The sequence below is a fragment of the Oculina patagonica genome, chromosome 4, assembly GCF_052425735.1.
Source record: "Oculina patagonica isolate OP01 chromosome 4, crgOcupat, whole genome shotgun sequence".
Taxonomy (NCBI): Eukaryota; Metazoa; Cnidaria; class Anthozoa; order Scleractinia; family Oculinidae; genus Oculina; species Oculina patagonica.
Window position 1 is genome coordinate 1,963,508 of NC_135761.1, and position 137,648 is coordinate 2,101,155.

Consider the following 137,648-nt stretch of genomic DNA (forward strand, 5'->3'; position numbering starts at 1 on the left):
TGTCTTGCCCAAGAACACAACACAAGTGACCCCGGCGGGGGCTCGAACTCGGACCGCTCGATCCGGAGTAGGCTCTTACCGAAAGTGCTCGTAAAAAAAGCATTAAATGCTAAAAGAAGTGCTCGTGTTTTGCCAAAAAAGTGCTAAAATAATGCTAATTTTTTTTAAAAAGTGCTCGTGGGAACATAAAAATGCTCACTTTTCCGATTTTTTTAAACATAGAATGTTACATTTTTCAGATTTTCAGTTACATTTGTCAACAATAAAATGTAACGATCAATGTTTGATGTCAGAGTACGCTCTCGAGCTATCTCTGCCTTGGCTGATTGTTCCTCGATGACAACGTGGATGACGTCATCTTGGAACGAGTGTGATGGACTGGGTTTCTAGAAGGCAACCGCTGACGTATCAAACCTATTTCCCAGGCCTCCTTTGACTAAAATGAGGGCATAATGCATCTTTGGACGCCATAAATAAAGTCAGATTGTGCTTTTTAACACAAAATTAGACAAATGGTCAGTCGAAAATCCAAAATAATGCTAGCAGTGCTTTTTGGGATAAAATGTAAAAAAAAAAATGCTCGCGAAGCCAAATAATGCGAAAAAAAAAGTGCTAGCACTTTCGGTAAGAGCCTAGTCCGGCGTTCTAACCATTAGGCCACCGCGCGTCCCAAATTGCAGCAAGGTTGTGACAAACTGGGCATGGCCGATGACCCTGGATGATAAACGTTTCTGTGAAATTCACTTTTTCTGTCTATGGATTGGCATGGATTGAGGCCGTCTGATTCTGAGCTCGTCGAAACTCGGCTCATACAAGTTAAGAGCGGAATTCTCTATCTTTTTAGAATTTCGGACAAAAAGGTTAAAATCGAATTTTTTTTTATTACGCCAAAAAGACCCTTTGGGTGAACTATTTTTGAAAATATTATGTAAAACTTCCAGCGAGTTTTATTTTTTGAGAAAACGAGGAAAGTTTGTAATTCGAGCTCATGCTGTCTGAACGCCGAGGAAAACTAATTAATTGACAGCAATTTCGTGGCATTTTCGATGCGCTCGTTCTCAACTTCAGAAACTTGCCTTGAGTTCATTTTTACATGAGTATTTAACCATCCCTAGGTCTTCCTTTTAAACAGAAAATCTTCCTGAAATATGTAATTGTTGACAAATTTTTACCGCGTTAAAAATTCTATCGATCGCAATTTAATTTACATACCGAATTTGACCTAACTTCAGAGGGCTAGAACACCAAGGGTATACGCTTCTATCGGTAAAACATGGGTTCTTTGGAAAGCCCTATTCTTCCTTCTTATCATATCCAAAGCGTTAGTTTGGCCCGTGAAAAGTGAGTGCGCTAGCACGAAAAATAGACAGGCATTTTTGACATGTTTCCGCCATAATTTCCGTTCTGCAGTCAACCGGGTAATGTCGAACTAAATTGTTAAAACGAATTAAATTTGGTCTTATGCGTCGCCGTTATCAGTTTCAATGAGTTTAATTTTTTGCAACAAAACTACAATATCTCAATTTTTAACAGGAACAGTTTTAATAAAAAATAAATAAAGCAACAAACAAGACATGCTCACCTTGCAATTGTGCCGCCGTTAATTTATGCGAGGGAAGAGAATTGTCGCTGTATGTTGTTTTCATTTCCACTGAAGCGTTTCCTCCCACTTCTCAGTTTTTAAATAGAAGAATACCCTTTTTACGCATAAACATCTCAATTTAGACGACATTCCTGACATTTAGCAAGAATCTTATCCACCAAAACGGCAAATTCGTGCTATGTGCACTGTATGTGTTGTTTGACTTTACTCGTCACGCAAGAGAATTTATTGATATCATATTTCCAACACAAGTTGACGTGACGTAGGGACGGACCATTGAAATGACCGGTGGGGTGTTGACTTTTTCCAAAAAAACTGTTTCAAGAAAAAAGGGAAGTGACATAGTTAAAAAAAAATAAGGTAAAGAAAGAACCAAAACGAGAAGTAGTTTTCATCTTTTAAAGGAGGAGTTTTATTTTTTAATTTTTAATTTTTTTTTTTGAGGGGGGGGGGGGGGGTGGAGGGGTCGTATTAAACATTTGGATTTTGTGGGGGAACAGGGGAAGACGTTCTGCTAAAGAAAGGGACAATATATTTAACAGGCATAATCAAATCCCTCCCCTTTAACCCCATCGGCAAACTAAACGGTCCCAGGAGCCCCCCAAATGTCGCTGCAATGCTTGTGCCCCAGAATAAAATCCTCCAGACAAGTAGGCCAAAAATGTTTGCTCCCACCCTCCTCCAGCAAAGTACGGAACTTGATACAGTGTACGGGTTATTGGGCAATATATTTGCGTTGGCTCTTCGAGCTGGTGTCATTTAGATTTGCTACACCGCATTGAGTCCCAATAAGAACGAGAAAGCTGTCTGCGGTTGCAATCTTCTGTATCGGTTCTAGTCGCGGTGGTGTCTCGCAAAGTCAACCTTTCACGTAATATACGATCAGCCTTGCTTTCAGTTGTCTATATTTAATTGTACGTCCATTAGATAAATCTGTTGTTTTTCCGACTCAGGTTTTCTGCTGAATTTAGAATGAAAATATTCTTATGAACATTCTAATACTCGTTTATATCGTTTAACATTTCTGTTTAGTACGCAATGGGTATCTATTGATCATGTCAGTGCCGTAGCAAGGGTAAAATAAGGAAGGAGGGGCACGTGAGCGCCGGAGGCGCGAGCTGCTAGCGGTTCTGGGGGCATACCCTCCCCCCCCCCCCCCCGGCAGAAAGTTTTGAAATCTAGAGGCTTGGAAATGGTATTTCCAGCGTTTTCCAAGAGCTATTTGTGATTTACGTATATTTCGAATTCTTTACTTCCTACACTGTCTTAGCAAACCAATGCACATTGAAGAAAGTATAACACTATTAACGTCAATTACAAAATAGAAAACCGACTGTCTCTGTATCATGAAACCAGCAAATGTTTCACCTTTAAGAGTCATCATGGTAAGTTTGTAGTTATTTAAAAACTGTCTGAGTTGCCTTAGAACTTTTAATTAGCACGTATGTACGTTAAAAAATGAGAAGAAGTACAAATGTTATTGTTTCAAACCTCTCGGGAGATAAAATTTTATTTTTCAACATTTTATACAGGTCTGTTTTTACTTTTCGGGAAAAAAACTGGGGGGCACGCCCCCCTGGCCGGCCCCTCCCCTTGCTACGGCACTGCATGTACTGTTCATCGAACTATCGTGGGCATCGAACATTTTGGCTAGTGCAAATTTTTATCGTGTTATTGGATAGTAAAAGGTTTTGCCGTTTAGAGACGGTCCGTTCCATTCTATTTACAAATTTTCAACACAAAATTATATTCTTTTCAAAATCTCAGCCTCAGATTTATTCTTAAAATATTCTTAAAAATTCGCAAATTTCAGCCTTGATATTCTTATTAACTAGATTCTTATAAAATAAAAACAGTGTATTTTGATCTATTTATATGTGACACTAATATACGTCAACTATACTTCTTACAGGTCTGAAGAAATTTTGTCCGAATATTATGGAAAGATCCAGTATCCGTACACATTAAAAACATTAATTTAGGGTGGTTACACCTCGTATTTGTATGTCAGATCATGATGTTCCCTATTTTTGTATTACCGTATTTTCTCAATTAAGCACCCCCGGCGATTATTTCGAACTTGGATTGGTGGACCCGGCGTTTATTTGAAGCCGGGGTTTAATCCGGGCCGAGCGTTTATTAACGGAAGGCAAATTTCTGTCAAATTTTTAGATTGATTTGTTTTTGTCGATCTCCGAGACCAAGGGGCAGTTTTACAAAGCAAGGCGATTTTGCTCTTCGTTTTGCCCCGAAAAACTTTCCCTGGGCATCTAAGTTTTACAGTTTCCCAAAGGTACATTATTGCGGATTGAACACGTTTATGTTGCAACCATGATTTATGACAAAAGGAACATAAACGGTATTTTAACTACACAAAAGAGCATGAAGTAAAGGTTATGGATACAAAGTTTTAAGTTCATAAACGCCTCGAACTGAGGGTTTCTCGTGATTTCAACGCCTGTAAGCACTAACACAGTTAGAAAGACGGGAATGCGAAAACTGCTAGGTTATATTTTGTTGTACAACGTCCATCCTAGCTATGTTACGCCAGCGTTCATTGAAAATTCCAAAGTAGCATACCGTACTAGTGCCATCCATAGCAACCAACGAACGCCCCCGGCGTTTATTAAAAAATAAGCAATTTTGACCCGGCTTTTATACGAGGCCGGCGTTTAATCGAGGTCCGGCGTTTAATCGAGAAAATACGGTAATTTAAACCATGCGGCGGCTGAAATTTTATCCGCCAAACGTAAACCGGACGACCATTGCTAATTTCTTTTGCTTGTAGCTGACCAAGAACCCTGGTGAACACTTTGGGAGTAGCACGAAAAATGCGATTAACGAGAATAAAGGCGAGCGGAAAAAGTTGCGAGGGTCTTCTGGAGGCGAAGTAGCGGAAAATTTATTCATTCTCCCTGTCTATCAGAACAACCCAAAACTCTTTCTTTTCTATTTATTTTTACACACAATTAAATTAAATGATTTATTTACTTATTTATTTATTGATATATTCATTTATTTATTTTTTGCGCTGCTCCAAAACTAATACCTGAACTATAAACCGACTGCCTGAAGCTATATCAGGCCCGCGAGATCAGGCTACGGCTTGTTTGGCGGACAAAATTTTACCAGGTCTGTAAGAAGAACAGTGGACGTCTATATCTATCACATATAGCAAATAGATTAATTTAATAATTTTCCGCTAAGTTGCACCTTTCATGACGCCTTAACTATAGTAAAAATAGCCCCAGTGTACATTGTGGTCACGCGGACGCAGAGTTTTACCTGTTTGTGACCTATTAGTGACCATTAGCTGGAAGGGGGGTAGTGGGCCTACTTGTCTGCAGGATTATATTCCAGGGCACAAGCATTGCATGACGTTCAGTTTTTGCCTAAAGATACAGGCCTTTTTCGTAACGCATGTAAGATTTTTTTCGCAAGAATTATTATAAATATCATAACTGAAATTCATTTCTCTGGTCAGTTGTTTTCTGTATTAAGCGACATTTGGGGGCTCCTGGGACCATTCAGTTTGAATGGGGTTGAGTGGGAGGGATTTGATTATGCCTGTTGAATGTATCTCCCCTCTCTTTATCAGAACGTTTTTCCCCTGTTCACCCCACAAATCCAAAATTTCTAATACGAAACCTTCTCTCACCCCCAAACTCCTCCGCTAAAAGATGACAACTACTACTCGTTTTGGTTCTTTCTTTGCATTATTTGTTTTTTCAACAATGCACTATGTCACATCCCTTTTTTCTTGAAACAGTTTTTTTTTTGGAAAAAGTCAACACCCCACCGGATATTTCAATGGTCCGTCCTACGTCACGTCAACTTGTGTTGCGTGACGAGTATAGTCAAACAGCACAGCACGAATTTGCCGTTTTGGTGAATAAGATTTCTTGCTAAATGTCAGGAATGTCGTCTAAATTGAGATGTATATGCGTAAAAAGGGTATTCTTATATTTAAAAACTGAGAAGTGGAAGGAAACGCTTCAGCGACAATTCTCGTCCCTCGCATAAATTAACGGCGGCACAATGAAGGTGAGCATGTCTTGTTTGTTGCTTTATTTATTTTTTTTATTAAAACTGTTCCTTTCTGTTAAAAATTGAGATATTGTAGTTTTGTAGCAAAAAATTAAACTCATTGAAACTGATAACGGCGAAGCATAAGACCAAATTTAATTCGTTTTAACAATTTAGTTCGACATTACCCGGTTGACTGCAGAACGGAAATTATGGCGAAAACATGTCAAAAATGCCTGTCTATTTTTCGTGCTAGCGCACTTACTTTTCACGGGCCAAACTAACGCTTTGGATATGATAAGAAGGAAGAATAGGGCTTTCCAAAGAACCCATGTTTTACCGATAGAAGCGTATACCCTTGGTGTTCTAGCCCTCTAAAGTTAGGTCAAATTCGGTATGTAAATTAAATTGCGATCGATAGAATTTTTAACGGGGTAAAAATTTGTCAACAATTACATATTTCAGGAAGATTTTCTGTTTAAAAGGAAGACCTAGGGATGGTTAAATACTCATGTAAAAATGAACTCAAGGCAAGTTTCTGAAGTTGAGAACGAGCGCATCGAAAATGCCACGAAGTTGCTGTCAATTAATTAGTTTTCCTCGGCGTTCAGACAGCATGAGCTCGAATTACAAACTTTCCTCGTTTTCTCAAAAAATAAAACTCGCTGGAAGTTTTACATAATATTTTCAAAAATAGTTCACCCAAAGGGTCTTTTTGGCGTAATTAAAAAAATTCGATTTTAACCTTTTTGTCCGAAAATTCTAAAAAGATAGAGAATTCCGCTCTTAATTATTTGCTAAATACATGTTTAACTGTTTTGTTCTCATTCTTTCGCTATGTTTAGCTGTAAAAACAGTTTCCGTGGAAGCCAAAGCACAGACAAATGTGGATAGATCCGAAATGGGTGGAGCTGCAGCGGCGAGCCCTACTGATGTGATCAAAGCAACGCTTATTGATGAAAACCCAGAGGCAAATGCCCTTCCCACTAACAGCGTCGAGGTTGACATGGCTAAAAGGAGCGCACATCCTACCATAACCGAGATACAGACGTTTAAACTGGATCCACTTGCAATTCGTTTCATAAGCCAGTTTTTCAACGAACACATACATAACATCACTGAGAAATGTCTGGTCGAATTCTTTACTTCAAATGGTGGCACTCAAATTACACTGCAGCCGAAACAGGATTGTGATCTGACCAGATACAAAGAGGCTTGCAGTGAAATTTTTTCGCTTCTTGACTCTGCCACCCAGGGTATGGTTACTTGGGAGATGGACTTGAAGGGTGCAGATGAGGGTTCAGTGGATGCCTTGATTCAGTACATCGCGACTAAGTATCCAGTTGTAATAGACCGACCCCAAGAGCACGGTCCCTTTGTTGTTTATGGGGATGCAGCATTGGTTCGACAAGTAAAGCGGACTGTGCAAGGAGGAATGAGCGAACAGGCCAGCTATGATACCCCCAGCTGGTAAAAAGAAAGAGCAAGGTAAGAACAATGAAGGTCCTACCAAAACGTCTGAAGGTGAAAAAGATCCCGCGAAGCCAGGAGGCTTATATGACATTCGTTTTGTCCTCATTGATGCGGACACGATGGACGTCTTCGAGAAAGAGTTTAATCGTAGGTTTGGCAGCGGCCTGAAAGACATTAGCGATGATGACGATGATGAAGTTTAGAGTGAAGAAACATCCACTGTTTGCCTAACATAGCTAATAGAGGAAAGTTGTTTTTTCTATGTTTTTCTTCGCTGTTTTGGCCTTGACCGTGCACAAAACACAAGTGTCTACTGCCTGAGCAACTTACCAACAGAAACGTTTCGGTTTCGTAATTCATGCATATTGCATGAGTGCAAAACAAAGATTGTCCATGACATAGATCTTTCAACATAAATCTTTGCATTTGTTTGCTCCTTTAATTTTAAGTTTGCTCCCCTCTATAAACCACGTCCCCTGTTATGGGAGATTATAATAGCATATACCTGCAGAATGTATTGAGATAAACGAAGTTGAAATCACCCAGTAAGGGATTTCAAAAGGGAAGTTAGCGATTTTACGATATGTTTACCTTATCGATTCTAGGTCCCGCGCAACGTTTGATCCTTATGGATGGAAAGAGGTCACGTTCTTAGTTGTGTCAAAGTATTCTTTGTATTTGCAGGCCTTGCGTTTGATAGACATAAATTCAATTGACTTAGTACTTGAAACTGTGCAATTTACTGGAAGGGTCAAGATAATCTAATTAGTAGAAGATATTCACTGAGATTAGCCTTAACGCACTCTTGTTTCAAGTTTTAGCTCTTTCAGGGATAAAAAAACTCACATATGTATGTTTAAAGATTTATTTCTCAAAACTAAGATTACTTACTAACCATGGCCGTAAAATTAATATAAATTATTAAAAAATAAAAAAATAATAATTGAATAGCAATAGCAAATCTTAATTGAAGATGCAAAAAACCCTACATCGCGCAGATGTTAATGTTGTGACCTAAATCTTAATTCTCCGAAGACAAGTCGTGCGAAATGCACAAGAAAAGTAAGGTGTATCGTGAAGTTGGTTTTGGTTACAGTGACACGAAGTTGTTATAGTAATTAATAATTGTCGGCTGGGTGATACTCTTAAAGTTGATAAACAAACAGATAATAACTTCAGTTGAAAGAACAAGTACCAGTCGATGACGAGATCCTGTCTGACTGAGTTCACAGTATCGCGTTTCACAGTATCCCTCCCCGAAGTTGCTGAGCAACACGACATATCTTTATTACGTCATGCTGGTTGATGTGTTAATTGTTCGCGCCTGTTTGTTTTTTGTTTTGTTTTTTTGCTTGTTTTGCTTTTTGTGCCAGAAATATTACAGAGCTCTTCCTTGTTAATATATCAGTAGGTGTTCATTAGCTGAACGTTTAAGGATCTTTACGTTAAACTTAATTAAAAAGAGGTTTATATGTAGTAGTCCTTCTCCGCTTAAAAACTGACTGTATAATTTAAGGTAGTTAAAACAGAAAGCAAGTGTTTTAATTGTTTTAGCATGACCCAGTAGCTGAGCTGTTAGTCATATAGATTGATAAAATCCTTTATTTACTGTTTCAAATTTGACTAATAATTTTTCGCATTCATGCACGAACATGCATCGATCGGAAGAAGTGCCCGTATAACCAATCAGATTGCGAGATTGCCGATAGTCATCCACTGGGATTTGCTAATAATAAATGTAGACTACACCAAACCCGAAGTGCTCTCATGTTAGCGTGAAGTGGGGAGTAGTCCATTTGTTGGTATCTCTATCCGTAATTTATTTCTACCTAAAACTTTTATCCCGTTTTATAAATATTCAACTATGATCTCCTTTAAATAAGATGTTTTGATAATTGTTATTTTAGGAGTATTCCAATGGATAAATATATAGTTAATAAATATAGAACCAGTTGTTGTAGATGTTAAAATGTCTGTTTTCAAAGACGTCAGGAATCTTTTATTTAATACTTTAGTGCCATTGTAGTCATCATCTAGAACAAGACAGAAGAAACCAAGCCCGTCGATCCCTTCGCGACCCCGCGTCGAGCGTAAGACCTCCTTGAAGCGTCGTCGTGATGTAGTCTATCGCTGGTAGAGCTGATTTGAATGCCACGCACGTTGTCACGCTGCACCGCACATCACGCAAGGAGAAACGGTGACTGTCTGTCATAGAAGATGAGTCATTTACAAACTAAAAGAAAAATAACATGGGCTATTGAGCACATTGTTTTGAGTGCAGTGCATGCGAAAATATACCAAAAAAGAGTGTTTTACAATTAGTTCAGCGGCAAGCTATTTACACGTTAAATCCGTTTTGGACACTCTCAAGGTAACGTCTGCAATGGAACTTTGGCAACAAACGGCCACGTGGTACAAAATCTATCATGCTGTATAGCAATTGAAAGAGGACGCAAAAGCCTCCATAACTAAGTGACCTCATCCAGTCAAGATTGAATTTCTTTGTTTTATATGTACGTAGCCTAGCATCCAGCATCGTGGATGTTGAACCACGTGACCATTTGTGCATATTACAGAACACCCATTTTGTTTTTATCTATCAGCTTTGTTAAGCCAGGTGTCATGAGCTAAAGCTTGCTTTAATAATACCAGTTAGAGCTCATCGATCCGGTCTTACCTCTAACGCTATTTGACTTGACTTGATGGCCAGTGTGTAACTTTGATTATGTTTCCAATGTAACGTGGTTACTAGTGTGGGAGGTGAAGATCCAATTTGACGCACGCAATGTTTCAAGACAAAACCTGTAAAAGATACATGTACGGTGTGAATAATGCAGTCACATTTAGGTTTCCTCGTAACTGCTGTAAAACTAAGTCCAAAATACGCATAATTGATATGTCAAAGTTTTGCGGTCTTGAAGATTAGCCCTGTACGTGAAAACCAAGGACGTCAAGACCATCGAACGAATCGCACAAATGCTAAGGCCATGTTATACGAGGCATTTTGCCTTGCAACTTGCAACGCAAAAGACTTGCACTTCTAGTTAAAACCTACAATGCAACAAAATAAAGCGTTGCAAGTTGCAATGACAGAAGAACTATCCTCTACTTTTCGCAATTCGTATGAATTGTCAATCGCAACTTTCGGCACAATTTTATTAAAACAAGCACATCAGAACGCGTCCTTTTCTCGCGGGGGAATTAAAGATGTTAAAATTTCGAACGGGTTCGTTGCAAGTTGCGAATACAAATTGCAAACGCAACCTGCAACGTAGGTTGCAACCTGGTTGCCTTTGCAACCTGCAATGTTTTTAGTCGTCATCATTGCGTTGCAATTTGCAAAAACATTGTCTCGAGTAACATGGCCTTTATTGAGGCGACACAGTCTATGTAACTTGATCCTCGCGTAACCTGCAAAAACTAAACTAAATAAAACAGAACTAAAAAATAAACTCAGAAAGTTAGTTGCAAATGCTTGAGCTGGTACTGTAGCTCCGCTTGGATTAGCATTTGTCAAAAAAAATAATAAAAAAAATGAGACTTTTAGAATAGAATGGTTCAAGATTGACTCTTGGGATTAGTAACTTCGGATTGGCTTCTCACCCTATTTGAGAGGTTAATGATTCATCCTTAGTATCTTGGTTTTAATTTCACGACAACTTTTAGAGGAACACGTGGATACCTATGAGAGAACGTACCAGTATATTTTGACTGACTTGTTTGTCCAGTAACCGATACTCCAGTTGGAATTCCATTGCTATCCACGTCAACTCTCATTAGAGACTTGGAGCTCGTGTTGGCTTGTGTCTGTAACAGGTATGAGCGAATGGTACATTTCACCTCGTTGCAGGGATGCACGCCTGGAAAGTAGACGGCCACCAAAACTGCCTAAAAAGATAAAAATAATAAAGAAGGAGTTTTAACTATCTTAAGAAGTTTTTAAAGCATGTCTTTTATATTACGCCCTTATCATTCTCGTCCCCAGAGCCCACGATCTTTCTGGTCTGCGCCAGGGATCAGAAGGATCGTGGGCTCTGGATACGACAGTGCGCCCAAATTCATGAGTCTAATAGTTGCACATGCTCTGAACGGTGTTCTGTTTTCCGGTGTGCTTGCTTCTGCTAGTCAACGCCATAAAAATAAAAAAGGATGTCTGGATACAGTAATAGTAAATGTATAGATCAGACTACAAAATTAGACCACAAGTACAGAAAGATTAACAAACATCAAAAGGAAACAACAATAGTTAGTTCTTGACTGAGGTGGATTTGGTTTGCGCTGACTGTAACGTGACACTGCGTATATGCTGAGTGGGGTACTGCTCAGTACAGTCACTCTCCGTTACTACATTCCTGTTTAAATAGTTGATATAAAACTCCAACATTGCAATGATGGGCCAAAATTAAAGCCCGTGTTAGTCTTTGAATGACGAGAAAGAATACTTCAACTCATTGCAAATATCATACGTAGAACATGTAAAAAATAAAAATAAACATTTGTGACTGTAAGCTGTTTTCGGTTGCAATTTGGTAGAAATAAACCTATTCCTTAAATGTCTATTTAGTTAATAAACCTCATATGGAATTCTCAGAGTACTCATTTAAAGTTGTAAGAACTTGAATGAGCGCTTAATGTAAAGGTGTTCTATGTTCCGCATGATTGCAAAGTCGAAAAACACAGTTTTATTGTCAAATAATAAAAGGTGCGTTTATTTATCTATTATTTATCCGAGACTCTAAATATATTCCATTTAAATATTTCCTGTTATAGTGACGTAACTATAAAATTCAGTCTTTAGTTCGCTCTTAGAAAAGTCAGTTAGAATGGTTGCATCCAATCGGATGTCGATAAGTAAAACGTTTTTTTATGGGCACCCTTCCGTCCTTTTGCGACCGGATGAATATTCAAAATTGTTATCTTTAAATAGGGCTTTTAATCTGTTTAGTTTTAATTGCTGGCCATTATGACTTGGAATCCATGCGTGAAGCTTCCATCGTGTTACGAATGAAGCTTGACAGTAATAACCTGTTGAATCGTGCAATGCAATATGCATGGCCACGACGGCGGCTAAATTGTAAATTTCTCTAATACTGTGCTCATAAATTGACAGTTCAATTAAGAACGAAAAAAAACTTCCGCAAAGTCCGTCCGCCAACGCAGTGCAAAATGTGCTGATTAACGAAGCATTACTTGTGTACGATAAACTGTGAAATTAAGTAAATTGACAGACGGAAGGGCGGCCAAGCAAAATAACGATAAAGTTTGTCTGGCTTTTGTGCTCGTGCACGAAAAGGGTTTCTAGAAGGTTTAAAGAATGCGACTTTGAAAGAGAAGCCGACAAGAATCGATAACATTTGCAGATTTATATAAGATTAGAAACAGAAAATATGGCATATGTCTGAGTTATTTGTGCATTCAAAGAGTTCATTAAACCTCAATAAAACTAATTTGCATCAGTGCCGGCTGCCGGCTGTACGATTTGTAACACTTCATTTAGTGATCAGGCATGATGGCTGGACTAAAGCACGTGCACATTTATTCTGGGCAAGTAAACGAAGTCTAGGATCTAGATTTGCTGTCTTGACGAAGAAGGCAAGACTTTGCAAGAGGTATTACTGATTTACTGAATACAGTCCTTCATGCAGTCGAATTATTAATTTTCCTCAGTACTCAAACTGATATATTAACTAAAGCTGAGTGGCACGTGCACTGCACTAGTTGTAATCACCCTCTTAAGTCTAAATTTAAGGGTTCATTAACAAAACTGAAACAAATTCATTTTGTGGATGATTTGTTTGTCTTTTCATACAATGTTAGCTTTTGCTAAACACGTATCATGTTAATTACTCAACTTTATTACTAAACGGTTAAAGTAGCATTCATTTACCCTGAACAGCCGGTTCCTCACGCAGATTGTAGGCTATATATATCAACTATTCTTATGCTTAAACCTTTTTCACTTAAAATTAAATTATTGGTCCCTGCGTCCAAACACCCCCCTGTCCTCCATTATGCCTGTTTATAGTCTTAGAATTATTAAAGCAGTTGTGATCCTAACTGCCGAACAACCGTGGAAACGTCTTCTGATACTCGATGTGCAGCTTTCTTTTGGGTGGTCTACTCTACGTCGACCTCCCTTGGTCAAAACGGATATATATTACTCCCTTTATTATAGAGTTTAATTGCGTTATTTACATTCAAGGGAATGCAAGTTAAAACACAAAAATGCATTATGGTTTCTCCAAGCGAAAGAGTGCGATGTTCGCCGCGGAAGCTCTCCCACGCTTAACGGAAACTCAAATCCGACTTGTCGATGCGTAAAAGAACCCGAAACAAATAAAGTTTCCGCATGGATCTGTGCGACAGGAAGTCTCTATTAAGACATATTTTTTCCCTTTCTGATATGTTAACTTATTAACCCAACAATACCTTGATTCACCCAGCAGTCTATAAAAATGGAACTTGAAACATTGCACGCAGGCCATAATAAAATAACTTATTCATTATTTCTCTTCGAAATTTCTATTAATTGTATTAATTACTACCAGTGCTTGGTAAAGATTATTATTCGAATTTGTTATTCAAACTCATGATCTAAAGGAAACGTCATTATTGTATCATTCCTCACCCAGAATTTTCTTTTTATACTCTTATTTCCTTTGGCCTCAATCGTTTAACTACCAAATTCTCACATATTACTGCTGATCGAGGGTATTATAGGTATAATGCGAACAAAAGTTCCTTGTTCGTTGTTCACTTGTTTTTATTCAGAACTTAGACATTTTGTAGCATAATTAATTGTTTCCTATAGCAGAAATCTATGCTTTTACTCTATGAGAGTAATATGAGTAACATTAACTCTTAATTAACTGAAAAAGAAAGGAGAAATACACACATACTCTACCAATAAGTTGTGAATAATTTAAAAGGAGCAAGATAAATAAAATGTGTATTCATTTGGGCAGTCAGAATGCAAGGTTGATCCCAGCACATACTCCTTCTTTTTCTAAAAATGCATATGGCTGTTTGGTTTGATAACTCATTCTAATATGGTCTAATCGATTGCAGAGAGAATGAACAGTATATATTGATCTTAATTGTGAAAACTAAAACCAAAAGATAGTTTTGGCATGGCTTAATCAATCGGTGAAAGCAATTATTTCCACGTCCTTCCAAATTATCAGTTAATTGAAACATTCTACTCCGGATAAACTTTTTTTGTCCAAGTGAGTCCAAAAAAATCTTTACTGAGAAAGGGTATATTGACTGTCGAGAAGAAATTCAACCTGATTAATGACCAGTCACGTGTTCAAGATTTGCTAGAAGAAAAGATTAAAAGTCTTATTTGTTTATGTGGTTACTTGTTCTGCTTGTTTAATCAAGTGGCAATTTTCAGCTTTAAAATTGAAGAAATACTCTGCAACTGACAGAATGATTTCCTGTCAGTAAACCTCGACGTGCAATACACAAATGTTACGAAAATAATGCATTATTAGAGTGTCTAATGCACTTATAAAATATAAGCAAGTGTGCAGGCATGCTACTAAAATTCATTTTAAATAAACATGACATCCTTAATAATCTCAATCGGCAGGGAGTTAAATAATAGACATGACACTTTGATGAACTGATTGCAGAGACTCGATTTGTTAATTAAACTGATTTAATTGGGGTATTTGGTATTTGTTAGTTACCATCTAGACTGGTATTTAAACCATTTTGGATCATCATATTATTAGATATTAAAAAAGACCATCTTGTGAACTATGCTATAAGGCGTGAGACCCTTATGGCACATAGTAGAAAAGCGAGCAATACTTACAATTAAAACTACCAAAGATTGAATAACTGAATTGAAAAGTATGCACATACGGTAAACTTTCAAGTCTGCATGAATTATGAATACATGCTACTTGGCATTACATTATTAGTACACCCCTTCATCTCACCACCAGCCTTACTTAGTTACTGGGCACAATCCGTTTAATGGCAAATTTTTAGTTTAATAGAAGCTAAGCTTCAAAATACCCAATATTATATACTGTTTTAATATACCGAATTAACCCAGTCGAGTTTGTATTGATAGAAGACGTGTATTAATTCCTATAATTCTGAACTTGTTGACTTAACATGATTTTTCAGTGCATGCTCATTAATGCATTATACACGTGGGGCATAGCCATGTGACTAGCAACCCAACGACTATATACACTGAATCACTTCATTTATGACTTATTGTCTTCGTTGATACAGTGTACATGTGAAGATTAAACTTTCCAAAACACATTTTTTATCTTGTTATTTGTTCAAAATTTAACCCACAATTACACTTCATATATATGCACTGCATGTTCTTCGCATGTGTTGCAAACAATATTCTCAATAGGTAAAACCCAATAAAATTGTCTATTTAAACAGATAATAGCAATAATATAAATAACCAATGCTTAAAAAAAGTTCATGCATGGTACCTAATCGGTGTACCATGTGAGCATCCAAGGTCGACCTTTTTCATGAAGAGAGTAAATGAAATGTATTGTATAGCATTACAATATTGCGTGATGGGCTTCATGCAGTTAGAGTAAACGTCAGGCATGCAACTTTACCAGATTACACCTAGATAGAAAATCGAGGTTGTGCATGGAGATAGGCCTGTATTGATCTACTGATATGAAATGTTTCACATAAGTGGCAAAAATATTAAATATGTACAATTGAGGCTTACCAAGTGAAAGAAATAAAAAGGGTTATAATAAACTTAAAAGGAGGTTTTGCCATTTGAGTTTAACTATTAATAGTTCAACTAAAGTTGCGACATCTTGATAATAAAGCTGCACAATCTCATATATCTACTTTCAACGAGCGAACTAATTTGTTTGTCCAAGATTATGCAAAGCTCATTTTAAACCAAATTCTCGAAGCTGTCGACTGTATCACATATTTATACTTGCGAATTAGCCCTCTTAATTTTTAACTGGAGGGAATAATTTTGAGTAACCGTTTACTTCTAGATTACATATAATTTTTATCTTACTACAGAAACTGTAACAAAAGATATGAGATGCCCAAGTGTACCGCATGTGATATAAGTTACCACAAAGTAAAACATTATCTACTCTGCAAAATGCAAAAAGACATTCCATACTTACCACAAGTGCTTTAAGCATGATGTGTACTTGTTTTTGATAAACAAAACTTGTTCTAACACTCCAACAGGTGCTTCTGGTACATATAAACACGAGGGGTTTTCGCTGCTAGCAGGAAACATTCCGACCGGTATCTTCGCGTTGTCCATGGTTAAATGTTTCAAGTTACGCAACGGCGCTTACATGTACAATAAAAAGAAAGTTGTGAAATACATTTTGTTGAAATGACAGGCTTAACCACTTACACTATTTGTAATTACTTTCTCAAGTTGCATTAACTATGTTGAAGGCAGCCATTCTAATAGCAGAGATATGTTCGTGACACTCGCGAAAAGATGCACAAAAACAATTTGGTTGAATAAAAAATAATAACAGGATAAAACGCAATAATGAATACATTACATTTTGTGATTGGGACTGCAAACGACCAACGCCTCTTCCGCGTGGGCGAAATTTCCCTCTTTACGGCAACGACGACCTCCTTTCACAAGGACAGCACAATGACTTAAATTTCTTTGTTTTGTCACGGTTTTGCTGATGTGCCATGCACAACAAATCAGAATGACGGTTAAGGCTCTGCACAGGAATAAATATCAGAAGAACATTTAATTAAAAAAAAAAAAAATTAAACTACATATGGAAAGGAATCCAAAATTTCTATAAACATTTTAACAGCAGGTGACGTCCCATCGATGGGGTTATTATAATTATTTTTTATCCATCTAATTATTAAACACATAACCTCAGCATGGTGGCATGACTTGCAAACAAAGAAGAAGGAACTGAATTTTAAATGCTTACTATAAGGTTTTCAAATAAGGTCAATTTTTAACTCTATTTTAAATTTTGAAAAATATGTGGTTTGTAATCCGAAATTTTGGACCAGTCTTATGGTTTGGAACTCGAAGTTCATATATCAATTCTAGAACAAGTGATGCCCCATCGATGGAGATCTATTTATATAATGCTACAATTTTTTTAGTAAAATGCCTTATTATGAATGATTTATCTAATCATTAGAACACATAACCTCAGCATGAAGGCATGACTTGCAAACAAAAAATACGGAGTCTAATGTTCACTGTAAAATTTTTGAATAATTATAAACAATTTATAACGTTGATAGGGTTGAATATGTTGTATTGACTGCAGATTCTACGATCAAATTAACCCTGAGAGGACCAGTCAAGATAACTGACAGACTGGGCCTGTTTTACTGGTGTATACGAGTGATCACTGTGAAAAATTGCCCAACAACATTCTATATGCATGCATCATGACCTATATAGAGCTGTCAATTCGTTTTAATCTTTGAATAAGAGGAGGCTACCTAATTTTTAACTGCTTACGAATTATGTCCTATTCCACTGATTATTTTTTCACAACTAAAGAGTTTAAAAATGTACTACGTGTTGTCAGTTTTAGAATTTAGGAGTTAGAAAGCGCTGTCTTGTTTATTATAACAATTCCGCCTAAAATGTGCTGACAGTAAAAAAATGCCCTTATACGGTTTGCATGATCGATGATTTTTAAGTTACCTTGTATTTCAACTGAATCATCATCAGGGATCCAGACAGGACTGCCGTTTCATGAAATGGAGGCTTCTCTCTTGGTTTGTGACAAATTGCTTGATTTGCAAGTCGCCATTTGAAGACTCGAAACCGACTTGTCCTGTCTAGTCTCTTCGTACGATTCGAAATGTATGACTGAAAGAGACTATAGCGACAAATAGAATGATCCAAGTAGACCAAGTACACACAAGACATTCAAGCTCACTGGAAAAGCTGTAACTGATGGCTAGAAACTTCGTTTTTATTGCTGGAAAGGTACGTCAAAATAGATTAATTGCAAACAGTGCAGCCCATATCTCAAAAGGTAATTAATATTTTCAAGGGTTGATTAGTGATTTGATCGTTATTACAAACTGAGTTATCTAAAAAGACTGGCTACAAAGTGCACCAGTTTTTAAAAGGGCTTCAAGTGCAAGAGGTAGTAAAGCATATTGTTTAAAAAAGGTTTGTTGTTATAAACAACTCAAAAGGAACTTGGTTATTTCACAGATGAACCATCTATGGGGAAGTCAGAAATCTGAGTGAAATTAGCAAAGCAAAATGAGAATCAAGCTATCAGTGAAATTACGAGAAGTATGGAGCGTATATAGCATTAAACCAGGAAAACATATCAGACATATCATGCGAAAGGTAAAGTATATACAAAACCCTGTTGTTGCAAACTGTGTACATAATTGTGTGATACATGGAGCACGGCAATCATATTGCAACATAATGGTCATAAAAATTGCCAGTGTCTTTGTTATATCAACCATACCAAGAATAAAATGAAAAATTCTAATAATAAATGTGTATTTGTCTATAAAATATCCACTAAACAGTCGGTGCAGTTGTGCTTAATATTGTTCGGGTCTTCACAAAATGTACAACCTTCATTTGTTGGTCGCAGTGTATGATAATCAAACAATTCCAACAACTGATAAAATGGGACAACCTATACATGAAAATCAAACATTCTTTTCACGAGGAGTTGCCTTCCTTTCCTCAGATCCTATGCCGACCGATAAACTTGTCGATTTTGCATGATATCAACGCCGAACCGAGTCGTGGCGCGCCGCGTCACCGCTCGCGTTTCGATCAGTTCTTCACACTTTTTTTTAACATGTAGGAAGAGCGCCTTCTTCTACCGGCCTATAGAAACGTTAGGATGATGAAAATGATTGCTCGAAGTCTAACATTCTATACATAAAAAAACAGTACACGTCACTGTTACAAAAGAAGCTCAGCCTCTTGGCCAAAATGCCGCAATCGTTTTAATTTTACCAAGAAAACCGAAGAAATTAAACCTTGCAAAGATTAAACAGTAGTAACCAATAAGGCTGTATACGCTTTCCTATAGCTGCTAGTTCATTCAAAAAATTGACATTGATGGGGAAAGAACAAGAGATAAAAGCATCTATGTACGTATGACACTTTTGTAGACACTGAAGGCGCTATCAGCATGTGTGACTACACTTTTTATCGATCATACCCGCTTAGAACCTTTATGCACAACTAGCCATTCAGGTCACAGCGACTTTTTCACTTAAATACAGACTTCTTCTTAATTTAGTTTAATGTTCAAATAGCTTGCTCATTCAAATGCACCGCTTGGCAGCATTTATTATTGATAAATGTTAGCGGTACATAAACTTTGACTAAGACTCCGAATGTATGAAAACTTCGGCACAGTATAAACAAGGCGGCTTTGGCATGCGGTTAAGCTTCGTAAATGATGAGCTTTGTTTGTGGGGGACCACAAGTGTGCCGGACAACCCAGTCTAAAAAAACATGAATGACATCGTTAACAGATTTTGGGTAACCACAAGCACAACCGAGAGATCTAAGCGACAAAACTAATAACTCTAGGAAATCGTGCAAAATTATTAAATCAAATGGTACTCACCATTACAAAATTCTTTTCTCAAAGTCCTCTTCTATGGGGTCGAATTATATTGATTGTTTGTTCTTTCATAGACAGAACATAAGGCAGAGCAGCCCCGGCCAGGGGAGTTGAACGGCTCTCTTTTTTTACCCGTTTGGTATGCTTGGGCAATGCGCTAGAGGGCGACCACTGACAAAGAACTGTTTTGTTACAGCCAAACCATTGTTGAATTAATCAAGTATGGCTAATCCAGTCTTGACTACCTGAGTTGTATTTAGGCCATGAAATAACCAAGAATCGGTGAATTTCAGAACAATAATAAGTCAAGTATTTTATAATGAAACAGTGTCGAGTTGAGTAATTTACCGTCTAAATTTAGATCAGATTTTTTGCCAGATAACCGCAAATATGGTGCAGTCATCGGTGAACTCACATCCGTTATTTAATCAGTTTAAAACAGATTGTTCCGGTGAACAAATTCCCCCAAAAAAATCATTTTGGTGGCCCAACACAAGACTCCAGAGACCAAATTTGGATTATGCCAGATTAAGCTTGATAACCCCGGGGCTGGGTACGACTTCAAATAATCGAACATCTCTACGAACGTCTTTAACCATGTGTAGTTGGTTCCTAGACTTGACAAGACGTAGAAACTTTTTCTTTTGAGTGCAAGAACAAGTTAAAAGATAAAACAAATCTTTTGAGCTTCCGAGATTGTTCATTTTTTAAAATTCCGGGAGTCGGCACACATTTTGGTAGCGAGGTGCTTCAAATGCAAGAATGTGGTTCAAGAAGGGGAGCTGAAATTTCTTATTTGTTGTAGATAAGCCGACTCAATGCACATGAAATTAAAATAAGGATGAGCATCGATCGATAAAGCACTTTCTATCTCTCTGTTTTTTTACCAATTCCGATGAGATGTTACCGCATACCGATCTCTCGTTAACATGTCTCTTGTAATTCGCTTGTTAAGTTGACACTTCACTTCTGTCAGCGGCTTTTCTCGATATTTAAAGAAGTAATACTTGATTCTTTCCTGTTTAAAATATGGGGCTTCCGGCTTCTTGGAATTACACAGCTTTCTTATTCAAACGCTTCCTTTGCGTCTTTTAACACATTTGCACGTACGCTAGTGTTATCACTATAGGGACATTTCACTCACTGACTGTTTTGACTAGCCCACATTGAGTTATGACTCTATCAACGTGCCCACTGAATCTTAACGGTGACTCGGTGGATACTTAATATTATATATTATTATACACTATTTCAGACTAGACCAACTTCACAAAACGGCAAAACTGACCAATCAGCTTTAATTAACGAACCAGACTTATATATAACACTATCGACTGACAACAACTTTTCACTTGACTCTGAAGATGACCTTCGCTGAAGTTAATGAAACGTCAGTCACCAACAACGGTTCTTTTCAGAACTACTCTCACGTGGACGATCACCCTATACGAAGAGATGACAAAATCAATCTTAAAAAAGTTTCTTTCAAGAATTATGCCTAATTGCTTATCAGAGTGCACAACCCTACCCTATCTGTACCACAATAATTGTCAAAATCTAAACGGATTTTAGACTAAAACGGCTTGAAAACCATGCCCTTGGTCTCTCATGAATGTTCTCACATGAATGGTTCCCTACCCTTCGAGAGAACAATATTAATAACAATAACAATAACAATACCCTTAGCCCCCAAAACAATATCAATTTCTACACTGGACGACCAGTAGAATCATAAGCTTCCGAGAGCTTCTACACTTCTGGCACATACCTATCTTGCTTGTCTAAGCGCGTATCCCATCCCCTCCCACCCCACCCCCACCCCACCTCGCTCCCCAGGATCTAGATATAGAGCGCTGGAGCGTCTTTGGAAGGAAAATAAATTTGTGTCGAGCAACACCAGCTATGAATAATGAGCCCCACTTTGGAGTGGTGGTCTGTGCTATCCTCTATAGACCAATCCTAAGTCGTCTCTACCCCATCTTGTTTTCCCTTAGATCCCGCATTGTGTAGCTGTGCAGCTCAACTCGCCTCGCGATCATAGTGTTACGGTCTTCAGCAGCGACTCATAGCTATCAACATCAATCTCTTCTGAACGTCATGATGTTTATTAAGAATGACTGAAAGGTATGATTCCCTTCCTGAGCGGATGTTATTTCCTGTTTTGTGCGTGTCAAGAGCTGATTTATAATGTGCATGTCTATCAGAGCTCAGAGTCCAAGTGGTTTCACTAAATTCTTTTCGCGCACAATTAAGAATACATATTTCCTTCTATCCTAAAGCACATGATTCATGAGCGTGTTTCCTTCACGGGACATGCACGTGAGACTGCGCAGCCATGTGCCTAGGGCCAGAAGGGTTTCAAATAATACAATCTTGCGAAGTCATAAGGTTAGTTCTTAATATATATTCGTAGCATAATGGTCAATATATCTCAGTCTGTTGTCACATGTTTGCTCTAATGCGCGCCGACTGCGTTTCCTTAATCTGTTAATGTTTTTTTTTTTTTCATTCAAGTCTGCTATCCAAAGCGTTGACATGCTCAACAGAGGGTCTCAATGGGTTTGAGCGGTAGCCGTAAAACGACCAAAAATGTAGCCGTTAGGCGTAAAAATTGGAAAATTTTAACCGTTAGCCGTAAAATATGTTAACCGTAAAAAAATCGGTAAGTAAGTTTAAATTAACCCGACAAGATAACTTCGTCGTCCCAGGACAGTCCTAAGACCTAACATATGTTTTTTCAATAATAAAATTAATTTTCAACTTAAAAAAAAACGGAATTTATTATTTTTTTAACTCCTAACCATAATGGAAATAAATTATTTAAGTGTCAAAACGTTATAGCCTGGAAAATAATAACCGTGAAAACCGTAGATTTCGTAGAAAGATGGGTAAGGGAACCCTTCATAATGCCAATGCTCACAGCACTCGACCGTCATCTCCTAATTCTGTAAAAATTCGCCATTCCTATTTTTACTCTGGGGTAGAGGGAGGCAATGTACAAATACAGTGTCATATCCACGAAAAGAAAAGAACACAATTACTCTGACCAAGGCTCAAACCCGGACCACTCGATCCGAAGTCCAGCACACTAACCATCAAGTCATCGCACGCACCTCCAGCGAAGAGAGGTGCTACAAGAGATCAGGGCAGCGTCCACACCCGGCCAGCACTATCTACAACAATTTCACACAGTAAACAACAATTTTAGGGGCGAAACCTTGCACTGACAACCGGCCTGATTACGTGAGGACCCCGTCAAGCGTCCACACCTGGCCAGCACGATCTACAACAATTTCACACAATAAATAACAATTTCAGGGGCGAAACCTTGCACTGATTACCGGCCTGATTACGTGAGGACCCTGTCAGGTATAAGAAGATTGCTTTACCCAAAATGGTAATGAAACATAATGTTTCAAAATAATAGAAGGAAAATTAAAAAAATATGTCAATGTGATATACCTTATTCTCACTAAATTTCGCGAGTACTTAATTTCGCGAAAAATCAAGAGCCATATTTCGCGAGTACTTAATTTCTCGATTTTTAGAGGAAGGCACAGTTGGAGTGTATTAAATTTCGCGATTTTTATCTATTCTTCAATATGAAGCTTTCACCTCGAAACTGTAACACAATAATTTATATGAAAGTCATCGTCAAAACAGCAAACAAAACAATATACACATGACAAAACGTAAGGTATTTAACAGTCTAAATCCCTAATAGGTTCATCTACGACTGCAAAAGCGAGATTTTAAGGAACTTGGCGGCAGAGATCAGTTCGAACAGTGCGACTGATAGACTGGGAGATGACTAATGAACAAAATTAAACATAAAACTCTTAAACATGAAGACATGTTAGAATAACTATGATAAAACACATCGAGTTTCATTATTTTTTATATTATCAGTACGATATTAAATTTCGCGATTTTAAACTTCGCGTGTCCTATATTTCGCGAGTACTAAATTTCGCGATTTTTTCAAAATCGCGAAAATCGCGAAATTTAGTACTCGCGAAATTAAGTGAGAATAAGGTATTTACACACGTTACACAGGAGAGCTAACAGAAGCTCGTTTTAACGTGTACGTGGATCGAAAATCAAATTGGAATTTGGATTGTTGGCTTTTTGTACAGGAAAGAAAACCGAAGAACCAGAAGAAAAACCCTCGGAGCAAGGACGAGAACCAACAACAAGCTTAACCCACATATAAGGTAGGTAAGGTAGCTGACGTATCGGATTCCCACACGGCAATCATGTAAAGCAGTTTTAGTTTTAGTTTCTTTAATACTTGAGCTTATTGTAACTGATGGTTTCCCGTGTTTAAATAAAGTTTGTACATTACATTACATTACATTACATTACATTACATTACATTACATTACATTACATTACATTACATTACATTACATTACATTACATTACTCCAGATTGAGGATTGCAAGCCGGGGCAACGGTGGGAAGCAAGCGCCATCCTTTGCTTTGGAGCCATTGTTTAGCTTAACTTAATGTTTAGTCTTTTGTATCGGCTCTTTTGACACCGCTACTCGAGGTGTCCTGAATCTTGAAGCCTCCGAGTAAAACTAGCAAAGAGAGTTTTTTTTTTTAAATCTGAAATAACATTCCAGCCATTGTTAAGCTGCACTTTAATCAGGTTTGGTATTTCATATCGACTCTTATGATACTGGAACACGAGGACTTAACTAAACAGAACACCACTAGGACACAGCACTTGTGGCTTTAATCTTGGAGCTTCTTCTTACACTACAAGCAAAGAGATAGTTAAAATATCAACAAAAGAGAGTATTTTAAAATCGAAAATAACTCTTCAGTGCATCCATTTTTAACTGATTCGCACTCAGGAGTAATGGGGCGATAACTGGATTAAGGATGTAAAATGGCAGACTAATGTTAAGCTTATAGAATAGTTGTACGGCCGCTAGCTTGCTATAGGTTTTATTATTGCCCCCATGTCTGTTTCATCATGCGATGATTCTCTGTGTTGGTTAACCATGTATCGGCTCTTGTGACACCGCTACACGAGGTGTCCTGAATCTTGAAGCTTCTGCTTACACTACTCGAAAGAGATAGTAAAACTAGCAACTTAATTAAGTGAGTTTTTTTTTTTTTACAAAAAACTCTTTAGCCATTGTTTAGCTGCACTTTAATGTTTGGTCTTTTATATCGGTGCTTGTGACACTGGAACACGAGGACAGTACTGAATACTGAGCATCATTATATTATAGGACAGAAACACTGTGGCCTAAGTGTTAAAAGTTCTGCATACACTTCACTACTCGCAAAATGATAGTTAAACAAGCAACTAAAAAGACAATTTTAAAATTAAAAAAAAATCTTCAGTGCAGTCCATTTTTAACTGATTTACACTCGGGAGCAATGGGGCGATAATTGGATTATGGATGTAAAATGGCGGACTAATGTTCAGCTGAGAGTAGTTGTACGACCGCTAGCTTGCTAGGCTTTATAATTGTCCCAGGGTATGTTTCATCATGCAATGACTCTCTGTGTTGGTTAACCATGCAAGATAACAATTTTTGAAACTCCGCTCAGTTTTTCTTGCGTTTACATGCTTTACATTTGGGATCTAGTGATGAGAGCGATCGTGGAAACGCTGATAAACAATTAAAAGTAGCTAGTAGACGGAAAAATATATATCAGAAAGGTTTAAAATCACTTACTTCCCCTCTATACAGTTCCTTAAAATACTTCCAGTAAAATCCCTTAATGTCCTTAATAGTACGTACGTCAGTGGTTGGTAATTAAATCGAAAAGGAATACTTGGCTTTCAACCTACCTCAGATACGAACAGATGAGTGAGGACGAAGTACGACAAGCACTACCACACAAAGAAGAACATGGAAGGCCGTAAATAAAAGCCATGGTAACTTCATTCTTCCACTGAGTATGTTTTAGATGTCATCAGCGTTGGATAAGGGAGAGATAAATAACTAGAGGTATCAGTACTTCCATGGTATGTTGAATCGAGGACGCTTGACCGTCGGTGACACAAAAGGACTTGCTTTAAACGTGCAGTGATGCATGCCTGTGAAACTGAAAACAACGTTTTAGCTTGGATGTGAGAAACTACGAGTCGGCGGGTTTTACGATATGAGCTATTTAGCTAAGGAAATATCACCCTAACTTACAATTGAAGTAAAACTGTGTGCGTCAGTTCCGCGGTGATCTAGCCCTAGCGTCATCAGATCTTCCGTGCCATATCCATGCCAAGTTTATATCGTTAACATAAAAGCGTGGGATCTCAAATTGGTCCCGTGCATAACCAAACAAGGGAGGGCTAAAACATCGATCGCAATAACTTTTTTACATATACAATTTTTAAACGCCTCCTCTTTAATCTCATTTGACAGACCGTTAAGGTGAAACAGATTGAATTAACTCACCATCGTCCAAGAGCACGAAGTTTCGTTTTAACTGAACCACGCCCGCATGATACAGCAATTATACTATTAGCCTCTTTACAATTAACCTATACCATTAAATACTGTTTTCAGTCCAATTCGCCATGTCTAGGATTATTCGAAAATAAGAATTAGGTCTATAAAATTCAAAATTAAGTACTCACATTTTAACTCATAGCGCATTTATTGAAATAAGAAGCCCTTGTTTTAGAGTTCCGACAGTAACAAAGGAGCATTCAAAGCAAAAACAAATCTGACACATGGCATAAAAATTCAACCCAGATACGTTCATATAATCATAAATTTCCGAATTGCGGTAAGCTCGTTCCTCCACTGATTATAAAACAGTCAGAGTTTACCGCGCAAAATATATGCATCATCTCTTTATTCACTGTTGGAGCTAGCCGGAAGAAATACTCGACGTCTCTGAACCACCGTTTAACATGGCGTTAAAATTGCTAGTAAGTACCTTTAATCAACTAAACTTCTCGCTATGGAAGTTAAGAAGGCTTATTTTTTTCGTTTGGAATAGGAACGATAGATCATTTCTTTAAGTGTCCTGGCACTTAAAATATAAAGTATGGTAGAGTTAAAAGGGAACCAAAAATGGTTTTAAAGGGGTTGATGAAAAGAACATCAGATAGAAATAGTTACTGATAGGTAAAAAAGTGCAAAACCTTAAAAATGCAAAATTTTGCTTTTCTAACGTTAATAGTCTTGTACTACAGTTCAAGTTGTGACAGACAATGGTGAATGTGAAACAAGTGAAACATTTTTTTTTTTTTTTTTAAAGTCAGGCCTCAGATAGAACTGCATTTGGATTTATATTTGCTACTCTCCCTTATTCCCGCATATGACTATGTTAATGTATATTAGGAAAAACATAACCGATAAATCTATGTAACCCAAAATAGAACTTTACTTGTGGAACTTGATTGAACTGAACTGCGTGACTTATCGAGCGACTTTCAGGGTACATTGTCCTCTTCTAAACTGAGCGCCATCGATCCAACTAGCTTAGTATTGAAAGGTATAGTACTACGCAGTATTGAATTCATACTAAATAATTCTTTTTTCTCAAATCTTTGCTTATCGACTTTAGCCCGAACTGTTTCCCATACACTTTTTATCTTTTTACTTAGGCAGTAATAATAAATTACGTATGATAAGAACTGATGTGAATTGAAGAGACCGGTGCGGAACAATTCTCGTCTTGCACTGTCTCATTATAAGGCGATTTTGTATTTTGTGTTTTAAAATAACATTTCATATACAGCATTCGTTGTTTCGATCTATATGAGTTATTTGGAGGTAATAATGACATCACAAATACCTTCGCCCAACCATGATGTTCATTGTAAAAATACAATCAATTTAAATTTCGTCCTGCTCAAAAAGACCAACATAGCGCCGAATCGTTGAAGGTTGTTTTCCGCAGTTAATTGATTGAAGAAGCTTAGGTCGCCATATTCCGGGCGCAAATTGTCATTCTAATAAGTTCCAAGCTTAATAAGTTAAATGGAAACTTATAAGCAAACGATTCAATGATGATTTTTTTGTTGTTGTTGTTGTTGTTGTTGTTGTTGTTGTTGTTTCTTAAGAATTAAGTATAAATAAGGCGATTTTAAGCATATACACCGTGTGTCACGTTTGGCGAAACTGGCTAAAACTTGATTCCTAATAAGATAAGCTAAATCGAACTTGCGAGCTATGAGTTGTTACAATCTGTTTCAATTTTGACCAATCAATGTTTAACTATAAGGCCACGCTATAGCTACAGCTTCTGGGTATATTCTTTTTTTAAAATTCAGAATTAAGCGCGCGGTTCATTGATAACTTCAAATAGATCCTAAGACCGAAAGCCTTTCAATTGCAATTGCCTAAGGGACTCTGCTTGTCTTAAGTCATAAGGAAGACTGTTCCATAAAATAGCGCTAGTACTGTAGCTTAAGCTATATACTGAGTTCATTGTCAGAGCCCCTTAGGTTGTATTCGAAAATCTAGAACATAAATAGTCTGGCGCCAGCCCGTATAGTGGCTCGTAAACCATCGTAGCCCCTAGGCCTTGAATTTTGCTGGTGGCGAGCTAGATTTTTCCATCCTATGAGTTCGGTCTGTGTAGCTTTGAATCTTCAGAATATTCTGGAGGCCAATATAATCCAAGGCATCCCTTTAGCTTTTAAATTGTCGCTCACTCTCGATCCTTATAAGTGAAATTTTTCTTTCCTTTGATAGTGCCCGGATGAAACTCTATTCATGCAGTGTTTGTATCATACGATTGTTTACAGCGAAAGAGTATAGACAACAAGAAAGCCCACGGTAGCATAATTTGGTCCGATGCAAGTTTATAATAATATGCTTGAGAAAGCATGACTTATACCACAAAAAAGAAGCCGTCCAGTACGGGAACATATCATTCGAAAGCCGCTAAAGACAGCTGAAAAGGACATCTTGAGATTAACCCTATGACGTTTCCCTTACGTGATTTGATTCCAGTTCCTTGATAAGGAGCTTTCGGGCAACAACACATGAAGGTTATGAACTATCGGTTGAGAAGTTGGCATATTCACTTAAATTAAAGCCTTTAAGAAAATGTTTGTTCCAGTATCGACACGAATGTTTACAGTATTGGATCGTGCTATCAGGGCCATGCATGAAGGGAGCAATTTTGAAGTACAAACAGGTATTGAAAGTGAATCAATGATCTAAATCGATAATATGACAAGGATAATAGCTGCAGGCTAGAGGGAACGTGACTCATACCACAAGAAAGAGAGCCGACGAATAACTGACTAAAGAGAGCATAATGTTGAAAGAAAATACGTGCTGCGTTGAATTTCCCATTTATTTATCATTAGAGAGATTAGTCCTCTGCCCCCACGGATCCCCTCCTTAACTCCAAAAGTAGAAAAATTACGGTAATAAAATTTGGCAAGAACATATTATCTCCTTAAGTGTTTCTTTTGCAATTGAGGTCTTTAGCATCGATCCATGGCATGATAATGTCATATAATATAGCCGAATGACGAATATAGCCCCCATATAGCCCCCATGTTGAAAATTTTCAACACGACAGAGAACCATGGATTCTGCATGTCTAATTAGTAATCAAAACCAACAATAATTTATAGTTTATATCGTTCGCACGATAACTGTCTTTTCTAAACTAAATTTTGTTAGTTTAATATACATGTGTGCTTTGTAACCTAAAATTTGGGCATAACGTGACATTCGGCAAGCCGTGAATTGTCTCGGCTTGGCGAGTCAAAGTGCTTCGTATATCAGAAAAAGTTGTCCCGCCTGCCAGGGTTACCTTACCTGCCGATGTGAGACAACTCGCCCACCCGAGTTGTCTCGCCCCCGAGACGACTTCGCGATTCTCATGTAAACGGCTGGTTGAATTTTTCGAAGAAAGAAAAAGTGAAATTTTAGCTCGGCCAGGGTAACTCGCAAGAGGGTTGTCTTAGGTATCCGAGACTAGGGCTTTCCACGAGCTGCTCGGCAACTTTTTGGCAACTTTTCATATTTCGAGCAACTTTTTTCCTCTCTAGCAACTTTTTGCATTTTGAGCAATTTCCAGAGCGAAGATATCCGAAGATTATCCGAGTGTTGTTCAAAGGCCATACGAACGTTTCCGAAGATTGCCGAAGTTTGCCGAAGATTTTTAAGGAACATCTGAAGACGTTTCAACTTTCGGCTCATTCTGCGTTAAAACATTACAAAACTCGTCAGGAAAACATGACGTCATCGATATTGCTGTAAAATTGCAGAAAACGGCTTAGAAATCTAACCCTCAAAAGGCAATTAGCATATATTTAGAGAAATTCTCTTGATTAGAAGAAGCGTTTTGGATTTTTTGGAGCAACGTTTGAGCAACTTTTATTATCAGGAGCAACTTTTTTGGATTTTTGCAGCAACTTTTAAGGCAACTTTTTGAGAAATTACAGGCAACCTTTTGGGAATCTCGAGCAACTTGTGGAAAGCCCTACCCGAGACCATATAAATGGGCCCTAAATTGAGGAGAGTGATAAGTGCATGTTCAAGACAGGTAGATGTGGTAACTGACAGAAGAGTTAAATAATCTCGTGCGCGTCTTTAAGCTTCGAACGTACTAACTACATGAAAACGGTCGAAGGAAATGGATTGTACCACCACTGTGACATGCATGGGACGGATGATTTATGCATTCATTTCACCCGTACTGTGGTATAAGATGTGTGCAAGGTGGTCTATAATACTCCTGATCAACCCTTCAAGTAAAAAGCCTACCGCCGTATTGCAACTCTCTTCTTCTCAGTTTTGGTTGATTGTGATATTTCCTTAGTTTGAGAGCTTCCATCATTGTCACATATCATCGTTACTTGCCATTTTTTTCTTTCACTTAATGGCAACATTGCTATGTTGTTATACTATAACATGCTATATTTATTCAGTTTGAAATTGTTTCAGTGTAGGAAGGCCACACTATCTTTATAATATTTTGTGCTATCCTCGCTAATAAAATAACGTCTTTGATTAATTACTTATTTACTATGTTGTATACAGCTATAAATTTCAATTAACGCGTTGCCAGATCAAAGCTTAAAGCTTAAAGACAAGAATGATGATCCGGGTATTCACTGGAATTTTGCATATTGGTCCGTACAGGAAAGGTACAATTCGGTATTTTTGGACCTGAAGAATTCGTGAATTTGTTTTGTTCTTAGGAACTAAGCCTTTTTCTGTAGCTTTAATTTCGCTGTCGAGTGCCTTTGAGTTTTGAAAAGTCTTCTAAATTCAGTGAAACTTTAAAGTACTTTGTTTCCACTTGCCTGTAGTGAAAGAAAGTATAAGTATTCAACTATATATTAAAGTATTCAACATTTAGTGCAGTTGATTTCTTCTTCTACTTATACTTTTGGTCTTGTCTTTAAACTTTGGTCGGACAACTTGAAAAAGCTGCGTTGAATAATGTTGAATAATGCAAGACCAGGGCCAAGTTGTTCAAAGGGTGGATAACGCTATGCACTGGATAAATCGCTTTTCAGTCTGTCATTATACAAAACCTACTTCGCTATCCACCGGATAGTGACTTATCGAGTGGATAGTTTCCTTTGAACAACTAGAGCCAGAATGGTACACAAAGCAGCGGCTTCTTTTAAAACCAGCTATTTCGGTTCGGTATTTAAGAAATTTGTACAATTCTATTATTTTTCTACATTTTTTTCTATCCATCTGTCAACTTTGATTTGTTTTTCTCATCGAATGCGGTAACCCAACCATCAGTTAATAAGTCAACTTTAGCACTACAATTTATCTTGCGTTGAAAGTGGAAACCATGCGATGCACTGTTATATTCGCTTTGTTTCGCTGAAACTCTAACGAAGTTTGAGAAGTACTGAACAGGTTTCGCCTTCTCTTTAGCTTTTCATTATACACTGTAGTTGTATAATGATCGAACTCGTTGGATATTGGACAACCCGCCAACTCACTAATGGGACAAAGTTCATATGTCAAACTGTCAGACGCGCCAAAACTCTCGTCTGGGTAACTTCTTTCAAATCAAAGCGGTTCATTAAACATTGTGGTAAAAATACCTTAACTTTCAAAAACAAATAAATAGCGTGGCGGAAGTATTCCAAGAATAAAATATCTTAATGAACCCGCCCCAAGCATTGAAAAGTCAGTCTTATTCTGACCCAACTAACAGGCCACTGACAGGCGTTTCGAAGAAAAACAAGACAAACCGGTATATATACAAGCGCCAAACTTTGAACCTAACTGCAGGTTTCCGATTCGTGGCAAGCACATTCTACTACAGCACAGTCATAGTTTTCTATTCATCGCACACGACTCCGGAGTAGCCATGTTTTCTCTCTGCGTGAGGTCGTTAAATCTTCAATCGTTAACTCTCCCGAGCATAGTGACAAACTTACCGGTAAGTGGAACAAATTTCCTTAGTAATGAATCAGGGGAGGGCTTTCTTGGCAGTGACTTTTTTGACGTTTTGAAATTCAGGTCACTTGTTTAGGTCCTCATTCCGACAAGTTAAGAATTTGACAAGGAAAGAAAAGAAATCAAATGAGTGAGAGAGGCTTTTAAACTTAACTTATCAGAACCATTGCAAGGAGTAGGAGCAGATAACGTTTCATCCATATAGTAGTGCCTGTCGATAATAAACATTTTATATATTTTTTACTTATACCGAAAAAATTATATATTGTCTTTTGTGTATGTTTATCTATATTGAAGTTAAGTTCGTAGTAGAAGGAAATGTTTACATTGTAAACAGCGAGACTGTATCGACGGGTGCCTTTTCCACCTTTTCTTGTTTGGCTTATCAGTTTTGCCGAAAATCGTCTTTGGAGGTAACACATGTTATCACAATATCTTACTAAAATAAATGTGCTCTAAACAACCATGGAAGACTTACAAAACTAAACACCGGCATGCAACCCTTTGCAGGAATTTTTTTTCAAGCATAAGTTTCTTTTAGGAGCTTGCGGGGGATTCCACGCTTACCACGTCATAATCTACTGACTTCAAATTTTGATTGGTGAAACTAAAACCAGAACCCATTAGACTCCTGTCAGAAAAAGGACGACAAAAACAAACAAACAAACAAACAAAATAAAATAAAATGAAATAAAATCAGAAAAACTATCAAGAATTTCTGCGAGCGCCAAAGATACGGACGATTGTGAAAAAGGGATGGTTTAAATAAAGGTTTTCCTAAGTTCCTTGTTGCTTACTTTTTCGGCATCATCTCTTTCCTTGGCAGTTTAGTTCCGAGAACAACGTTTTGTTAAGAAATGAGAAAGAAGAAATTAACCAAAACGATAGAAGAGATTACGTCGTTTAATAATAAGCATTTATCTATAAATTAAAGTCTACTGCTTCAGAAAAAGAGCTATTAACAATGACTTTGACTTGGAATTGTTTTTTTTCATTGTTCTTCATTACCTTCCCGCGCAATTTGACCGATGATTTCATTCGACCTTGTTCCATTCCACTAACAAACAAGCTCATGTAGTGGAAATGTTAATAATCTGTTACAAACTCTGTTTAAAACTTTCTCACAACCACATAACTTTAAATAGAGTCGCACTTCAGCCTGCTATTTGGAATCAATCAAGGTCACTATACCCTCGTGCTTTGAACTGTTCTGAATTATGAATACCGAACCGATTGCCAATTACAAAATATTTCACGACCTATCAATTCGCTTCTAAGTATACTACTTGAATTTAGTGCAACCTGAAGAATTATGTCCTTTATAGGGAACACTAGTTTATTATTACTGATCAGTTTATGTGATTCAAGTAAAAGGGGCTAGGTCAAGCTATTTTAAGTCATTCTATTTATTTTCGTTAATTAAGAGCTCTAAACTTTAAATTGCCAGAGCAAAAGTCTTTTATAGGCAAAATCACGGCCACTTAACAAACAAGGATGATTTTCGAGCATTGTAAATGACACTTTCATACAAACTGAAATAAACTTGAATAATGTCGGGCCGACGTTTTTCAAGTTTACCCGAACGCAATCCGTTTTAATCTTCTCGAATTTTACCCATCCATGCCCCTATTGGCCTTTCTGTGTTTCATTTGAGTTATTCTACAGTTTTAATTCGTTATTGTGATATTTCGGTTAATTCTGTGAACTGTTGGTCAGTGTCGAATTGCCTAAAACTGCGTGACATAGCCCACTATTTAATCTGCATTCTCAGTGAAATTTAACTTAACAATTTGTTCCATTGGCAATAGAAAAATGTGCCTAGGGCACATTGGTATTTCTCAAAGTTCACTGGTGTAAAATTTCGAGGCCGGCATCTTTACTTTTCCTATTTTTAACCGTACCATCACTGGGAACTGAATATTTGAACTTTACAGAACCGAGTCTGAGTTATATGTATTTAGACAACCACAAGTGTATATCTTAGTCATCGCGATCGGTAAATCAGTTATAACCACATAGTTCCGGTGTTTATCAATAAAAAAACACCGTTATTAAATGGCGCCGCAACACACAAAGTTCCGGAAATTTACTGGAGTAACTTTTGAATCAACTGCCAGGCTTAGTGATATGCTCTGCCTAGTATCTGAGTGTCCAACTATAGTAAAGTACGCTATCTTGAGAGAAACACGCCGATCCTTGATCGTCCAAAAACGTAAAAAGGTTCCTCCCAATTTGAGCTTTTCTAGTTGCCTAGATGGTATATAGGGATCATCATTTTTCCACGAAAGTAAAGCCAGATTTATGATCTGCGTAAAATGCTTTAAAAATGATAGTTCCGGATAAACTTTCGTTTTGTTTGCTGAAGCCAGTTATATTTCCGCCTGTTAGTGTAAAGGGGCCGCATGCACTGACGGGGTAAAATTCCTTGTGGTCTACCAGTAATGCATTTTATGCTGCGCAGTGTGTACAACAAACCACAAAACGTCCAGAGCTAGAGAAGAAGATCAACCTGATGTTTGCTGTATTAGCTACATTCCCCTTCCTAACATTGGTATTCATTAGGTCGGTAGTCCCCATCAAAACTCTCCTTTCTCAAACGTTTTCTTAATGCATATACAGTGGAAATATAAACTGTCCACTTTTGTTCGGCAAGGCACGCTTCTTCGAACCCGACACAAAATAATTGGAATCAAAGATACCCGAAACATTATTGGAAACTGAGTACAACGAGAAAAGTCTAGGAAGGCCACCCAAGGCTGTACCACATATCTGGGAATTTTGGAATTGCAGAACAGAAACAGTTAGATTGTAAGATTGCGCAGTTTATAGTCCAAAATCGGATGGACATCATTGATGTGGTCAAACAACCACAAGTATGTAAATTTTTGTTTAATTAATCAGTGAAAACCTTTCTGTTGTGGTCAACATTTCACCAACAGACCCGTTATGCGGTGTTCAGAAATTCTGAAACAAAAAAATCTGAAGTTCAACAATTCGAGAAAGCTGATATCCGAGTCGTTGCAAACTTTAAGTCAGTTTTTTAGATCTTTAAGCCCGGTAAATCACACAAATGCTATCCCGCTAGAGATACTGATCCATCTTTTAAATGTGACATCGAGCTTGGAGCCAAACATTCCGCCAGATTGATACTTGTAGCAATTTTTTTTCAAAGCTACCATTTTTTACTGACATAAGGCTAAATCCAAGCCTTATCATGTGATCTGCATTACATTCTTTTTGATATTTTCGTCTAGATATGGCATGTGAGTTTTGTTTTCTTTGCACTGACTCCTTCATTCAAGGCGGATTTCTCTTTAGTTTCCTTTTTGCCGAATGCCACGTTTATCTGTAGTAATGGGTCTGAATAGTCACCATCTTGAATTTAACTTGCAGTCATTACTATGTATCACCAAAAACACTATAATGACAATGCCACCATTTTGGGCAATTTTTCCCAAGATTTTGAGCGATGTGTCATCAGCCTGAACACGTGAACGGATTCATAACGTAAATTGTTTACCCACTACGTCGTGTTGCGTGTTACCTGTCTCCTTGGAGCCTGGTGTTACGTCAGAGTACATATATTTATATAAATGTCCTGTTAATGATCCAAGTATTTCTGTAACCACGCTTTTTTGCTCAGGCCATAGTTAATAGAGGGAAGTGGTTAGGAAGCCCGGCAAAGTTCTTTGTTGTATGTTTTTGTTCGCTATTTTGGGGGTTGACCCTGCACAAAACCTGAGAAAATACAATAGGTGGTTACGTGTGTTCATGCAACTAACCAACAGAATCATAGCGATTACGTAATTCATGCATAGTGTATGAGCGCAAAACAAAAGATGTGCAGGGTCGTGGACCTTCCAACATAAATCTTGGCCTCTTTGTTTGCTCCTTTGATGTTTGCCGGGCTTCCTAACCATTTTCCTATATTAACTATGTTAAGGCGTGGGATGCTTTCCTGGATCTTTTTTCATATTTTTAAATACTCTAAATTTAGAATATACACCAACTGAAGAAAAATTACACTTTTTTAATTACAAATTTGTAAAGATGGCCAAGAACTTGTCACTGAATTTGCGTCCATCGTTTTGTTTGCTAGTCTCACATATGCTCGACATTTGTGCAACTACGTCTAAAAGAAATCTGTTGGCATTTGAAGAGGTAAAAGATAGAATAAGTTCCTACATCAGTTCAAATGTCCATCTTCGATTCAGGGTCACCTTCATTGCCATCGCTCGCTTGGCACCGATTTGGCCTCCCTTGTTACCATTAAACAAAATTATTTAATTAATTGTAAATTGTTCTTTAAATGTATTCACAAGCACTTTCATCATTATATAGCTACCGCTGATTTACAGTGGTGTAAGACTTCCTTTATTACTCGAAGTCAATTGTCGATGCCCCTATTAAGAGTTCAAATTTGACGGTAGCTACTAGTAAATCTTAAAACAAACGACACCACAGTTTAAAAATCAACCACCAAACTAAACTCAAAGTTGGCTTGCGTTGAGCAAATGATCAATTAGTTCGACGTTAATTTAACGCTGCGTTCAGAATAAAAAAGCAATACAACATCGATTCAACATCAGCATGCGCAATTCAATATTAATTCTTAAAGATCAGCGACTTTTAGATAGCAGTACGAATACAAGGTAGAGTACAAGTACGGACTGTCGATTGGAATGTCAGTTCAGTTACGTTACCAGAGCCCTCCCTCCTCCCTTTTGCTGACCTGTTGAGTTGGGGGCTATTAGTAACCAGTGGTGGGAGATTGGCGAGAAAAGCATTAGCACTAAGTTTGAAAAGTCGTACACGTACTCAATCTCGTATTCGTACTCCGATTAAAAAGTCACTGTTATCTATGTACCCAAAATTATGATTGTTCATTTCAGTTGCAGGCGTAAAACAACTCCATTCAACGGCATTATAGCATATTTTTTTCAGTAAAAGAGTTTTTTCTATATACCAAAAAAAAAATAAAAAAAAATAAAAAAATAATAATAATAATAATAATAATAATAATAATAATAATAATAATAATAATAATAATAATAATAATAATAATAATAACTGACCTCGCCTAAAAAACCTCAATGCAGCCTTTCTGCAAGAAATGCAAACATGAAACACAAGCATGTTTAAAGTAAATAAATAACCTATTTTGATTTTGTTTTACGTGCTCGAGATGGGGCGTGGTGATAAAAGAGGCCAGAGTGTGGATGACTAATTTAGTTACTACTAAAAGAATCAGGAAATAGCAACGGGAAGACAAATATTAAGCGTAAGAAAGGGAGGATTCGCCTACGATCTTTACTAAAATTCCTTTGAAAACAAACAAACAAACATTTTGTAAGACAAACGATTAAAGAAAGTAAAATAGATGATTCTGTTGATGACTAATTTAGTAAGCACTAAAAGAATCGGGAAGTACGGCGTAAAGGCCGATAGTAGACAAACAAAACTATAGAGGCGGCAAATGAGGATTTGCCTACAATCTCTACTAAAATTCCTTTGAATATAAACAAACGTGCAAAACAAACATTCCTTAAGAAAACCGATTAATGAAAGGAAAAAATAGGGTGCATATCAAACACCTGTGAGTAAGTGAATCAATTTCTTTGTTGGAGAAAACTAAGGGTAAAGCATTTCAGTCTTTGGCCGTGTTATTTAGGATTTATCTGACTCGCTTTTACTTGTGCAAATATTTATTACTGTAGAATTTAAATCTCGACTTATTGACTACGTGAAAAGCGTGGGAAGATCAAATGGGTGGCACGACCACACAGGCGAGGGCGTAAATCACCCATGATAACTTCTCATAAAAACGTACGAAAAATAATAATAACTCCATTTATTCCCCAGCCGAATTAGATACCTTAGTCGTGTAAGGCGATGATCAATAACTAGCGGTATCAACACTTCAAGTTGAAAATTGATAGTTAACGCTGCCAGGCCGCCGGATATACTGCTCACCTTTATTGAACTGTCATCGTGTGTGATATATCGTTAGGCCGTATTGTTTTATTGTTGTATCTCAATATTTCTAGCCAGTGCTTGAGTTCGTACTTTAAAAAACTGCAACCCTAGTCTAATACTAAGAGTAGGTAATAATATATATATACAAAAAATAGTAACTAAATAAATAAAACAAAAAATCACCATTTAGTTTTTGTAGCATTAATTTGCTTTAGCTAGTACTAGACATGATAATTGGTCACGGTTTTTGACTCGGCATTCGTAAAATCTAAACTATGCAATAGTTTTGAAGATTTTCCGTACCGTCAGACCATCTGCCAAACTTGGGTTCTCTCACTCACCGATTGAGCCCTAGCACAGAGCCATATTGTAGCCATAGCAATTTATTATAAATTCGCTAGCTAAATACTTCCAGGAGACTGAAGAAGGCCTACAATAAGTTTGGCATGCATTTATGCATGTATTCAAGTTGTAAACAGAAATTCCTTTTTTTCCACCTGAAGAATAGGAAGCCTTTTACTTTTAAGTGATAAACAACGACAAACAAGTTGAACACGCCTCCTCTTTTAATCACATTAGATAAATTGATTAAAATGAAACGCTAGAATCTCCGTCGGATGGAAATCCCGCCAACCTACATAGGGTACGAAGTTCTACGTCAAACTGACACGCCCGCTGGTGAAAGCTTTCGACTCGGTAACCCCTTTAAAATAACGGCGGCACATTAAATGTGGTTAAAAAGACTACATTACTCAAACTAAGCATAATGAGTTAAACTATTACAAGAATCAACTCATGGGAAACCCGCTCTAAGTATTTTTTGGCCACCCTTTACAAATGTTTGTGTTCCGACCTTTCGAAGTAAAACAGAACCGACAAGCGGCGAAAAAATGGAAACTAATTGCAACTGTTTCCGTCTTGCGGAGAGCACGTTCCACTATAAAATGGTCTGAGTTTGTAATGCATGCCCCACACCGCTCGTTCCTTTTCTCCCTGTTGGAGCTCTAACCAGAAAGACTTGAATCTATTACCATGGCGAGCATCGCGGCAAAGTGGCTGGTAAGTACTCTTTACCAAATATAGCTAGAATAAATTTGCTTGCTGATGGAAATTAAGGAGCTTTAATTGGATCTTTTGGGAATCAAAAGAGAGGCCAAGGTTCAACGAGTCCTTGTAATCAGGTTGACAACTTAAGAGTGAAAGAAATAAAACAGATTGAAAGGTCGGTTTCAGTAAAGAAACGGCGTAGATGCAAAACTAAGTATGTACGTATAAACTCTTCAAGCAGTTTTTGAAGACAAAAACCTGTTACCTAAAGTGGAAAAGATTTATAGAAACAAGGATGATCTAGATTCCAGGCCATTTTTCTTTTAATTTGTTTGTTTGTTTCTGTTTTTCAAGACGCTCTCTCTGCAAAGAAAGTTTAGTTTAAATGTCATTATAATGAGCAACATGATAAATCATCACGTTGTTGCCTGCTTAAACGTGGAAACGGACTCAATTCGTGCTATTTTTTTTGTTTAGCTATCTATTATGTAAATTTCACCTCTAGCCTATTTAATATTCGCTTTGTTATACTTTACTATACTTGAGTCAAGACTAGACCGAAACGTCGAGCAATAAATCTTTCCTCAGTTTTCGCCTGCATTTGCTTTAGCAACTCTCTTTTGATTTATAATTGTTGCTTTTGTAAAAGAGAGTACGACTAATAGGGTGACTTTCAGGTAAAATTGATGGCTAGGAATTAATTTGCGCCACGCCTTTCAATTATGGGCCACCCGCTCTACTGTAGTTGTGAACTGATTACTTTTACATGGATTTACTGTGGAGTTCAAGCATTTTTTGTCTCTCATGTACGATTAACCTTGCGATCATTTGCCTTTTGCACATATTTCGTGCCAATTCCTCTTAAAAGGTGGATACAATTAATTACAGGTTAACGACATTTATATGCCGACGACTTCGCCGACTAACTGACGAGCTCGAACCAACCGGTTCCGTGTAGATCAGCCGGGTTATCAGTTTGTCCCAAACCTGGTCGTTAGAGATAGCTCTCTCCAGTCACGTTTTTCTGTACTAAATTATACACATATTAATTCAGCTACAAAAGATGCAAGCATAACTTGCATGATTTACCTACGGCTTCTAATCCCTTCTCCGGAAGTCGTTAAAGGACTTGTTTTTTCCGCTGATTGCTTTATCGTAAACTCGAATCTTGTATGAAGAAACCCAATCGAAGTTGCTTTAGATGACGAACGTGCGCGAAGTAATGTCTTGTCCTTCTAAAGGGGAAGGAAAGAACACGTAAGTCACGCTCAGAGTACGGTGTTTGCACTGCCTCGTGATCGAACGATCCGTCAGTGATCATTTGGAACCTGAACTTTAACTCCCACATGTTCGCATTTATGGCGACCATTTAAATTTTCTTCATCTTCCAGTTTCACTTTCTAAGAACATTTTTTCTAAGAAAAAACATATAATACATGTCACAAGCAGAAGAACGTTGCTCTATGCGGAAAAATGCCATTGAAGAATGTTGGTTATATTTCTTCAAACGCAATTTAATATATATACAAATATATACTCAATACCGTGATGACAGAATTGCTGCTTGATGTATTTTAGATTGTTGCTATTTTTGTCTTGTTTACGACTCTTACGATTAAGCTCACGTGATCTAATTTTGGCAGAGCTTTTAAACTATGACCTTTCTCCGTCCTTTATCACAATAATCACTATCTCAATGCAAGTCATTGAACGTCTCTTAAAACAAACTTTTATATTAAGGACGCAATTTTAGAAGAATCTTGAAGTAGTTTCATAAAAGGAACTTAATTCACGGAGATTTTAAATCAGACGAAAGCAAATCAAAACTGAAAGGTTGGGTAATTAAAGAGAAACGTGAAACAATTTTAGATTTGAAATTTCTAGTAAACTCTACACATGTCTTTTATTTAACTTCCCGGTGAAAAAAAAAGTGCGTAAAAACATGCAGTTATTGTCCAATAGTGCTTAATATGATTCGGCCCCTGAAGTGTCCCGAGGCTCGTATCATAGGGTGTGTTTACGCCTTTTGCTGGCTACCCACGTTAGATAGGTGTGATACCCCAAACCCTTTGGTTTGGCATCGGTCAACAACAGTAGCCTTCATCGATGACATATCTTTGTTAATTCCTTAGTGATAAATTCCTCCTTACCTTTTGATACATTTTTTAAACGAATAGTCAAGTTGAAAGGCCGTATTATTCCGGGAGCAAAGTATTAAATAGAGCCAAATTCTTCCAAAGTAATACATACATGATATGCAATGTGACTCATCTTTAGCCAGGACTTTTCTTCCTTTTTTAAACCGGTTGTTTTTTGCTAGTGAAATACAACAGAACGAGATTCAGCCTTGTAACAGCAACTTTAACGGAAAATTTGTTTGACAAATAGTCAGCTAATTGTGGAGTCGTCGGTTACTTTTCTATTTGATTTCCAAATAAATTAATGCTTACAATCCTTACCATACAACAGTATGGTGATCATATGTTCTTAGATCTGTTTTCAGTTTTAAGTCTGCACCGGTCTACCTTTGTTTTCAATTTGGAGAAGGGATAGTATGAATTGTGGCATAATTTACTTGGGCAATTGACCATCAAAAAAGTGGAACAATTAAACGTAGATAAATAAAGTACCATTAAGACGATCATCGAAATGAGCTAGATCAATGAAGTTTTTGGAAAGGTCTGAAAAAGGGCATCGACATTCCTATATTTTGTTCGAGAATAACTTCAGGATTTAAAGAAAAGCCTCTGCCGGACACCGCAAACCTAAACCACCCTTATTGTAAACATAAATAGTGCACGGTGCCATTCGCGTAGAATAAACACCAAACATTTTACTTGTTCCTTTCAGTTTTTCTTTCTCTTTTTCGAACGATGCTTATGAAATACGGCAATATCCAGCGCAATGTAAGGTTTGAATAATCGTCGCTGGGCTGACGCCAAAGCAATCACTCAAACCAACAAGATAAACGTATCTTGTAACCTAATCCCCTCAAGAGAAAAAAAATGCAACTTGTGCCAAAGGCGGGAAAACGCAGATCAGCCATGTCACGATTAGCTGGATTCGTGATTCAGTTACGTTCCGAAACTTTTTACGCCAATTTAGAGAGTTCAGCAAGCCAAATTCAAAACAGAACCAGAATTACATTGGACGGATGATAGCTAGAGATTAAAACCACTCCAAAATATGTAAACTGACCAACACAGTATCCCTTAACTGACTTAACTGTGGTGTAAAGCTCAAGTAAAGCTGGCATAAATTTGGAATTAAATCAGTTTTTACGCTACCTTAATCTTTTTTTAAAGCGGACGTTTAAGCCAGCTGTACACCCATGTTTAAAAATTTCCTATAGAGACAATTTTAAGCCATAACTGAACATTTAATTGATAGCTTAAAGTTGAACAACCAACTTTATGGAGATTAAAGCCCCCTTAATATTCCTAAATCCTCATTGTCACGCTGTGCAATGAGTAGCATGCATGGCGACTCCACTTAAAGCCTGATCTCATGCAAATTTGACATGTTGTTGTTAACAAGTCATTTGATCTTTTTTCAGAGCCTTATCATCACTGCAGGAATGCTTTGGACTGCCGTTCAGCCATGCCACAGGGCCAAATGTAAATTGCGGTCAGTGTTCCGTCAAACGGCGAGCAGTTCACCCGCTCTTCTGAAGGTTGAAGGAAGTTATGGAAACGTAACTGGAATAGCCTTTGTGGGAGAACGAAACCAACCCAATTCCACTGGTAAGAAAGATTAACCCAACATCGGTTTGTTTTATTCAGATGTATATAAAGAGAAAGTTAAACTCACTAGCCTCTCCATTTGACGCCTAAAGATCAAAAGAGGAGCCAACATGTCAGATTATCGTGTTCAATCAGGTGTCAAACCCAAGCCCATCGTCATTTCCGTCGAGATAACGTGTTTTTCAAATTGGTTTTAGAAAAATCTTTAAGAAATCGCTCAACATGCGTACACAGCATGAAAACATAACCTTACCGTGGTGTAAAGCTCTAGTAAAGCTTGTGTAAATTTAAAATTTAATCAGTTATACGCTAACTTTACAATTTTTAAAGCTGACCTTTATGCCAGCTTTACACTCAAGTATAAAGGTAGATAAAGAGTCTTCTTTACACCAACTTTAAATCACATTTACACACGGTAGCGTACAGGTCGGTTTAACCACTTTTAACAACATTTAATCGATGGTGTAAAGTTGAATAGCCAACTTTACACCAGATTTAACCACCTTTAATTTCACGTAAATCCCAATTTTCATGCTGTGGTAGTGTTTGGATTAACTAAGAGGTAATCCCTTTTCTGTCTTGAATACGTGGACTATTGTAGAGCCGGAGAGGCGTGCCAAAAAACATCAACAGCAACGACGACGCGGATAACGACAGCAGCAGGAACAACAAAAACAAACAAACGAACAAAAACAAGAGCAGCAACAGACAGCGACGATACCAAACATGGCGACGACACCAAAACAAAACAAAATAAAACAAAACAACAACAAGCAAACGAACAAAAACAAGAGCAAGAACAGACAGCGACGATACAACCATGGCGACGACACCAAAACTGACAAACTAAACAAAACAAAACAAGCAAACAAAAACAATATCAGAAAATACATATGAAAAAAAAAATGCTCTGGTCACGGAAGATGTGATCACAACTCTTCCATTAAGGCTGAATCTGATTGTTGTGCTTACTTTCACAACAGAATTCCTTATCAAACGCTGTTTAGATTTTTCTCCGTCTGGCCGTTTCATTTTCATCGTTACCCTGCATTGGAACGTCCATCCAAGCTATAAAGTGGCCAGCCGCAATGGGCGGGTAGAGCTCGAGGTAAGATTGGAGAAGCCATCGTTCCTGGTATATAGCGGATAATATTTACCGAGAATCATATTAGTTCTTGGTATCTTCCGCTATTCTCAGCGGAATAAAACAATACTGTGCCGAAACAAGCAAATACTTAGGAGAAAGAAGATTTCAGTATTGCTTAAGGTTCGTGCACGATATGCAAGCGTGTACTAGGATTTACTGAAAGATATGCTAAAAGCCTGAAATAACCTATTCCAGAATATGAAAAAAACAACACCCGGCTAAATTAAAAATAAATAAATAATAAGACATTTATACTCGCAGTAGTTGTCATATGTAACAACATATTTACTCAGACCCCTCCTAGACTTCCTGCCAGATTATAAAACACGTTGTTTTTCAAACAGGAATCATCGAAAGTAGGCAACTAGAAAGTAGAGCTCATAGAGCCAAATCATTTGGAGCGCCAGTTCATGTAAATACAATTCAATTCAGTAGTATTCTACTTTGAGAAATCAGCATGTGAAAACTGTATTCACGATCCTTGTTTTTTTTTCTTGCCTTCAAGGAAACCACTTCTACAACTAGTGCCCATCGCTTCTATCTGGGAAATGCTTCAGACGTACGTTATCTAACCCTCAAATCCAAGTCAACAAGTCAACTCGTGGAGGCAGATCTTCAAGGTCAGATAACTCTGGGTAACAAATCAAACACTGACCGTAAAACTTGGTTCATGCTGGAGTCTTGCACGCAAATGTAGTCCACGGAAATATCATGACATCATAATTTATGAAAATAACGACGAGGATACTTTTAAATCTGATAAATTATGACTTTTTTGACTGACGTGATAGAAGTAGGCCACGACAAATAACTCTTTGAGCTTAGAATTACTAACAGCTATTACGTATGATATTTTTTTTTGTACGTGAGGGAATTGGAATGTTACATCTTAGAAGTCACAGGAACTAAAAAAAATTCATTTCCAAAGATACCAATAATAATGAGTTGTAAAAATTTTTATTATGACCTTATGTGATACCTAAGCACGAATAGGATTAAGAAAGTTAGTTAGTGAACATATATCTTTCAACAATTTATTTATACAATATTATTACTACTATTATTTACATACACGAGGTGAACGACGTATACAAAACACATAGCACAGTCAAATATTGTTACGTTGACTAACGGCGAAGTATAAACGCTTTTATATTAATTTTAAATTAAATTATTAAGCATAATTTAAGAAAACGTTTAGTTAATTCGCAATATTTCTTAGTTACCGCAATTCCGTTTTTTTCACCATTGTAGCTTGTTGCTCTGGATAACATGTTATGTGCATGTATATTATGGCGAGTCAAGTGAGTCAGGGTAATCTAAAGGATTCTTCTCTTTTAGATTATACTCTTCTTGACCTAATATCATTTGGCATCTTAAGCCTGGTTCTCATGATCGTCCCGATCGTCTCTGTCGCTTCTGTCGCCAAAAGTTTGCCGCCCCAGACGCAAACGACAGAAGCGACAGAGACGACGGGGGATGAGAACCAGCCTTAAGAGGTAGCACGATCGACCAGTGGCATAACTACTGGAATCAATGATGTCAGCATAAGATATGTTGTTCCCCTGGGCGATGGCAAATTTCATTTGTAGCCGAAAAAGCCGTTTTTGTAATTTTTGCAAACAGTTCATAAGCTATTTAGTTTAAAAGAAGATCCGTTATGTCATTTATTTATTGACTAATATTTATAAAAACAGGCCGATAAAAAGCTGTTTTTATGTAGATGTATTTATTAAGAAAGCATAGTTTAGCCATGTTACAAATAATAAAAATCAATTAGTTTATACCACGTTGTATAGAATTCGCTGTGTTAAACCACCTTCACTATTTTTTTTATCTTTACACGCTCAAGCAAACAATGTCCCCATGGCCACTGAAAGAGAAGAGGTCATAAAATACGAGCAAATAATCAGTTTTAATTTCTGCTAGCAATAACTGTCATACACTGTCATACGTAAACACCATGTCAACCTTGGCTAAATATTATAATAGGTTCACAAGCATCTCAACTAATACTGTTTTTAAGAAATACTCAGGGACTTGCAAGTTATTTAACAACCTGTTAGTGTTGTTGTTGTTGTAGTTCATTCTACGGCATGCACGTTTTCAACTCTTAAAAAGAGTATTTCGACGCTAACACCTTTTATCTGCCAGAATGTTTTTTTTTTTTTTTTTACATTGCTGCTAAAAACCCTTTTCAGGGCGCGCAATAAATGTTTGTATTGTATTGTATATATTCCTCACGTAGCTACTAGCAAATTTAAATATTGTTTTTAAAAAACCGTCAAAGTCTCACAAACACCTGCTTTAGAATTATAACAGATAATTGACAAGTTCTTCTCACAATCATCCACCGATAAATCGAAGACATTAACAGAGCAGAGAAAATCCAATACCACTTCGATACCATCCACCACTCCATTTTAAGGGGATCGACGTAGGCAATCACGTGATCTTCGAACTTGTCGATCACAACATCTTCCTCGTAGTCCATGTATCTGTCCCGAAGTCTATTGCGCGCTTGAAAAGCGTGAGAGAGATTGGTAAAGAGAGTCTTTGTTGACTCGTCAGCAAAATGGAATTCCTTCTTTATCTCCATTCTGGCCAAACTGTAATTTTCTATTCCTTCTGGCAGCTCTGTAATGTCAGTCCATCCTGTAAAACTGGAAGATGAGGAAAAATAAAAAATGAGAATTTCACGTCTAAAGGACTTATACCCAACCGCCAACTGAAGGCACATGAGGGAGCTACAACGAGGGTCATAAGTGTCGTGACAATTAGAGAAATTGACAAGTGTCCCAACTACTTTTGACCTGCATTGTTGGTACGAGGCAGGGGTGGCCGAGAGATTTGTAAGAGTTATGAAGGGACTGCCTCTATACATTTTGCATATCCAAATCACTACTTTCTGTTGTTTCCATAATAAATTGAAATCAAGCCAGCTGAAAGGGTACTTCACTGCACTTACCATCCTAAATGTCTGTCATATTTTCAGACGAAATTTCAGTTGTTTGGGGAGAGTGTGAGTAATTAACTGCTGTTGTTGAAAATAATAAGATTCTGTGTATGACTGTCAATATGGCCTTGATCCGGCTTCCTGCGTGTTTTTTTCACATACTATTATTAGCTATTAGCTATTAAGGTTAATCTATCTCAAAATCTCAAAATCTTCTTCCTTGCGTTGTCTTAAGCCTTTGTTATTTTGAGATTTTTAATGCACCTAAGTAAGTCAGAGGAAAGAGATATTGAAATAAAAATGCAAACCAGTGCTGGATAATCTCAAAATGAATGTTTTGAGAATAGACTTGATAGTAAAGAATTTCATTTCCAAGTTTATGGAGATTCAATTACATTTCTCGAGAAAATTAAGCCGTACGCGTGTGCGTACACTTCCCTTTTGAGATCAACGCATGTCGAAGATACATGTAGCCGCAGCAAGATTGAATATCATTAAAAATGTCAACCGCTGATTCAAATATCTCAGGATTTCTAGCCTAAATGGGAGGGGGTCTAAATGCATTTCGCTCCTTATTAATTTGGTAGAGTTTCCCAGTGGCGACCATTTCGTTTATCAGGCTACTTATACTTATAAATTGCATGGAATGTTCTGGAAGAAATTTTTTCCGTGAAATTATTAAAATAGAAGACTCTTTCAAGTTAGAAAGCTAAGAAATCGAAGAATTGCTTTATTAACCGCGGTTTCTAAACAAGAGTGTCAAACATTCTTCCTGTACAGTATGGGGCCCAGTTCTCGGCCACTTTTGACGTAAACTTGTATTTCTTACCTCAGAAGAACCGCAGGAACTTGAAATTTCGTCCAGAGTTAGCTACATTATTCAGCTTTTTGGTGTAAAGCTTTCGGCTTGTCAACGCATAATTTGCCCGAGCAATAATAAAAATAAGTGTTCCGTTTGTGGGCCCAGTTCTCGGCCACCGAAAAGCTTGTGCGTGATTTTCTGTATAAAAAGGCTCAATTAATGTCTACAGTCATAAAATCACCCTGTAAACTTATTTATATCATGTTGATCCCAAATTATTTTAAAAGACTTTGTTTTACTTCAGAAAAGAAGGTTTTTAACACGCCTAGTTGGTTGCCTATGTGCAGGGTCTGGCAAAACCGCCGAACTACGTTGTGTGACCAATGCATTTAAATGGTTTATTTTGCATTGAAAAGGTCTTGAAAGAGTTAGGTGTTGTAGAAATAATAAAAAAGAAAAAAGTCAGCTCAAAACTAAGATATTAATTGAACTTTATTTTTAAAACATTTCTTTCATCATTCTTGCTGCAGCAGATGAAATTTTATGAAAAACAAAAGCACTGAACTCTGATAGCGCGCAGGGTGGCCGAGAACTGGCAAATACACAAAAGTCGCACGGAAAAATTTCGAAGTAAATGAAGACCAAAATATACAACGGTTCAACAAAAAGTTAACTTCAGCAGAAAGCTTAATTATTCTAAGTTTTACATGCCAAAAATTAGCTCGTTTGGTAGGGGCTCACGGACAAAATACGAATTTAACTTCATCCATGAATTTTAAGGAGCCGTAAACAAACAAGTTTTCGAAAAAAGTAAATTCACCTACCTTTGCATGAACTCGACGTGTGATCTTTCTGTAGCGTGTTGAAGGATCAAACTCAATATACTTAGACAACAAGAATCATTTTATCGTTTGAAGGAAATAACTTTTTCTTTTAATTCAACTGTGGCGTGAAAAAACCCGTGGAACACAAAGTGGCCGAGAACTGGGCCCCATACTGTATAAGAGGTAAGGAATCGAAAGAATGATAAAAGCACTTTAGTCTTTCATCTCATAAGATGTGACTGATAACTTCTTTTCCGTATGGAAATAATTTTCAGTAAATATCCGGTAATCCTGGATTAGCTTTGGAAGATTTATTACTCAAAGTTACTTTATGCAAATGGACGAATTCAAAGCGACATGACCACAGAACATATATACTTTGTTTTGGGGTTTTTCCGGGGAGGAAAAGAACAAAGCGCAATTCAAAATTCTACAGACATTATATTTTCTTTCAGGCAGAAATGTTATCCTGTCCTTTGCATACATTAACATCTTTTGACTGAAATTATTAAAATAAAACATTAAATTTTACTGCTCGACTGTCTGAACCTAAATGTATGATTGAAATCGTTTATAGTATTGATTTCAAGTGACATTTATGACCTGAGGTTATAATCCATTTCAGAAGTCCACTTGCTTTCTCTGTGCAAGAAAACAATATTCAAAGCTTGTCATATAGCCATCTTACCTGAACTCCTCTGTTTCATCAAACGTCACAACCCTCTCCTGATACGACTCGATTCGTTCTCTCAGTTTTCCTCTCGCATCTCTGTAAGGAACCGTTCTTTGCTTTTGCTCGTAATGCCAACCAGTTGCTTTGAACAAAATCACTGGTGATTGCTGCCTGACCGCATCGATGTACGCCATGGCGGATTCTGTCTTAACTTTGCTCAAATACCTTCTCGTTGCGGCGCGGTAGCATTCGATGAGGTAAAACGTGTACAACAGGAGAAATAAAACGGCTGGCAGTGCCGCAATGTCGCGTGGCGCGAGGCCATCACGTTCTGTTTTATCCCCGAGGGTCCATATGGTGATAACAAGGCACAAGAAAGTGACGATGTTCAGGAAAACTGAGCAGCAGGGGCATTCTTCCATCCAGTTGTCAAACATGGCTCTACAATTCTAGAGATTTAACAGTAAAAACAGCGTCTTCAGTAAAGTGTGTTTCAATATCAATAACGATATATATCTGCGGCATACAAAGCGTGATGACGCCCCAGTGTACTATATTAACGATCAACAGCGCACCTTGAGATCTCATTGGTGGAGGCCCACTTGTCAGAGTTCTGATATCGGCATTTATAACCCAATCAATCGTAAAGCGCCTTTTATTTGGCAGTATATACTGAATGCATCACATCATTTATCGGCTCAGTCTAAACAAATAGATCAACGTTCTAAGTTCAGAACTCAAAACTTCCGTTGAGTTTCGACTTATTACCTCTCCGAATCAAAGTACAATTAAGTTACAAGTTTGTCTTTTCGCTGAACAGTGCTTGAAATGATGGCAATTCTTTAAGTTAAACTCTTTCATTAAAACATTAGGTGTAAGCAAGGTCTCTCTACGTGCCATGCAGCGATCTAAGAAACGCGAAAAACTTCTGAGCCAAAAGGTCAGATTTCGCGTCTCCCTTTTCACTGTAAACGAATACTTTGTGGCGAGTTTTCCTGTCAGCCACTTCTTGCATGTGCTGAAATGCAAAAGAAAATCAGCGTGCCAATATTCCAAACGTTTCATTGGACACGTTTCCGGGTTCTTGCCATTTGCATCTACTTTCAGGTTCTAAATTTGTCCGTTTTAGTGGCTTTGCAACTGTACATGTGCATTTTTTAGGTCAGATCCGAGGCATCTTTATCTTATGTGGCCTTGGTCGGGTCTTTGGTTAGATATGTCGTTATCAAAGGAAATATTTAAAATAGTTTGGACATCATCGAGCGAAAACAAAATGTGCAGAATGCGCTTTGACTGATGATGAAATCCTGATATATAACAAGTCATTGCAATAGTCGTAAAGAAAGTCATGCAGGGCCTTCTTGTCAAAATATAAATTTAATGAGTTACATTTATCTTTATTACGGTCATCACCACACCGACGTTCCAGATTTACTGTAATTTAAAACGCGGGAACCAGTGGCTAGACCTCGCGGGAAAACCCTTAACGGATGCTGGGGTGGGTTGGTACATAGTAAATAGATAGAAATGGCTAGAAAGCCCGGCAAACATCAAAGGCGCAAACAATGAGGCCAAGATTTAGGTTGGAAGGTCCATGACCGTGCACGTCTTTTGTTTAGCGCTCATACACATATGTACGAGTTACGTAATCCAAATGTATTTATTGGTTTGTTGCATGAACACCACGTAACCACCTATTGTATTTTGTTAGGTTTTGTGCACGGTCACCCCCCAAAATAGCAATAACCTATAACAAAGAACTTTGCCGGACTTCCTAACCATTTCCTTCTATTAACTATGGTTGGTACTGCTAAGGCCAAGTGCTTGTCATTTCTTGACTTGACAAATTGACTTCTCAACAAGACGAAATACGTCTTCCTCTCACCTCGGTGTCAGTGGTTGTTAAACAGAACAGATTAATCGCGCGGTGCCCTCAGCTTTGGCATAAGTCTTGGGTTCTTTCTTTATTTAGAACGTCGTTTCAATATCGACGATGACTCTGGACTGTCGTAAGCGTTAATGCCGCTTGACTTTCCGAGGTTTTTGTGAGGAAAAGCTCGCAGGGAACTGGATTTTCTTGATGACTCTGTAGAGTTCTCTTTCTTGGCATTGAAAGCAATGGTCGAGATAGGCGTCGAGAATTTATTGATTTATGACGGTTTCCTTCTGAGTCTATCCAAAAATTCTTCAGAATCTTCAACAGAAATTGTATCAGCTGGTATTGTTAATCTGGTAGGCGTAAAAAAGTTTTTCTACTATTTCTATTTGCTATCGAAATAGCAAAGTTTTTTGTTTGTTGTTACCGTCCCGATTAAAAGAATGTGTTTCTTGACCAAACAGGAACCACCCAACACTAATTGACCAATAACAGAAAGAGTTTGTGACAGTATATTTTGAGTTTGTGAAATGTCGCTTGTCACTTAGTGTGGCATGTTTGTCGCTGGGATCAAAAATATTTTTCCATGGGCAGCCCAAGCTAACCATAAGAGCAACAGAATACTCTTAAAGGCGCGTTTACACGGTAGAGAAATTTGGGTACGGACCCGTCACAAAAATGGTCCGGACCTAACCGCTTTTGTAGAAAAACAGTCAAATCAAGACGGGGCCATAGGCGCCTATGGCCCCGTCTTGACCGGTCCGGAACGGATCCGGTCCGATTTTCGGGCCGGATAGCCCTTCTGTTTACACGGGACCGTTCTGGAACAGGTCCGGAACGGACCAGTTCCAGAACGGTCCCGTGTAAACGCCTGGATCGGTTCCAAACGGTTCCGTGTAAACAGAAGCCGATCCGGACCGGTCCGGTCCCGTGTAAACGTAGTCTAATTAGTGCTATAAGTTGGTATGGGAACGAGTTAGTTTAGGAGCTACAAATTCGTATGTTTTGTGAATAAAATTGACCTACACTGTTACTGTGTTGTGTTCTTTGCTGCTTCCCAGCTCCTCCTCCTCACGATTGCGGTGAGTGACTGCTTAGATTTCGACCCGTGTACTTTCGATACTTTATTAAATATTTCCAAAACTGGAAACATTTATCGACTGCACCACACTCAAAGCTCGATATACCGTAAAATTCCGGTTATAAGCCCCCCCCCCCCCGGTTATAGGCCCATCTACCTGGAAACAAAAAAATACGTCCGATTTTAAGACCCCCTCCCCCCCCCCCCCCCCGTACCGTGATGACAGTACAGAACAGGGCTAAATTTTGCGTTATTATGCGTTTTTAACTTAACTGACGTTTTCGATCACTCCCGTGGATCGTTTCGAACGTACCGTTTTTTTCTAATTTCACTTGTAAGCCCTCCCGGATATAAGCCACGAAGTTGTAACATACCCAAATCGTCACAGAATTTCCACCAGCGTAATCACCGGTAACTACTCATTTCTTTTGTTTTTCCTTGGGTTCCAAGTATTGCTGTACTTAAGTGTAGAAGAATCCCCCAAAGTTCGATCACTGCTTTTCTTGGCATGGTTGGCCGCTTAAACAGTTGAACCACACACAAGATGGCGTCAAGTCGCCAAAACCGCCCCCAGGCGGGGAGTTGTCATCAACGCAAAATCACGTTGTGTCACCCCCGTTTATGGAAAAGAATGGATTATTACTGGGCAGATATGATGATGTTTTATGCTAGGTATATAGTAAGAGTAATTTTCCACTCAAATCACAGAAAGAAAGAAAAAAGAAAAATACAATGAAAACGATTGGACTCATTTAAACTTGACAAAATGAAAGCGGTTTGATTGTTCGTTCGAAAAGCTCCTGTGAAGCGGATAAAGTTAATTCACCCAAACATTTCCAAATTAAATCAATGAACTGCAGGAAAAAGGTGGATGTATTTCCTTTTTTCACAGAAGTGTGGCAAACCCAATTACCGGTGATACCATGTTTTTTTTTTTAATTTAATTACTATATATTCCCTGTGAGTAGCTTTACTTGCAGACTGTCTAAGATACCATATATAGCCTTTGCACGATTTAGGACTTCAAAATCTTTCATTTTCAGTTTAGAGCCATGACAAGAGTTTCTTTTGTTTTGTACAAACAGCTATTGTTGTCACTATCATAAGGTGTTTGTTTAAAAAAAAAATCCAACAATTAATGTTCCTCAATTTATGGCACGAAAATAACAAAATTCGTATGATATAAATGAATCATTTAAATGAGCTCCATAAACGTAAGGATTAAGCTTGTTCATATTCCCAACTTCGATCCTATAATCATTTATTTTGTTTAATGTGTCACTTTTTCATTGCATTTTGTTATAGATCGACCATTTAATGCAGGGTTCCCTATCACGAAACCATATAAGGTATTTTTGAGCTGCTCCAAATCGTATCGTCGGTAGCCTTTTATAGTCATGAGAAAACCGAGTACATTTTAGGTACGCCGCTCCATGGCCTTGATTACACCTGCTCGGTGACACAAGAATTATCAAAGGTAAACATCTCACTGTACACTTTCTCGAGCACCAATTAGCACAGAGATATCAACGAAGCATGAAGGTTTTGAAAACAAGTTGTGAACTTATCTAAGTATTAGAAAAAGCAAGGTAATCCAAGGTAGTATGCTAATTTCGCTAAAACACACGTGCGGCCTCTTCTGTGTTATTTTTTCTTAGTTGAGCCAAATCATTTTCCAATTAGAACAGTCTGAATGCTTAATTCAGGAAACAAATATAAAATTGTCTTGATTTTAATGAATGGTAAAGTGACAGCTAAAATCAAGAGGCATATTCCGCCAATTTCGCATCGTTCCGCCCCCCTGAAAATCTTTTACAAAAATCTAAATGAGTCTTTTCTATATCAAAATTTCGATTAGTCCGAATTTTGCAGTGTTTTTCTTGTTTTGAGAGTATCAAAACAGGAAATCAGAAAGCAAACTTTCGGTTAAGAGCGATCAAACAAGCCACAGCAGTAAACAACCTAGGTATTTCAACAATCATCAACAAGAAAAGACCACAATGCGCTTCATTAAATTATTTCAATTTAGTCTAATAAGAATGCTTTTAGGTGTTTCTCTTTTATTCATACTTGACTCATACTTATTATTATCATAATCATTGCAGCTTTCAGAATCTTCTTTCTCTCTAATGGAAAACGTGTTGTTTCTATTCATTCGCTTTTAATGTGCCTAAATTGTTTGTTTCTCAATCATGACTTCGTACTTTGGAAGCATGTGACACATGCCGTGAAAATTAATGCTTTTTCATGCCAAACAAAACGAAAGCAACCATTTAAAATATTTTTTAGACACTTGACAGGCTTCTTTTATACACAAAGCTGGCCGGCAAACAACTAGTTTAATTTCCAGTTTGACTCTGTGTCAAAAAGGCATCTACACTTATGCATAAAATAACAAATTTTAAACGATGCGACCAAAATAGCTAACTCACGGTGTCGTAAAAGCCTCAAGTCTTAGAGGCGATGGAATTATCGGTTTTTGTGCGAAAAAAAAAAAAACACTTACCGTATGTTTATAATGCTCTCCTCTGAGAAAATACTTTCATCAAGTAACCTGACTCCGCTTAAGATTCTAATTGTGCGCCAAATTTTAAATTATAAAAGAAATCATACGCATCTAATTTCCGCAAAATGTCCAACCGCGGTTCATTATATCTGGAGTATTTTTCATTCTTAATGACACACTACAGCTTCAGAAGACAGTTAAATATCGGCAAAAAACTGCATAAGTTTTGAAACCTTCCTTATTTTTCTTTCATTTTATTAGAATGAACGAATAGTCACTGGAGTCTATTCTTATCATAAAAGTCCACCTGCTCTCCTAATCTACACTGAATTAAGATGACAGCAGCGGTTAAAAGCAAAATTGATTCTCAACAAAAGATAAAACTTTCCGCCGATAGCATTGTGCGAAATGATAACTCTTCAACATAAACACGACACATGAGTAATCGACATTAATTGGACATCTGCCCTAGACGTAACAGCATAAAGCGAACAGTCGAGGCATATTTCAGTTTAAAAAACAAGCATTCGGCCAAAAACACGCCTAGTTTGGGACTTGCTGTTTCATTTTCGGGTACATTTTTGCGGCCGCCTTGGGCTTGCTGTTCTTTAGTTTCGAGTTTATTTTTGAGACGGTTGCAGTCTAAATGTCTGAACATAGCAAGGGACATCCGTCGCTGGAGAACTATGTAACTCTCCTTGCAGAAAGATCAACAGGCCGGGTGGTCGTGGAAGCGCTTGTATGCTCTGTCTTGATCCTGGCAGCTCTGATAGGAAATTCCTTAGTCCTATGGATGGTCTGCAAGAACAAAAACCTTCGAACAATTCCCAATCTGTTCATAATGTCGCTGGCGGTAGCTGATATTGGAATGGCTACGATTTGCCAGCCGCCATGCCTCACAGTCCTCGTGGCGGGAAAGCGCACTTACGGAAATTTCGTCTGCCAACTTCAAGGATATGCGGTCGCCATGCTCGCCTGTGTCTCACTTTTAACGTTAACAGGGGTCGCCGTGAATCGGTACGTCTTAATCGTTCGCCCAAATAACTACCAAAAGTGGTTCACCACTAGAAACACGCGGTTCATGATCTTGGGGATTTGGCTTCTGTCGATGATCGAGCCATTGCCTTATCTGGCTTCCGATCACCGTTACGTTTATCACGCAGGGAAGTTCTTTTGCTTTCAAGTCGTCGAAGTCGACTTTTTCACCCTGTTGGGGTACGCCTTCGTTGCCATTCCCATGGTTGTGCTTTCGTTCTGCTACTACAATGTTTTTAAGGCGCTGAAAGAACACAAAAAGAAGATGAAAGGCATGAGACGCCGAAGTGAACAACCAACCACTACGAAAATAACAGTTGAAGATATCAACGTCACAAAAACCTTGTTCCTTACCGTATGCGGATTTTTGATTTGCTGGACGCCGATTTCGATCGTGGATTTCATCGGGTTTGGTCAAGGGAGCTGGAACCTTCCTCGCGAGATCTACGTTATGTACACGTTTTTGGGTCAGCTGAGCACGGTGATAAACCCCGTCATTTATGGTGTCATGAACAAAACTTTTAGAGACGAATACAAGAAGCTGTTCAAGTGGAGCGGTGGCGCAGATATTACACAGGATTCCGAGGAAACCCCACATACGCAGGAGAGTAAGTGCTCTGTACTTTAGAAAAGTTGACATTAATTCAACCACTTGTTCTTTAGTTTTGTTCGGAGCGCTTTATTAAAGTTGAATTAAGCTGTAACTACAAATAGCTGTATCGATATTGCTTTAAAACAACCCAAAATATAATCTAGCGTCATATTCGTTAATTCTACGCTTGTCTTGTTTCCTTAAATGTGAGCACATTCGACACGAGCCTGATTTTAATGATAGCCGGGGATCTTCCCGTATCTGTTTGTCAGTTGTCAGGAGGTTTGGTTTTACTTTAGACACCAATTTTCAGTAAAACATTTTGACCATTTGTTCGATTTAATTTGTCAGTTAACCGTAAACAGACAAACATCCATGTAAGTGTCGTAATGCATCTGAGATCGAGCTAGAAGCTGATATGCGAACTTACAGAGTTTTCGTTTTGTGATTATACAATAAACATCCTTCGCCGGGATATTTTTGTCTACTTGAATTAAATGAAAACGGCATATCTTGTCCCAGCACTACGGATGCATTATAAGTCAAACGTAAAAAATAATTTTGTATTCTTTCTGTTAGGCTATCCTAGAGTACAAAGTCAATATTTTAGTAATGTACATTTCCGAGTATTTAAAACTAGGCATTTTATAACTAATTAGTCCTTCGGTTGCGGCCATATGTTAAGGTTCGGTAAAATATCTTTCAAAAAGTACATGATGTAAATATACCGCTGTTTGTACTGGAAAATACTAAAAAAAGGTTTTATTAGCAGAGCGTGATTGTAGAGAATTATACAAGAAGTAGTCGTGACCTGAGAGGTTTCAAAACCAAAATAACCACAAACGTAAATTGCTTGTCGCCCACAAATAATAATTGAATAAGCCGTCACGGAGAAACCAAAGCCAAATGCGGTGGAAAGTAAAAGGTGGGAACTGTCGCCAATGTAACCCACACCAACAGAAATGGTTTGGACTTGTCGGATTGATTGAAACTAAAAGAAACTTTACATTGATCAGTAAGAGCATGCTGAGAACCAATTATAGAAAGATTTTATCGAATGAAAAACCAAGGCACACTTCAGTCCTGAAAGTCATGAAACACTGCTGTATAAAAAGAGCAGTTGTTGCTTTTGGTTTTTTAAAAACACGGTAAAAACATATCAGCCCCACACAAAGTACTGATGCAATAATCAGAAGAGTCGAAGTATATTGATTTTTGCATTATTACCTACTTTTTGATCAAATCAATATAAAGAAGATCATCTTTCTAAGGATTATTTCTTTTTCAAATAGAGAATAAAAGCCTAAGAGATGCTTCATAAATCATAATAAAGTTATGAAGATATGTTGGATGATGTGCATGCCTTTTGATAACACAGTGAGTACTCACAGAAACCTTTCCAATCTTTCGTTTACGCAGGATCTTAATTTTCAAAACTCAGGTGCAGTGACATTCGGCAACCCTTTTGGTTCTGATTTGTATTTATAATACAAATTATCGCTTATTGTTGCATTGGTAACCGTCAAGAGACATGTATGGCCAGTTGTATCTAAACGATCTTTTAAAATCTAATCCTTAAGACCTCCGGTCCACCCCCAGGTCTGGCTTGGCATGCTTTTTTCAGTCATAAGATGATCGTTGTGTTTGAGCCGAAAGGGTTACCTTATTAGCGAGTTACTAGGTAGTATACTAATCTATGCATGCATTGTTTGAAAACGTGCTAAAAATAGGCATGATGATGTAGAAATACATTGTATCGTGGAACTTTGTTAATGGAAGACGTATTTCCTGCATCATAGGATACTGTTAGTATTTTACTTAGAAGATGTGGGAATGCATGTAAACATTGAAAATAAGAGTTATGTAAAGGAGATGAAGTGAAATACTAAATAGCGCGTGTTCACCCTAGACGGTAATTTTTATCGAATTGTATTGATACTACACAGGAAAGATTTGACTAGCCAATACTCGATTACAGGAACAGGGGCTGTTCATAGTTATTCACAAAGTGCATTTTACAGTGTCTCCAAGAAGTAAGGCAGGTGTGAACAGAACTGACATACTCAATTAAAAGGCGTAGTATAAAGTATAAGGTATATCACAAGCCATAGTGTGAGCACCTCTTAAGATAAGGACTGTATTTGTTTGTCTTAGTTAAATCACAAGGTAAAATGTTCAGTTTGCTAATATGGAGAATCGACGGCTATGCCTGGCATTCTTGCTACTCCAGAAAGAACAGTATGCAAAGCACAATGTTAAAGTGTTTTTATTATATAAAGAGTAATATTACATTTATTGTAACTAAATATTAATTACACGAAATAAAATACTCTGGCTATCTTAAGTCTCAGTGCTATTCTTTGACAACAACATAATTACATATGCATAACATGTTACATGTATATACATCTAATTTTATATACTAGCTAACCGGTTCCTTAATCTTAATAGAAGTCGTAACTTTCTTGCTGGTAAAGAGGGCATAAGTACGCCAGGAAGCATTGACGTCACGTGGCCTTTGGCGTGACGCGCCAAATTTAACTGCAAACAGTGCGGAAATTAACAAATACAGCGGAAACCTCGATTCCAGCTTTGCATTCGTGTCTTGTAACTTTTTTAACGAAGGGAATTAAGCCGCAGTTCCACCGTCTTTTTACTCTAATATCATTAGGTAGCAAGTCAAATGTTATGATCGAAAATCACCACCTAGTGATGGTGCTCTGTCTCATACAATGTCTTTATTAGAGTAAAAGGCATGGGAAGTGTGGCTTTAAACCTTAGTTTCAAAGATTGCAACTATCATGATGCCTGAGTTTTAATTTTTTAGGCTTTTTTAAGACTATTTCTCTTATTTTCAATTTATCACGACCACAAATAAAAGAAGAAGTAGAGCATCAGAAAGCGTGGAGTGCATCATATTGTACACAGAGTGCCTGTTGCGAGTTATATTTATAGTCCTTGTTTACGGTTTTCTGCAGCCGCTTTTTAGCCTGAGAAACCAAGATTTCTAAAACATAATGATATCCGACAAGTTTTCCCGCTGTGCACGTTTTACAGCCGTCTTATCTGACATAGTCATAAATAAATAACATTTAACTTCAGTTTCTGTGCATACATCCTTTTCCATACTAGAACTGTGACCTTAAAGAAATACACGTTCAGACTATGGTCGTAAGGGATTACCTTACGACGAGCCGAAAGAATCATTATCAAATAATTATGTCGTTTTTCTCTTGCGGTTTCATTTTAACCGTCGTGACATTTACACTTGTCACTGCTACCGTGACCTATACTACATTAAACTATATAAGTTAAGGTTTCTCTGGGCTAATACTTCATAGCGCGTCTATCATTCTTCTTCAGTGAGATCAGATTCCGTCAGCGTTTGACACCGTTTGTAAAATATGGTTGTGGTTTCTTGGAGTGATATTAACTCTCACTCCGGTCTTACTGCGTAAAACAAGCACTGTAAGCAGGTCTTCTATTGACACACGTTTATCTTCACTGACCGTTAGTTCAAACCTGAAACAGTGAAGGAAGAAATAGTCAAATGAGTTATTTATTATTTTTTTTTTGGTACTTTATTCATTTACATGATTTTTATCCATTGCATCACGGTTTAGATTTTACTTTTCAATGTGACACCAAATAGTGATTAGAAAATTATAACGCTAAAATATCTGACACATTTATTAATAACTTTACTAGTGATAGCACAATTTACGAACAATCCACTGACTGTAAAGTTCAGGGCCGTAGCTAGAAAAAAACATTTTGACGCAGGCAATGTCAATGGTTAAATTCTCTTTTTAGTTATTTACTTTATCTTCCCCTTCAAAAAATAAGTAACAAAAACGAAACAAAATGACTGAGGCAAGTGCTTCGGTTTGCCTCAAAGAGAATACGGCCCTTAAGTTCAGTTACAATGAAACCCTGATTTAACGAACCTCTATATAGCGAAGTCATTCGATATAACGAACGATATTCTTCGCTCCAGTAATAGTAAAATATATGGAAACTAAAGAACCTCGATATAACAAAAGTTCGTTTTAACGAACATATTTTGTCAGTCCCTTGGTCCTACGTTATGTCGAGGTTCCACTGTATTTCAAAACCAAAGTATGGGAATTGGCTTTAGGCAAACACATTTAACTGTCAGAACCCCTCATCCCCCCCCCCCCCCCCAAAAAAAAAAAATTAATTAATTAAAAAATAAATAAATACGTAAACATAGTTGATTGGGAAAGAAAACACCACCACCACCACCGCCAATAACGAAAACATCAACAATTACAACAACAAAAACAACATCAAAAAACTCGTCCAGCCTTAATTTTTACGATGTCAGACTTACCGATTAAGAATCATGGCCACTATCGTCTTTATTTCCGCCATTGCAAAGTTCTGTCCTATGCAGTTCCTGCAAAGCCACACCATGAAAAAGCGATTATTACACAACAGTCCGGAATAAAAGAAAAAAGCACATTCTTAAGCTTATGAATAGAAATGAGATATATTAGTGTCAAATTAACAGGTTCCTTGAAGAAGTAAATTTTATCAAGTATTTATGTGGAATAACCCTGTAACTTAACGACATAAATTCGATTTAAAAATTTGCAGAGCACACATTGGTTTGAACATAATTTTTGTAGTATATTGCATAGTTAGTAAATAACCCCGTTTAGGCGTCTGGTATATTGGAGGATACCGCCTTAGTCTAATTGCGAGTTAAATAATGCAAGACTTTAGTCTCAGGCAGTATCTTTCAATATACCAGACGTTTAGAGGATTGCCAGCAAACAGAAATGGTTTATTTGGTCTTGGTTATTTTATTTCCCTCCGATTAATTTCTACAACGCGCTTTATCATAATGCAAGTTTATAGTTTTTAAATAATTTTAAAAAGGTATCTTTGTTCGTTTTTTTTTTTTTTTTTTTACTTCTCTACCAAAATTAAATAAGATGGGGTACATTGTCTGATACCCGTCGTCTGACTTGGTACCACGTGATCAGTGTGATTTGTCGATGGTGTATTAAGAGTTAATATATTATACCTCGTAGATGTTATTAGGGCGATCAGTGTTTGACATGATTAAAAACGGTTTGTATCTGATCTTAATAAGCTGTTAAAAACGTATAAAATCTCCCTTGGACTCTCTTGACTTTCTTGGTTTTCTGTTTTCTTTTCAAGGCAACGATCGATGAAACTTTAGAGGTATCCGTTGTCTTTAAGGTCACCGATCACTTGTTGTTCTTCGCTCTGTTTTCCCTCAGAGGTTGAGGGAAGATATTTTGCACATGTGATTTTGCCTATGTGGGAGAGAGCAAAAGATCTTGGAATTCGCGCGGCGCAGAACACAAACCTGGCGCAAAGTCAAGCAACGAAAGCGCAATAAAACTTCACCGGAAACAACAGACCATGACATTCATCCAGATTACGTGAAAATTTTAGAAAGAAACGTGGATAATAGACGACAACGCCTTTTCCTAGAAGCGCTACATTCCATCCAGGATATTAAATGCGTGAACGAACATATACATTCTCCGCAAGTTTATTTAGCATTGGGAAAATCCCTAGAGACCGGTGGCGTATAAAAACTTATTATGCAAAAAAGAACTGAACCAATTTTAACTCTGATGAAGGTAACAGAGAGTTACCGAAAATTCAGTTTTTATACGGTTTTAACAGCTTTTTAAGATCAGATACAAACCGTTTTTAATCATATTATACCTCATTCCTGCTGAAAATGGCATGAATGCATGCAGAGGTCGTCCTTTGGAGTTTTCCTCACTGAATCGCAAGGGATCGTAAGCCTGAAGATAAAAGACGTGTTGATAGAAACTTTGATATAATCTGTCCCAGGGGCGGATACAGGGGAGGTGGATAGGGTGGATATCCACCCCCCATTTTTCAGTAAAAAAAAAATCGAAATGTCACTTTATTTGAAATAGAAAATAAATAAAGAAAGAAAAATTAGCTCTCGCTCATGTCTGGTTGTTGTTACGCCACGTTTCGCCGTCTGCCGCCACTTAGGGTTAGGGTTAGGGTTAGCGTTAGGCCCTAATGGTCTGCCATCCACCCCCCCCCCCCCCTTTTGAAATACTGGATCCGCCCCTGCTGTCCTCTAATATTTTCCCCTATATTTCTTTACACGAGTCAGGTCGGTAGTCCACTCTTTTTCTTTTTCTATCTATGAATTGGACGGCATCATTACGCATCAAAGTTTATAAAAAACGGAAGTGTTGGATTATGTATTTCCAGAGTTTTGATTGGCTTAGCGGTCACTGGATATTAGCCATACATCATACCATGCCTGACAAACGTGGTCGACAAGAATCGTCGTCCGGTCTTTTTTTACAAAATAAAATTAGCAAAATTTACGGTTATATTTTCGAGGTTGCTTTAATAATTTAAAAGAATTATTCAATCCGCGCTAGTTGGATATGGGATGATTATAGCCAACTCCACGCTAGTCGCCTCGTTGGCTATCTACCACCTTACATCCAACGTACTCTTGGATTGATTGTTAAAAATGCATATCTTATGTCATGAGTTCTATTGTATTTCTTACCTCTGGGTTTTTCCAGACATAAGGGTTGCGGTGGAGAGCAAATATATTGACGTACAAAAAAGTACCTGCGCCAAAAACAATAAATGGCACAGATTAAACTTCTTACGGAATTCACTGTACAAAAAGCTTTTCTCTACTGAATCGAATTCATCATTATTATCGAAGTATGAAGTTGTTCTTGTTTTTGCCAGTTACTAGCAAATAATGATTATCTGACATTTAACATTAAAAACTTGAGCATTGTGTCTTACCTGGGGGTACAGTCCTTTCCTGCAAATTATAACTCTTGTCTGATGTACGGCAGATAATTGGAACAGGTGAGTACAATCTCATTGCTTCGTTGATGCACAGCTTTAAATAAGGAACATTACCCAGATCCGTCCTGTCAATGACACAGTATTGATACCAATAACTAAGCTGTAATAGCCAACACCATTAACTTTTGGAGTAACTCGTTGTCTACATGTATATGAGGGTATACACTTTTAAAATAAAAGCATTATAATGAAGCTTAAAATGAATATATGCAAATAGGACTTTGACGTCTTCAACCCGAGCCAACGTTTATCTGTAAGAGCAGTTTCCAATAGGCTTCTTCTGCTATATTAAAATTTAGTCTGGTAGCAAGACCTCTAGACCTCTCTAGGCCTAGCTACCAAGCTGAATTTTAATATATCAAAAGACGCCTAAAACCAAACGCAAAATAATTACTTTGGCCAATCACAAAGAACACAGGCAATCCAGTGAGCCAATGAAAACTCGAAGCAAATACAAGTTGCAGGCACGAATCGCGGGAAAACGTACGTAAGCGAGTCACGATTGGTTTTGGTTTTAGTTCTGATTGGCTAAGAAAGCGGCGCGAGATTTGTAAACCAATCACTAAGCGTAGTAATGACAAACCAAAGCAAACGCAAACTACTAGCCATTTTACATGTTGCCCAGCAAAAGCTTAATAATTTGTTTTAGAAAAAGGGGGAAGACATTAATATGACAAAGACATCATGGTTGCAGGAGGATATACACAATAAAAATAAGACAAATAAGTAACGGAATAAACGCGGTGTGTGCTAACCATTGTAATCCATTTCCTTGTTCAAATATTGAATCAACTTCTTCCCGACACTTCGTCTGGTGTTCAGGATGCAGTGCCAGGCAATACAAAATCCAGCAAATTGCTGCAAATATAAACAGAAATGTGGGCTCCATCTAACTCAAGCAATGCCATTGAAATAAGCCGGCGTAGGAATTCTAAGAAGATGAGTCTTCCGGCATTCAACTTTTACGTTTAAGGTTAGGAAAGTAGTTAGATCACGAACAGTTAATCGATCAGTTCTGCACTCTTCTAAATAGTTTTTTCCGCTGTTAGCATGGCGAACTCAGTTATGTACTAGCCATTGTAAAATTGCCGAGTGTGAGAAATCAACTGCAGCAAAAACTTGTTAAATCTTATAGGTAACAATTATAATACCTCAAGGTATCTTAAAAGAATAACGATCAACTGTAAACGGTTGTAAAAGCTTATTATTCAAAATGCAATGCACTTTTTCGGCATCAATGAGTTGTTTATGAGGAATCGATGTATAGTCAACTAAATAAATATGTAATGGATAAACGGGTAATCACTTCGACATTAACTTCAAAAATAACAATAATAATTGAGTAGTCGATGCGCCTCAAAATGCTGTCTTCGATTAATCATTTTTCATCGGTGACGATATATGACTAATCGGGTGATTAATTTCTCACTGATTACCCGATCAATTAACGACATAAGCCGGGTTACTTATTGATGTCATCAATCATCGATTTGTTTCGTCAGTATGAGAGAGAGTCATTTCAGTTACTGCGTTAAACACAGGGTCGTAACCAGGTATATTTTTTCATCGCTGATCCCAAATTTTAGCTCTAAATTTTGATTCCTGATCCCTAAAATGTGGCAACATTTGATCTTTGATTCCATTCTGATCCGATCTGATTGGCCGATCCGGATCCCATGACTTGTGACCCGGGATCCCGGGTCCATGATCCCGATCCCGAGGCTGTGATCCTGATCCCAAGGCTGTGATCCCTGATCCCAAGGCTGTGATCCCTGATCCCATATACCTGGTTACGACCCTGTTAAACAAGATGCCCGGCATTTCCTACGGCGAAAATGTCTTGCGTTCATCAACCAATACGGTTGGGACTTGTGGTTGGGGTTGCTACATTTTGACCCCTTTGGCTTTCTCGTTATAAACCATTCAAGTTCCTTTGGATTTTTTTTTTTAATTCTTACGAGACATGTATGCTTGACATGACATGACTTGTAATTATAGATAATAGCGACAGCTTTAAGGTTTATGGGGTTAAAATGCGGTTTTAGAATATGCAGCAGATCATTGCAGCTGATGTCGAAATAATTTGACATGCGCTGGCAGTTTTTCCCTTTGTATCGTCCAATTCGGGAAATCTGCTACCTTTTTGGTCTAGCCTCCTCGTTTAGTCGACTATAGGGTATAACCCCCCCCCCCCCTCTCCCCCTCAATTAAGCGTCCAGATCTCTTTGTTTAAATTTCAGGTTTTCCCTTGACTATGAATAATGATTAATCGAAGGTAACAAATCGTATCAATTACTAACTTTTAGTGGCACGAGAAACCCTGGAAGGGCAGAAAAATCGTACGACATCCCTTACCACTCGTCACTGTGTCGAGTCCGGCAAACATGAAAGTTCTTACTTCTGCTCTAATCTCTCCATCTGTTAACCCTTGTCCGTTCTCACGCTGAAAGTGGGTTGAAAAAATCATTATGACTCATTACGACATCAAGAACTGAACGGAACTGAAAATATAAAACACCAACTAAACTGACTGCTACAAGACACATGCCGTAGAATTTACGCAACATTGATTCAGAGCTAGCCAAACATCCGAGTTCTTACATTTCTGATGGTATTACGGTAAATACCGCCAATTTAACAACGATGTCCAACGGTTTTGTCTATTGTTTTCTTCTTTTTCTATTTCATACAAAACCTTGTTTGCTCAACCCATGACTTGAACGTCTTTTATAATTAAGAAACAACAGTAGGAAGCTTATCTTGGCCCTATGTAAAGTATAGGCTTTCAATTCAGTTTCGCTGATTTTTTTTAACTTGCACTGGTTTACGAAACATGTTCGGTAGTTGGCGGGAATTCACGTGTCACATCAGGAACAAGTTAATTTCGTAAAAAAAATAGCAAAACCTCATACCCTTGCTTCAAGAAGGATGTCAAGAAAGTCAAAATGCTCTTGTCTTCGTAAAGCTTCCTCTTCGGGCTAAAAAAGAAAAAATCATCAATCAATCAGTCAATCAATCAAGTCAGTTATATTTCAGTTGTCAAAGAATCAACCACTCAGGTAATTAATCAGTCGATAGTTAGTTAGTCAATCAACTAAGCAACCAAGCAACCCGAACTAATCGACCGACCGATCGGCCGACCCAGTCAACCAACTAACCAACCAGCCAGCCACAACCAACATACCGGCCAACCCTGAACGTACCAGTGACAAGAAACCTGATAATTTTCGATACCTGGTTACGAATTAAAGAAGCGCTATCCAGAGAAAACCAAAAACTTCCTCGTCATTATATATTTAGGGTAAAGTGTAAAGTCGACTGCTTAACGACAGAATAATAATGAAAAAATAACTGACGTGGTCTTTATGTTCGAAGACGAAGCACCTTTACAAAGATAAGGAGGTAAAGTATAAATAAAAGTATCACCTGATCCAGCAAAGCCTGTTTTCTTTTCTTGATAATCTCATCAGCCTTATGGGCGACAATGAGAGAATTCTTATTGAACTTTCTTCCAGTGGGCGTCAGATTGTAGACAAAATCTGAATGGAGTAATGGATTTCTGAAAGACAAGTATCAGTCATTGGTGAAGCTTAGCATTTATCTAAGAGTTATAACTGAAAACCGACATCCTAGTTTTCTCACGTTGGTGTATTATAATTATCTGAGTACTCCTCGTCATATTTAACATTATATTTGTTATTATTTTTATATTAACTTACTGATTTATTCGGGTGTATTGTTTTACTATTAGGAATTTGTTTGTAGAAACTGTCAAAATTGTGGAAAACAAATTAAGAGCCACCACCAAGGCTATAAGTCCAGTACTGATGCCTTTCCGCTGTAGTTAATTGATAGCACAAATGACAAGTAAGTATGGTATTTCTCGAAACCTTCCACCGTGAAAAACTACGTCTGCTTACTAGAATCCAGTCATCTAAAGGAGTTTAAACCAGTAACAAACCGTAGTCACCGAGCACAATAAAAGTGAAATATACTTACAAAAACCTATCCATGATTGCTCGAGTATTTTCGTGAACCGCCGTCATAAAAGAGTCCGGTGTGCTGGGAAAATAAAAAAATTGGAGATAAGCACCTGCTTGTCGCTATGTACAGTGAAGCTATGTAACGCTTTCTTCGTATTACGCTACATATTTTTCGAGAATAGCCACAGTAAAAATTGGACTGATAAAAGTTATTTATAGAATTCCTTGTAGAGAAGTTAGCTAAAAGCTGGATTCAAAGTTGACAACACCCTGGATTAGTTTATGATCGTACTTCAAGCAACCAAGGCCTGGACAAATAATAATTCGATACATCACCAAACAATAAGGAATACAGACATTTGTTTAATCGTTAACGAGAACACTAGAAGGGAACCAATTCCAGTTTATTAACTGGCTTACGAATGTTAAACCTCATTTCTTTAATAATATATTATCAATATACAAGTACAAGACAAAGCAAATTATCTTTTGACTTGGCAGTCACTCCAGTAACTGAAGGCGCACTTCAAAATGATATCCAGCGTCAACAAACCAATGTCATGAAAAAGCTCCACTTCCCTGTTCGCAGAGGACGACCAGTTCGTCTGAAAAATAACAGAAAATCATGCATTGGGAGCAAGTTTAACAACTCTTATTTGGTAAAAATGAAATATTTTACATTTCAAGGTAAAACCCATCAAGTTTTTAGCTTGTGAGCAGGCTATCAAGTTTTATACTTTCATTTTTGCCACGTTTGGCCAGGTTGGCATAGAAACGTGATGGGTACTCCTATGACCAATCACAATCGAGCAACTTTGTGGAGTGTTTTATATTCAACATAATTATGATTTGAACTGGAATTGACATCCAAATGAAATGCTACGGTACATGCCACGTGCCTATCCGGATTTTTTTTAACTTTGTGTCTTGTCTCATTCACCCTCTCTATGCAATTTTACCGACACATCCCTGCCAAGCTCATGTTCCTAACGCAAGTATCCATATAATATGCTCGATACCCAGATTCCGCGTATACCTAATGATAACAATGATAATAATGATTATGATAATCAATTTGTGAGAGAGAGACAGTTAACTTCTCTTTATATTCCTTGTTCTTTCCCCGACTACGTCTGGTAAAGCGGCAACAGCTATAAACTACATTCTTATTCAAAAGTAGTTGACACCTGGCACTGGCATTGATCTGTCCTTGCAGTTTCTATGGGAAATTTACCACTAGTTTTTAAATTTCATCACACTGTCAAAATACCCCCCTCTCCCCCATCCAATGTTTTATGATTGTAGCAAAGGGCTTCAAAAAACGAACTACAACAATGATGGGGGAAGGGGGTTGACAAAAAGGGGCGAAAGGGTGACTTGGTTCAAATTACAATAGAGTAGGGCCTTAATTAAACGACAATGTGTCAACACTTTTTTTTTTTAATTATTGCAAATTTGAGATTTTAACAGAAATGAAGTTGTTAAAAGAAAATTTAAAAAAACTAGAAAATTTCTAAGAACCTCTAAGAATCATCGATCATTGTACACTTAATTTCTAACACAAGATCAGATTGTTCAAGTACCAATAAGACGTCTGCTGACTCCTGGAAAATCTTTATGTATGGTTTGATTGTTTGACCATGGAATGCTGGTGTCAGAAGCTTTCTTGTACTTTGCCATCTTTCCCCTTTTTGGAGACCAAGACCGATACCTAACAAAGAAGGGAGAGTTACTAAGCAAACACAACCGAAAATAAAAATTAAACGCAGTCAGCAACGTGCTGATCCTTGAATATGAAAAACGCGAAGATTAGAAAATTAGAAATTATGCGAAGGGAATAAAGGGGAAAAACAGAGAGCGAATATTTTAATTGTTTCAGAAAAATTCTCATCAGTGAGAACGCAAAGAACAGTAAACACGAAAGTGGTTTTTCAGTGCATAATGTCAAGAGGACGTTTTTTGGGAGAAGTTAACTTTCTTAGCGTGAAAACATTTTTGCCGCATTTTATGCCCTCCTTTTTTGTCTGTGCAATTGCATCACTAAGTCTCCGACTCGTCTTAATAAACTTAAAAAGGGGAATGCGAAACCATTTTAATCAAATTGGCGCATTTGCATAAGAAGACTTACTTAAGATCGATAGAAGGCCGTTCGTTCATTATGGCCAAAAAGTGTTAATGGGAGTATGTCATGGATTTTACCAGATAATTGAACCGCCAAAATTTATACTTATCTCGCAAGAATCCTTTTAAATATAGTCTATTTTTATTAAAAATTGCTATATATTAGAGCACTGGAACTGTTACGAGCATCGTTGGCTGCGGATGGCTCGGAAGGAAACGGATTGCAATTTGAAAAAGGTAAGCAAACGTTTTCAAGTTGTTTTCGCGCGTTTTCGAAATATCGATATTTATAGTCGTAGCTTGATTTCTCTCTGCAAATTAAGGCTATATATTCCTTTAGATGTTCAAAGATAATGTTTATTTAGGGTTTAGTTGCCTACTACTAATTTCAGAACAGCTAAGACCACAAATCTGCGAATTCCCCGTGACATATGTCAGTCACTGGGTATCCTTAAGCAGCTTAACTGCTCGCTTAACTTAAGTCGTGGGTTTTAGCCGTTAGAAACCTTAAGCTCCCAATCTTGTTGTTTAAATAAACACAGTTTTTAGCGCGCACATTCCTATTAAACGGCTCCTAAAATAATTTACAAACATACCAAGAAAAGAAGAGAGAAGGTGACAGACAGTTTTTTCCTTGAAGGTAGTGGGTAGAATTGGCTTGACCGTGTCAGGGTGACAGAGAACAACCGCTGACCTCACTGGGCCGAACCAAACACGATAGGCTGTCTTGTAACGCTCGGTACACTTCAGATGAAACTTTAGGCCCTGGCCATCAAAAGTAGCCTGTTGTAGCCAACAAATTCAGTAAAACATAATTAAAACTCAAAAACAATAGCAACGTTATTACACCTAGTGGCCATCTTTTGCAGTGATAAGAAAATATTTACATTATTTTTTTTCCTTACAATGTTTATAAAAATATCTTACAGTGTGTACTGCTCAGCAGTTTTCCTTCAAGAGCGCAAAAGGCACGTGAAAATAAGAGTGGAGAAAAAAACAGTGTAAATAAATGCAGCGGAGTCCCGATCTCTCCACCTCTGGAATTCTCGAACTGCTCCCGATAACTCGAACTAACAGTTATTTTCCCTTAGATTTTTTGATTCACTCTGTCAAACAAACAAACTCTGTCTTGGCAAACACTCTCTTCGATACCTAGGGCCCACACTTTGGAATGCTCTCACTCCTAGACTAAGAAATTTACCCTCTTTGAAGCAATTCAAATGTGTTATACGTGGTCGGGACCTCACTGCGCTGGCTGCTAATATCAGTGACTGTCGGGGATGCAAACTATGCCAAGAATGACTGGCAGCCAACATAACATGACATAATTTTTACTTTTAACATAATTTTAATTTTTATATTTTAATATATTTAAAGAAACAGAATTTTAATATATTTGTACTTAGGTTTTTTAAATGTATATAAATATTTTCTATTTTATATATATTAATTACGTTTTAGTTAGGCAGGTTAGGTGTCCACAATTAGTAGAGGGGACTTTTCCCCTCAGCTACTACAGATTTGACACGATAATAAAGTTGTTATTATTATTATTATTATTATTATTATTATTATTATTATTATTATTATTATTATTATTATTTTAAAGCATTTCTCGAACTCCAGATTTCTCGAACCATTTTAAGTCTGCCTTGATTGTCCAATAAAACGACATTAGAAAAAAACATTTTATTTTGTCAGAAAAAAACACACACAAACAAAACCAAAAAAACAAAGTAAAAACTAAAGGAGCTGTGTTGTTGCAAATATTAATATGCTTTGACTGGGTACGTTGTACATGTAATATACTGAATAAAATAAGGAAAATACGAGTCTATATACATAAACAGTAATTTAAAATAAAAAGTAGAATTAAAAGAAAGAAAAGTAAAGAGAAAAACAGAAAAACAGTATCAATTAGTTATAGAACAAACATTTTTACTTAAAGAATTGTTTAGTCATAGTTTGATATACGGAATTAAACGAACGAACAAGACTGAGGTCGTGTGACAGGTAAAGAAAGAAAGCAAGAGAGAGAGAGAAGAAAGTAAGAGAGCAACAAAGCAAAATAGCCATAATGCAAGGAAGAAAGTTAGCAAGCAAGAAAGCAGAGAGCGTGGGGGAGCTCGTGTTTCACAACCTCTATCGATATCCTTAAACGATTTTGTGATTCAAAAATTCTTTTTGAAACGTTTAATGTTCTCATAAGGAGATTATTATCTTTTAGAAAGCATATTTTGTGAATAAATAATAATGAATTGATGTGTGGAGAGAAAGAACTCAGAAAAAATTTTATTGCCCTTTGAAATGAAATATTGGAGACTACATTGCTGTAAATACTTTTGGAGTTATTGAATTTGGTGTTCATTTGTGTATATTTTTGTTGTGACAAGAATGAGTTAATTAAACGATCTTCCGGTACTCGGCAGCGACAAACCCACCCAAGAAGATTGTTTTGGATTATACAAATCAACATAGGAGCTGGAGGAAAACTTACAAAGCGAAATGAAGTTCTTAATTATAATCCCCTGCAGAATGCAAGGAACCTCTGGAACAATGCAAGGAACGCTTGGACAAACAGAAGCGAAGTGAAGACGTATCAGCAATGTTAAATAAAACGTAAAACCAAATGCAAGGCTGATCGCAACGCTTAAAAGGCTTAATAAATTTTATTGCCCAATATTTCAGCTAGTCCAGCCTCTGAAGAAGGTTAGTTTTGTCTACCGAAATATTGGGAAATAAAATTTATTTAGCCTTTTCCTGCCTTTTGGCCTTTTAAGCTGTCTGATCAGCTTTGCATTTGATTTTATGTTTGCAACCTTTCTAAAACAAATTCTCGGCAAAGAAAATAAATAAAAATACTGAAATAAATAGACTTTTTAAACTTTTTTAAAATAAACTTTAAAAAAATGCTTGACAGAGAAAATAAACTTACTGGACTTTAAGAAACATATTATAAAATAAACATTGTTGTATCACCCACGCCACAAAGTAACAGAAACCACATTCGTTCACTTCGTTTTTGTTTGCTCTTCAGGCAAAAACAAGCCTGAGCCGGCACGACACAATACCGCATTGTGCTGGGTGCAAGCTGAATTGGATCATTCCTTATCGTACTTGTTGGGACATTATATATCAGTGTCAATTTAAGATCTCTTCCGATTTTAATTTCCTAGTAACATTCTTGTGTCCCTCTTGTGGCATACGAGTTTATTGCCATAATAAACGGATTCTATGTGGACAAACTAGGTAATGACCACTTGGGAATTAAGATCGCTTCTACAGGAATCTTAGCTCTCTCTTTTTTATGAGGGATCTCTCTATGAGGGACGAAGGGACCCTGTTCTGACAGCAACCAGTTTAACACGGGGGCGTTTAAAGCGGTAGGTCTACAATCCATGCTGGTGGCGTGTTATCTCAGATAACACAAACTGCACATTCGTATATCATCACGCCACAACTATGCGATTATATTTGTGATATAATACCTTTTCGTTATGTAAACAAGACTTGCTTATTCAAATGCGTCACTCAAGTGCAGATTGCATACTATGCAATCTGCACTTGAGTGACGGTATGGAATGCAGTAAATATCTTACATTCTTAGACATAAATGTTGTACGTCAATTGTCATTCTCCTGGCAGGACATTGTCACCGGACAAGAGGTTTTATAAAGCCTTGTTGTTGTAGTATAAACCCGGGTTATGTTGAAAAAACTTGTCATTCTGTATCTTTCCACAAGTACTGCTTAATCTTAATCCTTCGAAATCGAGTCTGAAAATTGTATTTGGGGTCTTAAGCCTAGGCTAAAGAAACAAAACCCTAAAATTCCTCATCCTGCGGGGTCAAATGGCTCAAGGTGTCTTTTTCACCAGTTGCTTGTTGAATTGTAAAAACAAATTTCATCAGTTTCATTTCTTGGTTTGGAACGGCGTGCTTGGAGTGAAAGGTTACATACGCTTTAACATTGATATACTGTACATTGATATACTGTATTTATATTGATATAACATTTGTAATTATATTTTAAAGGCTTTATATCTACCAGACTGTGAAGTCTTTAAAGCGATGAAGTGCATCGCCACGTGTTTCATTTATCTTTCGGGATCTAGATGTGAACACGCACTCTGAAGATCCGAACAGCAAAATGCCTCAGCTCAGTACGAAATCCGCTGCGTCAACTGATCATGAAACCAATGTACAACACCGTGAACTGCAAGTCAACTTGCGCTTTATCATGAAGGAAAAACAACACCTTTTTACCAACAGCATTCCGGGGGGGGGGGGGAGAGAGGGAGTATTCCCGTAGGATAAAATGTGTGCCGCAAAGAGTCGTACAATCTGACCCAAAAGAAAACCGAAAATTAATATCCTTTTGAAGGCGCAAACACCAAAAATAGCATCATATTCAAGGCAGGGTGAAGCGATATAAAACGCTTTTACTTCTTTATGAGACCAGATATTCTTCGTTTCGCTGGAGGTTTACGCACTGCAATTTTAGCTTATCAATTTAAAGGGAACCTATGTAACGATCACACCGGGATCATGATGCGAAAGAAGCAAAAAATACCCTTTTTAAGGACTAAGATGCTAAAAACCATACCCTGTTCTGTGGCCTTTACATACTGATAGCCCATAATATGAGAGTACTTCACCCCCCGGGCCAGTATTGTCTCAAAAGATCCGCACAAACAGTTATGTTTGTTTGCTTTTTCGTGGTTTCAATTAAGTTAGTAAACGTATCCGGTTTTGAGTTAACGTTCGTTTTAGAATGATTGAGTAGTCCGGAAAGGCATTATTTGAAAATTAAACATGAAAAAACATGAAAGAGATCAGGACAAACGGTAAATGAGATATCACAAAGTGCAAAACAGTTTTACACTCTTGTTGTAATACAACCTTAAACTGAGCAAAAGGACATATTTGCAGGATTTAGAAGATACGAAATACTGAATCAAGGACATATCCTGGAACGGTCATTGTTTATGTCTTGTTTTGTCTTGCTCGTGAGAGGAAAAGATGTTTTATTAACATTCTGAAGTTAATAGCTGCAATTCCCACTCCTTTTAATTTTGCGAACTCTATGCTTTAGCCTGCTTTGGATTATTGAGTTTTGCGGTGCGGTGCTTACTTTCTTACCAGTGATAAACTGTGGGCTTAATGTCTAGGCCACACTCATGCGTTAACTCCACGTGCTTAAACTAAACCGACTCAAAAAAATGAGATGTCGCCGAGGATGGCTTCAGCTAAACACTCTTACTGTTTGATGATGCTCTTAGCGTGTCTTCTGTTTTGAATTTCTTGCCGCATGGGCACACGCGCACTTATCATAATGGCTCACTTTAATTTTTATTGTGTTGCACTGTCAAGTGAAAGAAAGCGATGGACGATCATTTTTAAAGCTTAGACCCCTGAAAAGTGCAAAACAATAGAAAAACACAATGCGGCATGTTAAGGCAATGAAAGATAGCAAGTGTCAAAGATGAATACATGTCCGCGAAGCTAGACGTGATTATTTTCATCCTACCTGATCGATATGTCCCATGAACCAATGACACGGTGGACCATCAAAGTTTCTTACTCGGATGTAAGCATTCCCCAGAACAAATGCGAAGGAAGCTGCAAGGCTGAAGGCTACGGTCAGGGCTACAGACAGCAAAAGAGAGCATGGTGTCCAAGCACTAAAGGGCCACTCAAACTCTTCACACATTTCTGATGGAGAGATTGCGTGCGACTCCGCTGACACTGTTCAAGTCGTTGTCTAGTTAGAATACCCGCGAATATCTATAAGACGAGGATTACAAAAAAACAAGAGTTAAGATAGATTGAACGGCTTAAGAATATTTCACGTCTAAGATATCGATTATGAAATCAAACGTTGGCACGCACTTCTCCTGAAACTGACAAAACTGCCCACGTGTGTATCCACTCGAACGTTCGATCACTCAATGCCGCTATCTGGAAGGTGGACACGGTAACTCCAAGATAATGGGTAGTTTTGATTTTCTAAGAATGTCAAATCTTTTAATTAATTCCCTTTTCTGTCACCGTGCAGTTCTTACCATTACCGGCCTAATTAAGTGGTGAGCGTTCGTAAAGTAGAAAATTAGTCTAAACTTACCTTCCAATCACGAAAAATTTATGTCTACAGACATATAGATCAAGATTAAAGGGAGCGGAATCTTGTTCCCAAGTTGATCGTACGTTGTTGTGTGTGCTGCGCAAGTTCGGACTGGCCGCTTTTGTAAATTGCCTGCTTCCGGCAAGACGGGATTACAACATCCCTGAGGCAGTGTCTGCGAATATTCTGCATCTCTCTGTTCTTGTCATTTTCGAAACAGCACACGGTCGCAAACATTGACCACAAGGAATGCATTAAAATGCTACTCCGATCTTTGAAGCTTAAAATATTTACATGTTACAAGTTGGTGTTAGGTATCGCATGTCAGCATAGCGGTATTGTTTGAAGTTCTGTGGCTATTTTTACTGTCAAACTATTATTTTAGTCAGTCATTAGGGCAAACAGTTACTCACAAATAAAACATAACAGTGTGTCATATCTTGATCCGAGGCGGAGAATGTTTACATAGGTGTTTGTTGGCAAAAGAACATACTTCATCAAACATCCATTACTGATCAGCAACTGATCTTCAAAACGATAAATCACGACAATAACCACTGATGACATGAACATTGAACGATCTGGCAGAAGGTTAAATGATATGCCGGGAATGCAGTCAATGTATTGAACAGATAAAAATATCGCACTTGACTTGACGAATGGAATTAATGTGAGCTGATATCGACGGATTATAAACGATAGCTTTATTAAGTTCACGACCTGATATTATGCTTGGAATATAATTTTGCACGTAACGGTAAATACTTCTCATCTTAATTTCAGCCTATGCAGTTGGGAACTTTAAATGTGCATCCGTTTTGAACTGAGAAAAGACAACTTTATCAAAAAAGTTTTTAACTTTCTTTTATAAATTTCCAAGATTCATTTAAATTATTCCCTTTTTAGAACCTTTTTTTTTATTTTTAATTCCGCGTTTTATCTTTTATTTGTCTTGTCTGTAAAGCTCCCTGAGAAGTTCGCGGATTGGCGTTATACAAATATTAACATTATTTGTGGTAAAAGAAAATTGCTGAAAATAAAAAATAGACATAAGAATATGCAAAGTTAATAGGCCATTTCTGATTTTTTTCCCCCTCTGTACCAGACCGAGTTTTTTAGCTGGCGAAACCGGGCATTCATATGAAATTAATTTCATGTGCATTGTCATTTTCATACAAATCCAAATCACTTTCATATGAAATTAAACTCGCGGTTTTGCATAAGGACTCGTTTGGAACCAGAGAACAGAGACAAAGCTCAACTCGGAAATGATTGAAATGATGAAATGATAATTGCACGCTGGTCGTGCCTATTGCTGCTCAGTCAGAAAATTTCCTTGAGCATTGCTCGTATCAACATTTCTCTATGAGCACTCCCATTTGATCAAGAAGAGACCAAATTAATGAACTTTAGCCATATCTCAGCTTATCTCAAAAAAATGTTATGGTAGTTTAAGGTTGCACTGTTAATATTGACCGTTTTTAAATGATTTAAGCCTGCAATTGGTCCGCAATCCTCTTAAAGCAATAATCATTCCTATTCCTGAGTTGTAGAGTATCATTGTCACGATGGAGAGATAACTTTCCCAAGGCAGCACTGTATAATTTCCAAGAATTTGTACGTTTTGTAGTCGCAAGGCTCGTTGATATAACTGTTGTAGTTTGAAGTGCATTTCAGCTCAAAATGATTTCAAACTAGCTTGATTTGTATTTGTGTTTGTTTAAGGATTATTGTAATAAATCTAGAACATAAAGAACAACAATAACAATTATAATAAATAAATAAAAAATTATCAATATGCCGAAAGCTGTAGCTGAGGGGAAAAGTCCCCTCTACTAATCAAATCATACGAATCAAACTAGTTTAAAATCATTTTCACCTGAAATTCATTTTAATCCACAACATGGCCATAAAGGTGGATTTCCACTGACGCGTAAATATTTACGTACGTAAAACGTGCGTAAAAAAAGTTACGTAGGCAAATTTCCACTGTCGCGTAAAAAGTAATAAAAAGCGTTTCTCCTTTACGTGCGTTGAACGTACGTAAATGCCCGCCATCCTGAGTTATCAAGTTGGTGAATAGAGTGTGTTATTGGCGGCCATATTGGAGGAGTGAAACAATAAATTGTTTTTCCTTTGGGAAAAAATCATTAACATTTTTATGCAAATATCTTGTTGTTTGACTTTTCCAACATGGTTGCCATGAGAACACTTTGTACCACACGCTAGTAAAAGAAATGCGTAAATAGACCAAGAGGCATTTTATAAATACTTCCGAAAGACACCATCAAGTAAAAAAAGGTGGATTTCCACTGCCGCGTTTTTGCTGACGCACGTTAACGTACGTAAAAATTGTAAACGTCCGTAAAACGCGCGCGATTACGTGCGTCGAATTTACGTTGTCCAATTTCCAATGCCACGTTTTTTTCTTGGTATTTACGTACGTTACACACACGTTTACGCACGTAGCAATCGCGAGTGTTTTCGAAAAAGTTGAACTGAGTTCAACTTTGTCCGCGGCTGACTGCGGTTTCGCAGCGATTTACCCAATCAAACTTTTGGATTTTGTCACATGACACCACTTGCCATGTGGAAAACCAATTTTTTTTTAAATCGCCGTCGATTTACATGGGAAAACATTCAGATGTAGAAGCATTTCTCATCGAGAAACTCCGAACATTTCCAGCAATAATCTATAGAACTGACTATAGAACTAAATTACACGAACGCAGTAGTGAAAGTAGTGGTTACGTAGACTTTGAACCTGCAATCCGGAAAGGTCGCCTCAAATCTTTTTTTTACTTGATGGTGTCTTTCGGAAGTATTTATTAAATGCCTCTTGGTCATATTCACGCATTTCTTTTACTGGCGTGTGGTACAAAGTGTTTTCATGGCGGCCATGTTGGAAGAGTCAAACAACAAAATATTTGCATAAAAATGTTAATGATTTTTTTCCCAAAGGAGAAACAATTTATCGTTTCACTCCTCCAATATGGCCGCCAATAACACACTCTATTCACCAACTTGATAATTCAGGATGGCGGGCATTTACGTACGTTCAACGCACGTAAAAAAGAAACGCTTTTTATACGCGTCAGTGGAAATCCACCTTAACCGCAGACAGTCGCGAAAAAAGTTGAACTTTTTTGAAAACACTCGCGATCGCTACGTGCGTATACGTGCGTGTACCGTACGTAAATAACAAGAGAAAAACGTGGCATTGAAAATTAGACAACGTAAATTCGACGCACGTAATCGCGCGCGTAAAATTTCATTTTTACGCACGTATACAATTTTTACGTACGTTAACGTGCGTCAACAAAAACGCGTCAGTGGAAATCCACCTTAAGTTATAATATAAAGCACAGCGTCCCTTTCCGAATTCCGTGGTCGATGTTTTGTATGTGGTTTCTGTCAGTTAGATATATTTAATCTTATTACAATAGCATCTAAACCATTTTCAGAACGCCATGGCATAATCATAAATAATTTTAAAAATGTAGATAGGATATATTCGGCTTTTTTGGAAAGTTTTTTATCTGCTTACTTACTTCCGTTGAATACCGTCATCTCAAAGACATTTCAAATGGCCAGGTCACTCTAGGTGTGTCATGTTAGATCACGGTGAAATTAATTATTATTTCCACAGTTCTTGGCGACGTAGCAAACACAGCAAACAATAATGTTTGCATTTTCATTTTTTGCATTTGTTTTTCTGTTTGATTACTATTTTGTGTTCACGCACACGTTTTAACGAGTGCTTGCGCTCCTAAATGTTGCGTGGGCAAATAAAGTATTTTTCTTTGTTGTTGTTGTTGTTGTTGTTGTTGTTGTTGTTGTTCATGTTGCCTTTATCCAAAGCTTGTCAAATTGATCCTGAACGATATCAATCATTGTCTAGGTTTGAATTGTGAATCCCTGTATTCGTCAGCCCTTGTGTATATTTTGCGTTGTTAAGTATTTATTTGCTACCAAAACCACTCGACTTTAAATATTTTAAATTTACCGCATGCGAAATTCACGCAACCTTATTGATTTGTAACAGGGATTTAGGAGAATTTAATTCGCATGGCTGAACGAAAGGTGCCGTGTACCTTCCGAGTTCTTTATCACAACTAGACCAAAACATCCTCAAAACAAAATCTTATGGTGATATCGCATCATTCGGTTACAGCGGGAAAACCTTAAGAAAGAATTTATAGCCATTAGCATTTCGGGAACTCGGTTTGACTAACTAAACTAAGCAAATAGTGGGGATGGGGTTGGGGAGAGTTCATGTAAAACCTTGCAATTGAGTAACTTCAAGAGAGGATTCCCCTTATCCTGTCTTGGTAACTTTAAATCTTAACATAGGGTTTATCGACTTTTATTCTGATCCAGCAGTGAATCTTACATAATGAAGGTAGATCACTTCCGGCCCCATTTCAGCAAAATTCTGTACTATGGTCAGCTTCTTTTAGTGTTGAACCAAGGCTGTACAGATTCAATAGCGATTTAGCTTATCTAGAACTAGATGCATGAGTAGTAAAGCATTAAGCAACCTTTTAAGGTGAAGTTGATTTGTATAGGTAATCACATGATTTCGAGTGCAATTTGGGATAAATCAGCACGAGTAAATTTTTCAAAGGCTAACCAAATTGCTTACAGTTTTTAAACCAAATGATTTTCTAGTATGAACCCTCTAATTTGTTACTAGCGAGTAAGATAAGTGATTTGTGGCATATATCCTGAGTATAAGTGAGCCAGTAAAACCAACTGAAATGCAGCCTTTCACTCTCAGCTGAATTGCTTTGTTTTCCCCGTGAAGACGCTTGGATGCATGTCTTAGATAGTCTTTTCGGTCACTGACACAGACTAAGGGGTAAAAGGTGTTCTACATAACCCATATTGAGCCAATTATGCTAAAAAGCCTTACGACGTTTCACCATTAAATAAAGTATTTTGTTGGTGATATACCGCAGTTGATAAAAGCAGATACTTTTATTTTATATGCAGTTTTGTATTTAGAATATGCAGCCTTACACTGCTCCTGACGACATCTAGCTATACGTTGGATCGACAGCTACAATATTTAACTCAGACGGTCATTCATGACTGATTCATATACCGGAACCCTTCAAGTACAACAGTCGAAGCTCTCGTAAGCGGACACCCTCGGGACGCGAAAAAAGTGTCCGCAACTGGAGCTGGCCGCTTACGAGAATGGTTCTCGTAAGCAGCCACTAGAGGTGTGGGGGATAGATGGCCGCTTACGGGAGCTTGCCCAACCGGCTCACAATAACCGGACGGACGTGGATGACGACCAAACAAACACTGAAATATGGTACTACTACTATGGTACTAATCGGTACTGTAAAATCATTGTGACGATTGGCGATGTGAAGTTGATTGATAAAAACAAACAGAGGTTGTAAAATAGGATTTTCTTTGGAGTGTCCGCTTACGGGAGCTTAAAAAAAGAGAAAAAGTCTAAGTCGTAATCTCTGAAGGTGTCCGCGGCCGCTTACGGGAATGTCCGCTTACGAGAATGTAAAGATACAGAGTCTGTATGGGAGTTAAAACGGGGTTTCAAACAAGGCGGCCGTAAGTAGAGCTGTCCGCTTACGAGAGTGTCCGTTAAGAGAGCTTCGACTGTATTACTCAAACAAGCTCCGACACAGTCAGTCATTCACGACTGAGTTTAATACTATAACAAGATTATAAAACTGCATGCATAGCTAACTGTTTAAATCCTTGTTCCCTTATGCAATTACTGTAATTAGGAATTCGAACAATTGTAAAAAAAATGATAACGATCTCGTTTTTGTGTGAAAGCAGGAGCTCGTCAAAAATGCTTTTTCTGATAAGTATGAAAAAATGCGAGTGCTTGACAATTAAAAATCATATTTAAAGATGTAAGTCATGTTAGATTTCGGTTAAAAATTTAAAGTATACGGAAAATGGACTGCATGTTTTGAAACAGTGTCTTAATTTTCTATTGAGTTATTTATATAAAGCTTTTAAATTAGTATCACTACTGAATTGTAAAATAACGCGGAAAAAGGGGAATTATACATTTCGAAAGGGAGTGAATTTTGAATGCTTTGTTGTTTGCGGAAATTGGAACTTCTTAAGGCAACTGGAATTCATTTGCTGCAGTTTTTTCTGTTTTTACCCCCAGCCACGATAAGGTCATGATCTGAAATCGTGTTCCTGTCCAACCTTTTTGTTTTTGCAGCCCGCTGCCGCCTACGTTTTCACAAACGGGAAATACTTCACTATCTTCATTGATTCAGCTGCTTTAAAATGATTGATTTCCTATTGACACTTGTCGAGATTCCAATTCTTTAAATTCGTGAAAGACATTATCAAAAATCTATTCTGAGTGGATTTGCCCAGCTACAAGTACCCTTGGTGCCTGTCTTGTGTTTCAGTGGTGCAAGTTGAGGCACAGAAATCGACTTAACTTACTAAATCACGCAAATTTCATTTACCGATAATCGCATCACGTATATGTGTTAATTGTTTTATAATCTATCCAATCGTTTCAAAGGATAGCTTTGATGAGAGAAAAGAAAACGTATACTCAAAACAAAAACGGAAAAGAGCAATTTGATCAAATTAGTTCGGCTACTGAAGAATTAGACTGTAGTACAATATACCATTTGTTCCTTTCGCTGAACTTACATGCGGTAAAGTACATCGAGACCGGCTTACAATAGGTCGGTTTAGCTTAGAAGAAACTGCAGCAACTATAATTAATGCTTTTTACCAAAATCAAACGCGCCAACAAAGCCCTAGGCCAAAATATTGTGTAAACAGCTTATCTTATTAGATGTAGCCTGTCACCACACAACAGCTAATACCACAATATTTATACATATTTATACATAGTCATGGTCAAAGATTTGAATAATATTTCGCTAAAGACAACAATTTAACCCAAAAAACAGTAAAGATTTCAAATGTAATTATTGGTTAATATTTCGATTGAAATCTTCCAAAACCCGATTTTGAATCATTGCAAAAATACCCCCAACGACTTGCTTACAGCACGTGTGCATCGCGGATCCAATTTGCAATCTTTCGACAAGTACAAGGTTTGCTTCGAGGCGAAGGATGTGATATCAATTTGAATTAGTGCAAATCTAAATTTGTAATTTGCCAGTTTAACTTTCTAGAACTGATAAGATCAAACGCCATGAACCGCTTGATAACCTACCTAAGGCGTGGCCGAGCACCTTTGTTCATCTGCTGTGCTGTCCGCTGATGCAAGCGACACGTGTATGACATCTATCATCCACTTGCAATACTCGAAGAAAGCTTCAGGAAATATCAACACTACTTTAAACCAAGATTCAGGCAAGCTCGCGATGGCTATAAAATCATACCCTCTACTTCAAGGGGTATGGATTTGTTAGAAAAAAATGCTTCTCAAAGCACAGCCACTGCGACAACTATGAAAACATGGCTATGATTAAAATTCTTTTCAAAGGACAAAAGCACATCTTGTCAAAATATTTGAACTTGCGGGTCAAACTATTAAAAGCGGCACGCGACAAACGTCAAGAAGAATTGTGATAAAGTTATTAAAACTTCATTAACTAATAATCAGTATACTGGTTAGATAAAGCCCTTTAGAGGATTCTTTTTATAGGATAGCCTGAATTCAGTCACAGAAAAACCTATTGTTACCAAAGATATAATTCAATCATTTTCTCATTGAATGCTTCGCGTTCCTGTCTAATGGAGTTGGTCAGATGTTACATGTTATCTGCACACAAGATATCGCAGAGGTGGTCGAAACAATTGTCATATTTGCACGCAATGCCATTAAACTAACACAACTAAAATACGAGACTTAAGTACTTATAATGTGAAAAACACCAGAGTTCTCACTTTAGTGTTCCGCTCAGACCTAATCTTGGCAAGATGTTAACTTTGTTTTGTTTTATCTGTAAAAGGCAATGGCTTATGTAGCTAGCTGGCTGTTTCCGGTCGGGTTTGAACCCATGACAGGACTGGCGTACATTTCCGAGCTACTTTGTTGACAATATACAAAGCCAACGGCACTTTCCAGTTCACACCATTGTGAATAACATTGTATTGCCATCTCTTTCTATAGAAATTGCAAACATATATATTTATAAACCACAAGTAATTCATGAACCAGTTTGCTTGGAATTTTCAACGAAAATTTAAAACCTGACAATTCCGCAGCCGCTTACGGCTTAGCTCCTCCCCTTCTCCTCCTCTCCTCTCCTGACCCAAAACCCAGGGTTTCTGTATTCCGAAAAAAATGTAAAGGTGACATTTTTTAAGAGTTAAAATGTTTCATGTGCGTTAAATGATTAATGATTTAAAGTTTTAGACCCCCTTGGTTTAAATCTTACTTTTACAGGCCTTGAAAGGTAACGTTAAGCCCCCGAGGGCAAACAAGAACATTTACAGTAATATGCGGGAACAATTCAGGTGGTTCCATTGATTGACAAGTGATAACGTGAATGGTGCAGCCGGGTTCGTTGGAACTAGTAGGAGTCTTGATAGTCTGTGTCTACTAACATTTTTTTTAAGACAGATCACACTTTGTTCAAGGAATGAAGTGCACAAAACATACCCTATTGGGTGCTATTGGACTATTTCATCCCGAAATGTTTAAAAAACCATACACTTTCATTTGGCGCCAGCACGTAGCTACTATATAGCTTATATAAGGGTGTAACTATCCGGAGATAAGGAGAATGACAAAGCATACTGCAACAATAATCGAATCACATTAAATTTGGGACTGCAAACAAGTTGTGGGTGGCTGGGTGGGTGTTTAGGTGGGCAGGTAAGTTGCACTCTGATTGAATTCGATTACACATCTCTATTTTCAATTACTTCCATCGTTATTACTTTACCGTTTGCTCTGCACTTGCTACATGCTCTATGCCGTTGCACTTGACAATGTTACTGTATATTCACAATTTGTTGACTCAAATGTGATGCCGAAAATTTCAGCAGAGTGAATAGTGAAATAGGTTTTAGACTTAAAAGAAGCTAAATTTTTGGGATTATCTTCCTAATCACTCCCCCTCCCCTAGTTCTTATCATTTTCACGAAGAGGAAAAACGTGGCTTCATCAGGACTGGCATCAAACAAAAGATACTACTATACTAGGAAGGCAGTCTTGTCTAACACAGATTACATGCATGATATGATGTTATGTCAAAAGATAAACAGATACGTATTCGCTGCCAGGTTACATAATTCACTTGGTACAATGGGGGCTTCAAACTTACAGCTGCATATATTCACTCTCGCATGGATTATTATAGACACACTTTTATTTTATAATACCAAATTGTAATTCAATATCATCACACAAGTAATATTGTATTTTAGGTACTACCAAGTACTCACTGCAGGAATACTGAAATTAATTGTTGTTATCGTACTGCAATGTTGTTTTTACTGATACAGTGCACATAAGAACATAGGCGTACGGGCACCTTCGGTCCTGGGGGGGCGGAGACCTTTTTGCCCGAAAAAAAAAATGGCATGGGTTGAAAGCCGAAAAAAGTGGCATAAAAAAAAGAAAATAAAACGTGCATTGAAATAGTTGTGTACAAACTTCGCCTGTTTGCTTTCAGTTCTTCAATTTATTTTGTGGCGTCGTCCGAAGGTGTCAATACCGGTACATTGAATACTTTTTCAATGTACCGGTAAAAATTGAAAATTAAAATCCTTAATTTTATTTATTCATTTTAGTTCAGCAAATATGAAATTAGTTTTGGGATGCAATTTACATTGTTCCCCCCCCCCCCCCCCCCCCCATTTGAAAGTAATAGAAAAGCGTGTAAAAAAATTAGGGATGAATGGGTTTTAAAAACATTTCGTTGAAAGTTTTAAGCTAGCCCTGAGAACAAAACATCTGAGTCGAAAGCATTAGCTTCATTACATTTAAAACAGCACTGTTTCAAGGTCTTGTACTAAATCCACCGCGCGCAAACGCTCAAACTATGGTAAAACTGATTGCATTTGAATCAAACTGAGGGCTCACGCAGAATTTTTTGAGAAAAATCGAAGATGATATAGCAATTTGCAAGAAGAAATGAAAGCAGATGAATGAGAAATTTGGACTTTCGAACCACAAAGTTCGGTATATTTCCAGTGCTTTTCTTGTTGATGTAATTCGTTTTGAACTTAATGTTGACTAAACTTTTCGGCTTATTTTTTATTTTTTTCTCTTGGCTTATTGCCCGAATTCCAAGCATTTTGCCCGAAACATTTTGGCACTGGGGGGGCTGCAGCCCCCCTCGCCCCCCCGCCTCGTACGCCTATGCATAAGAATCTATACTAACTGACCTTTTAAAATATACGTCTGGTCCGTCGTGTTTTGTACCATATATACTAAGGCATCATTATAGTAAAGATTAAACCTCAAAGGAGTCACCTTTTCCTTAAAGGATTCCAAAAATTGATCTCTTATAAAGCATATTACCAATATGTATATTTCTACTAAATAATGATAACCCAATAAGGGATGCGTGTATTTACGATGTAAGTGACTCCGGCTTACGATTCTAAAAGCAAAATCTTATTACAACTGGGGTCTACAAAAATCAACGAGCTCACAGATTTTTACTTCGTCTTCTGAAGTTTCAACCATCACAAGTGACTTCCTTGCGTCACACTAGTTTGAGTACTTAGGTCAGCTTATGAGTAGATCAGGATGTCTTGTAGACACCTCTCAAAACTGCACAATGAAGTGGGAACTTAAACTAAGGTCAATCACAATTGGATCGTGAATTTACCTTTTTTGCACCGACGATGTCTAGAAAAAAAACTCTGTAACTTCAACTTTATCTTATCATATATAAAATGCTAAGTTGCTTAGCAGAAGCCACTAATCAGTTTCTATGATCTAAGCGGGCGCTGGCCCTCAAAACTGCCTTAGACTTACACTAAATCGGTATGCGGGATGTTTAACTGAATCGCTTAATGATAGCTTCAGTTGTATCGCAGGCTCAGAAGGAATCCTGCGATGTTTTGATTGGTTTTACATCACGTGACATGCTTCAGACTCTAGTCGTGGTGAACCGGCTGAAAGGGAAGGCATCATCACAAGGTCCTGGGATGAAAAGAGTAAGTCAATCACGGTGCATTATATTTAAGATCTTTCCCTAGCTAACTGACATAATGCGAAATTCTTAAGTACAGCGAAGACAAGAAAAAATAAGCAATAGATAGTCAGACGATCACTGAAAAATGCTGAGGAGACAGAGGAGAGGGACATCACATTCTCTACATCTATCTTTACAATTTCATTTGAATCTGCTTTTGTAGCTACCTTTCGACAATGACAAAGTAAAGTGTTCGTACAATCCGGAGTATGCAGGATGGTTAGAAAGTTCAATTCGAGTCTGTGACTGGTTAAATGAGAATGAGAATTTAAAACAAACAAGCACAAGCCAGATCTAAGTCACTTGAATTGTTTGGAACAAATCAAAGAAGGCTGTCTTGGTCGACGTTAAGAACTGGCGTGTTAATCATAATAGACGGCATCTTATTTTTATTATACTTTTTTCTATCTTCCGCCTTCTTTCTACATGTATTTTCCCATAACTCACCGCAGGATGAACGAGTACATCAGTTGCTCCTTCGGCACCGTTGCGATAGGTGTTTGTGTGTCCATTGGGCCAGCGGACCTGTCCATTGGGAAAACATAAATACTTTCAAACCAAGTAAAGGTTGAGTTTTTTTTAACGCTAGGCTAGTTGAGCGTTTAAGGTGTCCTTAAAATTACAATCAGAACGTCAGTCAATAGAACTTTTTTAAACCAGCTGGATTGATTGCAAAGCTTGTACAGGCAAAGCTTGTTTTGCTTATCCAGGAATATAACTTTAATAACCTTCACAACTCCACCCTCAACACTAAAGACACGACCAATGTTTCCCGCTCCGCCGTCCTGGTTTCCCCACTTCCAGTCCGGTCCTAAAATTCACAATAAAAACTACATACATTAGGCCAGGAGGGTTGTTATTTGCGGAAAGCTGGGCATTATAGGTCCTATCAGTATGTCCAGTCGGTAAGTGTAATTTCATAGTTTATCAGCATTTCTCATTTTTGTTTCCGTTTGCTTTGTTTAGCTGAAAGTGATTTACAGGAAAAATATAAAAGGCCTATTCTAACCTCTGATCACGCGACATCCAACTTGAGCTCCCTCCAGCAGCAGCACGCGTCTGTTTTCATCAACAACCTGCAATATCAGAGCGTTACAGTAATAAACACCCGCATAATTATAAGAACAAGTGGATTAAGAACATCAAGGTGAAAGTTAGCCAATAATTGCCAATTATTCACCGGTGTGGAGGTGAAAAGTTGTATCTACCACATTCACCGACACTGAGGTGAATAATTTGTTTTAGTATAACTAGCGGGCCAAAACATCACCTTCGGTAAACAATGAGACGCGCGAAGGCAGTTAGTTTCTCTTTAGCTGCTCGGAGGTGAATAGTACTTTGCTAATCATGATCACCTCCGAGTTAACCAATCAGCGCACACAAAAAGCACAATTCACTTGTGTGGTATATACTACAGCAACATATATCCAGTCATTAGAACCAATTCAGACTGATAAATAAAACGTGATCTTATATAAAAGAAACAGGACGCCAGAATAAGAAAGAAACTCACATTTAAGTACTTATACTAGTAATGGTATTTATTTCTTTGAAATTACGTTTTTAGAGTAAGTAACAAAACGATGTATAATATACTGAGTAATGTATAATGTACAGTATTTCTAAATGGAATTTTAAGAACATTAATTTTCAGGCTGATTTCTCTTTAAGCACCCAGTTGATACAAGAACTTGATCAGCCTGAACCCAAAATCATAGGTTCTGATAATTATGCGAGTGTTTACTGTATTGTGAAAACGAAAGCACTTACATTCGTGTAAGCTAACTTGAAAACCTACCGGTTCATTTAGCTCCCCAGCTCAATACTTAATTAACTACAAATTCCTGTAGTACCTTATTTCTATTTTATTAAGAATACGAACAAAACTGTAAACTTTAATGTGAGCTGAATAAAAAAAAATTATTATTAAAAAATTATCATGTGTAAATATAAACGCTATTGCGAGTATAAAAAATCGGTCCGCGATGCGTACGTGTGGGGGCTTGATAATTTCAAATTTGATTCTTCTTTTTTGTGAATTCATTTAGTACATTCAATTACCTTAAGGCTGCTATTTATTGCGGCAAATAATCTTTTTGATTTTTTGCAAATTCATTTCTTGAAAATTTATGAGCAGCAGGTGATTCAAACATTTCTTTGATGCACATGATAACAGATAAACAGCGGAATGTCTATTACATTGATATACAATATTTTCGCTCTTACGTCATTAAGAATGTAAGAGTAGCGCAGTTGGGTAGGCATCTGACTGGGGAATGAGAGGTCGCCAGAGGCCCGAGTTCGAATCCCAGAGGGGACAATTTTTTTCTTTTTTCCTTTTTTTTTTCTTTTTTAACCAGTAGCACTAAAATGGTTTGTTTATTATATCGCTCCGTAGGTATGCATTGCAGAATAATTTACATATATCAGAACATATAGCCATATAGACTGATTCAAGTACAAATGTATTAAATTGTGCTGTTTCTGCGGATTTCAATATTGGCTTGCGTAAGCGTAAAAGCTTCTCTTGAATTGATGTGCAACCTGCACAGACTTCCAGCCAAACGAAATGTTGGCTAGTATGACTGAGCTGCTGTAATGACGAGCAACTTCAAGAACAGCTCAGTGAAATCAAAGAAACCACACGAAACGTACGACACGCCAAAATCCAATATGGCCTACTCGACACGCACCGCCGACTCATCCCCAGGCTCTCTCGCAGAAGACCACGTGACACAAGCAAACCCACACACAAATAAATAAATAAATAAATCCCGCAGTCGATAACAATGTGGCGGCTTTGCCCCCACAAAAACCATTTGCCTTACCTTTACATCAAAGGCTGACTCTTTTCCATAACGGTAGGAATTTTTATTTCCGTTATCCCAATGAACATCTACCCAACCTGGAAGTGTACAGTGGTACAATAAGATCGAACATACACAAGGCTCATTATTTATTGTCGGTCAAAGCGGTCACCATACAATCGCTACATACCAAAAAAGGGGTATTGGACTTTGACACAAACGTGCAATCAAACTGAAATCTGAGTGTGAGGCGTTCGGTTCGCTGAACGCACCGTCTTAAGGGACGATATTAACCACTTTAACTACGAACACACTGTTAATGGTGGAACTGACCAGGTGTACCACCGATTTTTACGATGGTACCAGCTCTTCCTCCGTCTTGGTTGCCCCATTTCCAGTGTGCTCCCCTCCGCACACGTGTACCCACCGGAGGTGGTTTGGGGTAATTCTAGTAGAAATATAAAAAAACTTGATTCACACTGGAAGGAGGCTTCACATTTATCGATATCGCGTTACATGCAAAGGCAAAACGCGCGACTTTTAGCATTTTCTTGCCAAAAACAAGGGCAGAGAACATTCATGAAATAGTCTTCTTTCCATTTCCCTTCCAGTTTCGTCAATAAACAATTTCCGAAGAGTTTGCTGAGAGTTTTCCAATAGGAGGGTCTTCATGGAGGTGGTGGCTTTTACGATTAACCAGGGCTGCAAATAACAGTCGCCCCCATTTTACAGCAGCGATAAATAAAATACAACCTTTTGTTTTTGGTGATGTCCGACCACAATGTTGTCCGACCAAGATGGTGTTTTAGTAGGACATATTTCCTTTCAAGTGAAAAAAAGTTATTTGCAGCCCCGTAATTACGGTTAATATCTTTGCTTTTTTACGACTAACGGTTAATTATTTTCCGTTACGGTTTACAGAAGAGTTAAAAAATCGATTTCTATTGCTTTAAAAAGTTAAAAATTAATTCACATTGTTGCAAAATTTGAAAGTTAATTTTGTTGTAAAACGTATTTCATAAAGGTCTTTGTACCATTCTTGGGTTAAAAAGTAATCTAGTTTAAATTATTTTCCCGCTAGTTTCCACGAGGGGGTCAAGTGTCTGGTCAAATGACTCTTTTTTTCGAACTTCTTGGCCTGACCTTTTACGGTTAACATATTTAACGGCTAACGGTTAAAATTAATTTTTCAATTTTTACGCCTAAGGGCTAAATTTTTGGCCACATTACAGAAAACGGTTATTCCCATTGAGACCCCCTTCTAAAAGCATTCCTCGTTGTTTATATTCGAGGTTGTGACACACAGTGATATTTTTGATCGATAGGCGTACAAGGAGGGGGCCGAGGGGGGCTGTTTGCTTTCGTTTCCGCTCGTACTCGCAAATTGCTATATATAATCATGTTCAAGTTTTCTCGCAAATTTTGCGTGACCCCTCAGTTTAATTCAGTTGCAATCAGCTTTTCCATAGCTTGAGCGTTTGCGCGCGGTGGATCCAGTCCGAAGGTGCCCGTACAATGACGTGATTTTGCGGCGTTTAACTTGTTTTTCCTAAATTTACATATTGAACAAAAACAAATGACTCACCCCTGCGTCATCGTCATCGTCATCATCCTCCGCAACTATCATCGCCAAAAGCAACGCCATGAGAGGACGCTAGAAAAAAAAGACAGGGATCGATTTAACTGTTAAACCTAAAATCGTTTACTAGCTATAAGAAGACTTAAACTGTAAGTCTTCAGTCAGGAGAGTTCAATGTCAAGCTTTTGGAGCTAGAGAAAAAGGAGAAAGATTCCCACTGAAGGTTACATAACATTGAGCATTGCGTGGATATTTTGCGTTAGTGAGAGTATTTATTAATAAAAACGCGATTAAGACTCATAGGAAACAACGTTTTATGTTAATTCTACGAGCACAGAAAAACTGGAACGCAACAGACTTTTTTTCCCTTTCTTTACAACGTTGATTAGGGGTGTGTATGACCGGCAGAATGCTTTTTAAACTGACTTTTCTTTTCTTGGGATACCACATTTAGCCACATATTGGTATACTCGCTTCATCGCGATATTCAGTATTTTAACTTCTTTTATGAAGGATTTTGTAGATTAGAAATTCTATCCACAAAAGTTTTATTATTTTTTTAAGATTTGAATTCAGTGACACTAAAGATCTGTTTACATAGAGGAGTATCATCTCGAACACCTTCAACCCAAAGGACTAAGAGCCTTTGTGCGGGGGTAAGAAAAGCTAATGCTAGCAGGGTGCATACTCTTCAGCGCTCACATTTCAAAGATGGTGGCGCCAGGGCTAAAGCGTTAGGATTTAGCACTTTGTGTTAGTCCTTTTGTCTCCATTAAATGCACGTGCATGGCCGGTCGTTGAACTTTTGGCATTTTCTGTCAGCTTGTACAGCGCAAGTATGTAAACAGTTGGTCTTGCTATTTTTCCTGTAGTTGTTTTATTTATATCTTGAACGAACTTAATCTTAGATATAGAAACTAAGTAGTGTTTTTTTACCGTTTTATTGCTCAAAGGAATGTACTATATATTTTCGGTTGTTTGACCTTTTTTCCCAATTATGATTTTAGAATGTTCTTAATGGATTAGACTGAATTAGTGCTTTAGCATTTTTGGAATTAGACTGCATTTAACATTAAGGATTTTTAGGATTTAGAAATGCGGCAGTACCTACAATCAAGAAATAAATACATCGGCACGAAAGAGCGGTTGACGTAGAGGCGTGTCATTCAGGTCCTATCGCTTGCCTATGTCGTGTCTTTACTAAAAGGTGAACAAAATATACCAACAAATGTGACCAATTTTTTGACCTAAGGCGGTCCCATTAATCGAAAATAGGTTTATCCGTTCATCAGGAAAGTATGTTTTTTTTGAAAAAATTGAACAAAATCTGTGTTTCTGTCTCTTAAACAGTTGATTTACAAAATAAACATTTTACATTCCATAAGCATACTGGTTTGATTTTATATCAATTTTTGTTATTTTCTGACCTTCTAAGAAAACAGTGAAATCCAAGACAGCGGATCCAAGAAGGCGGATCTAGTGGCGTCATATGACGTCACAGCCAACAAAAATTATGTAACCCATTGAAGCAAAAGGACTTTCTACTCAGTGCAAAATAATTTCGCTGCTCGTTAATGGAACGAAAACCCTCAGGGGTTCCATCCATCCGACCTTGTACCATGGTGGGTGTATGAATTTGCTTTTACGTCCGAGGATTAAAAAAGTTGTTTATTGATCTTTAGGCTCGTTTGTCTTCTGTTCTTCCGTCCGTTGGTTCTTTCTTTGGCTTGTCTGGACATTCGTCCCTCCGTCATCATTGTCGTCTTCGTCGAAATCGTCGTTTAATCAATCGTTCGTTCATTCGTTCGTCCGTTCATCTTACCAGTTCATCTTCCTCCATATCCTCACCAAGGCCTCGCATAAACTGCTGTAATGCAAGCAAGGAATGAAGCTTGGCCATGTCTGTTGAGAAAGAGAAAGTAAAATTTAACTGAATTAGTTTTTAGGAAAGACCTGAGGAAAAAGAAATTGCTTTTCTTCCGCTGTCTTTACTTGTTCTTGGTCAGAGCAAGAGAGACCGATAAATTGGTGGAGTGTCTCTTTCTATTCAAAATTCTTTTTGGGTACCAGCGAGCTGTTTGGGCAACCTGACAAAGCTCTGGAGTTGAATCTGGCGTTGACTCGGCGAAGCAACTAAGGCGTTACCCAGGGAAAAAGTAATACTCCTGACATATTTTGCGAGCATGTACGGTCGGTGAAAAAAGGCTTAGACCTCCCTGTCGCGAGACATTTCACTTCCCCTGGCCACAGTATTAACGACATGTTCGTGTCCGTTATCTGCGCCGAGTTAAAAAACCACGCGGGGTCGACGTCGCACAGAAGCAAGGCTAATTTTCCATCACAAGACTCTGCATCCAAATGGAATGAACACTGACTTTGCTTGTCTGTTACATTACAAGCGCGCGCTTATGTATGTCGAAGACGCACTTTTATTATTCTAAATCCCCACCCCACTCAGGAGGTCTTTGACTCACCATGCGCAAACTGACCGATAAAACGTGACAGCAACACTTGTCTTTTGAAGAATGTGCTCAGCTCATCCATATTGTGCACCATCACGTACATCCCTCCAGTGGTCTGTGCAATACTCGCTAAAAGTTTCTTTCATCATCGCAAAATAAAAACAAATGCATTTATGAGCTACTTTGTGGAAAAAAGAAACCTTCCCCACCTCCCTTCCAAAGAAAAAGAAAAAATATCAAGGGATGTTAATTAAAAAAGATTACATTTAACGCCCTTAAGGGTTTGGCGCCTACCTATATAGATTCATTAATTAGTATCAAATCGACTTCACGGTATGAGCTCTAATGACAGCCTTCTCCTTAGTTATCCAAAGCCGTTATCCAAGGCAACACTGGGTGATCGCTCTTTTACATATGCTGCCCCAAAACTTTGGAACGCTCTTCCTTTAGCCATCAGATCTGTGAACACTGTTACCGATTTTAAAGGCAAACTTAAAACATATTTGTTTTCTAAAGCGTTTTTAGTAAAATCCGAATAGAATTGTAATTTCTTAGAATTTTAGATTTTAGTTAGGTATAAATTGTACTTTAACGCTTGTAATTTTCAACCTATAACTTAGTTTTTAAGAATTTTAATTTTTAAGCTGTAATTTTAATTTTTTGTTTTTTGTAATGCGCATTTGAACATTTACGTATGGAATTTGCGCACAACAAATTCGTAATTATTATTATTATTATGGACAACAAAACAACAGTGTCTCCCTCGAAATTAAAATTGGTACGGAGTAGGGAAGTTTGTGAAACTTTTCCTGATTGATGGCTTCTATGTAATGTTTAAAAAATGAATATCAATGTTAGGTCGCTATGTAGACAAATGACGAAAGGCGTGTTTGATCACTGTATAAGTTCCTGACTGATTCCAGTGATTGTTTATTTTTCTGATATGGAGATTACAATATTTACTTGGAAAGAGGATAGACCAAAACAGAATCATGAAGAAAGACACCATGCTCTTTTACGAAAAATAGACCAATTGTTTGCTTTTGCAGGGCTAATCACACTGGAAACGCCGCTAGGTTCATGCTATTAATATGCGCGTAAAATTGTGCAGCCAGGATGCCCAGTGCTAAGAAACTTCCCATTGTTTTTGTTGTTGCTGTTGTTGTTTTCCCTTGTTTTCTTGATCTTCGAACACTCTGTCAGCTTTCCAACTAAACGGAAGACTAAGGTCTCAACTGCCAAACAGAAGTACGACTTGCAATGCCCGATTTCCTCTATAGCGCGCACCTGCAGGGAATCACGGAAGTTGTATTCATCAAGCCATGCGCAGACTCAGCAACGTGCATCGTTGCTGAGTCTCGCACAGGATTTTTTTTTCTTTTTTCGTGCGTTTCGAAATCAAACGTTTTCTGCCCTACTAAAAGGTCATTGCCTGAAACATGGTCAAAGTTTCTTGATAGAAACAGGACTAAAAAACAATACACGCCTGGGCAATTATTTCGATAAATAAGTCATGGACCGCCTTTAACATTACCTTATCTGCATTGCCACACCCAACACAAGCAATGGGAATTTTATGTGGAAGGCCCACCTCATGCCAGCGAGGCCCAAACAGCACTGCCACGACTAAGACTGCAGACAAAGCCTGAAAAGAAAGTCGAACAGAGTATAACTCTTGTGCCTAAGTTGTGTTTCTGTGGAATTTCAAACCAGCGAAACTAATTCGTGAGCTGACCGGGTTGCAAAATTCCAACCACTTAGCAAACAATTAACAGTTATTGGACGAGGTTGAGCAAAATATCGTGATTTGTCAGTGGCGAGCAGATCAATTATTTGTTTCGCACAAAGTACCTTCGGGAACTGCGTGGAAACCGCACCTTTTCCTTGCTGAATTAATGCAGACGAAAGCGTAACTTCGCCTTCGAAAATACCAGTTGGTCTTCATCCAATTCTCTTTCTTTCAGATATTGCCGAAATACAATAAGATGAAATTCCATTGCCATCTTTGTAGCTTCGCTGTTTTTTCGGGCCGAGTAGACAAATCCAACCGCTCTCCCTCATCTCTGGAAAACTAGCCTGCTGCCATTTTTCTCAGAAGTGGACAAAACTACGCATGAGCAGAATATTATTCGTAGCAAAATCACTGTCAGGCGCTAATGCGCATGAGCAGACCATTATTTGTAGGCAGTTATTTGCAGATCACGTGGTGGGCTCTCGGCCAATGAAAAGGAAGAAAAAATTGCATCGAATGATAAAACAGAATACTTATTTTCACTATTAAACAAATCGACCACATCTTCCCATGATGGTCTACTCTCTCACGCATGCATCGACCATGACTTGGGACCGATAAGCCCACGACAACTGTCTAAGTTATTGTTTAAATAAAATTACTAATAATAAAGTTTCGTACTTCCTCTGATTCCCGACCGTTTTCATCTGTAGGTTTGCCGTCTGTCATGAGAATGATGCGTGGGCAAAGCTTTCTTCCGTTCACATTTACCACACCTCCTGCAGTTGACATAGAAATAACTTATTTTAGAAGTTATAGTCATAGCAATTTGTTTGGACATTTCTGTCCAAGGGGAGAGGCGCAATGAAGTTAACCCTATGTAAAGCACCAACCCTTGAAACAAGGGTAGACCATTCTTTACGATAATTGTGTGGGTCTTTAACGTCCCCTGCTGACCATATAACACTGAAGACGCAGGAGACAGGTCCTACGGTTTATCGTCCTTATCCGGGAGACCATAACATCTAACCATTTGCATCTTTCATTGCAAAGGCAGCACGTTTTCCTCAGTTATTTTAAGAACCTGAGTGTTAGTCCGGTCTGGGAGTCGGCGCTCTACAAACTAAGCTAGCCGGTCGGTGCTTATAGGCCTACATGTATTAAATGGTGGAATAATTTGTGATGTACTGATTATGGCTTCATTTGCAGTCTTGAGAGATATAAATTTGGATTAAAGTATCAGGCTTGGTAATAGGTGCATCATATGGTGACCAAGAGCGGTCAACTGACAAGAAGTTAAATTAACAACAACTACAACCGAGAAAGTAACAAAGTTGAAAAATCAAAGTTAGCGTTAAATTGCTCTGGGAGATATTTTGATCTGTTGATCTACCGTCAACTGCTAGTTCGATTTCTTCAAAGGTTGATACGCAATGATTCGCTGTAAAAGTCGGTAAAAGGCTGCAAACGTCTATGTCGCAGTTGTTAATGCCCTGCTAACGTACGAGTATTTGGCCTCAATAGGAAGCTTTACTTCACTATTGAATATCGTTTTTTTCTGACTCGCGAAAAGAATGGTTCTTCGGGTCTGATTCAGAATCACCACGTTTTCGTTAGTTGGCATTGCAGTTTCCCGTCAACTGGTGATGACCTCAGTCAGAAAGGCAGCTATAAAAGTACATGTCCGTACCATTTTGCCCAATTTCCTTTAGTGCCATCATCAAGCCATCTTTCATTGGGGTCGTACCATTAGCGTTAAGTCCAGCTGAAAAATAAAACATTCATAAATAGTTACCTTGACTGGCCTTTATGAGTTGATAACCATGCAAAATATTTCTTTGGGCCCTCCATACTAATCTGCGATCAATTTGACGCACTTATCCGGATAAAATTTTCGCCCCGAAAAATGATAAGGATGTTATTCGTCCACACTATCATTTTTGCATCGTTTTCACCGTCCACAATAATCTGGATAAATTAAAAAAAAGCACTGAACGCTCCAAACGCAAATGCTTAAATGAATGACAGACAATGCGCACATTCGCTCGAGACGCCCTAAATAATTTGACTTTGTGACGTCTGTGTTCGAAAACTTCGTTTTTGGCCGTCCACACTACACTACCTAGTCCAGTTCCTGAACTCTCTCCCTCTTCCATGCCCTTTATGGGTGTATAGGGAGCGGAAGAGAGGTTTGGAAACTGGACTATACACCACCTGTAGCCGGCTTTTCCGGTGGCTGAAAAAAAGTGCCCCTTTAGTGCATACGTTAGCTAGAGGCCAAACAGAAGGAAATTATCCGGATTGGAGTGGACGGGGTTTCGAGGTGAAGCACATCTTACCTATTTTCATTCTAAGGCTTAAGTAGTTTGTTGACAAGCTGTGTAAAATTTGCGTCTTGGCACCAAATTCCACGATTGCAACGTTTTCCTAAGTGGAAATGTAATGCATTAATAAAAATTGAATAACAACATTGACACAGTAGCTGGAAAGTGCATATTTTTTATCGTTTTATAATTAATGGTCATGTAAGCATATTAAAGGGTAGATTAGACGCGTTCAGTCGTCTTGACACGGACTCGTGTGCTATCTAAGCAAGAAGTGGATTTAGCGTACAAAAACAAATAAGCAGAGGTCGTCTTTGACGACAAGCTTTGCCACATAGCGAGCAGCCGTTCCTAAACCTAATATTTGAGAAAAAGAAGTATACAACCAAGGCAAAACGTTATAACTGAAGAATTTTAAGCACATCGTAGCTTAACAAGAAATAACACGCAAACTGGGGTGATAAACAAACGGATTGTTGGAAAAAATATACGTTTTTACTTAACATTTTGTATGCTTCTATAAACATCTTTAGAGGTGACGGTTGAAATGGAAGTAAAATTGAACTACAACGAATTCTTCATCTTTATTAGTTTTCATTTTTTTAATATGCGATTTTTTTTCCTGATCATCTGTTTTTCGTCATCTGCCATTCTTATTGTTCCCCGAATTTAATTTTAGCTGTTATTTACATTGCATTATTATTCCATTGCATCATTAAAGTACGCTGAATTTCTTTAACTAATTTAATTTGTGAATACGACAATTTTGTTAAATAGTTTATCTTTGACGCAGATATCGATGTTAATTTTAATGCATAATAATAATTGACACCTCATCGGACCTAATTTTTAAAAAGCCAGTGGCTCACAAAAGAAGCTAATATTTGACATGAAGGAAGTCACTGGCAACAAATGACATGATTTCTCGGAAACTGAAACGCAATGACATACTTGTCATTTATGCATACGCGTCTACATTAGCTTTAACACCGAGAAAAGAAAATAATTACAATCCACTTGAACACTAACCTAGGAAAAAGCATTTAGTTTTGTCAACAAAACAAGGATTAATTTTTTTGTGGTAACCTTCTCTTTTTTAACTCGGAAAAGAGTTGTAGTGGGCGAAGTGAATTCACTCCTTCACTCCTTCACTCCATCACTCCTTCACTCGTTTCCTGTTAGACATATGCACGCAATGCGTGCAAGTGTTTTAAGGCCTCTAGAGAATTAGACCTTTTCTCTGATACCTAGATTTCTTGTTAAATTACATAAAATTAACATGCTTAGTCACCAACCGAAATATTGTATTAATGTCAGTTTTCTTGAAATAATATTATGATATTTATTCAGCTATAAGCCGAGACCGTAAACCTTTGGTTTTTTAGAACCAGTTAGAAAAAAACTAACCCAAAACACTCAGCTAAAGATGAATTTATTTCAGTACGATTTGGTGAAAAAAAAATCGCTCGACTTATAGCCAATGATATTATTATTATTATTATTATTTTTCGTTACCTTCAAATAACAAAACGGAAAAATAAAAAGAAAGAAATCAATTTGCAACAGATGGGAACTCTATCTCTTGGCCTTTCGGTCTGCTCTCGATCAGTATTTGATGACAATCAAAGTGAAGTAAACAGAAGTTTGGAAAGTATAACATCATTTGTATTAGCAAACCTTTATTTGTCAGTTTGTTGTTTTCGATTCTTGTTTCATAATAACTTTTCTGAGTTTAGTGGCTTATAGCCACTTTTAGTTATTTGTGACAATGCCTAAAGTCATCAATCAATCAATCCAACATTTCCACGAAAGATCGGAAGAAAACCTCTTCTGAGAAGCTGAAACAGGGCCAAACACCCACTGCTGTCAAGTTACAACACGTTACTACATCAAAAACAAGATTATTATAAAACCCTGGCTGTATTTGGCTCGCTGATAGATACAAATACACGTAAACAATTCAGTTGGTTAACTTCTGATAGAGCGCAATTTACCAATTTCGATATAACCCGGAATGCCCAATAACCTGACTGATCACTTGACTGTTGGAAATGCAAATGTGTTCTACTTAAGAAGGGATTCATTTGAATCTTTTTTTAAGTTTCATTTTGTGTCTAGCATCCCTAGAATTGGCCGGTTCCGCGACAGTTTTTCATGAGACATCGTATTGTGAATAATAACAATAACGGGCTTGCATTACAGGAGTGGCGAATGGTGTCTAGAAATCCACAGGTTACGGAAGCAATTGATCCGATCTCGAAATCTTGGAAGCCTTTGTGATGAGTCACGAGTTCTCGATTTTGTGTATTTTTTCCGTCTTGTAGACTAAAATCGTTTTAGTCTCAGTCTCAGATTTTCAGAATAAGGTCTCGGCGTCTCGGTATTATTCCACCATTTGCAACTTGTTCAATGACGCTCGTCGGCTGCAACTCCATCAGTGTATTTAAAGACCCGGAAGCATGCTTTATTTTCAGTAGCACCACTTTCTCAGATTTAGACACAGTTAGTTTCAAACTGTCGCCGAACACGTAAATTTGTATTCTATTTGGTGGTTGTCGGGGTTGTGTATCCATTTATGTGTATCACGATCGATTACGACTGCTCTAGGATTCACCCACATCCTGCTGAGAAAGCCGTTAAAGCATCAAAATATACGTTTTGCACTCCTCGACATTTCACCTTAATTAGAATGTGGGTAATCTCTGCAAAGTGTTTAAGCTAACCGACAAAGATCTTCTTGAACCTTTAAATTCAATCTGCTAGAGCTTGCTGACCTAGCCAGACGGCTGTCTCGATGTTGCATTCTAAAATAATGATAAAGCTTATTTCCAATCATTATAATCATCAAACGAAGTTTCCTTTATGTAGTTTGAAATAAATTTCTACATTCTTGTTGTTTCTCAGAGAATAGTTTAAACCCAAAATGACCGATGGCCCTTTTAACGAATTCATCAGGTGAAGAATTCGCTCACATTGACAAAACTACTGTATTATGACAATTAAAAGGCGCTGTTCTTCAAAATCTTGCAAAGCTTTATCTAAGGGACCATCTACGTATATTTCTATTGGTAGCTTCGCAAATTATCTCTGTCAAATGTAGTTCTGTAGGATTAATCACCCCCATTTGGCACTTGCATGAGCACATCACGACGGCTTCGCACGCACTACCTACCTTCAAGTTGGCCTGTTTGGCAGTCTCCTCGACTCCTTCCAGAAATTTGAGTGCTGCAGCTTTTAGCTGGTTGATTCCTTCATTATTATTCCATCCCATTGAGCCCGAGGTATCGAGACACAAAACTGTATCCAAAGGCATCTTGTAGTTGTTTGCTGTGGACGAGAGTATCAAATGGCAACATTGCATAAATCTCTGCAGAGACATGCAACTTCGCGATTTTAAATTCCACAGAATCAGAACCCATGGAGTTCAAGCTGCCCCGCAGCGATTTCAAAACACACATATATCTAAAACCACACTTACTTCAATCTACACCCTCACACCTACGTTTTCGTATGTTAGCAGATCTATTTTGGAATAAAAGTCAAGCATGCATGGGCAATTGCGTAAATGCTGTGGTCCCGACATTTGGTCGTACTCTTAGATGACAAAAAATTCGAACTCCTTTAGCACACATCATCTCCCCGAAATGGTGTTATATGTGTAAATGTAAAAATATTTCTTGCTAGTTGTGGATTTCGAAGCTATACATGTTATGTATTGTGTATCACCCCCATACAGTAGTAAACAAGGAAAAAAACTTCCGGGAAGCTGCCAAAGCGTTTCACACAGGTCTTGATCGGCCGCTCCTCAGTTTGACTTACTATAAACTGCCGGAACAGGGTATACTCATACCTCCAAAGGCAATTTGGTGAATAATCTCCCCCTGTCGCTTTAAAGTAAGGTTGCTCGATTTGTCTTGATTCTTTCGCCTGAGCTGTGATTAGAGTCTGAAGTTGACAGCATCGACAACACCCAGTGAAATCAGGTTGAACAAGTTTGACCTAACCTGCCTCGTTTTCGATCGCGGGCGGCGTGTAGAATGGTAAAGAGGCAGTGTCTGTTTTAACAGTTGACTGGTAATCTTGACCGCTGATTCAACTTAGTAAACACCATCTAGAACTAGGATAATATATTTTTGAATGTGCTTGAGTGCCGGTATTAGGCAATAATACTGAAACACCAAATTCCCCTTGGATATTTACCCTTTTAATGGAAAATTGGGAGGGTCCCAACAGCCAAACCAGTCCAGTCCCTGAACTCTCCCTTCCGCGCGTCCTTTATAGGGGTTAAACCCAGGCGTGCAAAGAGAGAGTCCAGGAGACAGTCCAGGATAGCTTGCATGCGCATGCTCAAAACGAAGCAATCAAGCGAGGAGTGTGGCGTCACTTGCTTGAGACGCGCGCGCTAGGTTAAAAATGCTCTCTCAAATGAAGAATTCAACTACGCGACCAAGCGCGCGAATAAATGCAAGAAAAATTTGCTAAATTGCATCCAAAACCAATTTAATAAACAGCTACAAAATACTAGAAATAATTGACGGTAGCGATTTGTTGTGATTTGGCCGTTAGCTTTAAGTCGACCATGACTGGCAAACAAAGCTTTTTTGAATTTATTCCGGTGATTTTGCTTTAGTACAGTGTACAAGGTCGCGTAGTTGAACTCGTCATCTGTGCGCGCGCGTTTTTAAAAGTGCTGCAAATCGCCGAATATGGTTTTTCCCCGATTTAGGGGGGAAAACTGGCGCATGCGCATGCAAGTTATCCTGGACTCTCTTTTCGCGCGCCTGGGTTCAACCACTATAAAGGGCGCGCGGAAGGGAGAGTTCAGGGAGTGGACTAAGATCTACCGAATATCATGAATTGTTTTAGGAATCCCCCCACCCCGCCCCGCCCACACGGCTTTCTCTATCAATGTTGAAACCTCACTTTATAATCCTGTGAGAGAAAGGTTGTTGGTAGCTCAATATCTTACCAACAATTTTGTCCATGGTTATAGATACAGTTATACCCATGGCTTCCCAGATACCGGTTGGGCGCTCTAACCAACTGAGCTACGAGAAAATCGTGGTGAGCTGGGACATTAACTAGCCCAACCGGTATCTCGGAGCCCATGGGTTCGATTCTCGTCGGGGACTCAGAATTTTTCTTTGTGCCATGCTCGTGTCATCGTAGAAAAAATAATCTTCATTATTTATCACCGAGCTTAAAAAAATTACCATCTTAATTATTAACTACACACTTGATGATTTTGACATTGCTGATCCTAGCAGTATGCAGGACGCGTGTCACATATCAACCTAGTAAATGGCCCAGCTCTGACAGCACGAGTCTTTTGTAGCTCAGTTGGTTAGAACGCCCAACCGGTATCTGGGAGGCCATGGGTTCGATTCTCGTCGGGGACTCAGAATTTTTCTTTGTGCCATGCTCGTGTCGTCGTTGAAAAATTAATCTTCATTATTTATCACCGAGCTTAAAAAAACTACCATCTTAATTATTAACTACACACTTGATGATTTCAACATTGCAGATCCTGATTACATGGCGATTTTCAGCCCTGGTTAAACCGGGCTGAGATTTCAGCTCGGCTTCCAGAACAAATCTTCTTAAAAAGAGACATTTGCGATTACATGGAGCAAACCGGGTTGGAAATCTCAGCCCGGGCAAACGGGCTAAAAAAAAATCTCATGTAATCGCGCTTTCAATTTCAGCCCGGGCTGAAAGTGAGCTTACGGATGTGCAGTAGTGGTTTTCAACGAAAGAAAATGGCGACCAAGATAATTATTCAGTTTTAAAAGTGTTCAACCCGGGCTGAAATTCGTCATAAAATAGCAACAAAATTCCAGCCCGGCAGACCGGGCTGAAATTCGCCATGTTATCAGGCCCTAAAATATTGGCCCAGCTCACCACGAGTCTCTCGTAGCTCAGTTGGTTAGAGCGCCCAACCGGCATCTGGGAGGCCATGGGTTCGATTCCCGTCGGGGACTCAGAATTTTTCTTTGTCCCATGCTCGTGTCATTGTTGAAATATTGATCTTCATAACTTTAATTTATTTGGGAACTGCTTAAGTATGTAATAAATAGAAGCATTGTGAAACATGGCAGTAAGAAAATTTAGTTTTTAAATGTCTTTCAAAATGGTAATTTCCCCAGAACAGGTAGAAGTTGAGTGTTTGAGTTGCTTGAATAAAAAATGTTGCTCGATACATGAAAAGCTTTATTAATAGAACGACGTTGCTTTTGCTCCAATATGTCACGTGACCATGTATGACAAATGCAAAAGCAACAAAGTCGGTGGAGAGATCAAACTATCGGGTCAAAAAAGTAGTCCGTTCGTTCTGAAAAAACTTGTAGATGGACCAAGACCTTGTCGCCGACGAAAACAATGGGTGTTCTGCAATGAAAAGCATTCTCCGTTACGGTATGTGTTCGCTCTCTGCTGTTTTTGTTTTGAACATCGGGCACGTACTGCACTGCGTGAGGTCCTCGCCGTCTGCGAGAGTTTCCAAACATATTTGTTTGTCTAATCAAGGTGAACAAAGAAGAACCAACAGTTCCTTTCACCTGGATGAGAATTTAGATCAATCAGTGTCACACACAGCGGTCAAAGTTAAAATTAAATACAGAGTTTTCATTGTTTCATGTTGTATGTAGTCCACACTTACAATCTGATTTTGTGACTGTAGTTTTAAAAATTTATAAAATAAAATAGAGTGGGGTAATAAAAAAGGATGAAAGTGTGCCAAACACATCTAAAAACGCGAAATAAACATCAATTCGGCTGTGGCTAGCGTGTTCCTCTCTTCTTTCCATTCTCTCGTATTTGAATTAAACAACCTCGGAACGTGACTATTATCCCACGACTAAATGAATTTTCCTCGATCATCAAAAATAAAAGTATTGTTGACAGCACCGCAATTTCATCTCAATGAATACAAAAACCACATATTATATATTGAAATTGATGCCGGTAATCGCCTGTTCCATATTTTTTATTTTTCTTTTCTGAAGACATTATAAGAACACAGTACGACCAAGTCGTTGCCCAGTTTCCACCCTGACGTTTATCGTGCGACCCTCGCCGCCTGTGCCCCCCCCCCCCGCCCACCCCGCGCCCTCGCGTCGTCAATAGCAAGTGAAAAACGAGGTTCTTCAGTAGAGAAAGGCAGATCGTCCAAAGAGTTTGTGCCACCTATTCGAAGCCGGACAAAACTCGTAATTAACTATAACGATTTTAAAGGAAAGTTTTCGGTTCCATAGCTTGTATTTCAGTGAGATATAGTACCCTTTAACTACAAACAGAGCGCGCTTCTGAAAACGTTCTGCTACCGGTGCATGCCTATTTACGGGTGAAGGCAACCACTTAAGCTTTGAAAAGTGCTTTTTTGTTTGGTGTGCTTCTGATCTTGTTTTAGAAGTCTGAAGTTACATTTTTTTTTTTCCTGGATGGCATTTTATTCTTGGCAGAGCTTCCAGCCCGGTGTCTAACTATGTAGGCCAAGTCGTCACAGCACGCCTAATCCCATTTTCCGGGAGCTTCAAAAATAACATTCCCGCTGTTTACTTTGTTGGTTTTCAATCCTCCAGACCGAGTATACACCGCTGTAGTTCTAACACAGAAGGTCATTGGTGTTGAGTGATCTTATTATCTAGAGATCTTTATTATCATTTTATCAACATCGTCTGATCAGGCGAAAGCGGTGCGACTCGTAACCCCAGATCATAAACCAACATCTCAGCTGGCAGATTTCCCAACTAGAAAATAACATCGCGTGCGAGAGAAGAAAAATGTGTCAAAATAATGAAAAAAATACCTTTAGGGTTAATCTTTATCTATGCAACTGAATTTAAAACGATATGTCACGCATTTAAACTAAAAGGAGCTGTCTGACGGCCGTTTATAGGACTGTGTTGAGGGATGTTTACAGTTAGCAAATGTAGTAGGAGATTTTCAAAATGAAAATTAGAAAAATAAAACACGTATTACTTATTGAGAAAGAAGGACTAGACGTATTACTTATAAACTTCGCCGCCAAGTTGTCTATAAAGTTAATTACGACTGTTTTAAAATGGAAGAGCAATACAACACTAAAAGACATGAAGTTATAACTTCGCGGCTCGACTTGCACAACACGCAGCCACTTGTATTGACCGCAAAAACAGCGTGTTATTCCATACTTCAACAAAAGTGTCACTTTAAATTATGCGAACAAGAATAAATAAAGAATAAAAGACTTTTGCAAAACAGCCGCCTTAATTTTTTTTTCCAGTTCACCTGTCAATATTTTTTACAGGGTTGTCCCTGTTTTTTGTGGAAGATTTTGCATTTTATGCAAATACTATTGTTTCTAAAAAATAATTTGATGAGAAGAGAGTGATTTTTAAGAAAGATTGAGGCAGTAAAAAAAACTACGATAGTTGAAAATAAGCCAAATCCGCGGGGGAACAATATCGTAAAATTGCCCCTTTTCTTTAGTCACCGCATGGTGCATCACGATTGACTCAGACTTGAAGCTACAAATTATTCACAAAATATATTTTCAGTCCTCATAACAGTGAACCAAAGGGATTATTATTAGCAACTGCAATTTGCATTGGAGCTTAACCTGCAAACTTTAAATCGAACGTGACAAAATTTTATTTGATTGGCAACTAATTATAGATTTCATAAAGACGTTGAGACATGTTCTGTCACTTTATTGCCATTGCTCCGACCTTCTGTTATTCTTGTTTACACGGCATGCTCAAGGTGCTAGAAGCAACGCATTTCGCGATCGTTAACTGCACTGAATGGCCATTACACATTGTGTCGGAGTAATATTCGTGTCATTGCCAATGTATATTGTTTCTCTATCTCGATCGTTTACCTTTTCTAATCAAAGACGAAAAATTTATTTTATTTTGACATTGTCCATCGGTTTTTTTCGCGTTTGGTTGGTTTGTTTTGTAAACTAGCCGCTTCTGTCTGTCAGTGAATTTTTATATGACGAATTTTGGTTGCAACCATTTTTGAATACGGTTCATTTAAAGTAAAAAACAACACGATCGCTTTTTTATTTATTTTTTTTTTTTTTCAAGATAAAAAAAAATGTATTCTGAATTCAGTAGCACTCTTGTTGATGTTTTTAAGATTTATGGCTGAACCAATTAAATGCAAGATAATTGTCCCCGTGCATTAAACTGGATTTTCCATTGAAGAAAGGATTTTGGCGCTGTTGCCATGTTTGTCATTCAAATGTTGACACCCGTCACTCGAGCATTACCCTGCCTATTTAATATTAATAGCACGTGAAATACTCGGCGATGTAAACAAGATTCCGCGCCTTCTTGTGTCTTCAAGTGGCTAGATCAGAAGTGTTCGACGAACGTGATCCGTTCCGTAAGGCTAAACAAATTTGAAGGAAATTTCAGACTTTCGCAAGCAATGTTGTTCATAACGGACAATCCCGTATCGATGAATGAATTGAAAGAAGTTCATCGTGCGGATGTGGAGAAAGTGTACGCACGAAAAAGTTCGAACGAAGATGTCGAAATTTTGAGCAAGAGTATGGAAGCAAGTCAGGCAAGTTTCGAACCAACGAAACAACAGAACACCCCGCCGCAGGTCAAAGGCAGCAGGATTCGTCGCCACTCGTCGTACGAGCCAGACCTCGACGATATCTTAGAAGAAGACGACGACGCGAGTGGACGAGAACGTATTAACCGAGACCTTGCTGACATCCATCGAGAGCGAGCGCGCAACTCGGGTATCTTGAAGCGAGACCGCGAAGGGCGAACCTGGAGGAAAAGACATTTTGAGAACAACAATTATTCAAGACCTAGGTCGTACACGGCTTAAGTCTGGCTGTTTGCCATCGTCTTACTTGGAAGTACGAAACGAAGGAGCCCAAAACATTTCACATTCAAGTCACGTGCAGACGAGCGCCATGTGCAAAAATAACAATGGCACAAAAACAACTCCATCAACTTCGAGTCATGTAGTTTAAATCCCACGGGTATTTAAAAAACATACACCTCGCCAAGAGGACTTTGACAAGAGCTGGAAATCGTGGAGACTTTTCTTGGAGCCTTTAAATGAGCTAAAGAGGATCGAAACCCATTGGCTGGTTTGTAAACACTCATTGCAAATTCATGTCATGTTTCGAAATTTAAAACGTTCATTTCTGCTCTGTGTTGTGAGCGATGCAGTTCGTTCGTACATCTCCGAATACCTGTTTTATGTATGAAATCTCTACATTGTGAGATATATACAAACAGGTTGAAATTTTGCTCGCTTTGACTAATTTTGTAAAGATTTCCAGCTGCAAATGTCAACGATAACATCGTTCAGGTCGTAGTACCTTTCCTTTTATTTTTTGTCACCAGGCCGTGACATATTCATCAACAACACTTCACATATCGCATATGCAAGGTTTTCGTTTACGACTAAAACGTAAAACAAGTTGGTTCATTGCGATAATGCAAATGAATCCTTTGTAAATAACAATGTACATTTGTACAGTGAAATTTAAGGTCTGCTTCCTCGGTTTGTGAATGAGCTTACAACTTATGCAAAGATTGTTTGACAAATTGTTGTTTATTTGGGAAAAAAGTTCCATTAATAAAGCAATAGTTCGTGTTAGATGCCATAGGCTACCCTCGTTTATAAAATCTAGACAAAATAGAACTGAGGCAATGGTTTTAATTTTGGTGTTATTTTTTCATCTTCGCATTTCTATTGTAATTCAAATCATTCTGTGGTTAATGGAGAGAACATTATGCATATCGTTTACATCGAGTCTGAAGCCGCTAATTTCATTTCTTTTTGTTACCACGATGCTACTCAAGCGTGATTTGCTCACTCGCATCGAGAAAGAGACCTTGAAATAAAAAGATATGTAACAAAGAAACTGATAGAATAAAATATAAATATATCTTTACTGAAAATTTGAGAATTAGTTTGAACGTACGCTTGCAATAGACCTGTACTATAATAGAGTACAATAAAAACCTTGCGGAAGAGTATTGAAAAAATGATAAAATATTTTCATATTTTTTTTCACATATATGTATTTTTATTTTCGTTCGTTCGCAGTTATTTTCACGAGATGTTTCAAAGGGATCGCTAGCCAGACATTTTTGTAGCAAATGTCTGTTTATTTGTTTTGGCTTTATTCAGGACAAGATCAGCGAAATTGCATTCAATATTCAATCGAAGTGCGATCGACGGTGAACTGGTTCGGTTTTGGCAAGATACTCTACAGATTGCCTGGGGCGTTGAAAATGTATATTTTTAATTTTAACTTTCGCTCTGGCTTAACGAAAACATCAAGCTACTGCTCAGCGATGGCTAATTAAAAATCGCGAAAAAACACTTTGGTTATGTCAGCCCTTAATTTCCAAAAGATCTAAATTAAATTTGGCAAAAATTTGCATTTGAAAACGGACCACTTTTTACTAAAAACAAGTTTTTACATTAGTGCGTTTTGTGAAAAACAAAAGCTAAGAGAAGAATAGGAGGGATACAAATGGCTTGTACCATGTTTGTGAGGTCTGTTAAGCGTCGGTGATTGACTAATTAAATAATAATATTGCCACCAACCCCAAATTTCACTTCTCAGTAAGCGACGCTCAAAAAAGCGCGAAAAGTTAACCATTGTGGCCATCGCGTAATAAAAACCAAGATTTACTGGTTAGAAATATGGTCGGAATACTAAAAGGCTGCTAGGGGATCCAATTATCCCTGCGGCAAATCTTCCTGTTTTTATTTCGGCAACTTCAGAAACTTGTTTCAAGTACAAGAGGCCAGTGATCTATTTTTCAGACGGCAGTCGGAACTGTATCAGACCTGTACATGTATCAGTGAAAGCCCAAACGTTTTGACATTCACATACAGTAGTCCATATTTTTTTTTCTGTTGTTGGAAAATACTATTGAGTAGCTTTCAGCGTTGATTGTCTAAACCGCAGATGGCGGAGGTTCATTTTGATGATTATGTATTACAGTTGAACCTGGCCATTTGGCGGCGTTGTTTCGTTGTATTACGACAAGAATAAGCCGATATTATAAAAGAATAAAAAAAGTCGTGGGCTATGGAAATAAATAAAATATGATAAATTTTGGTAATGAAATAACGGCTTCCGTGGAAAAAACAGCAGAGCTCGAAAAAAAATTATATGTATCGCACAGACTTCAACGTGCGGTTACACTCGGGCCATTTATTTTTATAGATAACGTATTCGTCGTATCACAGACTGTGTAGCTAAAAGATCGTCAGATCGGTCAAGCTACAACTAACAAAAGAACCATAAGTAAATACAATCTGCCAAAGGTGCTAAATACAATTGGTAGATCGATTCTGGGCATGCGTGCAGGTGATTGGCCACAGTTACACAGTTGCCTTTATGTTTTTGATCCTTGGTCTTATTGTTTAGCAATAATACACGCCCACAAAAGCGATCTAAATGGTCTAGACGGAACAATTAGTTTTAGTAGATGATATGATGATCAAAGGAACGCCGCAGTGAAATTGTTCCAAATTACAATGAAAATCCAAAGCAACAAGACCTGCACGTTGAATAACAGAATTAAGTTTACCAGTAAAGAAAGGTAAGACCCTTATTCAAGTCGAATTCTGAAGTCTGAAGTGTAAACGAAAGGAAAGTGTCCAAAGTTGATTTTTAAATTGAAATCGTGATGCCTTGTCTCCGTCTGCTTATTTTTAAGCTCCAAAAATGTATGCATGTGTCACTACGCACGCGTTTTTATTTGCAAAGTGCAAAATTTTGTTGTGATACATCGGTGAAAAGAACTGTCGATATTCTTAAGACAACGGAACCGAGAACCTTTACGTGCTGTGGGGTATTCAACAGCCCCAAGTTAACGGGCATCTAATAAAACTAAGCTCTCTCGTCTGAACATTTTTTTGCGTGTATATTTTCCTATAAGATACAACGCACAGTGTATTGACAAACAAATGACAGGATACGTCTGCGCGCAGACTGCCACAGTTTAGAAAAACGGGTTCATAATTGAAACGGGCTTATGCAAACTGCCAAAGAAAAACAAGCATTTGTATTTACATAAAAGTAGAATCGTTATTGAGAAAGATCAAAATATTGACTCAACTGCCCCCTTGGCAAACAAGCAAACTTCCTCCTCGAATCAGTAATGACAAAACAGAACAGATTCGCCTTTGAGATCAAAAGTTAGGAGTCTTTGTTTATACAATCATTCATAATATAAAAAAGAACAGGATGTTTTTCTATATCATTTGTCAACAAAATCAGACCGTTTTTGTCCTCCTTCCCCCTCGATCTCCCAAGGGGAAGTCCGGTCGTACTTTTCAAATGTCCACGGCCGCTACACACTGCGGCACTTCTGTGGGCGCGATTTTTCAAAGTGAGTGAAATCGACAAGAAAAACGTATGTTTGTCAGGAGTTAATAATTCCTTTTATCTGGGACGTGCTATTGGTTGGCCGTGATCTCAATCTCCCCCACTGACCATCAGTGTTTGTTAACGACCAAGAAACAAATACGACGCATCTTTTGAACATTTATTCATTACTAATTCAAATAAATCAGCAAAATATACAGCGCTCTCCTCAAAATTAATATACAACTCCAACAAACCGTCGTTTAGTTTAGCGCGCAAGGGTATCGGGGACCGGCTGAGTTTACATCACAATGGCGTCAGTTCCATACAGTCGTAGGTTTAATCAAAACAAAACATCGAAGCCAGTTATTCATAATCTGGAAAGCGTAGGCGACGATTGACCGCCAGCTTGCAATAATCATCCCCTTGACCAAAGGACAACAACGGAAAAACAAATACGGAATTATTAATTATCACTGACCAAACCAACAACGAACACAAAAAAGCCCTGTGGCATCTTTTAGAACGTTATTGTGGTCCATTAACAGTGATTGAGCAAGGATTACTGAACAGTTCACAGTGTCCATTGGCTGTGATAGCACGCACGATAAAATAATACGAAGCTCCCGGAAGAAACTGAGTCATCGTACAGGCCATGGGAAGAGCGAGAGCCTCCACGACACCCAAACTTTCCCAATCATTCAAAGGTGCCGATTCGGTGGGAACCGACATCACATACAGTTCATACTTGATCACTTTTGATTCGCCTTCTCGGCTGGTTAAATCCCATGACAAAATAATTCCATTCTCGCTTTGCTCTACACAAAGGACAGGTGTTAACGAGGAAAAGTCATTTCCTTCGTCGTCTGCTTGGTTTACTAAGTGACTTATGGTTCCGGCCGGCGTTTCTGTTTCTGCACATGTCGTTAAACTAGCAGCGTTATCAGGATCAGGAGAGAGCTTGATCCCTGCGAAGGTTTGAACAGGCGACGATTGAGAATAACCAGTGTCCCCCTGGGAAACTGTTGAAACTTGGCAAGTATCCTTCGTAGGTGTGACTTTGCCACCTTTTTTCAAACTGGAATCTTGCCCGCTTCCTTTCTGTGCAGGACTGGCTGCTGGTGCAATATTGGAATGAAACCTGTTGGTTTGGCCCGTTGAGAGAGATACTGATTGACTTTCTGAACAAGGGACATCTGTCGGTATTTTAGACGAAGTAGGCGTGGTAGCATTTGCCAAAGAGGCATTTCTTACAACTTGATGCCCATTCCCTCTGGCAGACAAAGAAGTCGAGGGTGTCCGTACTATGTTAGAAGAATGTTTCTGATTACCGTTCGGGGTCGATGGCATGGATGAGCCAAAATGTGCTTCTTTTAATCCATTGTTTGGAACCTGATTAGTTAGGACACCACTAGAGCCCCCGCTGTCTCTTAGACGGGCAGCTTTTTGGAAGGGCTGCAAACCAATTGGCAACATTTCTACTATCTGATTATGGCGTATTTGCAGTTGCCTTACTTGTGCTGAAGATGTTTGAACGTTGAATTGATTTTGATGAACCTGCGGTTGGGGCTGTTGGTGAAAATAGGCGCCATCTCTTACACTTTGAGGAGGACATTCGAATGGTTTTGTGAACTGTGCTTGACCTGGAGGTTGACTTGGAGGTACAAAGCGGTACTCGTTGGTGTTTGTTACACTATTGAAACGGACTGACTGTCCAGGAATAAAAGTTTCACCAGGCGTCGTGAATTGAGGGTTATGTTGCGCATATGGCTGCGCACCTGGATGTGGCTTGGGTTGTATCCTGGTTAGGTGGCCCTGATTTGGTGTTGGTGGAGGCTGTAAGTAACCTGCTCTTTGCTGATAGTATATTAACCAGGACGGTTGTTGTTGTTGTTGTTGTTGTTGTTGTTGTTGTTGTTGTTGTTGTTGTTGTTGTTGCTGCTGTTGTTGTTGCTGTTGCTGTTGTTGGTAATGTTGTTGCTGCTGGTATTGTTGTTGCTGTAGGTATTGTTGCTGTTGTTGTCGTTGTTGCTGCTGCTGCTGTTGTTGTTGTTGGTACTGTTGTTGGTGTTGGTATTGTTGGGTAGTGGTTGTTGTTGTTGTTGTTGTTTTTGTTGTTTTTTTTATGTTGTTGTTGCTGTTGCTGTTGCTGTTGCTGCTGTACAAGTTGTTGTTGTGGCTGTGGTTGCGCTTGTTGCTGTTGTTGATGAAAGTATCTCTGAATACCTACAGAATTATTGGCACTTTGATGAGAAATTACCTGCTCGTTGGGGGTGTAATACTTTTGCCTGTGGATTGGAGGACCAACTGGTTGCTGGTAACACCTAGTCTGGGCCATTTGGTTCAGGAACCTAGATTCTTGCTGATAAATAGAACCCGGTTGATCAATTGATTTTCTCACTGGCGCGGGAGATACTCCTACTTGGTGTGGCACAGTGAAAGATGGCTGTTCAGGTGGCGGAACTTCTATCGGTTGATTACGATAGGCATTTTTGGGATCTACTGGGATTGTGTTTCCAGTTTGTTGTGAAGGCTGCACAGATCTAGAACAGTTCATATGAGCTCTGGAGGCATTCTGGTGGCACTGATAATTTGGTCGCGATGAGGCTATTTGATTGGCCGGTGCTGCTGTTGAAATAGAACACTCTGAGTTAACTAATGGTTGTGTTACTGGAAGGCACTGTGGCTGTGATAAAGCTATGGAAGGAGTTGAGTTTAACTGTGGTGCGGCCTTCTGAGCACTTGCTTGTGTTATACTAGCAGAAACCATCGCCTGATCCTTGCTGTGTAATTGTTGACTATCATCCCGTTGATGCTGACATGCCCGCGATGATGTAATATCACCTTGCCCTTTCTCTGAAGTTTTTCTTCCCGATGCGTTTGCTTGATTGGAATCTGGGGGACAACACAGGCAACCAACTGGCGGTCTACGACGTCTAGTTTCTGGAACCTCCTGGGTAGAGTGACGGCCACTTGACTGAGAAGCAATCTCACCTCCGGCTCGCGAATGTTGTTCTTCTCTTGCAGCTGAGGTATCACCCAAGGAGGCAACTGAAACTGCCTTAGCTCTTTTATTATGTTTCACATTAGGATACGAATCGGGTAGCAGTTCGTGAAAACCTCGAATGTGATACTGAGAGGATGGAATGTTTGAAGATATGGTATTTTCGGGCTTAGCATTACCGTCTTTGGTCTGAACCAAATGTTTCACATTAGGATACGAATCGGGTAGCAGTTCGTGAAAACCTCGAATGCGATACTGAGAGGATGCAATGTTTGAAGATAAGGCATTTTCTGGCTTAGTATCACCTTCTTTGGTCTGAACCTGGCCTTTTTGAGAATTCTGTTCACCAGTCACAGAATTTTGGCCTTGGGAGTCTACTTCGTGATTACCTCTAATCTGACTTTGCATCGACGAGGCAAGCGTATTTCCACTCTGAGTCGGTATAGATTCCCTCTGTGATGTTGGTGGGTCATTTACATGGTTCAATGACAAGTTGCGCGATGTATGATGAACTGATGGAGTGGCATGATCAGCCTCTCTGCCGATATCGGGTGGGTTGTTTCTAGGCGCTGATTGGATAGGAGGGAGCTGTGGTCCTTGGACCGTCTGCTGGGCAACATTTTGAATTACAGGAATAATCCCTGTAGAAGTAATTACCTGCTGAGGGCGGACGGTAGCGATGGGATGTACTACCCCGTTTCCATTTTGTTGTACATACGCAGGCACATTTCCTGAACAGGGAACTGCCAAGCCAGACAGTTGTCCTTGCATTCCTACCTTGTTAGCAACTCCGCTATTAATTGGCAGATTTATCGTTCCCGAACTTTGCATGGGTCTGTTTGTAGCTGGCAAATGCCTGGACAAGTTTTCAGGAGAAACTGGCATTTCGTTTGACCTATGGCCGAGGAATCGATGTTCTGGAAGTATAAATGTCTCACGATAAGGCACATATGGATGCTGATAAGGTGCTCTCACCACGAAGCTATTACCAGAAGAAACATGCTGTATTTTGGGAAGCGAACAGCTACCTTGGGTACTTTGGGTAGATTGCAGTGAGATTATTGGTTGCTGTGGTATGTTGTTAAAAACTGTTTGAGGGTTTTGAGGAGATTGAACAGGATAAGATGTGCTATTCATTGGTTGCCCACAAACTTTAACTATGACTGGCCCATCCTCGGAGCCCCACGATGGCCCCCGTTCTTCCTGAGCGATTGCCGCAGGTTTCTCCTTGCCGTTACGGGCAGACCAAGCCCGACTCAGAATCTAAATAATAACAAGTGAAAGTGAAAACTAAACCCTCGAATAACCTGAGATGAGATAAATCTTACAAAACGGTCAGGTTAAGTAATTTGTTTTTGAATAAGCTTGGTTAAAAAGGCTTTTGAGCAAAACTAAGTAGAACGTTTTATTTTACGGTCTTGTGTAAATACAACAAGGGACGCACTTACCATTCCCATGGAGACTTGTGTGCCACGTGAAACAGTCTTAGCCGTCCTGTCCTCCCTCTGAAGAGCAAAAAGGTACGTCATGGACTCGTTTTCTCTTTAAAAATTACCTCCACTCAAGTCACACACAGCATTTTAACGGGGTTCATTTTGGGGACGGTTCATTTTTTATGAGGTAGGGGGGGCTGGTGGAATTTGAGGGGGGGCCATCCAAAAAAAATTGGTTTAAAGGGGGGGCCAGCCGAAAAAATATGGTCTGTAAGGGGGTCACTAAAAATAATTATACTTTTAAGTGTTGTAACGAGGCTTCGTAGAGTAAAACATCTTGTCAGAATGCCCATGACATTCCTGAGGTCTGAAATCACCGGGGAGCTGCCCCCGGACCCCCCTACTTTGTTATCCCCAAACGCCATTAACCCTTTGACTCCTGGAGATTTTCCAAAAAAACGCATTTTTTAGGTGTTTTTGACCTTTTAAAGTCTTTATAAGCTAAAAAAAGCTCCAGTTCACTGAAACGGCCCTCAAAACACAATGCATGCTTATTTCTCACCAGAATCAAGTTTGACAATTTTTAGCTCGTGCAGCGCACAAATCAAAGTGCACTTTTTGGACGATAAACCATCCTACCACTTTAGGCTTTTCTTTTTTGTTTTTTTTTCGCTTTTCCTTTTCTTTCTTCCTTTCTTTGCTGCAGTGTTTGGCCTTCTAGCAGGCTTCAGGAAGAATCCGCGAAAGCGTAGGAGGCAGAACCCATGGAAAGCAAAGGGTGGAAAGAGGCAATTTCCCTGAGTTTCGCTAGATTGAAGCGTTTTGGTGCATATTTCAAGTTCCATAATCTAATCGCGCTGGTTAGGTACGTTGAAAAGATCCTCGCTCACAATCGAGATAGATGTCGCCTTTCTGGGGAAAGGTGATGACGCACAAGCGGGAGCCCCGACGCGGCCGGTAGGCCGGGAGGAGTCAAAGGGAACTCAACCCAACAGCTATGTACAAAGCAGAGAACCCACACTAATTGACGGCGTCCACAATAAACAGTGAAGCAGCCAGCTATTGGGGATGTGATTTTTGTACACTGATACATCTAGTCACAAGGCCGAAATTTGAATTCACTTCATATTCTTTCCTTTTTTCGGGGGGGGGGGGTCACGAAAAAATTTGGATTCGAGGGGGGGCCAGGTAAAAACGATGAAGAAGGGGGGGCCACTATATATAACAGTGACTACCTATCAAATCCCACCAGCCCCCCCCCCCCCCCTACCCCATAAAAAATGAACGGTCCCTTGGTCTTTCAAAACAAAAAGAAACGTCTTCGGCAAGAATGCAACTTATTTTCCAAAGAAACAGATTTCATTGTTTGGGGGAAAAAATCTGTCCACTCTAATATTTTGTAGAAGAGCACTATCTCTACCTGCTTGCTTAAAAAATGCAGACAGTGTGGTTGAAAATCGGCCTACAAACTGCATAAGGGATTGTACTCTTATAGCAAAACACACCACCTTTCTCACTTTGTAGAAAAACGCCAGATGAGTAATAACAAATAAAACTTAGCAAAGATGGTTTCAACTAAGAAAAATTAAGACGAATTCTGCAGGGCAAACGTGAAAAATAAAAACAAAAATGGTCATATTTTTCACGATGAACCGCCCGTAACATATGAAGTTCTTTTATCTTTTAGAAAATGCCCACCTCGCTGTAAAGATTCATAATGGATGTCTGTAGCCTGTCGGCTTTGTCTTCTAGCTGCATATTCCTTCGTTCTAGAATGGCTACTTTACGCCGTAAAGCTGACACGGTTCCGCTGTACACTGCTGAATGCTGTAACTTTAACATTCGCTTTGCCACCAGGTCTTTCAACATCTGAAGAGTGATGAGTAATGTAATTGTCAGTCGAGGGAATAGTAGAGAATCATGGTAGCTGCATTCGGCGTTGCCAAGTCAAGGCATGCTTAGTCCAGTCCCTGAACTCTCTCTTACGCGCGCCTTATAGGGGGAACCCAGGCGCGCAAGAGAGAGTCAGGATAACGTGCATGCGCGCGCTAGTTTTTTCCCCAAAATTGGGGGAAAAACTATATTTGGCGCACTTTGAACGCGCGCGCACAGATGACGAGTTCAATTACGCGACCGTGTACTAAACCAGGGTCACCGGAAACTTTAAAAGCCAAACTTTCTAGTCAATGTCTACTAAAAGCACGGCCAAAACACAATTGCTATCCGTTTACTTTTCCCAGTATTTGTAGCTTTATTGAATTGGTTTTGGATCTGCATTGTAGTGGAATTCGTCATTTGAGCGAGCATTTTCATCCTAGCGCGCGCGCCTAAGCAAGTGACGCCACACTCCTCGCTTCTGATTGGTTCGTCTGAGCATGCGCATGCAGGACCGCGCACCTGGGTTCAACCCCTATAAAAGGCGCGCGTAAGAGAGAGTTCAGGGACTGGACTAAGGTATGCTTAGTTGAATATAACTACCATCATTCCCTGCATGCGCATCTAATTGAAGAATTTGGAATTACTCGTCGCAAGTAATAGGACATTTCCGATATATTAAAATTCTAACTTGGCTCCGAGGTTGGGGGAATAAAACAAAAGATTCACGCGAGGTTTTGATGAATAATCATTCTTTTGTTATTCCCCAGCCCGGAGCAGTAGAATATTAATATATCGGAAATGGCCTATAACTACCGTTGTATTGAGCCTATCCTAACCTTTTCATGCCAAATTTGGCAGGACAAGCCATGAACAAACAAGAACTTGATCGTCTCTCAAAAAACGTTTTGGGCTAAACATCGCTCCCACCAAGAATTCTAAGAAATTCACGAAAACTAAAAGAGACAACTTCTTCAGAGATTTACACCATGAATTGAGCTAAGTGGTATTGCCTTCAAGGTCTTTTGTTTTGTCGGCAAGTTCACAAGGTTTCCAGACAAATTTTTATAACCGTTCGTCTCCGCTATTGTGTACTGCGAGATTGCGGGCTTGTTTGTGCATTTTAAAAAAGACTTTCCCGTCCTTTTGTTAGAAGACTCTTGATATCTTACCTTGCGAAATCGTCGTTTGAACAAGTCATTTTCATCGTTTACGATATCATTTGTCTGCATCTCGCCTAAACGTCCTTCACCAAACATCCGGTTTGGAAAGACACGCTGACTGGTGCTACTCGTGTCTCCTCCGTGAACACTGCTGGATAGATTCTTAGTATTGCTAGCCGACTGTGCTCTTGGGCCTTGTCTTTGAAAGTTGGTAGATGCTTTTTCTTTACGTTGTGTTGATAGCCGCTGTACTAAAAAGCGCTGGCGCAAACTCCTACGAAGTCCTGAAGAGTCCGTGTCAGAAGAAGCCGCTTCGCGAGAGGCTGCTGCTTCACTAACGTGACTTTGACCACTTCCAAATAATTCTTGATTTTCCCGTGGAACAGAAGAGCTCTCGTTTCCTTGGTTACCGTTTGCTGTTCTTGCTAAAAAGTTCCCCTCGTCTGGTGAAGCATATTTCGGTAATATTTCCTTAAACGAATTGTCACCGAAATCCTGTTGAAATGTGACACACGTGAGTTCGGGCGCTTCATCACAATCTACTGGCTCTTGTTTGATCCTTTGTAAAATGTTTGCATCGAGGTGGACTACAGCTTGGCCTTCCATATTCTCCTCTGCACATTCTTCATCTGCAACAATGAAGAAAGAAATGAATAAAGCAGATTTAAATTGCGATTGAAGTACGAAACGAATAAAAGGATCTTCGCAGTGTGTGAGTGGCTGAAGACATTTACAATCATTATTACATTGGCTATGGATGGCCATGGATGGCCACTGGCCGTAAACTTATCAACCAAGTCCTACGTTTTATACATGAGCCTCTGGCTCGGACATTGAGGGAGACCTCGTCCCACGTATGGACAATAAAATTGTATTGTATTGTATTATTGTATTGTATTAAGACAACTTAGGTATGAAAAGTGACAATCAAGAAGGTACTAACCAGTCGCTTCTATGGAGGGTGCTACAAATTTCCTAAAAGGAAACGATAAAAATATCAAATGACTGTGCCAAAATAATGTCATTGGACAATGCCCGATAACTATGATGCATGACCTTCGAACTTTAAAGGTCGGGACACACTTGGCGACATAGTCGCTGCAACTGGTCGCGGCGACAAGTTGTGGCAACATGTTGCCTCGTGTAACACGGTGCATTTCTGCGACGATCTTTGTCGCTGTGACAAAATTTTGTCGCTGCGATCACAGGCGTCCCAAACTCACTATTCGAGAAATCGATCGAAAACAATTTATGTAAGCATATGAATGATTTATGTGAGCGTATGAATGATTTATGTAAGCATATGAGTGATTTATTTAAGCGCATCGAGTGGGACGTGAATGCTTGAAGTGCGCGGTGTTGTAAATAACGTGGAATAAATGCGCTCGATGAAATAAAATTTTACGTTCTTTTCAATAAAATAAAGAAAGTGTACTCACCTTTCTTGATTTCTGTTGTCCTTTAAGGCTATTTCATCGTTTTTGGAGGGTTTTGAGATTTTTGTCGTACCCTTCATAAGACGAAGCGACAGGTCGCTTACAATTAACCAATGACAGAGCGCCATGTGTTTGAATTGGAAAACTAGTTCACATTCCCACTCTTCCAAATTCACTGCGTGTGCGACGAATAAGCGCCTTGTCGCAGCGACTTGTTTTGAAGCAGTACACACGGAGCGGCTTGTCACAGAGACCTGTCGCTGCGACTTGTCGCCTAGTGTGTCCCGACCTTAGCTTAATGACTACGCAACTCCAATACATGATCAGGTTTAACAGTACAGATTGACTATCCGGGGACTAATTATAGAAAGTTCCTCGAAATTCCCGAAACAAATCAAAATCTAACTTCTCCTTTGAATACCATGCAATGTCAATAAAGCAGGATGCAGAATTAAAAGAATGGAAAACAAGGTGTTAACTCAGTTTAGCAACAGATTCTCAAAACTTTCATTAAATAAAAATACACGTGTTGCAATTGGAGAATGTAAAATATATCAAGCTTAGGTACGAATGTCTACAATCTCGTCCCCAGAGCCCGCATTCTTTTGGTCAGCACCAAGAACGTGGACTCAGGCCAAATCCGAATTTGTAGCATGTACAGTGTTCTCATTTTCGATTGTCAGCCAATCAGAGTTAAGTATAAACGACCAGACGTCTCTGAATCGCGGACTTTCACATCGGAGTCTGCGTTCTTGATACTGACCAAAGGAAGACAAGGAAGGACGATCTCTGGGAACGAGATTTCACCGTCGTTAAAATTCTTATTTGTTCCTCTGTTCTCAGTTTGATGTGTTTAATTACGTACCTTCTCTTATTGGGGATTTCAACAGAATCCATTTTGAGAACCTGTATTGTAGTTATAGATTCCTAAGGACAAAACACAACCATTACATACCACTCTTACGAATGTTGCAGACACTCGATGGGGCTCAGCTTTTAAAACAGTGCTTGTTCTACACTGTTCGATCGATACCCTCTCTCTCTCTCAGTGATGGGGGGGGGGGGGGGGCACCGCCCCCAGCACCCACCTGACTGACTGACTGACTGACTGACTTATTTTCTTTTTTCCCAATCCAAATCAGTTACATGGCCAACAGGTTCCCTGGAAGTTTATTCCTGATGACGGTTTGCCTGGTAGCATTTGTGCATGTTTTTTTCTCCTATAGTCTACAATTCTCGTTTAGAGGTGTCATTCATAAAAAAATTTGCTGCGGGATCGACTCCTCGCTGACTGCACCTTAATTTACAATGCCTTGAGATAGAAAAACACTGAACCAATCGTACATATTATTGCACTAAAACCAGTCAATCACAGTGTTTATTCTTTATTGTCGGTCCAATATTTTCTTACTATTGCACTGGAAAAAATTTTTACAGCTCTTTTTCAATTTTACTTGACGTTTATTAAATTTCTCATTAACCAATTGACCGACTTGTTTGGAACAAACTGGAAGAATACCGCTCCTCGGTCTTTCTGCACGAACGTTTCTGATCCATGTTGACCAATAAATATATTTAGTATATACACACTCAGTGATCTTGGTGTTTCAAGCAATCTGATTGGTCCGCTATCTTGGGCTAATGAGCATTATTCACTCCCTACGGAGTGAATAATGCTTGATCCAAACTGAAACAAAATGGCCGGCATAACTCGCGTTTCGCCGGCGTTTCTGAATCGCAAATACTAAGAATACAAGAAGATGCTGAACCAGAAAAGACAAAAAAAGGCTAAGAAATTTGGCCTGATGGTTTTCAAAGTAAGAGAAGACTACATATTTCGCAATTTGCAGCACAATGTCCACACAACTCGAGTACTAAAACGATAAACAATTGCTTACCGTCAAGTCGCTCTTCGCACGGCATCGGCAGAAATGAATACCGCAGATTTATCGGCAGCAACATCAAGTGTAATTCAACCAAGATCCTCCACAAATATTCAGGAAAAAGTCTTTGTGCAAGAAAACATCCAGTTTTCACCACAGTTCTGCAGACATTCAGTAAGCTTATAATCCAAACTTTCAGGTGGATCCTTCGCCACCTGCTCTTTCAATTTTCAATTCAAGTGAACTTCAAAAGCTTTGATTCAACAGTCAAAATGTTTTGCAAGCAGGTTTTTGATCAGATTGCAGGTTTGTGTGGTGTTAAAGGACCATTTTGCTAGATTGTGACCACAGGCAGACCACCCTATGTGTTCGTGGTTAATTATTGTTGTTGACATGAGACGAACAAAAGAAATTTTGAAATCTATAAGGGCTACTGAAATAAGGCTTTAGAAATAAAATATCTAAACTACATTTCGCTCTAAATATCTCAATAAAGTTTAATGAAATGTTTATCGACTCATGTGTTGTATTTTTTCGCCTGCGCGGGCCGTTTTAAGCGCTTTTTTAACTGATTTAGCCGGCCGAAGGCCGGTAAGAGAAGAAAGAGGAGACAAGGCTTGCAAGTCGGCGGCCGCCAGAAGCGACCTCCTCCACTTCAAACCGGAATTAACGCCAAACTAATGAAAAACTCACCTATCTGACGACGGCTGTCGATCGGTGAGTTGTTGCTCTATCTCTTCGCCGAATTTTAGCTTCATCCCTCCAACATTTTCCGAGAAAATCCATGCTGAAATCATGCAAACGGCTTTCTGACTATGATCGGTGCTCGACATAGCGACCAGGAAAATTCTAAACAGGCCGGCCGTTTCAAATTAACCAATCAGCGCTTGGCTTCCCGCGGCAGCCGGCCGCGGTTCAAAACCCCAACCCTGCCACGCACAGGAGTTTTGACACTTCCGCTGCTGTAAACGGAAGTTCCAACTCCTAGAAAGGAGTGGACTGTTGAAGCCGGGTAAGCTAAATTGCTGTCACCTTTAAAAACTTCGCAAGCTATGCCCGTCGAACAAATAACTTGAATATCGGAACCTTTCCTCCGGCAGATATCTGAAACGACCTTGGATTTTCCTGTCCCTGCCTCTCCAAATATCGAAAAATTATGTCCTTCGAGCGCTGCTTTAACACAATCGAGTTGTTCGCTTGTAAGCTCAATTCTAGCCGCCATAAATTGCATACACGTGCATTTGACAGGTCAAAAACTTTCCCGGGACGGTGTTTACATGGTAAGATCAGCTGATTGGCCGAAAGTGACTTCCGTTTACAGCAGCGGAAGTGTCAAAACTCCTGTGCGGGGCAGGGTTGGGGTTTTGAACCGCGGCCGGCGGCCGTTTGCCGCGGGAAGCCAAGCGCTGATTGGTTAATTTGAAACGGCCGGCCTGTTTGGAATTTTCCTGGTCGCTATGTCGAGCACCGATCATAGTCAGAAAGCCGTTTGCATGATTTCAGCATGGATTTTCTCGGAAAATGTTGGAGGGATGAAGCTAAAATTCGGCGAAGAGATAGAGCAACAACTCACCGATCGACAGCCGTCGTCAGATAGGTGAGTTTTTCATTAGTTTGGCGTTAATTCCGGTTTGAAGTGGAGGAGGTCGCTTCTGGCGGCCGCCGACTTGCAAGCCTTGTCTCCTCTTTCTTCTCTTACCGGCCTTCGGCCGGCTAAATCAGTTAAAAAAGCGCTTAAAACGGCCCGCGCAGGCGAAAAAATACAACACATGAGTCGATAAACATTTCATTAAACTTTATTGAGATATTTAGAGCGAAATGTAGATTAGATATTTTATTTCTAAAGCTTTATTTCAGTAGCCCTTATAGATTTCAAAATTTCTTTTGTTCGTCTCATGTTAGCCTGCGAGAGCAATGTCAACAACAATAATTAACCACGAACACATAGGGTGGTCTGCCTGTGTTGTGACGAGGATTTTATCGAAGATTAACTAGATTTGCCATGTTTGAAGATTCTGTAAACTGTTTTGCGCATGTCGGTTAGTGCCGCTTATATGTACGTTTTCCACGCATGAATTGAGAGGTCAATTAAATCGACTTTAAATGGTTTCCTTCTGAAAACTTTGAGATCGCTTGTTGTTGAGATCACTTCGTGTGTATATACTAAAACATCCGCGGCTCGGTGAATATTCTACCACTATTCACCTCGATTTCAAACAATAATTGTTAAATATAGGGGCAATTTACTCCCCCTGGTCTCCCAGTACGGCCCTCGCTGCTGGGTAAATAAGATATACCGTATTTACTGGAATAAGCCCCCCCGCCGCCCCCGAATAACCGCCGCCCTCGAATAAGCGCCGCATTTGGGACAAAAAAGTTAATAAGCGCCGCAGTCCCGATGCGGCGCTTATTTGAGGAATTTCGTTTAACTAATCAAAGTCTCTTCGAGATATCGACGTTTTTGCATAAAGTATGAGTCGAAGGTTTATCCTGTGCATTGTTCTTCGAACTTATCATTACAGTTTCTTTGTAGTTTAGTTTATCAATTCCCTATCTTCGCGGAGGAAATGCAGCCATATAATTTTGTCAAAAATGGCTCGTCCGCGCCGGACATATTCCATATTCCACATATTCCTTAACATTACACAAATAAACAGTGCAAATTTCACCGAGATCTGACAATTCTATACTTTAAAATTGCAAGGACCTTTCGAGGCAGTCGATTACGGCAGCGAAATTAGCAAATGAAACAGCAAAATATGCGTTCGACGCTTTGTTTTTGCGACGCCATATTTTAATTGTTATAGGTAGACCGCTGTTCAATGTATTCAAGGCCGTATCGTTATAATTGCTCCACGAAAAAGCACGAAAAAAAAAAATACGGATATTTCCGACTACTGTCGAAGAAAACATTGCGCATATAATTGCGGCGTAAACAAAACGTTACACTCAAGCTGCGTTTTGTCTAGGCTCTGCGAGGGTCGGATATCAAGACCCAGGATTAAACAAAAGCCATATATACAGTGAATGCTTTCGAATAATATTTGAAGATGAAATACGAAAGAATTTTGCTGTCTTTGACTGAAATTCCACTCGAACTGCGTAGATACGATCGCATGTTGTAAAGCCGATTCATGCAACATTGCTGTCATTCCCTGTCAACGCGAGGTCACGTCCCTAACGACCTAGGCTGATGACGAAATGGAGTTGCACTTGCATGTAGCGACCAAATTTGGCCTAATTTTTAACCGCTCCTAAGCTAAAAGAAGCCCCCATCTCTTGCATTTGTTTTAACTTCAATAATATCTTTGAAAAGAGCGAGTTTTTTGGTATGGTTTATTTTTGACGTTTGTAATTTTTAAACGATGTAAGTGCTAGTGATTATTTATTCGTGTTTTAGTTACCCAATCCATTATTTGTGCGACGCTTTTTATAGATCGCCTTTCAGACACACGTGCGTTGAGATAAGAAAGCTGACATGTCACTTTTAAAATTGTTATATAACGTTTGTAAAATGTGACAAGTCACGTTTTTTTTCACGAGATGGCAAGTGATCACCCACAGCGGAAAGTAATCCCTTGAGAAATTAAAAAAGTCCCTTGAGAGTTTACAAATATGTGGTTCCAAATTTTGTCCACTAACCTCTATTCTACGTTTTTAGCTTGTAAACAAGCAAAAACGTCGAAAAAACGGCACTACAAAGCAACTCTAAAACAAGCTTGAACATTTCTTTGCATCAAAAGCGATGTTTTGCAGTTATGAGTGATTGTTTTATCGCTCTCCCATTGGTTTTTCTATTCAACACTCTTACAATAAGTAGTTCTGCAAGTGTTGTGAAGACCGCAAACTTTGCCAGGACAGCTAGCGCCACTTCTGTCTCAGCAAGAGACGAATACTGACAATCAAAAGACGCTATTTTCAGTTACTGTAAAAGATAAGATTCTTTGTGGCGTCCAAATTTTAAATAAGCGCCGCCCTCAAATAAGCGCCGCCCTCGAATAAGCGTCGCACTTGAGGCGCGAAAAATTAAATAAGCGCCGCGGCGCTTATTCGAGTAAATACGGTATACGTAATATACAAACTAAAAAGACCGTGAAAAAAGGTGGTTAATTGCGAAAAACAAAGGACTAACTAAAACTTTTTTTGTGTGTGAATTTATGCACGAAAATACAGAATAACAGAATCGCGTGACCTAGTGACATTCCTCGTGCAGTCTGCAAATGCAGCTGTGTCTGTTGTCGTCATCCGTGAATCTAGCGCGCAGGCTAGCGAAAAAAATGACGATGTGAAGAAAATATTACTCCCACTGAGTGGACGTACCAAATTGTCGACCGACGTACTGGATTCTTCAGACTAAAGACGGGTAAACAAATCATTTCACTGTCCGTTCTATACCGTAAATTCGTTATAAATATTATTATGTTTCGACATATATCCACTTTTCTTGATTTTCGAAAAAACAAAGGGACCAAATGACTTTATCGCTGTATTGAGAGATTCAACTAATTGTGTTAAAAGGAAAAAAGTCGGAATTTGATCGCCGGATTGAATGAAAGACAATAACGGCAAAACTCTTTGCAGCGACTGTCCTTAAGCAGCTTAAGATAAACAGAATTCCACCATTAACAAACCCTTAAACTGCATCTTCTGTAGTCAAATTCCTATTCACTTACGGCAACCTTATAATACAATAAACACACAAACAAATCTTGTTTGCAACGTGTATTAGTTTATAAACACAACGCAATCAACCGCACGCAGAAACAACGCAATTTGAAACCGCTGAGCTGACAAGGGGGCGCAATTTCCTGAAAACAGTCAAAATATGATACCCTGAAATATAAACTCTTGGTTAAATTACATGTCACTAAATCCCTTATTTCCATCGATATCATGCGATTACTCAACAAACGCGTGCATTATTTATTTCGAATCAACGCCGTTCCAAAGGTCTGTGCTGTACGAAAACATCGGAAATGTGATAGCACATAAACATTAGGTTATACCTAGCAGATAATTTTTCTTTTGAAAACAACGAAATTTTGTATCTTTCCCGTCTCATCTTTCATCTGTTATGCTTAGCGTCTACTCATATCTTACTAGATCGTTAGCCCTATTTTTATTTATGTATAGTTATGGGAGCCTAAAGCGCATATTGATCGCAAAATAAGGGTCCAAAAGATCTTAAAAGCCATAACTGTAGCATCGATCCCAATCAAGTACTTCGATAGCTTCTGATATCACTGTTCTCATGGAAATCAGTGTCGAATGATTTATAAACACGATCAAATAGACTCGGATTATTTACAAACCTACCTAATCAACTGGTTGTTCTTGCGCTCCGTCGCAACAATCTTTGTTTGTTGAATGAGCCATGCCAAATATTAAAGTGAACAACACATGGAACTGGCAGCCACCGTTACCGCAACGAATTACAACGCGCAACGCGGCGCATTTACTGTAATTGGAGACCGTGTAAAATATTATTTACAGCTCACGGGTTCTTTTGAATTTCGTCATGTCATATTATTCTGATCAGCGAAAGCAAGACAGATGTCTGTCAATTCCAAAACGTGTTTGGTGTTCGATTACAAATTTACACGAGTATCAATATCTACCAACTACAGTTGTACTAAATCAAAGTAACGTTGTAGTTATCATACTCGTCCACAAAGATCGCCTTTCATTTTGAGGAAACAGACTTCCCCGCCTCCTCAAGAGTAACGCTGGAATTTTAATGCATTTCGCATCTCGGAGTTCAAAGAGATCGTATTACCGATTGACAGAGTACCTTTTGTTTTGAAAAGTGTCATCAAATTGTCATCACATAAACCATAACCCCAGTCATAGATGCAGTAGTCGTCAACTTTCGCGGCTGAGCAACGAAGATATTCCATCATTCGCAAAACTCGTTTGAGCGCTCTTTGGCAACACCATTTAGTACAAAAACAAGATGACTTTATATTAATACTTTTATATTCTAGATCTGACAATTAAATCAATCAATTTAATCAGTAAGACGTTAACTGATTAATGTCACGTTTTCTAGATACAGAATTAACTAACTTTCTCACACTGACAGCAAAAGATGTCTTAAAATCAACTTTGACATTTTTTCTTCAAAAAAAATAAATCATTCAAACAAGACAATACAGGCAAACGTTTTGTCGCTGAAAACTGGCAAAACTTTAACTATGATGTTAAATTTAAAGCGAAATTCAAAGGACTCCCATAGCAAGTTGTTTTATTTGAACCGAAGAGAAACAGCCGCCATGTTTGCTATTTCGGTTGGTGTAAAAGTCCTACCGCAAAAGAACTTTTAGTACAGTTGGGATGGTGCACAAAACAACAACAGGAGATACGCCAAAAAGCAGACATACATATTTATTACAGGAAAAATTACATAAAAGTGTGAACACTACTAAACATATTGCAGGAAAAATTCCATCAAAGTGTGAACACTACTAAACATATAAAACACTTGTTGAAGACGCCTGGCGGACCGCAGTATTTCCTCGGAGGAAGTGGTACATCCTTTCTTACCTTTTGAAGTATTCCGACCAAGGTCACGAAATACTACAACTTTAGCAACCTGCCACTTCCTGCGAATTTTTATATGCAAGTCAGCCTCGGAGTACGTCTTGTCTCAAGGTCGTCTTTGAGATTTTGCAGTCAGGGACCCCTTTTGATCCTGCTTTACCAACATTCAGCAGATACGAATAATGTCATTTCCACATGACCTACAGGTACTAAACGGCTGACGCGTTAAAAATTGTTTCTATCGGAATTGGTTTATAAAGTGGCGTAAGTTTAGGAGCTGTTTCCTGTTCAGGTTGAAGTTTCTTGAACCTGAACTGTGAACTGTGCATGTGAAAAGAAAACATATCTAAAGCTTCCTAGCCTGCGAAAACAGCCGGCGAGCGTGAGAGGCGGCTGTTTTCGCGGGCTAAAAGCTTCCAGAAATTGTTTTTATTGTTGGTGTTCATGTTCTGGTATTTTGCGACTTTGATAAATGTTTCAGTACGACAGTCACTGGGCGTCTAGTTTTAAGGGGGGACTTAACGTAAATTTGAGTGAAATTTAAAGGAATATGTAAAAGGAATAAAAGAGAGAAAATTATTTTTGGAACACCAACAGACAGATGACCCCAACTGCAACAGCACTACAGGTTGTAAGGGGACTGTCTGGTGTCCGTCTACTAATTTTAAACTTCAAATTCTAATTTTAAAACTACATCAAATCTTCAGTCAATGTTTTTTATTTCTCTAAATTTTACAACTCCCTTAAGAAAAACGATCTCCTCCCATAAATATCCAAAAATCACCAAAATATTTACACAACACCCCTAAACATAGATTTATTGGACGAGCATAGGGTTTTTGCATTGCTTAAAAGGCGAACGAGATATTTCCCCAAAACTCATGAAAAGCGGTAGAAAAAGAACCTTTATCTTAAGTCCCGCCTTAAGACCATGTTTCATCCTACCTTCTAGGATGTCCATTGAGCGATGTTGTATACAGTCAATGTTTATACCTTTATGGAATTTTTTGTGTTACAGAGAAATATGTCTGGTTTCTGGCCTATTTTCCTTCTTTCTTTCGCACACTATCTCGTTTTAATCCGAGTTGGTTTAAGGGCTGTAATGAAGATTGCCTTTAAGCTTCAAAAGTAGCAAATATGGCTGCTGTTCTTGTAAGGGTATCAAATTTCAACTATCATGGCAATTTGCTCGTCTTTTAATCTTTTGGAAAATAAAGAAAATATATATTTGGAAATGTTGTATGACTTTCGGATTTATTGTAAGTGCTTATTATAAAAAAATAAAGGGAATTTTGCACGCAACACAGCAAGTAATTTTACGTGAACCAGAAAACTGGAGGATTGTTTTAAGGATTGTTTATAGCCTCGTGCAGTCATCGACATTTTGAAACCCACTTCACCAACATTCAGCGTATATAAAGGCGAAAGTTAATTTGACATGTTCGAACTATGTTTCCTCATTGAAGGCTTCTGCAAGAGTTACACGCTGAATTAAGCTTAATCAAGAAATAATACTGCACAAGAAATGCAACACAGCAATTAATTATGTTGAAAAACAACCCACTGTAGCTCATTATCCGGTAGACTTTGTATCGTGATTGAATTTTTCCTGAAACAAAGACGTATGTCTGATCTTTAGTATTTATTCCTTCTTTCTTTCTTACACTATCCCGTTTTAATCCGAATTGATTATACGGGGGGGGGGGGGGGGGTAATGACGGTCCTCTTGTAGCTACTAAAATAGCAAATATGGCGGCTGTTTATACGATATACCACGGCAATTCTTTCGTCTTTTAATATTTTATAAGAATTGGCCATTCTCTGTAATTCTTGTGATGTTACAGATTTATTGTAGGTGCTGTATATAAAAATTTAAGCGAAATTGGCACAGAACAAGGCAAGTAATGAAACCCGAACAAGAAACAGCCGCCATTTTTTTTTAAATTCTATTTGAAAGCTACATGAAGACCAAGAGGACCTTGTTTACATCACACAAACCAATTCGGATTAAAACGAGATAGTGTAGGAAAGAAAGACAGAAGATGGAATAAAAATCAGACATATGTCTTTATTTCAGGAAAAATTCCACACGTGTACAAATACTGAATGTTTAAAACACTATTCAAACTGGCCTATACTTTCACGGAAGCTGATTAAGCGCTGGAATGGGACAAAAAGCATGGGACTCGCACTGGTTAATATATTAATACAGACCTAAGACTTGGACAAGTACGTCACTAGTTTATAAAGTAGTTTTCTGCAACCTGTAATATTCTTGATTTATTTTGACTAAACAGTTTGGGATTTATTTTTTCGCGGCGTGACAGTTCGAATCCGTGACAGTGAAAACCATCTATAGGCCCGTAGGCCGGGCCTACAATTTGTTTAGCCCACTGAAACACTTCTAAGATGGAATGGAATGGAATAGTCCGTATAAATATTGCAAATACCCTTTCGCTATTTATACCGCTAGGGTTTGTTCGTCTGCAACGCAGGCTAAAGCTAGGGAGACTTTCAAAATAGCCAAGTAATAGGTATGTGTCGTTAAAGTGCATGTGCATCAACAAAAAAAAAAACAGCACTAAGTAGGTGCTTTATATTAAAATTTAAGCGAAATTCGCACAGAACAGGGCAAGTAATGAAACCGAACTTGAAACAGCCGACATTTTTTTTTCTATTTGGAAGCTACATTGACCAAGAGGGCCTTTATTAGACCACATAGACCAATTCGGATTAAAACGGGATAGTATACAAAAGACAGACGGAAGATAGAATAGAAATCAGACATATGTCTTTTTTCCAGGAAAAATTCCACACGCGTATAAATTTTGAGTGTTTAAAACACTACTCAAACATCTAAAGCAAATGCAGGTCTCGGCTTGCATACCGCTGGTATTTTCGCAGGCGTCGAAGGAAGAAGCCATCTCTTCTGGAGCATTCATGAAGGTTCTTAATGCCTTCTGAAAACTCTACGCATATTAAACGTTTTTACTAAGTTCTTTGAGCTCGTGCAGTCAATTCGCTAAGCTGTCAATCTCAATAATCTAATGCTTTTAAATTAAACTGGATGTAACTCCGACTACCTGTCAATATGCGAGTTCTTTCTCTGAAACCGTAAAAGCTACGTCTGTGTTATAAACCCCGTTTATTGAACATGTGGTAAACTTTTCGCTGAGAAGCAAACGAGTCTTACAATAAAAACTTTAAAATGACAGCAGATAAATTTGTAGTTCAGTTCTTTTTCGTCCCCTAAGGCAGCGGTCTTTTTGGTCAGCACCACTAAATGAATATTTCGTAGATACGTCATGTAGTTAACATATAGTGGTTTGACTAAATCCCATATAAGGAATACATAGGAGAGGGTACACAGCACTAAACAGCTGTACATGGCCATACATAAGCTATACATGTCCCTACCTAGCCCTACATATCTATACACCGCTATACAAGGCCGTAAATAGTTCTACATAGCCCTACATAGCTCTACATAACCGTACATAGCCGTACATAGCCGTACATAACCCTACATAGCCCTACATAGCCGTACATAACCCTACATAGCCGTACATAGCCCTACATAACCGTACATAGCCGTACATAGCCGTACATAACCCTACATGACCGTACATAGCCCTACATAACTGTACATAGCCCTACATAGCCGTACATAACCCTACATAGCCCTACATAGCCGTACATAACCCTACATAGCCGTACATAGCCCTACATAACCGTACATAGCCGTACATAGCCGTACATAACCCTACATGACCGTACATAGCCCTACATAACTGTACATAGCCCTACATAGCCGTACATAACCCTACATAGCCCTACATAGCCGTACATAACCCTACATAGCCGTACATAGCCGTACATAACCCTACATAGCCGTACATAGCCGTACATAACCCTACATAGCCCTACATAGCCGTACATAACCCTACATAGCCCTATATAACCCTACATAGCCGTACATAGCCCTACATAACCGTACATAGCCGTACATAGCCGTACATAACCCTACATAGCCGTACATAGCCGTACATAACCCTACATAGCCCTACATAGCCGTACATAACCCTACATAGCCCTATATAACCCTACATAGCCGTACATAGCCCTACATAACCGTACATAGCCGTACATAGCCGTACATAACCCTACATAGCCCTACATAGCCGTACATAACCCTACATAGCCGTACATAGCCCTACATAACCGTACATAGCCGTACATAGCCGTACATAACCCTACATAGCCGTACATAGCCCTACATAACTATACATAGCCGTACATAGCCGTACATAACCCTACATAGCCCTACATAGCCGTACATAACCCTACATAGCCGTACATAGCCCTACATAACCGTACATAGCCGTACATAGCCGTACATAACCTTACATAGCCCTACATAGCCGTACATAACCCTACATAGCCGTACATAGCCCTACATAACCGTACATAGCCGTACATAGCCGTACATAACCCTACATAGCCGTACATAGCCGTACATAACCCAACATAGCCCTACATAGCCGTACATAACCCTACATAGCCCTACATAACCCTACATAGCCGTACATAGCCCTACATAACCGTACATAGCCGTACATAGCCGTACATAACCTTACATAGCCCTACATAGCCTTACATAACTGTACATAGCCGTACATAGCCCTACATAGCCCTACATAACCCTACATAGCCGTACATAGCCCTACATAACCCTACATAGCCGTACATAACCTTACATAGCCCTACATAGCCTTACATAACTGTACATAGCCGTACATAGCCCTACATAGCCCTACATAACCCTACATAACCGTACATAGCCCTACATAGCCCTACATAACCCTACATAGCCGTACATAGCCCTACATAACCGTACATAGCCGTACATAGCCGTACATAACCCTACATAGCCCTACATAGCCGTACATAACCCTACATAGCCGTACATAGCCCTACATAACCGTACATAGCCGTACATAGCCGTACATAACCCTACATAGCCGTACATAGCCGTACATAACCCTACATAGCCCTACATAGCCGTACATAACCCTACATAGCCCTATATAACCCTACATAGCCGTACATAGCCCTACATAACCGTACATAGCCGTACATAGCCGTACATAACCCTACATAGCCCTACATAGCCGTACATAACCCTACATAGCCGTACATAGCCCTACATAACCGTACATAGCCGTACATAGCCGTACATTGCCCTAAATAGCCCTACATAGCCCTACACAGCCCTACATAGCCCTACATAGCCCTACATAGCCCTACATAGCCCTACATAGCCGTACATAACCCTACATAGCCGTATATAGCCCTACATAACCGTACATAGCCGTACATAGCCGTACATAACCCTACATAGCCGTACATAGCCGTACATAACCCAACATAGCCCTACATAGCCGTACATAACCCTACATAGCCCTACATAACCCTACATAGCCGTACATAGCCCTACATAACCGTACATAGCCGTACATAGCCGTACATAACCTTACATAGCCCTACATAGCCTTACATAACTGTACATAGCCGTACATAGCCCTACATAGCCCTACATAACCCTACATAGCCGTACATAGCCCTACATAACCCTACATAGCCGTACATAACCTTACATAGCCCTACATAGCCTTACATAACTGTACATAGCCGTACATAGCCCTACATAGCCCTACATAACCCTACATAACCGTACATAGCCCTACATAGCCCTACATAACCCTACATAGCCGTACATAGCCCTACATAACCGTACATAGCCGTACATAGCCGTACATAACCCTACATAGCCCTACATAGCCGTACATAACCCTACATAGCCGTACATAGCCCTACATAACCGTACATAGCCGTACATAGCCGTACATAACCCTACATAGCCGTACATAGCCGTACATAACCCTACATAGCCCTACATAGCCGTACATAACCCTACATAGCCCTATATAACCCTACATAGCCGTACATAGCCCTACATAACCGTACATAGCCGTACATAGCCGTACATAACCCTACATAGCCCTACATAGCCGTACATAACCCTACATAGCCGTACATAGCCCTACATAACCGTACATAGCCGTACATAGCCGTACATAACCCTACATAGCCCTACATAGCCGTACATAACCCTACATAGCCGTACATAGCCCTACATAACCGTACATAGCCGTACATAGTCGTACATTGCCCTAAATAGCCCTACATAGCCCTACACAGCCCTACATAGCCCTACATAGCCATACATAGCCCTACATAGCCCTACATAGCCGTACATAACCCTACATAGCCGTACATAGCCCTACATAACCGTACATAGCCGTACATAGCCGTACATAACCCAACATAGCCGTACATAGCCGTACATAACCCAACATAGCCCTACATAGCCGTACATAACCCTACATAGCCCTACATAACCCTACATAGCCGTACATAGCCCTACATAACCGTACATAGCCGTACATAGCCGTACATAACCTTACATAGCCCTACATAGCCGTACATAACCCTACATAGCCGTACATAGCCCTACATAACCGTACATAGCCGTACATAGCCGTACATAACCCTACATAGCCCTACATAGCCGTACATAACCCTACATAGCCCTACATAGCCGTACATAACCCTACATAGCCTTATATAACCCTACATAGCCGTACGTAGCCCTACATAACCGTACATAGCCGTACATAGCCGTACATAACCCTACATAGCCCTACATAGCCGTACATAACCCTACATAGCCGTACATAGCCGTACATAACCGTACATAGCCGTACATAGCCGTACATTGCCCTAAATAGCCCTACATAGCCCTACACAGCCCTACATAGCCCTACATAGCCCTACATAGCCCTACATAGCCCTACATAGCCGTACATAACCCTACATAGCCGTACATAGCCCTACATAACCGTACATAGCCATACATAGCCGTTCATAACCCTACATAGCCGTACATAGCCGTACATAACCCTACATAGCCCTACATAGCCCTACATAGCCGTACATAGCCCTACACAGCCCTACACAGCCCTACATAGCCCTACATAGCCCTACATAGCTGTACATAACCCTACATAGCCCTACATAGCCCTACATGGCCGTACATAGCCCTACATAGCCCTACATAGCCGTACATAGCCGTACATAACCCTACATAGCCGTACATAGCCGTACATAGCCGTACATAGCCGTACATAACCCTACATAGCCCTACATTGCCGTACATAGCCGTACATAACCCTACATAGCCGTACATAGCCGTACATAGCCCTACATAGCCCTACATAGCCCTACATAGCCGTACATAGCCCTACACAGCCCTTCACAGCCCTACATAGCCCTACATAGCCCTACATAGCTGTACATAACCCTACATAGCCCTACATAGCCCTACATAGCCCTACATGGCCGTACATAGCCCTACATAGCCGTACATAGCCGTACATAGCCGTACATAACCCTACATAGCCGTACATAGCCGTACATAGCCGTACATAGCCGTACATAACCCTACATAGCATTACATAGCCGTACATAGCCGTACATAACCCTAAATAGCCGTACATAGCCGTACATAGCCGTACATAGCCGTACATAGCCGTACATAACCCTACATAGCCCTACATAGCCCTACATAGCCCTACGTAGCCGTACATAGCCGTACATAGCCGTACATAGCCGTACATAGCCGTACATACTACATAGCCCTACATAGCCGTACATAGCCGTACATAGCCGTACATAGCTATACATAGCCGTACATAGCCGTACATAGCCGTACATATCTATACATAGCTAACCGTTCCATTAAAGTTACGACCCAAATTTTAATTTTAATTTTCAGTACTTAACATACATTCAGTTGATTGAGCATCCGCTGTTTACCGCTGTTTGTTTCATATTTTTAATGAAGTTACGATGGCCTAAAACCAAGAGTCCTTGGCTTATGAGCATCCCTGATAAGTGTTTCTCAGCATCAATATTAAAATAACATAATATATGTAATAAAAAATACTAAGAGAAAGTACAAATTGTGTCTGTCATTTTCTTCATATCCTTGTTTAAATTATTCCATACGGTCCACAAGTGGTAATACAGCTCTGCGCCAGTACTGCTTGGGCGTGTCTGCTGATACTCCCCCATTGACGCGGTATTTTTTGTTTTATCCACATTCGGCTGCCATTCCCTTTGCGCGCTCGTAAAGTTCCTACCAAATCATCGGTCAGAAAAAGTTTAGAGAAAAAACACCATAACGCGTAGAAAAATTACACTACTTTTAAACCCTTTGCATTTCTTCTTTAATGTAAAGAAATCTGGGAAATTCTGATAAGCAGTTGCGTACTTTGCATGTAGGCAGATACGCCCCTGTTTTTACACCACGATATTTAAAGGAGCGCTGACTGGCAGCAATTCTGCAGGATGGAGTCATTAAAGGCTGCCTCTTTGTCTTCTTCGCTGTCAGGGATAGTAGACCAAGTACATTAATTGTCTCAAAAATAGCACGACCCGTATCATTGACCAGCAGTCTTTTATTTACATCTAGCCATCAATGTGATCTTGAAACTGCACAAATATGATCATATGATCAAAACAAACCTGGCTGCAAATTGTGAACAGGCTGCAGCCTACATGTGGTAGTCGCTAACGTATTACTCCAATAATGACTGGATAGTTGCAATGGGAAACTTCTTGAGCATTCAAGTTATTTGTACAGTGGAACCCCGCTTTACGGACACCCGCTTAATACGGTGCACCTCGGTATTACGGACAGTTTCGTTGGTCCCGACGAAAACCAAATACATTTTCTTTAAAATTAACCCGCTTAATACGTACACACGGACACTTTTCCGTGTCCCCAATGAAAAACTGTCATACATTGTCAACCCCGCTTTACGGACACTGTTTATCTATGAACTGTCAATTTTCATTGTCGCAATTATTTTCTTACTTTACCCTGGTCAAAAAATGACAGAATGCGATGAGTTAAAACGATTTTAAGACTATCAGTAACCTAATAGTGTGACATGCAAAGGTTTTAGTCGGCCTGGTTGTGCCCGCTCAAGCTGAAAGCTTCCTTTTAAAGTAACGTTACCGACTTGAGTTTGTTCAGTTTAATAACGGTTACGGTCAGATCTGGAGTTTAAGTTACAAAGGCAACTTTATAGAAAACGTTCGGTTGCTTTGATGCGTTTTTTTCTTGTTTATAGTAAAGTTGCGACATTTTCAAATAATTCAATTGTTGAGTTTAAAAAAGTTTAGTTCGAAGTATGACTAGATCGTAAAGTTTTAGTAAAAACTATTAATTCATTTCTGTCAGGGTTCACAGTTTGCATCTGTTACGGTAACAGTACAATTAAACAACGTTTTGTTGCTGTAAAAACGCATGATGGTTTGCCTTCGTCTTTGTGTCGATAA

At 38.7% G+C, this 137,648-nt stretch overlaps 8 protein-coding genes across 12 annotated transcripts in view; 3 read left to right on the top strand and 5 right to left on the bottom strand.

The window, feature by feature from the left end:
- LOC144649072 (tripartite motif-containing protein 2-like) overlaps positions 1 to 7,233 on the top strand; it is a 10,370-nt gene extending 3,137 nt beyond the window's left edge. Inside the window, exon 2 of the mRNA XM_078508541.1 lies at positions 6,475 to 7,233. Coding sequence (XP_078364667.1) covers positions 6,475 to 7,103 — 629 coding nt within the window. The 3' untranslated portion in view covers positions 7,104 to 7,233. The remainder of the gene's footprint in view (positions 1 to 6,474) is intronic.
- Positions 7,234 to 8,792: 1,559 nt separating this feature from the next.
- On the bottom strand, positions 8,793 to 19,955 carry LOC144649100 (uncharacterized). The gene is made up of 5 exons (XM_078508566.1): positions 19,705 to 19,955; positions 16,651 to 16,824; positions 10,801 to 10,990; positions 9,780 to 9,904; positions 8,793 to 9,335 (listed from the first exon to the last, which is right to left on the bottom strand). The coding sequence occupies exons 3-5, from the start codon at positions 10,877 to 10,879 to the stop codon at positions 9,132 to 9,134; spliced, it is 408 nt and encodes a 135-aa protein (XP_078364692.1). The 5' UTR covers positions 10,880 to 10,990; positions 16,651 to 16,824; positions 19,705 to 19,955; the 3' UTR covers positions 8,793 to 9,131.
- Positions 19,956 to 38,248: 18,293 nt separating this feature from the next.
- On the top strand, positions 38,249 to 45,162 carry LOC144652067 (uncharacterized). 2 transcript variants are annotated; one of them, XM_078512107.1, is made up of 4 exons: positions 38,249 to 39,110; positions 42,655 to 42,841; positions 43,825 to 43,949; positions 44,494 to 45,162. In XM_078512107.1, the coding sequence occupies exons 1-4, from the start codon at positions 39,084 to 39,086 to the stop codon at positions 44,683 to 44,685; spliced, it is 531 nt and encodes a 176-aa protein (XP_078368233.1). In that variant the 5' UTR covers positions 38,249 to 39,083; the 3' UTR covers positions 44,686 to 45,162. The 2 variants fall into 2 exon arrangements, with proteins under 2 accessions (XP_078368233.1, XP_078368232.1); XM_078512106.1 differs by lacking the exon at positions 38,249 to 39,110 and having other exon boundaries at positions 41,748 to 42,841.
- Positions 45,163 to 45,490: 328 nt separating this feature from the next.
- On the bottom strand, positions 45,491 to 49,792 carry LOC144652068 (transmembrane protein 151B-like). The gene is made up of 2 exons (XM_078512108.1): positions 49,259 to 49,792; positions 45,491 to 46,651 (listed from the first exon to the last, which is right to left on the bottom strand). The coding sequence occupies exons 1-2, from the start codon at positions 49,678 to 49,680 to the stop codon at positions 46,273 to 46,275; spliced, it is 801 nt and encodes a 266-aa protein (XP_078368234.1). The 5' UTR covers positions 49,681 to 49,792; the 3' UTR covers positions 45,491 to 46,272.
- Positions 49,793 to 54,999: 5,207 nt separating this feature from the next.
- LOC144651274 (melatonin receptor type 1C-like) lies at positions 55,000 to 58,677 on the top strand. The gene has a single exon (XM_078511208.1). The coding sequence runs from the start codon at positions 55,353 to 55,355 to the stop codon at positions 56,367 to 56,369; it is 1,017 nt and encodes a 338-aa protein (XP_078367334.1). The 5' UTR covers positions 55,000 to 55,352; the 3' UTR covers positions 56,370 to 58,677.
- On the bottom strand, positions 58,582 to 82,999 carry LOC144651225 (cytochrome P450 4B1-like). 3 transcript variants are annotated; one of them, XM_078511142.1, is made up of 15 exons: positions 82,649 to 82,999; positions 74,854 to 75,110; positions 69,922 to 70,108; positions 68,788 to 68,915; positions 67,690 to 67,809; positions 67,221 to 67,279; positions 66,648 to 66,780; positions 66,134 to 66,199; positions 65,577 to 65,664; positions 63,977 to 64,079; positions 63,156 to 63,286; positions 62,905 to 62,969; positions 62,064 to 62,146; positions 60,688 to 60,753; positions 58,582 to 59,855 (listed from the first exon to the last, which is right to left on the bottom strand). In XM_078511142.1, exons 2-15 carry the CDS (start codon positions 75,034 to 75,036, stop codon positions 59,702 to 59,704), a joined length of 1,566 nt encoding a protein of 521 aa, XP_078367268.1. In that variant the 5' UTR covers positions 75,037 to 75,110; positions 82,649 to 82,999; the 3' UTR covers positions 58,582 to 59,701. The 3 variants fall into 3 exon arrangements, with proteins under 3 accessions (XP_078367268.1, XP_078367265.1, XP_078367266.1); XM_078511139.1 differs by lacking the exon at positions 82,649 to 82,999 and adding an exon at positions 75,448 to 77,167; XM_078511140.1 differs by lacking the exon at positions 82,649 to 82,999 and adding an exon at positions 75,216 to 77,167.
- Positions 83,000 to 84,737: 1,738 nt separating this feature from the next.
- Positions 84,738 to 101,485, bottom strand: LOC144651237 (uncharacterized). 2 transcript variants are annotated; one of them, XM_078511168.1, is made up of 15 exons: positions 101,349 to 101,485; positions 100,671 to 100,825; positions 97,514 to 97,601; positions 96,865 to 96,939; positions 95,856 to 95,953; positions 94,977 to 95,087; positions 93,455 to 93,581; positions 92,803 to 92,882; positions 90,987 to 91,055; positions 89,735 to 89,849; positions 89,423 to 89,499; positions 87,604 to 87,670; positions 87,323 to 87,405; positions 87,042 to 87,119; positions 84,738 to 86,542 (listed from the first exon to the last, which is right to left on the bottom strand). In XM_078511168.1, the coding sequence occupies exons 2-15, from the start codon at positions 100,809 to 100,811 to the stop codon at positions 86,471 to 86,473; spliced, it is 1,281 nt and encodes a 426-aa protein (XP_078367294.1). In that variant the 5' UTR covers positions 100,812 to 100,825; positions 101,349 to 101,485; the 3' UTR covers positions 84,738 to 86,470. The 2 variants fall into 2 exon arrangements, with proteins under 2 accessions (XP_078367294.1, XP_078367292.1); XM_078511166.1 differs by lacking the exon at positions 101,349 to 101,485 and having other exon boundaries at positions 100,671 to 101,308.
- A 9,590-nt stretch (positions 101,486 to 111,075) lies between these two features.
- On the bottom strand, positions 111,076 to 120,220 carry LOC144651344 (uncharacterized). The gene is made up of 6 exons (XM_078511292.1): positions 119,265 to 120,220; positions 118,331 to 118,950; positions 116,982 to 117,152; positions 115,299 to 115,355; positions 112,974 to 115,113; positions 111,076 to 112,909 (listed from the first exon to the last, which is right to left on the bottom strand). Exons 1-6 carry the CDS (start codon positions 119,476 to 119,478, stop codon positions 111,375 to 111,377), a joined length of 4,737 nt encoding a protein of 1,578 aa, XP_078367418.1. The 5' UTR covers positions 119,479 to 120,220; the 3' UTR covers positions 111,076 to 111,374.
- Between the last annotated feature and the right edge of the window lie 17,428 nt (positions 120,221 to 137,648).

Excerpts from the sequence above, each read along its gene's own strand:
- LOC144651237 (XM_078511166.1), bottom strand. The coding sequence starts at position 100,877 with ATGTCTCTGCAGAGATTTATGCAATGTTGCCATTTGATACTCTCGTCC. Across the intron at positions 97,602-100,670 it reads CCAAACAGGCCAACTTGAAG|GAAAACGTTGCAATCGTGGA; the intron begins GTAGGTAGTGCG and ends ATTTCCACTTAG. Across the intron at positions 87,671-89,422 it reads AGTCAGCCTTTGATGTAAAG|GTTGTTGATGAAAACAGACG; the intron begins GTAAGGCAAATG and ends CTGATATTGCAG.
- LOC144651225 (XM_078511142.1), bottom strand. The coding sequence starts at position 75,036 with ATGTGTGAAGAGTTTGAGTGGCCCTTTAGTGCTTGGACACCATGCTCT. Across the intron at positions 66,781-67,220 it reads GCAATCATGGATAGGTTTTT|AAATCCATTACTCCATTCAG; the intron begins GTAAGTATATTT and ends CTTGTCTTTCAG. Across the intron at positions 63,287-63,976 it reads CAAGGAAATGGATTACAATG|GACGGATCTGGGTAATGTTC; the intron begins GTTAGCACACAC and ends TGTCATTGACAG.
- LOC144652068 (XM_078512108.1), bottom strand. The coding sequence starts at position 49,680 with ATGTTTGACAACTGGATGGAAGAATGCCCCTGCTGCTCAGTTTTCCTG. Across the intron at positions 46,652-49,258 it reads GATGAAACAGAGGAGTTCAG|TTTTACAGGATGGACTGACA; the intron begins GTAAGATGGCTA and ends CTCATCTTCCAG.
- LOC144649100 (XM_078508566.1), bottom strand. The coding sequence starts at position 10,879 with ATGAGAGTTGACGTGGATAGCAATGGAATTCCAACTGGAGTATCGGTT. Across the intron at positions 9,905-10,800 it reads AAGTCAGTCAAAATATACTG|GTTTTGTCTTGAAACATTGC; the intron begins GTACGTTCTCTC and ends TATCTTTTACAG. Across the intron at positions 9,336-9,779 it reads CAAGTCAAATAGCGTTAGAG|TTTGTAAATGACTCATCTTC; the intron begins GTAAGACCGGAT and ends TTTTTCTTTTAG.
- LOC144651274 (XM_078511208.1), top strand. The coding sequence starts at position 55,353 with ATGTCTGAACATAGCAAGGGACATCCGTCGCTGGAGAACTATGTAACT.
- LOC144652067 (XM_078512106.1), top strand. The coding sequence starts at position 42,619 with ATGTTGTTGTTAACAAGTCATTTGATCTTTTTTCAGAGCCTTATCATC. Across the intron at positions 42,842-43,824 it reads AAACCAACCCAATTCCACTG|AATTCCTTATCAAACGCTGT; the intron begins GTAAGAAAGATT and ends CTTTCACAACAG. Across the intron at positions 43,950-44,493 it reads ATGGGCGGGTAGAGCTCGAG|GAAACCACTTCTACAACTAG; the intron begins GTAAGATTGGAG and ends CTTGCCTTCAAG.
- LOC144651344 (XM_078511292.1), bottom strand. The coding sequence starts at position 119,478 with ATGCACCGTGTTACACGAGGCAACATGTTGCCACAACTTGTCGCCGCG. Across the intron at positions 117,153-118,330 it reads TCAAACGACGATTTCGCAAG|ATGTTGAAAGACCTGGTGGC; the intron begins GTAAGATATCAA and ends ATCACTCTTCAG. Across the intron at positions 115,114-115,298 it reads CACAAGTCTCCATGGGAATG|ATTCTGAGTCGGGCTTGGTC; the intron begins GTAAGTGCGTCC and ends GTTATTATTTAG.